Raw genomic sequence first — 141184 nt, 5'->3', positions numbered from 1 at the left:
TAAATTAGAATTTTTAACTAGCCAATAAAAAGGAGGGGATTTAGTACATGTACAGTGATGCTTGTGTCCATGGTATTACATGCCTAATCCATACATTAGGTCTTTGGCCCAGAATTAGGGTTCACTTTCAGGACCTTGTATGCTGGTTGCAGCAGCCAGTTAGGAGGTTTTAGGGTTTCGGCTAGGGCTGGTAGTTGGTCTTGGGTTTCTGATTTGGTAGTCCTAGAATGCTAGGGTTAGGATAGATCTGGGAAGTTGGGACAGAAATAGGTGTCTTAGAAAAATCTGGTAAATCAAATTTTCTGCAACTTTTCTATGAAGAAGATGAGTTTCAGGAAAATTTCAGATTAGGGTTTAATGGCTTGAAAGGGCTAAGGGCTAAGGGCTTGGGAAATGTAATCCCAGGTTTGGTGTGATCCTAGAAAAGGTATTTGGAAGTCTAATGGGCTGGGGAAGTAGGGTTTTAATGGGATACTGCTGCTGCTTGCACAGAAACAATGGAAGGGGAAGACTTGCAAATTCTAGGGAATAACCTAGGATGTAGAGAAAAGTGAGGGGGAGATGTGGAGGCGATTTGCGATTGGGAGGGGAGTGATTTTAAGGCCTGAAACTAAGGGGGAGGGGCTGGGATAGCTGCGAACAGAGGGAGAAGGCTGGGATTGGGGATGGGGTTTTAACTTACTTTATATTTGAAGGGAGTGCAGAAACACTTTGTAGAATGCTTGAACTGGTGATTGAAGATCTTGAGGTTGAGGAACAATGCACAAACCTAGCCGCAGGGTGTCCTTTATGGATCCCACAACTTTCCCAAGCCAATATCCTCATACTCTATTTTCATTCAATCAAATTTGAAAAAAAAAACTTACACTAGAAATGCTATTTATAGCCTGAACAAAGGACTCATACTCATACTGGGTTACCTTGATTGTTAGGGTTCCATCACAATTTAACTTGGACTCTGACAAATGTATCTAATTACTATGCGATATCAGCCCTTGGTTCTGAAATGTCACTTAAGTCACCTAGTGCTGATTAGATAACTTAAGATTACAAATAAATTGGAACAAAAAAGGAAATAACTCTTCTTAATTTAAGTTATCCTTAAAAGTAGGGACTTCTTAAAAATGAAACAATGCTAACACAACTCTAAGACTCTTTCCAGTTGAAACTCCAGAAGGGTTGACTTGACTCTCAAGATTTCTAACTAAAGTAAAGTACTGGATTTTTGTCTTTCTTATATCTAGGGGTAGGAATTGACCATTCTACCCCTGAGATGAATTTGGCCTCCCTAACTCTCTGTTGGGCTTGGCCCCCCCCGCCCTTTTTTTTTTTTGGGGTCCAACCCTGGATACAACATTTGGTTAGGCCAGGAAAAACCTGTGCAGGTGCTTTAGTGCAATGGCCCCAACCTCATAAAGGTTGTGCTAGTTTGGCCCAAAAATCTGGATGATGTGGACCATGTTAATTATGCAAAAAGTTACCCGTTCTGAGAAGTGAAGGTTGTACAATGTGTACTGTCTTTCCACTATTGATATAATAATCACTGCTTTTGTCCATTTGAATTGGTGCACAGTTTAGGGGTGTGTTAGTACTTAATAGTGCCACATTTTTGCTGCAGCTTGGTCCTCGTGAAATTTTAACTCTTGTTGGAACTGATGTTGCTGTTACTAAATTGGTCATTTGTTTTTTCTGATTCAGGGAGTTGCCATCTTGCTGTCTGGGTTATTTGGAACCGTAAATGGGTCCTCAGTATCTGTGTAAGGCTCTTAATATTAGGAACCTGTGCTTTATTGGCTAATATTTTTTATTAGGAACAACAGATAGCTGTTTGCTAAGATCGTTTACACTGTTGCTGTAATACAGTGAAAATGCTGGATTATTAGCATTGACACGTGTTGGCAGCCGAAGAGTGGTTCAAATATCTGCTGGGTTCATGTTATTCTTTTCTGTTCTAGGTAAGTGCTTGGGATTTGGGGAAGAATTTTTATGGACACAGGATACTATTTCTTTAGTTTTAGGTTCTGATCATAGCAAAATTCTGTTGCCATCTAGGAAAATTTGGGGCAGTCTTTGCATCAATTCCTGCACCAATTATTGCGGCATTGTATTGCCTGTTCTTTGCCTATGTGGGTATGTACTTCTAAAAGTGAGAATCGATTGGATACTTGGGTTATATTTAACTGGTTTAGTTAACGACTTTCATTATGAATAGGTTCTGTTGGGCTGAGCTTCCTCCAGTTCTGCAATCTCAACAGCTTCAGAACAAAGTTCATACTAGGGTTCTCTGTTTTCATGGGCTTGTCAGTGCCTCAATATTTCAATGAGTACTTGGCCATCAATGGTTACGGTCCAGTTCACACTAGTGCAAGATGGGTATGCATAACCTTCTTGCCTTATGGTCTCGCATTTTGCTTATTACATGAGTTGGTTAATCACCCTTGTCCATGGCTATCTATCCACCTGAATCTTTCTGTTGGTTTTGGCAGTTCAATGACATTATCAACGTACCCTTCTCCTCTGAAGCATTCGTGGCTGGTATCCTTGCATTTTTCCTGGACACAACATTGTATCGGAAGGACAGTTCAACCAGGAAAGACCGGGGAAGGCACTGGTGGGACAAGTTCCGTTCGTTCAAGATGGATACAAGGAGTGAGGAATTTTATTCCTTACCTTTTAACCTCAACAAGTTCTTCCCGTCCGTGTGAATGGTGGAGACAGTACATGCTTCAAATGCTTTGCGATGTAGTCTTGTTCATTTTCAGTGTATCTCCAAGAAGCACAATACAATGCCTTCCTTCTTTTAATCTTTTTCCTTCAAATTTATTTCTTAGTAAAATAGACAGTAGTGATATTTATGTAATCTCTTACTTCACAGGAAGCAACAATTTTCCATTTTTCCTACCTTTCGAGTCATAAATTGGCTTTTATTTTTCTGTAAATCCGAGTGGGGTGAAATGGATTTGAAGGTGCAAAGAAGCAAATTTATCTACCATGAATCTGTTAAGTTATGGCTGCTGGAATTGGTGTTTTGCGTTGTGTGAGAAGATTGGAAGCGTAAGGGTGAACCTGCAACACAAAAAACAAAAGGGGTTTCTTAGCATTCAAAGGATAATTATTGGGTATGGGGTCATAAGATGGAGTGGTGAGAAGTTCCTCTCCTGTAACCAGCTGGGGCATTGAGTTTGTTACTGGGGCTGTGTACGCAAAGAAAGGGCTGGGTCGGTGATGCACCTTACCTGCTGGTCATTGCATTGGTTATTATTTCTGCAGAGGTGGGTGGTTCTTCGGGGATGCAAGCTTTACTTCGTGAGGGGGATTTTGTACTGTTCAGGTAATGGGTCTTCCTGTGACCAAATCTAAATGAATAGTGCACTTGGGTTTCAAACTTCAGGGTCACAATCTCAAATGGTGACCCATCACCTTCCATTAGGGAGAGAAAAGAAGGGGGAACCTTCCAAGCCAATTGGCTTAAGGTTGCAGGTCCAAGTGGCTCCTTCTAAGACCAAAGGAATGACTTTGGAATATAGGTTTCAGAAAAAAGGGAATTCACCTGTAATCTGTGACTGTCAGCCTTTGAAGGGTGGGGCTCGCAATGGCCCCTTGTCATTCTCATTACTCATGCCAAAAACAAGAGGAGAACCAGCTAGCTCTGGGTTCGAGTAGCATTTTACCTTTAATAACAAATCATCCACTGATTTTTTAACATCAGTCGGTTAGGATTTCCGTTTTGTTTCACCCAAGCTTCATCCTAATGATGGATAGATCATGCGGGTTTCTATGAAGACTCGCTTTCGAAAAATTATTTGTTTTGATCTTCTACACCGTTTCACCACACATTTTAAATCCTCTATTGAATTTGTGGTGGAGGGTTATGAGGGTAGTACTATTCTCAGATCCCAACTCAGAATTATTGGAGTACTGTACTGGATCTAAAGCACACAAGGGAAGTTGAAGGGATAGACCAGGGCATTGAAAATCCGGTTGCTTATTTTCTTTGTCCACGAATTTATATGTGGTAATGTGAAGGTCTTCTTTTATCTCTTTGGGCCTTTCAGCAAAGGTTAGAAACCAGATTACTCTATCTATCTTTGCTGTGTAAAGGTGACGAATCCCCACCCATGAATGCTACGTGCCTACGTCTTTATAGCTTGCCGACAAATTGGACATCAAGAGCATAATTTATTTCTTATCTCGTGACCAACATGGCACTCACTGATTTAATGACTTCTCTGGGGCATAAGGTCGAACAGATAGAGACTTTGGATAAAAAGGTAGTCTTTGAGACACTCATGGCAAGGGTAATTTTTGCCATGCTTCTTAAAGCTCTCCATGCCTACTGCATCCTGATTCCACACTCCAAAGAGGTCAGTGATCATGTAATTGTACTACATCCTCGTTTAGAATTATCATCACTGAAAAAGGAGGGGAAAAAGGAGCATTGAAAGAAGTGAAAGAAAGAAAGGAGGGTAATGGCCTTCAATCTCTTATCAACTCATGTGGATATCTATCCTGAAGCCAGTAGTTACTGGCTGAAACACATTATCCCATCATGATGTAAAGGTCACCTAAGGTAAAGGCAGCAAAATTCTGGAGGTGATTTCTGATTTCCTTTTAATCAGTTGGATAAGCTGGGGAGAGTATGAGACCCCACAAGGAACTTTCAGGTTCAATTCCAGACGAATTCACACATCCCATTTAGAAATAAGGGTATCTGAGATGTTCATGGGAAACCCTTTATAGAAGGTTGACTGTATGTTTGCTTATACAGTGGATCAAACCAGTGGTCTATATGTGAATCTGAAAGATTTGACCATAGGCAAGGGGAAGCTTGGGTGCCCTAAGAATGAATTTGTCCACAGGACCAAATCAAATCAGTTTGTCTAATATAGAAATACATAGCCTTATCCTCAAAAGGCTTTCTTCCTTTTCTCTTCTTCCCTATTATGGCTGTTCTGGGCCAAGGGAGATGCTGCAATATAACTAGTAGGTTTTTAGATAAACAAGCAGACATGGACCTGCAATTATCTTTGATGTTGCCTTTGAAGAAAGGCTTCAACACCACCCAAGTGGGAACCACAAGACTGTGCAACCATTATTTGTACACCATGTGCACTTGGGCCTTCTCTTTGATTCACTATGTCCTATACAGTGCATGAAAGTTCTTTGAATCATCCTCTGTTTAAGAAAATGATCAAAGGATCAACGAAATACAGGAAACAAAAAGGAAGAAAAGAATAATATTACTTGTTTCTCCTACACAATTACTACAGACCAACAACCTTAGAAAAAGTTGTTATGTTGTATTTTTATTTTATGATTGGTGTCACTTCATTAGGTTCCCCTCCCTTTTCCTTGTAGGTTTATTTCTTGGTTTTAGTCTCTTTTCCTTCCCCCTCTAAGATAAAAAAAATTAGTGGATGTGGATGTGATTGTTGAAGCTCTTTTATTGTGCAGAGGGGATGAATTTTGGTCGGAGCTGCCTGACCCAAACCATGCAAAGAATTTAAAAGTATTCCAGTTCATGAACATGAATTATTTCTGTTCATCTCTGTCTCAATATCTTTTATGCCTGATTCACCTGTGTTCTCCTTTTACTGGTTTCAGCTACAGAGTCCTCTGTTTTTTCTTCTAACTAGTTTCTATATCTGTTTCTCTGTGTTCCCCTTTTACTGGTTTCAGCTATAGAGTCCCCTTTATTTAACACATTCTTTGTTAATATCTTTTCATATCTGTTCCCCTTTTACTGGTTTGAGCTCCAGAGATCCTCTTTATTTTTCTGATCCTTCACATTTGCTTGTCAGTAATGTTTTCAGAATGCTCTTCAACTGGTCCCCTACCAGGAACTGTATCTTGTTTGTGGTTTTGTATCATGGGGGGAAGAATGTAAAACATATTACTTTAAGGAGATGTCTTTCCAATTAAAGGAAGAATGTTCTCTCCCTCTCATGACCAACCTTTCAAACATTTAAGGTCCTTTCATGGTGGGTGAGAGTATTAAAGCCAAGAAATTGACATTTAGAACCAAGAAATGAAGAAAGAAGAGTTGAATAAGACCCATATGCATTAAATTCAAATATTGCGTAACCATACAGAATACCATATATTTTGGGTATGATGTTACATCCTAACCATACCAAGTTAAGATTATCCATTTAATAATTGTGGCTGTCTTCTCATCTCTGGTCATATTTGAACAGCAAAACGGTCCTTCACCTTTTTTTAATTTCTTCTTCTTCATGGGAACTAAGCAAGATCTCAAACGGTTCACATGGCTACCTGACTTGACATTAACTCAGGATTTAAACTTGTAAACTAAACAAAGAGATTTTTGAAGCTCAAGAAGTCAAATGCTTCTGGAGAGCCAGAACCAGAAAACAACAAGGGTCAATGATCTTGGAGTATTTTGTTGCAGACTGTTGTCTGCTTTTTCTTAATCAAATGAGTTCTCTGTCATAATCAAACACTGGGTAATTTTAGTAGAACTATAGAGGTAAGAATGAGATCACATTAGTGGGTGAAGAGATTCTATGGAAGACAAAAGCTTCACCTACTTTACAATGTAATTACAGGTGAGATTAGCAAACAGGCCCCATAACAGGTATGAAGGTGATCTTGAATCAGTTGTAATGTTCCTTCAATTGGATTTTTCAGATCATTATTGGTATTTGGTAGGGTATGTATGTATATAATCGCGATTTGATTTGATTACGCGATGAAATTATGATTTGCAGCTGTTTTTATCAGGAGTTAGCTGGTAATACATGTCTTAACTTTGGGTTTACTTAATCTTTTTCTATCCAAAAAAAGAAAAAAAATTTAAAAAATTTCAATCTTTGTATTTGAAAAATAAGAAAGGGATTCTAATGGTCTGCTCCACATGACAATATGCTAAAGCACACACCAAAGCAGAGATCACCATTTCCTATACAAATCTTTATTTTTTTTATTTGTATTTTTAATTATAATTTATGTTTCCAAGATTTATTTAAATTAAATTTTTTTTTTGGCACTTAAGATAGTTAGGCTTTTTTGTGGAGGATTCTCCACAACCCTTTGATGAGCATTCCCATTTTAGGTCATAATAATGAGATTCCCTCAATCTGGTCCATCCATACTTTTACTTTAAATGCGTGGAATTTTGATAATAATGTCTTCTCATGTTGCAAAGTAACTTAGTCAAACCCATTAATCTAATCATCTTGACCTTCTGATTTGATGATCCGAATCCAACGATCATCATTCAATATTCTGTAATAGAAAGCTCTATTGGTCCCCTCCCTCTCTCCCTCTCTACACACGCGCACGCAGTAAATAATTACACAATCTTCACATGAGACATTGAGACACGCCACTTATTATTGTCTAGGAAGGGAACGGCCGTGCAGGAAAAGGATCAGTTTTTTTATTTTATTTTTATTTTTTTATAATAATAAATAAGTAATTTTCATAATTGAAGGAGAGGATTGGAAGGAGCAGAGGAGATGATGAGAAACCTCAGGCTTACCATAAAATGGCTGTTCAGGTTCCACTTCAACGATCAACGCATGTGAGAGAGAAAGACACGTGGCAAGCAGAGAACGGATAAATCATAATAATATTATAAAATATTATCATATATTATGTAACGTTACAAAGGGTCGGTCACAGTGTCCTTTTTACTGGATTTGCATTTGGTATCAAAGCAAAGCTTAGAGTTGGCACCAGAGCGAACTGGTTTAGGGGAGAAAGTAACTCAGCTGGGTTCTGCAACTAAGGTTCTGGGTTCCTTCTTCTTCTTGTATTACTTTTATTTGGTTCTGAATCGTCGGAGATGGGGAATTGTCAGGCGGTAGATACGTCGACGTTGGTGATTCAACACCCGAGTGGGAAGGTGGAGAGGTTTTATTGGCCGATGTGTGCTAGCGAGGTTATGAAAACCAACCCAGGTCACCATGTTGCTTTGGTTCTCACCTTTTGCCTTCCTCCTCCGTCCACCACCACCGAAGGTGGCGATAATAAACACAGGGTGGAAAACAAAGAGAAGGACAAGCAAGAACTTCACAACAATGGGGTTCGAATCACCCGAGTCAAAGTTCTCCGGCCAACTGATACTCTGGTTCTGGGCCAAGCTTACCGTCTCGTCTCTTCTCAAGGTTTCTTCTTCTTCTTCTTCTTCTCTCTGTTATGTTTCATAGTATTTTAGTCTTTATTTGTTGTTTTGCTTTTATCAAATTCCAGTCAATGAGGTCTCTGTCTTCAATTTCAAGATATTCCTGTTCAAGTTTCTTTCTTTTTTTTAATGTTCCTTCTCTAGATTGAATTTTTTTTATTCTACAGAGGTCATGAAAGGGTTATGGGCGAGGAAGTATGCAAAGATGAAGAAGGAACGCGATATCCAATCAACTGATAAGCACCTCAGAACCAGGCCAAAACAGCAGGGTTCTTCACCAGGTGAAACTCTGGCTACCAAATCAATCGATAAGCAGGTCAGGGCCAGGCAAAAGCAACAGGGTTCTTCACCAGATGAAACTCAAACTGGGTCTGAATCAATAAGCCCCCAATTAGACAACCCAAATCAGCTTCAGGTGAGCTCTCTTCTTCTTCTTTTATTCCCAGAAATTTCCATGAATTCACAGTGGGTTTTCCATTCAGTTGTTCAATGTGGTCTCTATCTTCCACACACTTGCAAGAAACAAATGCTTAATTAAAGGGTTTCACCCTTTCAGATCAACTGTTATTTTTATTGGATGTGAAAGTGGAAGGAATTAACAAGTGAAAGAAACTACCCATTTCAATTGATGAATGCTTATCTAAAGAATCTTGTTATGTATTTCATGTCAGGTGGCAAAACATGAGAGACACCGATCAAGGACCTCTTCAGCACCCTCTGCTTCAACCAGGTCAAGAACATGGCGTCCTTCATTACAGAGCATCTCTGAAGCCGCAAGCTGAGATCTAATGACTTTCAAAATCCTTTTCCCCCCATCTGAAGAGACGGAGCTCTGCAAACAGAGCAATGGATTCTGTCAAAGCTTGGAAATAAAAATTGTCTGTATAGATTAGTAATGGGTGATACCAAAGGAAATTCTACCTTCAATCACAGATCATAAATCTAAAACTGAAGCAAGAGCGCTACAAGCCCTTTGTATAGCTAAGGAGAGACTTGCCATTCACAATGAATTTATATACTCTCTTGAAAATTATAAGTAACAAGCATAAGATCTCTTGCTATCTCTCTACGTTTTCTCCTGGGCTTCCTAGATGTAGCTTTGAACAGTTGAACCCAGAAAACAACGCAGCTCCAGCACCTGTGAGTCCTGACAATTTCTGAAAGATTCCACCAACAAAGTTCCAGGGCTTCCATAATCCTTTGCAGTAAATTATTAAACCCATTTCTATCCACTCATTCAATTAACATTTCCACAAATTTTAGACCACATCAACCATGAAAAAGAAAAGAGTTAATTATCAGATGTTGACCAAAGAAATTGCTACAACTGATAATTAAATGAGTGCCATATAAGACACTTCTGCAATCCCTCAAATAATGCACTTGAGACAAGGAGTCAACACAACAGACATTTTGAGATCTGTAAGTATCTTGATTGAATACTAGACAGATGGTAAGGAACACAAAATAAGACAGAAATCTATTAAACTTCTTGACTATAAGCCAGCCAAGAGGGTGGACCCACATAAGCCCTACCCAACTTCTCTCTTGTAATTTATGGCTTCAACAACCAATTTCAACATTAAATTTTAGTGGTCCTAAATTTGTTTAGAGTAAGGTTGCATAGAAAGATTGTCCCTACACATTGCTTGTGTGCAGGTCTTTGGCATTGAATTCCTGTTTTTTATATTTTCTACTTCTATATATAATGACCAATTCTCAAGGGCATCAATAGGTAATGACTTATGTTTAAGGGACTTCATGTTCTTCTCTTCGTTCTTGAATCAATTGAATGAATAGGAGACATGGTGGTCTAATTGACTTACTCACCTAGTCTCCTATCTCTCATTCTCACTTCGCTCTCCCAAAGGTTTGAGGGTCTCTTGCTAGTATATCACCCTATTCAACAAGTAGTTTTAGCAATAAGTGTTGAAGAAAGCCCATATCATGAATATACTCTTCTTTTTATCTTCGGAACAACTCACTGATCGTTCAATTAATGTATTTGGCCCTACAACTCTTGCCATGATACAAGTCTTTCGCACAAACAAAATTGAGTTGAGGGAACATCTCACACGTCGAAAATGGAAGCATCATTCAAATGATCTCTATTCAAGCACAGGGCCAGAGCCAGAGCCAGGATTTAACATCGGTGGAGGGTAATGATTACAAAATCCTTTTTCTATTCTTCGGGCTTGATAGTGGTAAGTTATGCACCTTGGTTTCTACAAATTTATTCAATACTCTAAAAGCAAACTATGACAATGTTCTTTTAACTTTTTGTCTTGGCAGGGGAAGGGGAGAAGAGGGACTGAGTGTCGGTATTTCATACATGAAAAGAAGGCCAAAGTTTCTCTCTAGGAAAATTTCAAAATTCACGGGATTTGGGGGGGGGGGGGGGAAGGGGAGAAGAGGGCCTGAGTGTCAGTATTTCATACATGAAAAGAAGGCCAAAGTTTCTCTCTAGGAAAATTTCAAAATATCACGTGATTTGGGGGGGGGGGGGGAGCATGATCCCCTAGCCTTTGGAAAGCTCTGCTCCACCAATTGTTCAAGCTCAAAATTGAATGCTAACCATGGTAGGAAATTTCGACAAAATATTGTTGAAACTAGTTTGAATTTTGCTGTCACTACCTTGTGACACGAAACATGGGTTGAAAATGAAAAGTCTTAGATTTTTGTGAAATTTAAGAAATTTTGCTGAAATTTTGAAAATTCTAGTGAAATTTTAAAAATTCCAACAAGATATACCATATAGGACTTATGGCTATGGATATAATGGAGCATATGGTGGTTCATTTGCTGATTGTAATAGTATGTTTACATGAGTATGGAAACGGTTAAGGTGCATCATTTGTGACTTCATCTGGATATCAATTAGGATCAACACAACTAATTTATGCTAGTGACGGACTATATAGATAACTTTATCTATACCACGTCTTATGTTCAGTATTCAGATTACTCCACCATGACCCAACGGATGGATCCAACCCAACACATACTTGTGTATTGAAAATTCTACTTGTTGTATGTGTTGTTGCACTTTAATGAAAATCTTAGTATTGTCTTGCATAATATTCATATTTATATTAATTAAAATTCATGTTCCAAACTTTCAGTTTCGCTTGCATATAGCCGGAGATGTACTGAACAAGAACACTATTTTATGTTAGATTTTAGGCAAAAGTAACATTCAAAGTGTGTTTATTGGCCTCAAATTATCTAGAAAGTAACCTTGTCATTATTATTTAGTTAGCCCAAAGCCCAGAGACCGAACTCTCCCATGAGATCATGGGCCTGGGTGAGCCCAGTGATATCTTGTCCTGGGCAAGTTAGTTTTGAAATAGATCAGGCTGAATTCTGGGTTTGGCACACATTTCCAATCACAGCTGGAACTGGCCCATGTTTGGCTCATATACTTTGAAAAAGAAATCAAACTTCATGATTCTCCAATTTTGATTACAATTAGGATTGTAAATGGATGGGATTTGGATTAGATGGTGGTAATATTATATCCGCATCCTATCGGTTTTCGGTTGAATTCAACTAGATTTGGATGATAATCGGATATTTATTTTCTTAAATAGATTATTCTAAACCGGTATAAATATACAAGTTATCGACTATCTGTTGACATCTTTACCATTTTATTTGTGAGGCTAGGTCTGAAATTTAAGAATTTAGCAACTTTGATAGTTATTTTGGTAAAAAAAAATCTAGAAAAAAATAGTTACATATCTCAAGTAAAAAATTATAAAAATAAGAAAAATAAATCTAAATAAGTAACTTTATAGGATAATTTTATCAAATGTATAATAATCGGTTGGGAAGGGTATGCCATATCTGCATCCTATTAGCAATTGGATGGATACGGATACCACTAAACGAATGCAAACGTAAACTCAGAAGTGGATCTCGATTATCCATTTACACCCTTGATTATAATATGGTTTTCTCTATTTATTATCATTATAATAAGTTGTTTCCAATTGTACATCTCAAGCACTTCAGTTACAGATCCATTTCACAAATACCCAAATCCAATCCATCAAATGCCCTATCATATGATGACCCTAAAGTTCATTTCACCCCTCTCAATGTGTCATTCGAATGTCACCCCTAAAATTGAATTCCCCATAAAAACCCATTCTTTCTTTTGGTAGCAACACTAGATAGAAATTTGAAAACTGAAATGCAGAAAAGAGACCTGGATAGGACCCCCTTAATCATATCATTACCTCACCTAGCTATGCAATAATCTAATTTTTCAGCTTGTGGTGGAAAGCAAGGAAAGTAATGGCTAAAGGGACCTAAGGAAAGAAACCCAGATCAGAAAAGGAACAAAAGAAAAAGAGGGAGTTGCAGTGGGAGAATTATAGATTATATACTCTTTTGCTTTTGCATGACCTGAGAGATTAGTGCCCAAACTCTCCATTCTATTCTTCTACTTTTGTTTCATCTTTCCTTAATAGGGGGAAAGCCTAATATGGCAGGTTGAATTACTGCAAACAAAGACTTCGGGAACAGCTAACACATGTACTTAAGCTTTTCTACTTCATTAAGAAACAAAAAAGAAAGAGAGAAGATGAAGAACGTGAAAATCATTGAGACTTTTAAGATGAAAAGGGAATGAAAGAATGAAAAAAATGAAGACAGCAAAAGCAAAAATCCATACTCATACACACTACTATACAGTAAAGGTTGGGCTTCTGAGATACTTTTTACTTTTCTTTCTCATTTCTCTGTTACTCTCTAGGCTTCTAAACTTTCGGCATGGTTGCAGTAGCACTCCCTTTTCTTAGGGTCCTACCTGTTCTCTAATATTCCTAGCAGAAGTTAGTAATTTTAATAGATCAGCTTAAGAAATCTGATGAAACTTTAACTACGAGATCACCTACCCCTCCCATGCTGGCCTTAAATGATTGCATATGTTTCATAGGTCACCTTTGATTCTCGCCTATATCTTAAACAGTTCGAGCATTTGGCTTTAACAGTAATGCATTTGGCATTATGTAATTGATTAGGACAGGAAGAAGAGGAAAGAAAGAACAAGTTGAAATGAATTTGATTTGATGATTGAACATATGACCCTTTTGTCTCCACCCTTTGGATGGAGGATCAAACAATGGCACTATCTGATGAATGCCCAGAAAGAAGAAAAGAAAAGGAGGAAGAACGACGACAGCAACCGCTCCTGGTCTTCCCCATTAGTTTCTTTCATGGCATCCAAGAGGATTATGAGTTGGAAAGCTCACAGTTGGGGTAGAGCATCTCATCCTCACTGACAATGTATCCATGCATTTATTATTCCTTTTGAGAAAGTGAAATTGAGTACTAGTATCTTTGTAGGGCTACTTCAGAAGAAAATCTATTGCTCTGGATCAAGCAAGTTATATATGATCTTATTATAATTCATCAGCATTGATGTATCAAAATATATATTAATGCATCTGGGATGTTTTATAAGCATTAATTATGATAAACTGATGCAAATACCATTCATGGACTGACCTGCTTATGTTTAAGTAAACGTAATTATATTTTCTCATCTTTGTCTACCAATCTGATTTGATTTGGTCTTTCTTTTTCCTTCAATTTTGCTCTTACCCTACCTGAGCAGCAGTGAGCACTTTCATGGGTATCTGGGTGTCCCATGGAATAGAGAGCAGTGCTGTCTTGCATTCAAGTTGAAATAAAGAAGGAAAAAGGAAAGCAATATCTTGATGAAACTAAGAATTATTCTAACTTTAGACTCCCTTTGCAGGGACCTACTGGATAGTATCAATCCATGGTTAAACCCCACGAGCATATATTTACAACCAAAAGGCACAAATCAAAAGCTTGAATCCTTAAGGTCCATATCTCTTTTGTCATTGTCACTTAAAGGCTGAATTTTCTCTGAGAAAGGTCGATGGCAAAGCTACATAATATTCTATCCCTCTTTCCTCCTAGGAATTGGAATGTTTCTGCATTTGGATCTCGTATAGTTGCATACAAATCTGACTTCTCTGAGCAAACCATGGTTGAACCTTCAAGAATTGGATTCACTACTTGTACATAATGATAAATAATGAGAGTGGGCCAACCGTGTTGATCGGGTTGCCGCCTCCCACGATCAAGTCAGTAGATGAATACAACAACATCTCCAACGAGTGGGAGCCAAGAGAATAAGCGTGAATTGATCAGATGCAATAAACAAAACTCAGTAGTGTGCAATGTTACCTTTGATTGAGAAGGAGGATGTGGTTTATATAGATTAACCTGTTGGTGTATGCTTCTTAGGTTTTCTGCTTTAGCTCTGATTCTATCTTTGGAGTGACATGTTTGAGTCCAGTTGACATTGGACTTGGGCTATGATGTAATTCCCATAACTACTTTGTGGATTGCTTATTGGATGCATTATCCATGTCAATTTGATTCAAGTATTCTTGCTTAGATAGACATGTCTCCGGGATTCTGAACACTAATCTTCCCGAGCTCTTTATTTTTTGGTACTGGTGCTTTTTTAATACTAGAAATGAAACGTCGCCGGATGGGTGCGAACCCAAGACCTCCCGAGCTTCTCCTTTATCAGGCTTGAGTACTCTTGACCAATCGTCCCATTCTGTCATCACACTATCCCAAGGACATTGGGTCAAGTCCTCCGGTCGACTCGAATTCCTCGATCAAAGGTCAAGGACCCAATTGAATCACAAGTCCAGCCGAGTCAGATGGTACAACGCGTATATTCTTTTTTCCTTTTTTGATAATTACAACATGTATATTCTTAGGATTCCACACTTTTGAAGAGAATTTTGATTAAGCATACTGCAAAAATAAGGGGTCATTTAAGGGAAACCTTCACCTTTCAATTCTCCAACCAAAGTGATAAGATTTTTGTTCAAAAAGAAGGTACTATTTTGCAAAAGTAGCTGGTTCTCTTTGGCTTTGAGTTCTTAAGAGAGTGTGCTTTTCAAAATTTTAACTCATTGTTCAACTCTTTCAGCCTTTGTCAAAGCTTTCATTTTAGGTCACTGTTAGCTTTTCAGTGAAGTGTGCCTGTTTACGCTCCCATGGACTTTTGGGGTTTACTGGTGGGCACCCATTTGCACCAAATCCAGCTTCTTTTGAATCCCAATTCCCAACCAACTAGGAGACACGTTTCCCATTAATATATCCATTAAGCTTTGATCTGTTTTTCTACATTCATGGTTCTGTTCATGGTGAAACAAGGAGAGTCATGGAGCTATTGTTTGTAGCTAGGTTCTTGAGTTCAGTCTAGGACCTGGGCCATCTCTTCTGTGGGCTAATGTTTGGCTGTTCTGTGGAGTCTGAAGGTCTGGTCCATATTATGGGCCCATCGATTGTGATACTGGCCTAACCTGTGTGTCATACTCGATGTTGTGGGCCTTGAGATGGGCCACCTCATAAAATCAAGGTGTCAAAATCCTGTTAATCCTCTCAAGATGATGCAAATCCTACATCATGGAATCGGATTCATAGGGGTATTCTCGACATAAAAGAAATATCAACAGTGTTGTTCAGTGTCGGCCAATATTGGGCCAGATGTTAAGTGGGCCACTATTCAATGCCTCGGCCCGTTTCTCCATGTCTCACAATGTTACCTGGTAGATCCCTTTCTATGTTACATTATACGTTTCATCACCATCACTGATTGCGCTTTCGGGTTGGATGGTTCCAAAAGGTACGAGAGATCTTCATATGTCACGGTAGAAGTATGTACTCTTTTTGTATCTTTCTACCATATTTTACGGTAGAAATCTGTGCTCTCCTCATACATTTTTATCATATATTACGATAAAAGTCTGTACACTTCTCGTATATTTCAACTATACATTAGCAGAACCCACTAAGAATTTATATTTGATTCATTTTGTTAGAACTTAGAAGTGGGCCCACTCCTAATATATAGTGAAAAAATATGAAAAACATAGATTTCTATCATGACGGATAAAAGATTAGAACCCATTAATCATGGTCCATTCAATATCATTACTAGGAATTGAGAATTAAGGAGAAAGAAAGAAAGAAAAAAATCCACTAAAGTCCAAGAAAGTAGTAGGTTTTGAGAACAGCCATTGGATTGTCACGAGAGGGAACAGAGGGGCTCAGCCTTAATTTCTTTATATCACTCTCGAGTCATAGTCACTGAAGGGAAACTTTAAAATGAAAGCTGGGCCAGTGAAGTCCCTTCAGTACTCTTGTGTTCTCTCTCTCTCTAGCAGCAAACTTCCAAAACTGTTCTTGACAAATCAAAAGAAAATAAAACAAATTGCAAAGTTACAAAAGTCACCGTTGTCATTCAGTCATTCACATGCTTGGTGATCAGATCAGAGAGGGAGGGAGCCCATGAAATAAATTTAAAATAAATAATTAAAGAGAGAGAGGGTTGTAGACTTGCAATAATGATAAATATTTAAAAAATCCACTGTTGGTATTAATAAAGTATATAACAAAGCCTTTATTCTACATTAAAAGGCCCCAAAGACCTTTTATGTTTTTCTGGGCCAAACCCAAACCTGGCCCATTGAAGCCTGAAAGGAGCATTTCCCTTCCCATAAAGAAATTGAAAATATAAAAAATAAATAAAAAATACACACGTGAAACTCCAACTTATGGTCCACTGCCAAGAAAATAGGCTTAATTCCCGCCAAAAAAAAAAAAAACATGCACAAGCATACACGAGTGTGACGCACCCATAAGCATGAACACACGTACTCTTCTCTGAATCTCTCCTGTGTTTATAAGCATCTTCTTGTCTTCTCTGTTTCAATTCTATCTTAACAATGGAGGGAGAGAGGGAGCAGATGAAAGCAATGATGGCTTGACTTGTCTAACCATGACCATGAAGGCATGAACACCAACACAAACACAGGCTCAAACTTCAAGAGCAGCTCTTATTTTCCCAACCCACTTCATGTTTCTCATTCATTTTACCCAAAATCTCTCCTACCCTGTCCCCACCATCTCACAATGAATGTTGCCTTTGAATTCAATTTCCACCTCTTCCACACTCCATGACTAGCTCCCACTTATGAACCCATCTATCACTTTCCTTATCATCACCACACCTTTGGGATTCTGCAACTACTTTCATCAACCCCATTAATAACAAATATCAAAAACCCAAATCTCTACATCAATCATGGTCGCATTTACTCTTAAAAATCCTCACTAAAAACGAGGACTCAAAACCCATTTTTCAATCAGAATTTCAAGGGTTCTTCTTGGCCTCAGCTTTTATCCATGAGTAGCTGTTCAGCTTTCTCCTCTTGCTGGATGGTGATGAAGTTGAGCTACCTGAGCTAATCCTTGACAGGGTTGTGACTCTCAGCTTGGGTAGAACTCTGGGAATCGTCTTCCTCTGCCCACTGTGCTCAATAACAAGTTGTTGCATTAGTCGGTAGCAACTCATTATCATGTCCTGCCAAAATCAAGAAACATTATTTGCCTTGGACTTCACTAGAGATTCTTTTCCAAAACGCTCTAATCACAATCTTACTTTGTTTAGTCCATCGCACCAGGAACCAGCACTTCCTGGGTTAGCAACAACAACCGACAGATTTGATACCTTGTGGGCCGCACACAATATTGCTGCAGCAGCCATCGATGATGGCGAGTAGCCTAGAAACTTTATCTCTGCATGAACACATCCAATAACGTATCCCATACAATATTAGTTTTAAATACTTTTATTAATATGAGATTAATTAATAATCATCCAACATTTGGTATCAGAGCTAACACTACAAAAACAACGAGTGTATAACGAGTGTATAATCTCACCTCGAAGAGTGGTTAGAATAATATGAGTGGCGTGTGAGACGAGGAGAGCGATAAAAGTAGCAGTTGGGTCGACTTTGTAGGCGAAGAAAGTGAGGAAGTTGAAAGGTGTTGTGGAGCGGAGTCTCCAGTCTAATGTTGACAAGACTAGAAGCTCCATTCTACGGATGGTTTTGGCCTCAAACATGAACTTTGCACCTTCAACCTGCAAATTAATTAAAGTGCACCAATCGTTAATACCCATCAGTCAGATCAGATAGAGAAGACTAATTAAGCTTGAAACAATTGCAAACCTGGAGATCCATAAGTGAATGTACAAGAGGTTCTTCCATTTTAGCAGCCAATGATAAACATGCAACAGATAAGAGTTGTAATGGCCACCCTCGTCCTTTCGCTTGCTGAAAAATGATATATTAATTACAGAAAGAACACCATTTAAGTTCCAGTTGCGCATTAATTATTCAAATTAATAACAGAGCCTTCATCTAATTATTTCGCTTTATATGATTACCAAGAAGAAGCCAATGAATTAATTACTAATTATAACGGAGTGGCAGAAAGATTCCAACAGATGCCTTCCATTGATTCTGTTATATGAAGAACAGATGATGAAGCTTACCGGAAAACGACGTGAAGAGAGGAAACGATCCATGTAGTTGACGGAGAGATAAGCCGTGAGAGGTTGAAAATGATAGAACGCATGAACCTGCAACAAACCAATTAACATAAAGCTCCAAACTAATCCATGCCGGAGCAGCTACTCCGGCGAGGTGAGTGACAATAACCCATCTGCGCAAGTTAGCATAACTAAGTGATTTCCCGCGGGAAAAAAGAGGCCAACAAGGAAAAACGCGGGAAAATGGATAAGATGGCATTTTGAGTAATTTTGATTATCGAGTATCGTGAATCTCGTCTTCGTCATTGTTGCCGGAAAAGAATTAGGTTTACCTTGAGAATCCATGCAATGGATTCTTCTCGAGCTGAAGAATCGAGTTCTTGAGATCCAAACCTAGTTTGATAATCCAATCCAGGCATGTAATCTCGTTCTTCCTTGACGAATCTCATGATCGATTCCTCCACCGGGAGTTCTAGATCCGGCGAGACAAATAAGGACGAATCTTGTTCTAATGTGGCGGCGCTTTCACCACAGAGAAGGTCGGAGGAGCAATCGGAGAAAGATAACGACGATTTCACAGACATGATAAATGTCTGTGTGAGTATTAATAATCATCATCTCGTTCTCTTCCCATCTTGATCAAACGAAAACGGAAGGACTGAAAGCTAAGAAGATAAGATGCGATCGTCGAAGGTCTCTTCTTCTCCTTCGACACTGGCGACTGAGACTGTGAGTTCAGAGAGGGTTTAGCGTTTCCTGCTTCAATGTGAATCTTTCATCTGTTTCAATGGAGTCCAGCGGTATAAATATATATGGATGGGTTTTTTACGCAATTTTTGCAAAATGTTTTTTTCAATAGACATAATTACACAAACATCCCGGTTCGTATGTGAATTTTCTTTTGGGGGACTATAAGATGTAATTCCAAAAAAAAAAAAAAGTGTATGATTATAAATATCAACATCAATATTAATAATGGATTCGATCTAATTAATCGTAGATGGTTGATGTTATGTACTTATGTTGGAGTTTCAAATTAGGACAAAATTAGAAAATAGATACATTACCTTTAAATGCTTTTGAAATAGAAAAAAGAAAATTAATGCTTTTACACATGTTCTCATTGGTCCGGCCATTGAGTGCTATGAAAGTGTCATCGCAGGGTTGTTATGGTGATTAGACCAATACCTCTTAGTGAAGAAGTCTGGGTTTAACTCTCGCTAAGACATATGTGATATCCTCATTTCTTATAATAATATGAAAAACGTCAGTGCTATAAAAGTAAGTATGCTTTTCCATTATCAGGTAAATTCTTAATTATCATTTTTTTTTTGTGATGAGTTCAAAATCTGCTCACTTGGAGAATGACCAGCAAAACAATCGTCAAATGTGGCCCGACCGTGGGGTCGGGAATCCACCTCCGATGGCTAAGTCAGTTAATGAACTGATCACAAAAGCTCTGACTAATTGCAAAGCTAAAGTATGAATATGAATATTGGAAATACGATTCAGTTACCTTCTTCATACGTAAGTTACGGTTTATATAGAGTTCACCTTCTAATCCCGTACGTTGGATCGGTTCGATCCTTCTTCTGGTGGCCATCAGATCTTGACGGTTAGACTCGTTAGTAGGGTGATGAACAACTTCCCTTGATCACACAATCGATCAGATGTTGCGGGTGTGGTAGTTATCCACGTTGGCACGATCATATGCTCCTGTGAGTGCTGATAACCGTCTCGTTGATGGGTTATCCATCTCGAGAATCTCGGACTCGTGTTTGCCTGTTGATCGTATAAGGTTTTTTTCCTTAGCACGCTATCTTCAAACACGGTTCGCCCGAACCTAAATCAATCAATTCGTCTCCCCTACCGGGGTCGAGGGTTGAACCAAAGACGGACCCTGTTCAACGATATTTTTCCGTATCATTTTGTTTATTTTAATTTTAGAGTATATCGTCAGAGTGACCTTAGAGAGTGCGAATTAATTGCAAATAAATCAAATTAGAATCCACATTTAGCTTATTAATCAGCTCAATTTTGTTTTATGAAGTAAAAATCATTTATTAAAATTTTTTGGCCAGGTTTTAAGAATTAAATTCATTCAACAATATCATTGAATTTGAACCAATTAAAGTGGTCAACCAAATGTGAATAGGTTGGTTGGTGGTGCTTAATTGATGAAAGATGACATTGGGTACAAAGACATCGTACAACCTACGTTTATGAAGAGAACATTAAAAGGCATTTCCCATTATATGATCTGAAGCCAACCAAAGACCATCTCATATTCTTACACCCTTTAATGGCTAATAAATAACTAACCCAAAAATAAAAGGGCTAATAAATAAACGGATAGGAAAAGTGCATGGAGCGGCTTTGTGTGGTTCATTTTCAGCGTGAACTTGAATGTTGAGCATTAACTGTGCAGCATGTGCTGCTAACAGTCGAGATAAATCTCGGCTAATATTTCAATCTCGACTGTCCATTTTTGAAAGTGTTGAAAATTGAAATGGATGATCGAGATCGAAATCTCGATCCGTAGCACAATGCTATGCATTTATTAAAGTTCAACCCCTCATTTTCCGACTTTTTTCTGTTTGGAGCTAGACAAGGGGAACAACTTCTCTTGGTCCCCCAAAATTGATTATGGGATGGGAAGGAATTAGGATTTCTTCCTCAATATCAAAGTTTAAAGTATTGGTATCGACTATCGTATCGGTCAGGTGATTTTAAGAGACGTATCGCCCTGTATCGAGTATTGTATCACCCTGGCTAATGTATTTAGTGTACTTCAATGGAGAGACATATCAAGATGTATCATATCGGTTGGGTCAAATATGGATACATATCAGCTAGTATCGTATGGTATCGTGGGATACTTTAAACCTTGCTCAATATACCTACACCAAACAATTAGGGTATCAATGGGCAGGGTTGGGTTTGGTTAGTTTAAACCTAGTTCTACCTTAATGAACTAAACCCTAAACTCAAACCCTATTAGAGACTTAAGAGTCCTAAATCCAGACTTTACCTTCCCAAGTTCTCTATAAACCTGAACTGCCTTGATTTACCCTCATCTCCCCTTGCTTTTTATCTTCTTGAAAACAAAATAAGAAGCATGAATTAGTGGCTACAAAGAGATTTGAACTCTTGACTTCTTACATATCAGTATTTGCTAGGGCCTGTTTGGTTACGTGAATCCAGAGATTTGAAATCTCTGGATTCACAAATGGGAGATTTTTACCTGTTTGGTTGTGTGAATCCCTAGATTCATGAAATCTAGAAATTCACATTTTTACACTAAAAACGTGAATCTATAGATTTATGGGTATGAGGTGAAATCCAGAGATTTCACCCATACTATCAAAGCGTTAAACATTTGAATCATAATTCAATAAATATTTTTTTAGGATAAATCTAAAAATTTCATTCAAAAAATTCAAACTAACCAAACAGTTAATTTTACGAACATGACTCTAGAGATTTGAAATCGGTAGATTTGAAATCTCTAAATTTTTGAAATCTACAGACTCAAGTAACCAAATAGGCCCTAACTGAACTAATCCCTTAGGATTGTTTAGTTAGATACTTGGTCAAATAGTTATTAGAACTAAATTTATATATAGTTATAGTTTAACTAAATTAACACAGGGTTGGGTATGGCCGAGCTAGGTTTAGCCGTTGAGACCCTACTAGGGCTAATAATTTTGTCACCCGAATCCGTCTTTTGGGTTGGAAAGTCGACCCGAGTTTGGGTTGGGCTCTAGGCAAATTTAGACCAGTTCAGGCTTAGAGGGTTTTATTGACACCCTTGTAAACAACATTCACAATTCCAAACGTTCTCAATGCTACCAGCTAAGCTGCCACATAAGTAAGCCATCCATAGATTTGTTTGGAGCCCTTGAAATTTGTCTTAGGCTTTTACATAGGTTTTGGGTTTAGAGGCCTTGATCAAGGTTTAAAGTATCGGTATCAAGTATCGTATCGGTCAGGTGATTTTAAGAGACGTATCATCCTGTATCGAATATTGTATCGCTCTGGCTAATGTATTTTAGTGTGATTTAATGGAAAGACGTATCGAGATGTATCGTATCGGTTGTGTCAAATATGGATACGTATCGGCTAAGTATCGTATGGTATCGTGAGATACTTTAAACCTTGGCCTTGATTAGCCTAACAATCAAGTTAACCTAATTCATATCTGTTCTAAAAATTTTCTAAGCCACATCATTGATGAGGATTGTCACTGAGCTATCCAATTTACGTGTCATCCACTTAAAAACTGATCATAACCATCAACACCTATAAATTTCCTAAAAAGCTGGTTTAATATCTAAGGTGGGTCTAAAGCTTTGGAATTCTATGAAGAACAAATGAAAATTACACAAGCTACTTGATTGGTTTTGCAAAATGAGTGAAAGAAAATGAATTTGACCCAGTTTAGTGGTTTGTAAAATGACTGCAGGAGCTTATGTTGGGTCCATCTTACCATTTTTTTTTCCCTACAATTAGAGCCTATGGCTATCAAATGTTGTTTTCTCCTTTAATTTGATCGGTGAGGTAGATTGAAGGAGACACTCTTACCTTTTACATGCTAACACATCACTAAACCATTCATTAAACTTTTGATTAAGGTTCTATATATTCTCATTAGCTTGTAATCAATCTAACCATGAATTTTGGACTTGTGTTAAGGACCTTCATTAGATAAATGTGCCTTAATTTTTAGCTTATCATGCTTCCATATTTCATGGAAGATTCTTCCCATTGTCATTTTCAATCCTTCTTTCCTTTTCTTAGTTTTTCTAAACCTAGCTCAACTTTGGCATTAAATCTAGGTCTAAAGTATAATCAATGCTAAAATCAAGGTCAAGCTCGGTTGTGCCTAGTAAGACCTGTGGTGTAAACCTTAATCCAAAGTAACTCTAACCCAATGCTTGCACTTTGTAATCCTAGCCAACCCGGCCTCAGTGTTGGAAAACCCAACACAAGCTCCGATTGAGCTCAAGGCTGGTTCAACCTCTCAGGGCCAAATTTATACCCCTAGTTTAAACTTTAAACATACCAAATTGTAAATCAAAGAACATTGATACAAGGGTGACGAATCACACTAAGAATTTCTAGGTCTTCGAAATGACCAGTACTCGATCCAAAACTATTAAGAGGTGGTTTTTGCGCATTTTATCATGATCGCGCTGGGGGCATGGACTTTTTGGTAATTTCACTAACTAGGGCATTCTTCATTTTTTGCTATAAACACTCTCATTCTTGTTAGTGAGACCATTAACTTTTTGGGTTGTTTTTGTGAGTCTTCTTCATTTTTGTTGTATAACCTTGCTAACCAATTCATAAGCAATTCACTAGAAAATGTGGTAATGAAAGCTGAACCAAGTAGAGATAATTAATGAGAGTGAACAATTTCTTCTCCTCTCATGTTACAAGGACACAAGATCTAATTGAAGATTCAAGCAATGATGCAACGAAAGGAAGAAGACTGTGATGAAAGCTCTACTTACCTGCATAATTGGTGAGTGGACCAGCAGACACCTTGCAAGCTCTACCCAGTAGCTGGACCATAAGACAGTGTCACAGTTCCTAACCCACTACAGACGATTTTGCTAAGAAATAAGAGTATAAGACCATGTCCCCATGGGACAATAAAACCTCTAGACATCTTTTCAGGGTCAAATCCCATAAAAAATCTAACCTGTGAACAATGATTTATTGCAACTATGGTGCTACAATTGCAAATGGGCCTACACAGTGCATCTTAACAAGGTGAAATTTTGTTTAAACCAAAGTTTGTTGGGCTAGATTTACATTTATACCCCTTGGGTTTGTAGATAATTACGTTTACATCCTCTATAATTTATTCTATTACGTTTATACCCCTATGACCTAGGGGTGTCAATTTGCAGTCCGAACCGTTAAAACCGAACCACACCGGCCTGTTATAGCTCGAACCGAACCTTAATGAGTTGTGTTTGGGATGAGGGTAACAGAGGCGCCTGAAACCAAACCACCACCGTTATAACCCGTTCTATAGTTTTACATAAAATACTATTTGAGTCGTCACTACCACTAGGTAGTTCTTGTAGACAATCAGATTGAGCATGAATTCAAAGATCGAATAGTCATTCTACTACTTGCTAAAGCAATCAAAAAGATTAAGTATGAATGCCAGAATGTTAAGTTTGTTTAAATTGAGTATTTATCCAATTCAAAGGTATTTCTTTTGCATATCAAATTAAATACCAACTCAAAAAAGAGTCGAATTTCATATAAGGGAAGAAAAAAATCTACATTCTCACAAAACAAGAAACCAATTTCAAGATAATCGATCATAGCACAAGATAGAATTTAAAAGGTTTTTGTTTTGAGGATTTGTCTTTTGGAAGACCATCCAATGGAGCCTGAGGAAGGAGCTTGCAGTCTCAATGTCACTATTTACCATCTGGGTTATTGATGTCTATAGGGTGGGTACATGGAATTTTGGCTTTTATTGTAGGATATTCAACTAATTCTTTTTGTTCATTTTTTTGTATACCATAAACCATTAGCTTAAATCCCGTTAGTCCAAACCATTAGTTATCTCAAACCCAAACCGTACTAAACCAAAACTCGCCCGAAACCATTATTTTGCTAACAGACTGTGTTTGGACTAGGTGATTTTCAGCCTGAAACTACCCCAAACTGCACTGTTGACCAATGTTTTGAATGATATAACAACCCACGGGGGACGTTTGTAATAAAATTAATTCGACAAGTATAACTGTATAAGTATGAGTAATTTACTTTTTTACAAATGATTGATGTTGATATCTCTTGTTTTTTCGATAGCATATATGTAAGACTCAAGAGTTTTTGGAGCCCTAGGCCCATGTACACCAGATCCAAATTCACATTCTTTGGCCCAATACACTTACTGTTTCCTCCCAAGGCCCAATAACTTTTTCATATTTACAATACACTGCGTTTTCCTGTGTTTCACTTTTATTTTTTTGGTAAATTCCTGTGTTTCACTGGTTCTGCCCTTATCCTTTGTCGCCATGAAACTCGTACAGAGGTGACCTTCAAATCTTTCCTCCGTTTTTGATTGAAGTGGGAACGAAGATGTTTGGCGTTGGAACCTTTCGACTACCCTGTGAATCTTCTCCATCTCTCGTCACAACCCCTCAAAATCTCTCGGTTTCCTATTTTTCTGTTCCTTTCAGAACCTTTAAAACCAACTCATTCTTTTCTTATCCAAATTCGTCTTCTACATCTCAACTCTTACAGGTTAGATTGAGTTCCTCGCAATTTCTCTTATTTATTAGCAATTTTTAAACAAGACTGAGTTCCCTTTCCTCTCACTTCTGGGCAGGGACGTCCTGGGTTTTCTCTTTCTGCTTCGAAGAAGCGTACCGGGAGGAGCGATACCTTCTTGGGAACAGATGAGCAAGAAGACGAGGAAGATGACGATGACGAGGAGGAGGACGAAGACGAAGACGAGGAGTTTGTGCCTTTTGCGAATATGAATAAATGGATTCAGAACAAACCATCAGGATTTGGAGAAGGGAGAACGTATCATACTCCTATTGAAGATGAACTGCTTGAAGAAATGCAGCAGAGTAGAAAAGCTCAGCTTGCAAATATCAATAAGCTAAAAAACAGTTCTCCAAACCCCGATTCTGGGAAGAACCCGAAAGTGGTTAAAGGTCAGAGATGCATTTAGGTTTTATAAACCCTGTCGAGTTATCTTTTTAAGTTTATATTTCCACTCTCCACTGCAATATATAATCTGCATTGTACTGGATTTTTAAAATTTTTTTTTTCTTTCCTTCAGTTGCTCCAAGGGGAATTCGGGTTCGTATTGGGAACCTCCCCAAGAAGAAGAACATCCACAGAGACTTGAAGTTGGCATTTCAGGGGTTCCCAGGAATACTTAACATAAGCCCAGCTGTTTCTGGAAATAAAAAGACCAAGGACCCTATTTGCAAGGGTTTTGCTTTTGTTTACCTCGACTCTGAAGAGGCTGCACGTAGGTAATGTGGAACGATTTGGTTCTTCAGATACGTTGTGAATTGCTTATGCTAAGTGTTACTGTGATGCAATGACCATGGACCTGTTTAATTTGTTTAAAAATTCTTATTAATCTGAGACCGCACTTTACGGCTTCAATGGACTGATTTCGCCTTGCCAGAGTATCCGGAGTGCATGTGCTTTTCCTCATAAATGGATTCGTCCTTCTTCATTTCCAAAATTGAACTAAACAATTTTGAATTGTTTCTTATGGTGCGAACCTCCAATGAGATTGTTTCTGCTGTTGGCATACAGATACAATAGAGCCATAGAAAACCAGTATGCTTTGAGCAAAGTCGATTGTAAAGCATCATATATGCATATAAATGCTAAGAGAATTCAAAATGAAACTGTTTCATCCCAAGTGACAAGAATACTCAATCTCTTACCAAAAAAGACAAGAATACTCACTCTGAATCTAAATGTGGTTCTTTTCTTTTCGCAGAAAGAAAAAGTGAAAATTTGTATTTATTGGAAACAAAAAAGAAGGCAAACCAGAAAATTGTAATGGTTGCAGCATGCATACTTCTTCCTACAGTATTCAAAATTGTGTCTTGGTTAGTTTGGACTGTTTATTGCCTGGGCGGATCTAATCCTAGTGTAACCCCTGAAAGATTTGATATATTAATTGCTAATTATTTTTGTAAGCAAATTTCTGAAAATGACTTCTTTGGAAATGAGTGGCTAGACCTTGAAATATATTCTTGGCTGTTTATGTGGTTGCATTGCATTCATACTTAATGTTGTGATCGGACAATGCATTCCTAAAATGTCTGATCGATCCTCACTACTACTTTCCATTGGCTACTTTTTCCATGTCTGCTAATATCCTGAATTCAAACACTATGGGTATCATGGCAGATTCATAAGTGAATATGGCAGACAAAGTTTACCTTTTGGCAAGATTCAGAAGCAGATAACCTGTGAGATGTCAAATCCAAGCAGCAACCTTGGTGATGCTTTTGAACAATCTCAAAATGGTTCTAGTGCATCGGAACTTAATTATCCTGGCTTAAAAGAAAACCCAGATAGAGATTCTGATGTTGACAACCTTTCGATAGATTTTTCGGAACTGACCAACCTTGATGAATCTGCTGGTTCGAGTGACGAGATTATACCAGCAGAATGGGAAGAATCTGGGGAGGATCCTGAATGTGTCATTGTAGGGGAACCAGATGACATTGATGGCATGGAAGTAATGACTGAGCTTGTCAATGAGCCAGTGTCTTCAAAGCAGAAACAGAAGAGTCGGGCAGTAGAAAAGAAGAAACCAGTCAAAACAAAAGTAGCTAAAGTCCCAAAGTTGAGCGTTCCTGGGTCTGCGAAAAGGTAGAATATTTTTTCATGCCTTTTTGTGGTTCAAACGAGAGCCATTACTTATCATATTTTCCTAAGTTCTGGTTCCTGTTGATGCAGATTGAAGATCAAAGAAAAAGCAGTTCTTACAGGGGCGTTCTCCAAGTATGGAGTAAAATCTCCATCATGAAGGGATTCAATTCAAACAACAATAGTGTTTTGCCAGCTTCACACATTTTGAGTTAAAATACCACTTATGCGGTTATTGTGTTATAGGCAGACCAAGTTCAACATGTTGGTGTATTTATTGCCAAATGCTGAGAATTATGAGCAGGATTTGCAGGTTGGCTGGATTTTAACCGGTTGAGCATTGCTGCTCTGATGTTTAGATCAACTGGTCCTCTTGTTACTTATGTTGGAAATCAAGTCGAAGGACTTGGCCAGGTAATAGAGATGAAATGCCATTTTGTTTTGGAAATGGAAACTAGGGTGGGGTTGAGTTCTATGTGTATGATACTTGATGTGCTTTACCCAGGTAAGCAAGTCCGGCATCTGTCTATTCCCTTCTATTGACACATACTGGAATGAGACTTTGGGGAGTTGTTGGTACTTGGCAGTCCCAAGCAGTCTGTGATTAAATGACCTTGAAGAATTAACCTTATTACTGTAAGGTTATTAATTTCAATGAGTAAATTGTTTATGCCATTCTCTTCATTCTGCATAGCCCTAGCAATTAAAAGTAAATGTGATCTGAGTTCTCACTACCATTTCCACAGTACTGATGGCTTATTATCAATAGGTGTAGATTGAACCATGACTATTCAGAATCCAGGACTGCTACTTTCTATGTTTTAGCTTCTTCTGCAGCTTTCTCAAGTTTCCTTTGTCAGTTGGCTGCTCCTGGTTTTATCTATTGGCCTTTGTCTGCTAACTGTTTGAGAACTTGGTTTTCTAGATATGGTTAGAACTTTTTATTTCAAAAAGTAGATTCAGGATCTGTTCAAATATTCTTCCTGCTGATACTAATCCCCTGATCAGTGAAAATTAATTGGGGAAAAAAAATTCTGGCTGTTGACTTCTTGTATATATGTGCACATGAAATATGCAAAACATGGGAAAAAGAGTGAAGGACACTGGGATGGGGAGTCTTGAGAAGAGCATTTGTGGAATTTCTAGCCTATGATAAAGTGATTGGGTATCAGAAGAGCGAAGGAGGTTATTGATGCAATCTGTTTCAAATTGATGTGGAAGATAGCTCCTAAACAGAACTCGCTCTGGGTTTGGTGGATTTATTCCAAATACTTGAGAATAGATTCTATCTTCATGGTCCAAGGTAATACAAATTCTTATTGCTCTGGGTTAGTGGTGGCTGTGGAGATGGAAGAGATCTGGTGGGGATTGAAAGGCGTGGCTTAGGGACATCCATATTCTGGTAATTTACTGCGTTAGGTACCTATTGCAGGTGAGTTTTCTTTTAAAGAGTCTTTTAAGTGCTTTAGATGCAACATTGAATGTTGTTATTCACTTGTTCCATGGTGGAAAATGATGCGGTTACCAAAACACCCTTCTGTTCTTGGGAGAGTTTTCTTAAAGGATCTTTCAACTATTGACTTTTTTTTTTTTTGGGTACGAGGGTGCTTTTATTTATATTCAACTAGAATGGTGTGGAGGACCAGGATCAATGGGAAGGAGTCCAGTGAAAATTCAGTGCAGATAGGTCATAGAAGATGAAAATGAATGAATTGAGAATTTGCAGGTAAAACTTTTACAGATGATGTGAGAAACCTGGTGTGAAACTGGCTGATTGAAGAGTTCATGATAGAATTTTCAATCGAAATTTGTTTATGAATTGATACACAAGTGGTTATGGGCTGTTTTCTTACCAGCTGGTGTGAGAAGGTGTTTAAGAAGTTTCTTACATTTATTCTCCAGAAGTCTCTCATGGAGATTTTTGAACTTTTGGGAAATTTTCAGCGCCATTCCTTGAGTTATCCCTAAAAATTAAGTATACTCTTTACCCAATTAATCAATTAAGACTAAAGGGGAAACATACTGACATAAGTAAGTTAAACTTTTTCAAAGAGATAAGAATATTTCTAGACAAAAAACCCTATGGAGTCGTCTTAAAAGTCAGGGCAACTTCTGCTGGTGAGACCACACTAATCCACTATCAAGTGAGCTTTGAAGCGATCTCGTACTAAACGAAATGATAAACCCTTATTAGAGCAAAGGCGAGGTGCCTTTAGCCTTTCTCTTTATTAGTAGTTAGTATAGTCAGGCCGTTGCTTGTTTGGTAAAGCGCTAACGCGCATCCAAGGATCAACGGATGAGTCGTCTTCTTCTATTTTAAACCACTTTTCTTCTTCCATTTTTGTGTCTTTTACGTGATTTCTGTTTTTTCATGAATATTTTTTCATTTTCTTTCCTTATAATATGAGGACAATATTAGAAATGAATAAATGAAAACTAATTAAGACTAATGGTGATAAACATAAAAGGTTTAACTGATAAATTGATTTACTAAGGAGTTTGCATTAATTTTAGAAAATAATTCAAGGGTCGCATTGAAAATTTCCCTTAAACTTTTAAGTGGGCTCCATTGTCTTCTTTTCTGCATGTTTATACAAGAAAAAACAGAGACATTTGCAGGGCAGGGGCTCAACTTCAGTGTTGTGGAAGTTGCTACACATTTAATACACAACATTGAGCTGTGTATGACCAGGATCAAACTAAGTGGTTGAGAACGAAATCTCGACTACTCATTTTGCATATATATATTTTACAGGTAGGTATGGCTTAAAAACTATATATATGGAGTTCGAGTGGTCGACATTTTGAGCTGGATCATTCATTCGAGGGTAACCATACACGCTCAACATTAATTGCACAACACTGAAGCTTTTTAGAGACTGGTAAAATGAACCGCTAGGGCCTTCTCTTCCGTATAGTCATGAATACATTTGGAAGAAAGCAATTTAAGTTCACTGTCGACCACAATTACTTTGATGATTCCAGCTATTGAATTTTCTTTAATACTCAATAATATATAAATACTTACGTTCATCGTTTTACACTTTTGTGTCTGAACAAAACCTAACTGGGCCATATCGTAGTGGAATTACAGAAAGATGAATTGTAGAAGATGAAAATCCAGGTTGGTCGCGTAAAGGATCTCGAGGAAATAGGATCCCTATTTATATGGATCACATAGACTCACTCAAGGAGAAGATAGCTGAGATCTGATAGGATACAAGACAAACTTAAGAGATGGGTTCTGTAAATGCAAAACCCATCACTTGCTGCTGCTGCTGCTGTGGAGAAGAAGAATGCTTGAAGATCGTTGATTTCAAGCTTCCACCGCCTACATCACCGATGAGAGTGAGACAAGCAGCTCACTTGCTGGACGACGAAGACATCGCCAAGTACACAAAGGCCATCGAAATAATGAAAGCTCTCCCGAGCGACGACCCACGTAACTTCTACCAACAAGCCAAACTTCACTCTGCTTACTGTTGTGGTGCTTATGCTGAGATTGGGTTCCCAGATTTGAAGTTCAATATACACAATTCATGGCTTTTCTTCCCATGGCATCGTCTCTATATCTACTTCTTTGAGAAGATCTGTGCAAAGCTCATTGGTGATCCTTACTTCGCCTTACCCTTCTGGAATTATGATTCTCCTTTAGCCATGGAGATGCCTGCGATGTATACTAATAACCCAAACTCACCTCTCTTCGACGAGCTTCGTGATCCATTGCACCAACCTCCTACGGTGTTGGATATGGATTACATGGGTGTTGATCACCACAAACTCTCTCGGCAACAGATTAGAAGCAATCTTAACATCATGTATCGCCAGATGATCTCCAACGCCAAGGCACCAGAGCTTTTTCTGGGTGCTACCCATTGGGTGCCGCCGGGAGTTAAGTCGACGGCTGGTGCTGGTTCTGTAGAGTTGGTTCCTCACAATGTGGTTCACATTTGGTGCGGAGACCGGCGGCAACCACATAAGAAAAATATGGGTAACTTCTATACGGCGGCTCGGGATCCCATCTTCTTCTCACACCACTCTAATGTGGACAGGCTGTGGACGATTTGGAGGAGACATGGAGGCAATAACTTCACTGATCCAGAATGGTTAAACACAGGTACGCCGGGAAACTGATTAGGCTAGCCTAGTATAATTGCATCATACTGAGCACCCCGTGCAATTTACTGTCTAGATCGAAACTTGTGGTCGAGACGAAATCTAGATCACTTGTTTTGCTTCGTTTCTTGTAAGTGATTTTTTTTGGTGAAGTTTAACTGCGAAACGAGTAGTCGTAATTTCGTCTTGACCATAAGTTTGGATTTGATCGAGACTGTAAGGGCATAACACCCAAGTAGGGCTCCTAATTAAGGGTGTCAATCGGTACAGTTTCGGTAATTAAATACCGAAAACCAAAACCATTCGATATTGAATTTACACTGTACCGTACAGTACAATTTAATTCGATATTAAATTGGTGCAAGAAAACGGTTTAAACATGATATCTAGTGTGGTACAATATTAGTATGAATGAACCCATGCCACTTATTTAGTTCATTAAGATCCTAATAAAATTGGTAAATGATGAAATGAAAAACTGAAATAGAAAATTAGGAATATGGTAACGGTAAATTATTTTAATTTTAAGATTATATTTATATCCCTTAATTTGGATAGTACCAACTAGGTATGATTTTAATATATATAAACGATATGAGTACCTAAAACCGAAATTGTATCAAAGAAATTCGACTTTTATAAAACCTTTTAAACCGTCCATATGCTAAATTGGGCCCCATTAGATATATAATAGTGTCCCAAACGTTTCGTACCAAAAAAGAAAAAAGAAAAAAGAAAAAAAAGTGTCCCACAAGTTTGATTACGTCCACACATGCATGGAGGGTTTGGATATATGGACGCTCTCCTTTTAAACCCTTCTGGTCGCTTTCCTTGTCGGTGCAGACATTAATCAGGCGTGGATGATAGATGATTAATGCTTTCTGCCAAGAACTGATCAGAAGCCAATGACTCATAAACCTTCCATTATATGAAAATTGCAGGTTTTCTCCTTTACAATGAGAATGCAGAACTGGTAAAAGTTAAGGTTGGAGATTGTCTCGATGAGAACTTGCTGAGGTACACGTATCAAGAAGTGGATATTCCATGGCTCAAAGCTCGCCCAATACCTCGTAATCCTAAAAGCAAGGTGACTGTGAGCGACGGTGGAGTTCATCGTCAGTTCCCAATAATCTTGAGCTCGATGGTGAATATAATGGTGCAAAGGGCACCAAACAAGTCAGGAAGCAAGAAAGAAGAGGAAGTGCTGGTAATTCATGGAATAGAGATTGATAAAAACACAACTGTGAAGTTTGATGTGTTTATTAATGAAGAAGATGTGATGGTATCAGGTCCTTGCTATAGTGAATTTGCAGGGAGCTTCGTAAATGTTCCTCACATGCCCAGGAAGAAGATGAAGATGGAGAAACTAAAGACAAACCTGAGATTAGGGATATCGGATTTACTTGCGGACTTGAAGGCTAAAGATGATGATACTGTGCTGGTGACTTTGGTTCCTCGAGAAAAAAATGATGTTTCCATTGGAGGGATTATGATAGATTTCTTGTCATCTTAAAAATTAAAATCATAGCATCTCTTATGTACTTTAAAAAAAAAAGCATCGCTCTTGTAAACTATATCACTTCTGGATTGGTCAGATTAGGCTGATATGAGATTATGGTTGAGATCGTGTACTAGTTACAATGTTGTGTTGGGGTTATAAATCTTTGTATAATTACTTCTACTATTATATTTTCTCTTCTTTTATGGTGAAGAATTCCCAATTATGCAAATAACATAGATACATCTATTTCTTTTTTTTTGGTAAACAGACTTTTCATTCAATTAACCCGGAGACACTTGAGCTGAAACATCAAACTCCTTTAGCCAAGGAGTGTATAAAGGCCAAATAGTCAATCCGGACAATGACTTGACCATCCAAGCTAGGTGATTAGCCCGGGCATACCACTTACAAGATTCAAATAGGAGATCACGGTGTATATCGCAATAATTGGAGCCATATCCCTATTTCTACCCTTGTGTTTGTGAGGACATTGATGATCTTTTGCTGATTCCCGTGTCTTGTCTGCCTTCCCTGGTTGTCTCCGTCCGTGCGTGCTTCTCCCATTTCCGCCATTGATCTGCGGTTCGTGTTGCAAGTCCCTCACCATTAGAGTTCGGCAAGCCCAAACCCTGTTGTCCCATTGTTCTGCGCTCCGGGTTAGATACATCTATTTCTCAATCATATATGTTCTTGTATTTTCGAGCTTCTACTATTGTTGTGTTTTTATCATTTTGATTTATGTGAGTCTCATACAAATTACCGTTCAATTTACATTATTTACACTTATTGTTGCTTGACGAGTGTGAACATTCTGAGGAGTAGGCTAAGCCCATATGGGCTAGATATCTTCAATAAAAAAGAGGAGGTAGGAGTAGTCTTCCCATTTTGTAGGAGTTTCGTGTGCGCGAACTTGTGGGGTGGCTTAAGCGGCGACTAGGGCTACTATTTTGCTAAGTCAACAAGGGGGTGAGAACTACATGAGCTCGTAAGTCAAGTACGGAACTAGCCTGGTCTACGAAGCATAATAGTTGCGACTATGAACAGCTCTCTCACGACCCTTACTGTGATCAAAATACTAAAAAGTCTCTATTGAATATTCAAAGGCGAGCATTCAAAATAACCTTTCAACACAATTTGCTTGGTGAAGATTGCTAAGAAAATTGCCCTCCTAACTTTGCTTGTGAGAAGCTTTTAACACCTAACTCACTAGTTTTTGTTCACATGGTACTATTATGCTCCATTTCATCCTTTAACCTTGTCTTGTAGTAGGAACATATGAGTTTAGATCCTCTGCTTGTCAATTAGGGTAGAAGTTTGTGTTCTCCTCACACTTCTCCACAATAGTGTGGGTGGGGCCCACATCTAAAATACTGATACAATGAATTAGAAATGGGACCCTTTATTGTGTGGTGTAAAAAATATGAGAGAAGCATAGATCTCTACTCTAATCAAGAACTTGGGGAACATTCCAGCCAAATTTCGACCCTTCAGGAGGAATTTGGGCTTCGACAGCGTGGCTTGAGAGACTTGGACCAGTTTGGAAATGGGCTGATCTTGGCCCATAATTCTCGAACCTTCACTGTTTCATTTAATATAATTGCTTTCATCTTTATGAAAAAAAAAAACACGTGCGACTTCAGATATCAATACTGACTCGGCGACATCGAAGACCGAGATTAAGAGTCACTACATCAAACGGTCGAGAGTTCGAAAAATAGGTCAAGTGGCCCACCCTTATTGGGTCCCACTCCCTGTTTCTCTTCGTTCCCAAATTGAATCGTGCCTGTCTTGCCTGTCTTAACTCCCAAGTTTCGGTCCATGAAACTTTGAAAGTTGAAAGAGGAGAAAGGGTACGCGAAGACGAATGATCCGAGAAGGAACTTGAAAGTTGAAACTCGAAAGTCTAAGAGATTCAAGCATGATGCAGATGGCAAGGATGATGAAGATGGTAAGAACAGAAGCTTGGTGTTGGAGAACGGCTTTCACAGCATCGAGAAACCCGTCTTCTCTGCTTTCTTCGTTCTCTTTGTCCACTAACGCAGCTGCAAATGCTGGTGTAAATTTCTCAACCGAGGCCTTCATCTTTGCTGATTCTCCTCCGCTGCCAAAGGCGGCGAATCCATCCCTTCTTCAACCTGGAGTCGTTATCTATGATGGGGTCTGTCATCTCTGCCACTCAGGTGCAAACATTAATATGTATCTTCAATTCTGTTAGTGTCCATCGTTTTTATGAATTGTTTCTTTTGCGCTTTTATGATTTTCTACCTAGTGTCTTTCATTGGGCAAAATTAGAAGACTTGGATTCTTCATTTCTATTGCCATTTCAATTTTTAATGCCTTTCCATCTCGCCTTCTTTTTCAATTATCATAGCTTTAGGGCTTCGTCTAACCACGAAATCTTGACTTAATTCCACTGGGTGCTGTCACGTTTCTATCGTTTATTTGAAATTCTCATGGTCTGCAGCTGTTTGTTCTGGGTTGCAACTTGAGAAACAACTTTTGACACGCTTTTGCGTTCACTGTGCTATTGAGACGTCATACATCATAAATCACAAGCTAAGAATTCTCGAAGTTGTCAATCCTTTCTATTTTAATCTTTAGTTGTAATTGTTGTTGCAGGTGTGAAGTGGGTGATCAGAGTTGACAAGCATAAGAAGATCAAGTTCTGTTGCCTTCAGTCCAAGACTGCTGAACCCTACTTAAGAGTATGTGGTCTTGATCGTGAGGACGTTCTGCGCCGTTTCGTGTTCATTGAAGGACCTGGTTTATATCATCAAGCATCTACAGGTCTGCACTTTTCATTTATTTCAGCTGCTGAGAATATAGTCCCACCCTTTAAAATGTTGTTCGTTTTCCGTTTCCCCATTTGAAACCAGAGGCTGGTGAATCTGAGAATATAGGGTTTGCTTTGTTCCAGTCATTCCCCCTCAATTTAGGTGCAGAAATGTTTCACTCTGGAACTAGGCGTTCTCCATTGGCCATCCTTTATCTGAGAAACAAATTTCCATTTTTTCTAACGTAGAAAAACAAAGTGGAATTCCACATTCTGACACTTCTGAAGAGACTTCATTATCTATGAACCTAGCATAAGTAACCTGGGGCACCGTTACCAATTTTCTGTAATCTTTAATCAGAAGCTTAGCATTCCAAATAGAATTTTCTGGTGGATGAGATGAGGTTGAGATGGCATCTTCTCACAAAAAAGAGAATGTTATCAATTAACAGCAGCCTGTTCATTTTATTTTCAGAATAAGCTGGCCAAAATAAAGGACTTTATCAGACGGGCATCCTAGAAGGCTAGAACTGAACGATCCCCAAAAAATGGCCCCAAACATTCATGCATTATCTTTCTCAAGAAGAAAGTATCTATTCCTACAATTGTTGTTATGGTTTTTTTCTCACCATTACCATCTTCTATATTTTTAATTCATATCCATCAAACTCATATGTTGCTAAACCCTAACCCTAAGAAGAAATGGATGTCAAAAGAATAAACAGAGCAACAGATGATCAGAGAATTAAGGGAACTCTTGTTTTTTCTTTCCCCTTGTGTTTTAATTATTTTGCCGCATACCCATGAGAACTTCAACTAGGGAACTGTTGGCCATGACTTGTTTGATGGGAACTGTATTAGATCTTTGGCTGATATTTTAAGTGCCTTTTTTTAGAGTTTATTTATTCTATAGTGGAATTTTTTTTGGGGGTTATATTGTTAGAAAATGTCCTTTGAGTCAAGTGCTTGTCGTCAGAAGGTTGTATTTTAGTTGTTGAAGTCGTCACTTAGATGATCGGGAAGTTGGTCAACTGACATCGCTTAGATGATTGGGAAGTTCGTCAACTGACTGTAGTCATGAAAGGTGAGTGCATTGTTGTCTTGGATAACACCTAGGTGGGGCTTGCAATTGTGCTGCTTATTTTTGACAAGTTTAACCTGACCTATAGTAAGTTTGTTCTTGAACTTGGGGGGGGAGGGTTTTTTCGTAAAACCGCACCACATCTACGAGAGGAGCTGATGGATGAGTAGGCTTCCCCTTTCGATTCACGCTTACTGTCCTTTTAAGAATCCATTGTTGAACTATTTTCACTGGATTCAAATTGGGGGTGTTTGCTTATCTATGAATAACATAACAAATAACGAAACATTTAATTCAACAATACTTGGCATAAATTCTCGGGCGCCTATGAAACCAAGACATCCCAATTTAAACTTTTTCATGGCCTTGAAAACTGTTGGTTGTATTCTATGGCACGTCCATTTTAAACCTTCACAAACATAACTCCAACACCCCCCGCGCCCGGCGGGGGCAGGACTGCTTGCATGCTCTATTGTTTTATATTATGCTAACAAATACCTGTTTTTCAAGATTTGTTGAGGGGCAGTATTTTGAATCTTCTCATTTCAAGGTAGTAAGTTAAATTTTTTGACATAATTCAATAGTGGCCATTCATCAAGTGAATTGACTTGCAATTTCTTGTTTTGGTTGTAACATATGGTTGCTCTGCTGTAAAAAGCTTGCAGAGTCTTCATAGGTTATGCCAATGTGCCGAAGATGTAAATTGACTTTTTCCTTTGTTCTTGCAATTGTGCAGCTGCACTGAAAGTTGCATCTCACCTTCCATTTCCGTACTCAGCTCTAAGTGCTTTGCTGATAATCCCCACTCCATTGAGGGATGCAATTTATGACTACATTGCTAAGCGACGGTACAACTGGTTTGGCAAGGAAGATGATTGCATAGTTCTGCGTGAGCAGGAGATGCTTGAACGTTTCGTTGACAGGGAAGAACTATTCTATAGGAGTAAAACACAGTTATAAGTAGTCCTAGAAAAGGCAGCAGCAAACTGAGAAGGAAGACATGCCAGATAGGAATATGTAGCAGTTGTACTTCCTCCAATCTAACAAGTTGGTTGCATTTGCAATTTTGGATTATAGACATCAGCCTTCTCTATGGTAGCTATTGATGAGATTCCTCATTCTTTGATATTACCATTGAATACAACAAAATTGTGCAGTTCCAAGTATCAAAATAGAAGACATTGTCATGGTTTTGAAATTCTATTCACATCTTGTACAATACATGTTTATTGTTGTCAGTCAGGAAGTAGCAAGAATTGGACTTATCTCCAGTTTCATCACGTAGGAGTAATTGATCCAAGAAAAGGGTATGCGATTGGATATTGAAGCTGCGGAAACAGAATCTAGTTTAAACCTCACAGACACTGATCGACACTTGACTGGTTGAAACTTATAGTGATGTTACTGATGTCATGTTTGAACCAAGTGAATTCCCAGGCATCAGTCGATTTTTTGGTTAAAGGAAAGCATACATACTGATGACTGTTGAAAGCTTACTTTTCTCTCCAAGGAATTGATAAAGTGCCCATCTCCATACTGAGGTGCTGTCTACCATTAGATTGGAGAAAGCATCGGAACAGGTACCAAACCATGCAGAGAGGTTTCTCTGTGGATATGAACAACAACTTGAATGCTGCATTTAATGGAAAGCCCTATTTCCCTAGTAGGACATTTGAACTAGATGATGATCAAACTCTTCTTCCTACAATCCTACCAAGCTTTTGATTCATTGGACATCATCTTCTCGCTTGACCCACTCGAGCATTTGCTTAAATTTGTATCGTTAAATAGATAATGAAATATCTCTGAAGCCTGTGTTGAAAAGAGTAGATTATGTAAGCAAAGGTACTGAAGGACAACAATTATTTGATCACTCATTAAGTTTCTAGAAAAAGACATCATTTAGAAAAGCTCCTAACTTAGAGAAGTAAACATCACAGTGAAAAAGATGACCCAAACCTTTGGGGAAAATAAAAACTAAGCAATAGAAGCATCCTTTGAGTTTCAAACACAGCCTATTGACTTATTATAAGAACAGAATTCACCTCTTGTTCTTGCACAACTATTACTCAAACATCATGCTTGAAGCACACTGAAATAAACTGCAACTTCAATGTTAAATGTTTTAACCTCCTTACAATAATAAAGGATGCCTGTAACTCCATTTATAATTCTCCAAGTTGGTCATGCACGAAGACCCAATGTAGAACTGTAGATCTAATCCAATATTGTTGCATCCAAGAGCTTTAATTGGTAATCATAGAACAAGATTTCTGCATAGAATGTGTTGACTTGTACATGTGTCAAGCTGACACTGTCTCTTTCACCCCTTTGAGTTGGCTGAAATTCCCTTTCTCCATGAAGAGCTGGGAATGGTGGTGCTTACAGTAAAGTCTATGCTCGTGTGCAATGTAGTTGGACGTATTGATCACACAGCCTCCATGGCAACACTTGAAACAGCCCCTATGGTATGAGCTGCCATCAGCAGCTACCTGAAAAATCATCATCAGAAATTGGTGACTCTTGAAGAAAACAGACATCTGGTTTGACAAATTACCAGACCAATCTGAAGGTGAAATCCCATCTTCTAGTCATTATACATGGTGCGCATCATGGTAAATTATCACTTGAACATGTTAAATTTCACTAAAAAATCCTTGATATTTGCAAATTTTTGGAAGATTAGTCCTTTTTTAGATTGTTTTTAGCTCTGTTATTAGCCAAGTCAGGGATAACTGATAAGCATATCACTAACAGCAGCTCATTCCACAATACCAGACATAATAAACAAGATGAATTGCAGCATGGTCTGATGCTTTGCACAGCCATTTGATTACATCAAACCAGCTCTCCTGCTATGTGTCAACCAACTCGATCATATGCAACTATGCATGCAAGAACGAACACTAGTCCTGGTGAATAATCCTATACTTTTTTTCTAAATATGCATCAAGATTTCACAGAAAGAACCTGGCATTCAATGAAGCTCATTCTAACATCTCACAATTTAGAGGTCATATGTTTACACCTCTTGGGGATTATCTATCCAAAAGAAGGGATCTTTCTTATAGAAAGGAGTAAATTTTACCTTCTCAATTGGGTAGACAGTTTTCATGCAAACCACACACTTGTCTTTAGTTCCTCCAAACAAACTTGAAACTCTGTTGTTGACTTGTACCTGTGCAGTTTAACCAGGCATAACAAACCAATTCAACTGTGGTACTATAAAGCTTAGGTATGTGTAACATAGGAAGATACAAGTTCTACATATAGTTTTCAAGTCTAACTAAAATTAATAAATAAAAAACACGAAGATCATACGGTACCGGTTCAGTAGATCTGAGAGTTTTTGGAGTACCTACAAAAGGGGGGAGGGGAAGATGGAACAGCTTAGTGAAAAATATTTGTTTGAGGAGAAATATGTCTGAGATCAACTAATTAACAGCTAAACCACCTTCAAAACTTTTATCCAAACTGCCAGTCATCTTAAAGAGTTGATCAAAGTGAGGCCTGCAGTAGAGAACACCTTCAAAGGAGGAGTAGTTACCAAGCTGCAATAAAGATCCATCAAATCATTAGGAAAATGACTAGGAACAAAGAAAAGACACACAAAATGATGCTCATTTTAACATTTCAATACCGGCTTTTTTTCTTTTTTTCTTTCATTTTTATTCTTTTAAGGACAAATTAAGTGTGAGATTTTAGGATTAAGCTCAGAACAAGCTCCAGCAAAGCCACAAATGAGAATGCTATTGAGAAGGTAAACAAATAGAGTGCCATTGACATAGTGATTGGCAGTATCATCAAAGAACAGAGGATTAGACAAACCAAACATATTAGAAATCCAAGGAAAAGGGAAGGAGGGAATTGTCCCAAAACCAAACCAAAATTAACATTGACAGGAAAACAAACATTTAGTAGGTGAGAATTCAACCTTAAGGGTACCCTTGCAGTGGTAGCATCGGAAGCAAGCCTTGTGATAGACCTTGTTATCAGCTGTAAGCTGGTCTACCAAGTAGACTGTTTTCTCACAGGCCTTGCATTTCTGGGTAGTTCCTCCAAATGTCACCATTTTGGGTCTCTCTGTTTTCTTCTTTCAATCGTCTACCAGTAAAGAAATAACCCAGATAAGAGATAACCCAATTTTCAAACAGATTGATTGCTTCAAACAGATCAATAAAGAACTGGATGATGGTGAGGAGGAAAGATGAATGAAATACCCAACGAGGATTATAAAACGCCATGGATAGTGGATATGATTTCAGACGTGAGAGCATGATAAATCGTTGCTGTTCGTCCTCTTCTAACAACCTTTAACTTTATCATTCATTCTTCCCTGTCGACATGTTATAAAAATGGAAGAGTGGTGGTCTTGTGGGTAAATAAATTTTATACGAGTAAGGAGCTTCAGATGAGGAGCCCACGTATCGAGCTCTACATGCTTCTGTAGATCCTCTTCATTATAATCGATTCTTGCTGTATCGTATAAAATCATGGAAACAAAATCTTCTCTGAAAGCGATATGACCTTTTATAATCAATAATGATGTTAGTAATGAAATAGTGCAATTTTAATTGCGCCAGGTCGACACGGTTAGCGGCTTGGCCGGGAGCCAAAAAAAAATAATAATATAATAATAGTAATAATCAAATCATAATCCAATAATGATAATATAAATTAAATATCAACAAAGCCATGTGATAAATCACAAAGCGATGTATGGAAATCTTTAGGAAGTTTTCCTTAGATCAAGGTGAGAGAATTTCTTTCTAATGATGACCATCGTTGTGTTTAGACTATAATGCAACATACGACTCCTCTGCAACTACCCTATTTCCTTCTAATTGAAAGTTGATCGGTCAACTGATTCTTAGAGAGGAACCAAATCCAACTATAATGATTTTAATTTTGTGGGTCAATCAAACTTTGCCCTAACTTATATTAAAACTCTATTGGTTGTGGGATGTCCTGAAATTAACTGATAAATTTTTCATCAAGGAAAACTCAAGAAATCAGATTTTTTATTTATTTATTCTCAAGTAGAGAAGTTAACAAAATATAATAAAATGAAAAAAGAAAAAAAGTTTCAATGAAGAAGAAAGGCTAATAGCTAAAGATTGATTTGGGTTTATTCAAGTGAAAAATTTTATAGTACAAAAATTTGAAAGACCAAGCTCAATTACTTGTTTATCAGATATTGATATATTATGTATAAACTGAATCTGGATTTTAATGGATCGCATTGTCAACTTGAGATCTAGCTCTGTCCCTTCCACCATACATATGTATTCGTTGCAAATGTCCTCATTACAGTCTAACCCCTCCAAATGAGGGTTGGTAATGGTTTCTTTCTTACTGAACTTCTGTAAATGGAACTCAAGATAATTCATATCATCATCAACGAAGCAACATTGCTGAAGAAGACATAATGATGTTTTCTTTGAGCCTCTATCAAAGATGTATTATCTCGTCATACAAAATCCAAGTCATGAAATCTGCTGGTCACATTGTTTTGCTTGTGATCAACTTGTACAACAATCAGGGCATCTTGAAACAGGTAGTGTAATGCTTTGTGCTGTAAGGTCCACGGGTGTTAAGGTCCTAGCAACTCAAAACATTACCTCTGGTTCCTACATTTTCTTTTCTATCGATTTTCCCTCGAGCGATAGAGGACGGCCTTAATTGCCTCAGGATGAATGTCAAGGAACATGTAACCAAAAATCATCCCTGGAATTCCCCCTTTTTCTGTCTAGATAGAAATCTACAATTTCCTAAGTTACATCAGAGAAACCACACAGCAAGTAACCCTGATGAAAAATAATTGTGTTTTAAGTAGGGAAGGGAAAATTATGAAACAAACCAACAGACGGTCAGAGAAGTAAATTGATTTACAAGTAAAACAAATACTTTGACAAAAAAGAAGAATTCATTCACACTGGTTCTACAAGGTTCAGAAAGCACCATTTGATTCTGCAGATGTAGAAACTGCAGCTTCCTCAATTGTTTAAATTACCAAAGTTCACAAGGACATGTCATCACTTGTCACTCCCTTAGCGAATCTGTCCAAGCTCACCTAATTTCCTGACAATTATTTTTTGAGTATATAAAGAAAAACCCACAATAAACAGTTATACAAATGGTTTTTTGAATCTTCTACATCTGGGTTTCATTTCAAACGACTACAAACCCACAAGGTTCATCCCATTTATTCTGACAACATAAACCACAATAAGTTATGAAGAAACCTCAGGAGCCGGTCACCTCAAGTGTGTGAATGAAGTCAAAATGTTCATCCTGATCCCTCACTTATGGGTTGGCTTGTTTCCGAGCTTCTTCCCGCATGACTGCCTTCACATAGATTTCATAGCAACAGCCTGAAATCACAAACATGGCACCCACTCCTCAGAGCTTGCAGTCTATAGTTCATTCTTTTAGTATTATACTATTTATTTACGGATAATACTTAAACAGGCCCAATACTGCATTATACATGGAGAGATACAAGAGAGCGAGGTGCCTAATTAGGCAATTTGAAGGACAACTATTGCTCCCTTGACCTCTTAGCTTACCCCCCCCCCCCAAGAGGCTGCAACAACTTATTGTGCTAGCAGTTACCTTCATGTCCAATCAGGTTGAACAGGTAAATTATGCAATCATCTGACATGTTTTGTGTCTCCCCCTTGATAGTTTCACATTAAAAAAAGAAAGCTAAATCCAATGTGTTAGTACGGGACAAGCATACCAGCAACAATAACAATTGTGAGGACATCCCCCATTCTTCTGATTCGTGCCACACCCTTCTTGTGTGACTTGAACCGCTTCAGAGCAGGGTCTTCTTCCAAAAGCTGTGAGGAAGAACAACTTCGACTTAGTCCAACATAAGATACACCAACATGGTAAGCTAACATGTCTATCAAAGCGCAATTTAGATCTTGCCAGAGGAAGGAAATAATCTAGTTTTAAATCCAAATGGTTTCCAGGAAAAACAATCCATCTAATTGCTTCAAATAAAACAGCAGCAGGAACCTTAATCCTATAAAAGCCCCAGCAGAGTAGCTAACAAGGAAACATACAGTAGTAGTAGCTTAAAACGATTACCAGAATTTTAAAATGAATTTCAAGATGCATATAACAAGAAGAAGTAGCTCAAGTGCAGGCTTTGAACTATGGACCTGCAGTAGATGAATGTGACATGCACGGAATACCCAATATGGAGGATTTAGGATAAAATATGCTATCATAAGGTGTTTTTTTTTCCTTTCTTTCTTTTGCCTAATACTGATAACTAATAGTATCAACATCAGGAACCATCTTATCTTTAAAAAGTCAAATATGAATTTGTACCACACATCTTAGAGCATAGACAAAGGGAACAACACTTCTGTTACTACTCATCAGACCAACACAAAATACAACAGCAAATTCTTCATTTTCCCAACTTAATGGGATCAACTCCATGGATCCAAACAGAACAAAGTAAGGAAAACAGATTTCTAGCCAGGAAAAGGGATGGAGAGGGAGAAAGAGGGGAAAGAGGGGAAAGAGATGAGAGATAAAATGAGAAGAAAAAAAAATGATGGATGGAAAATATTAAGAGGAAAGATGCACAGCACAGCACTAGATGGGGTCTGCAACAAGGATCTGTCTGAGGTCACACTTTGTTTATACCTAGACTACGAGGCACATCCTTCCTCACCACTTCATATTGGTCATTTTAGGCTGACCGTAGCACTTTTAGCTCCTTTAATTGTTTTCATATTGCTCACCCACACTAGTGCATTATAAGGCCATCATTTAGCCCTCTTGTAGCTCGTCACTGATAGGAGCAACTCCCAAGTCTGCTATCACACATTCATTCCATACGTCGTCCTTGATTTGCCATACACCCATCTTAAAATCCTCGTAGTTACTATACAAAGCTTATCAATATGAGAATTCTTAACTGCCCAACATTCCGCCCCATATACATCATCGCTGACTGTACAACAATCCTATAGATCTTTCCTTAAGATTTCAAGGATCAGGTTAGTTACAGAGCATTTCGGACTTACTTCACTTCATCAACCAATAGCTTGGGGTTTTGAACTTTGGGTGGACCTATAGCAATCACAGATAGGGTTTTTGACCTGAAATTGCATTATCCCCTTTTGGCCTCTGATTTTAAACAGAAGTGGCTCAGTATGACATTACTGCAGGATCTCCTCTAAATGAAAAGTAGAAGCAGAAATCAGAGATTGATGAACCTGAATGAAAGCTACCAAATTTCTTTTGTTACATTGTCAGCTGTTGAAAAATTGCAACTTTTTCAAAACCTCAGGTACGGCAGAAATCCTTTAAAATTATGTACAATATTTTCTTTCTTCTCCTTTTATTTCCTCGTAACTTGCTTTTTGGTTAGGATGGAGGAGGTGTTGACCAACAGCATAATGTTTATCTGACCTTTATGATGAGTGAATTGACCACAGATTGTTCTAACAAGGACTGAAATACAAATTGATCGAGGAGATACAGCAGGGGAAAAAAAAGTAACACTGGTTGACATGGTGGATGAGGTTGGGAAACTTATCCAAGCCAGTTATTTGTACGATAAGAATATGAGCACACACATTAGTTCCAACTTCAAGTCTCCTCTTGAAGTCAACCTAGAAGTTTTATCACACTAGCTTCGAATGCTTGGTACATCATCATTTAACTACGAAGAATATATAAAGGCAATAGAAAGAAGTGAAATCCCAACAAGGTCGAACGATAATTTTCCAAAAAAGAATAAATAGCGAAAGATAATCAAAGAATAAACGATCTAGACGATTCAATATTCAAAACATGATTAAAGGGAAATTTTAAGAAACACTTACAGCTTTCTCCCTTGCACCTGCTTCGATATGAAGCCGACGGCTTGGAAGACCGATCGGATCTCTCTCTTTCTGCATAAACCGAATCAAATTGAATTTATATAACAGAGAAGCAGTCAATAAAACAACCCCACATGAATTTAGAGACAGAATGAGTGAATGATCAACCAAACTCCAAAATAAGAGAAGTTAGAGAAACACTAACCCGAGAAAAGATGGTGGCTTTGTTCAATAAGAAAGCCATTCTTGCCAAATCAGACCTGCGAGAACCAAGGAGACAGACACCCGATGAGAGATGGGCAGCAATAGCGAGAGAGAGACGATACGAACACAATATCAATAAATTGGAATTTGTAATTGGGAAATTTTGTTTCTCCTAGGAAGAGGGATTAAGACAACGGAAGCGGCCGAAACATTCCGCCGGAACGATTCTTGAAACAATTGTTCGCTCCAATTCTGGTTTGCTAGCGTCTTTCAGAACTCGGGGAAATCGACTGAGTCTTCGACAAGACCGTCCGAGTGGACGGATCGGATTTAGGGACGGGGTTATTTTATGAATCTTATATCAATACTGGGAAAAATAAAATAAACTTTTTCCAAGCTCATTTGTAGGAACTATAAATTTTTTTTTATTATTATTATTAATTTTTTTTAGGTTAAAACTGAACAACATTTGATTGAGACACGGAAATTGAATGCCTCTTCGAATGAAATTGGTAATTTATTTTTTTTTTAAAAAAAAATCTTTCAATATTAGAGTGAGTTACATTTCTTGGGTTGGAGTTGGTTAAGAAGAAATGGACGGGGGATGAAGTTGTCATGCAGGGAAAATTAAGGTAGGAAAACTTGGTGAGTTTAGGTTTCGCAAGAGGTGGGCGGCTAAGGAAAAAGAAGCAAAGATGAGTGAGGAGGGAAAAACAGGTTTGTTAAAGCAAAGTTGTCGTACCTGCAGTTGGGATTTAATGGTTTAGATAAAAGGAGATGAAACGCGAAAGGAAAGGATAGGAATAGGTATTTAAGCAAAATAAAAGTGATTTTAGGGTAAATTGATAATATGGTTGGTCCCTATTTTTGTCTCATTTTTGCCAACTTTCTTAAGATAAGTCCACAAAATATGTGGAGTTTTAAAATGGCATGGGGTGGGAAAGTTGGGCTGCCGTATCAATAGACAATTTTCCTTGATTCAAAGAAAATTTTCTCCCACTTTTCCACCCCAAACAACCAAACAATTTACCATTTTGGGATTTAAAAGAAAGGTAAAAAATCTACAATTTTTTCAAGAATTTTCTCCACTCCGATTTTCTTCGTGTACCCACACCACTTTTCATCTCAGCTAGACAAACACCAGCACTTGGTGATTTAAGAAGGAGAATAGCAACAAGAGGAGGAGGAGGAGAAGGGCTAAGGAAAAAGAGAAGCATAGAGTGAGCAGGGAAGAACAGGTTACTTAAAGCAAAGTGGTAGTAACTAGCAGAATTGGGATTTTTCAATTTGGTTTCTTACTTATAAAAGGGGATATAGCAAGGACGTTTGGGAAATTTTCTCTTGAAACTAACCGTGTTAGGCATGAGGTATATTGAACCCAAAATAAACAGAGACATTGGGGTATATTTATAATATAGTTAGTAACTAGGGTTAGGTGCCATAATTTTTGATAACCTTAAGAAATATTTGTATAATTTTAGGGTTGCAACAAAGTTGAGTTGTATAAAGCTTTATAAAAACTTGACCTTACTTCTGTCCTAATCTTGACCTTGATCACAAGACAATAAAGCAACGCATAGTTGCTCTACTTTTAGAAAAAATAATCTGCAAGATGGGAGGGTTGGTTAGCCCAAGTATGGAGTCCAGTCAAATACTCAATCTTGACTTGGTTTGTTTTGTCCTATCTGCTCTTGAGGGCCTTGAGATCAAACAATATTTTGACTCAAGACAACTAAGATGGATTATCGCCAAACTTGCACCCCTAAATTACTTTATTCTTATGGAAAAAAGGGATAAATTATTACTTAACAAGGTTTTCACCAAAAAGTGGAGAGAAAAGGAAAATTAAGAACATTTGGATGTTTAGGGCATGGGCTAGCCCTAACGGTAGTGGTAGCGTATTTGTTTCAAGAGCTCATCTAAACTATTCGGCTGTGAAAATAGTGTTTGTTTATTCACCTCCACAACTCTTAGGTTGCAGTACATGATATTTTTTTGATCTAACGACTATTATTATAAAGATGAAAGATCACAACAATTGAATCATAAAAGTATAACCTATCACTCCATGCAGTAGCAAAAGAAGCTTAAATTTAAGAGAAATTTTGAATGTCACCCTCTAAAAGTTACCCCCTTAAAGTTAATGCCATCAAACCCTTTACAGGATGAATTATATCAAACATACCTAATAATATTAGGAAATCAAAGGAATTACATATTAATTTATTACTTAAACCCCGTATAGGATGAAAATATATCAAAGATATCTCCTGCCATTAGAAAATCTGAGTTACCAATTGATGTAAGCAAGTTGAATATTTAAAAAAAACCATTTGTTATTCTTCCTCTCCCAATCATAATTCTCATGAAGATTAGTTTATGAGTTATGGCTCATAGATTGTGTTTTTAACCTTAGGAGATATAGAAGTAACATTGAAAATGCATAAATAAAAACTCGTTGGAAATTGAGTTTCAGCAAAAACCACGGTTTTTGCGGTCTCATTTTCCTTGTTGTTGGTCCTACTTAGGTCTGGGAAAAGTGTCGAAGGTTACAACTTACAACCCAAAGCCGGAAGCTCTTGGTGCTTCCCAATTATAAAGAAATATGTATCGGCATGCTTCAATGATTCAATATTGCAGGTTATCATCTTCTCCATTTCGTTTCCCCATCGCTCCATTCAAGGCTTTTTATTCGTCTTCTCGACTCACCTCTTCGTCTTCTTCATTATCTTCTTATTCTTCTGCTGCTACTTCCACTGCTTCTTCTTCAGTGAGGGTTTTGTTTTGGCCAAAGCCGTTGAAACATCAGCGTAGACGAAGCAGAGCTTTTGGAACTGCTGCTGCTGCTGCTGCTACTATTACTACTACTGAAGATGGGAAGCAAAGCGAGAGCTTCTTTGCCGATGAAGCTGTGTCCTGGAAATCTCTTGGAATTTCCGACAAGCTCTCACGAGCCCTCTCAAATTCTGGCCTCCACAAGCCCTCCCTCGTTCAGGTAGTCATCTAACTCCATCTTTCTTGCCCCTTATATCCTGGAATTATCAATTCATTGTCCGTTTATGCCGTAAACTCAATACTATTTCACGCTTAAAGCTTGTTGCCACAAATAATGAGCCTGTTCAAAGTCACAATTACAGAAAATAAGTAGACATTTAAATTTACCTTATACAAGGTTTCACCTTCATCTCTGAATTGAACAAACCTTGGACTATCTTCTCATTGTCTTCAAATTATTTATATATTGTCAGTAACTCAGAGTTTAGGTCATTAACATTCTTGAGTGTGCTCTTCAGGCTGCTTGTATACCATCTGTGCTATCAGAAAAGGATGTGGTTGTTGCCGCGGAGACTGGTAGTGGTAAAACACATGGATATTTGGTCCCCCTGATGGATAAGTTATTGAGTTTACTTGCTTCTACTGGGGATACTGACAGTAATCAAGTGTCAAATCAAACCCAAGGGTTTTCTCTTGTTCTTTGCCCCAATGTGATGCTATGTGAGCAAGTGGTTCGCATGGCCAACTCTCTTCGTGATGATAATGGCGAGCTGCTTCTAAGGGCTGCAGCTATCTGCGGACGGCAGGTAGAGATGCTTTATTTCTACCCAATACATGTTACTTTTTTAATGGATTTTGTTCTCAATTTTCTTTAGGTAGGTTCTACATCTTCAGAGTGAAAAATGAACAACATCATGTGGTTTTTTTTGCTCCTTTTTGGTTTTGGGCTTCTCAATAATGTTATACCCTTATAATAAAAACCTATCACTGCAGGGGTGGCCAGTTGCCCAACCACATATCCTTGTTTCAACACCAGCTGCTCTTCTAAATTATCTTTATGCAATCGACCCTGAAAAACTCCGCCGTTCTGACTTTCTACGCTATGTGAAGTATGTGGTAGGTTTTTTCTTTTTATCTGTTTCTAATTGCTACAATTGCAATGTTAGTTGGCAGCCTATCATATTTGACGTTGATTTTATGATTACATCAATAAACAGGTGTTTGATGAAGCAGATATGCTACTCTGTGGAAGCTTTCAGAATCAGGTCATCCGTCTCATAGACATGCTTCGGTTTGAAGAGAAGCAGTTGTCTCGGGCTAAAGGTTCCCTACGTAAGAGTCTAGGGGAATCAAATGAATCAAATGCTGAATCCCTAGTGAATTCTGAACCAGAAGACATTGAGGGCCTGCAACCTGACTTTGTCCCTGAGGATGAGGAAGATACAGATGTTGAACCTGATGCTGAGTGTTTAGCAGTAGACACTGAAGCTGCTCCGAACCGGGGAAAAGACTGGAGGAGAGTTAGAAAAATTTACGAACGCAGTAAACAGTACATTTTTGTTGCAGCTACTCTTCCAGTAAATGGGAAGAAGACTGCTGGTGGAGTATTGAAACGAATGTTTCCTGATGCTAGTTGGGTTAGTGGAGCCTATCTTCATTGTCACAATCCCAGGTGCTTCTTCTTTCATTTGCTGACAAGTTATCTAATTTTAAGGCTTCATTTGGTTGTCTAATAGTTTGTCTCTGTTGTTTGTTTGTACATTTTTCCACACGAAAGGGAACATACTTATCTTCGAGTAATATTTTGGTATCAGCCTTAGTAACCTCGGCCTGTGTTTGGTTGGTGATGGGTACGAATGCAAAGAAAAATAAATTGTCATGGTGTTTGGTTGTAAATGGAAAAGAATAAAATCTTTTTTTTTTTTTTACTTGAGTTACCAAAAAGTTGTGGAATACATGACGAAATTCGCTCTAGACAAAAGTCCCAACATAATATTTCTTGCCAAGTTGGCAAGCCATTGTTTTCAGGCCTACTCTTGACAATTTCACGGCTCCAAGGACAAAACTAAAACTGTCTCTTTCCCTTTTTAACTAAACAACATGAAAGTTCTACTTTTGCTTGTCATTTCTTTTCATCTCGTTAACCATACACACCCTCATTTAAGAGAAAGTTGAATTTCACGTGAAGGGAAATTTCGTGGACAATTATCAAAGTGTTTGTTTTGTCTTTGCTTTATTTTTATGCAAAGTGAGAAGGGGATACCAATTGGATTCATTGTATCACTTAGGATTTCATTCTAGCCTGATTTTTGTCTGATGCATAATAATTTCAGTGTGACTCATTGTTGTGAAAATGCCATATTATTATGAAATACATTCCAAATTTTATTTTTATTTGGTGAAACATATTAACCCTTGCATGCTGGATTCCAAATTTACCTTAGAAATATAGACATAAAAAGACTTGCTAAGGTTTTTATGCTGAAAGAATCTTTGGGATGTTTCCTAGAGTATGAAGCATGATGGGAGCATATTGGTTTATTTGACAGTATGTGACTAAAACCATAGTTTTCTGGCCCAGACAGGATCAGAATCATGGTAGAAGATCTCGCCACCTTGAAAAACCAAGATCTTGACCATCTCGGCGAGATTTGGTCGAGATATACAATTATTTGGCATCAACTCGGTGGCCCATCTCGGTGGATTTTAGGGTCCCAATTGGGTTAAAACTTGATATTTAGCCTATTAAAGGCCTTTTGAACACATTGGTGGCCTTGGATTTGTCAGAAAACAACCCTATGTATGATTTCTAAGTCTACCCATAGTGTGAAATCGAAATGTTGTAGGATTAGGGAATACAAAGTTATACAACATGTAATATAGAACCTTTAAGGCATTTAAATGAAAAGCAAGTGTATCAAATGCATCAAGTAACCTAAATGTTATCAAATTCCATCTACATGAGTATCACAATCTCAATTTTCAAGAATAGAACAACAAAATTATACAACCATTAGAAGTTCTATATAAGTCATTAAATCATAAGTTCATAAGACAAACAGAGAATGATTGATCTTCCTTCGATGTTGCAGATGTGCTAAGAGTAGTTGCAAGTGAAAATTCAGCCGAAATCCACAACAAAAAGGCAAACATTGAGAGTTTCAGCGAGATCTAGGGCGAGATATGGCGAGATATAGCGAGATATCCCAACTCTCTGCTCTCGACCTCCATCTCGTCTCGCCTATGTGAAAAAACGAGATATCTCGCGAGATCTCCCACCATGATTAGAATATTGAAAATGTCTTCCTTATGCATTTAATCATATGAGGAAACCATCTGAAATTGAGTAACTTAGATTTTAAGTCAAATTCCACATGCACTTTAGTTTTGTGGAATATGGTGAAAGTTGCATGTTTGGTTCCAACTTGCCTTTTAAAATATACCTGCAAAGAGTATTGCTTAGATGCAAACATCGATAGTAACTTAGGGGAGGCAGTTGTTCAAACTACAAAAAGGGTGACAGGATGATGGAAACTAGACTTGGATACAGTGGTGTTCAACTAAACGAATGGTTATAGAACTGGAGAGGATCAGAAAATTGAACCATCATCTGATGCCTAATAGGCAAAGACAATCTTCAGGTTCACTCATTTTAGGAAATCATTTCAGGATTGGGCAGCCCAGATGGTTTTAGCTAGGTTTTAGGACTCGGTTCCACCTAGGGTTTTTAACCAGTGACAAAATGAGTTGTGCTGAGACCTCGGGGAGTTGATGTAACATTTCCCATCAAGAAATTGTGGTGGGTTTTGGGGACTATGTAGCCAATATCTGTAAGCTTGACATCCACCCTATTTTGGTTCTCTTTACACGGTGCAAAAGTTAGCTGTTACCCTATTGTGCTTTTTGTGTCAGGGGCTGTAGGGGATGGGGACCCAAGGGGAACTTGGTGTTTTGTGCTTGTATACGATGGTAGATGTATAGAAACGAAGAGGGGAGTTTCTACACATAGATTATTGTGAGCTTGTGCTTTGTGCTCTTTTCTATGGTCTATGGGAGGCAGCAGGCAGTTGTCTCTCTGTCAAACTAGTATTCTTGCTTCTTGAAGATCTCCAGATCAGGCTACCATGGCCGTCACAAGTTTGGCCATTGTATCTAGTGCCCCTTTTGATCCAGCTTTTGGCTTTGATACCCCCAGATATCTCTTTGTGTTAGGCGTCTATCCCTAGTATTAGCTTGTATATGAGTAGTTTTACGTGCTATTCCTCTCGTCCTTCTAGGTTGTACTGAATGTTAATTAGCTATGTATGCTCTGCAAAAAAAAAAAAAAAAAAAAAAAAAAAAAAAGAAAAGAAAAAAAGAAATTAAAGAAATAAAGAAAGTTGAATCCAAAATATCACTCGAACCCTAGGTTGGTAGTGTATGATGTAAGTGAGCTCTACCCTAGGTTTGTTCGTAATTGTTAGAAACTTAGAAAAAAGATGTATGTTAAACAAATACTAGTGCAACAAAAAGGACATAGATTAATCAAATACAAGTGCGATAACTGATGAGTCCTAGGATCCTAGTAACTACTACTGAAACAAGTGCTTGGCCGGATCATAAAATGAGCCTTACTACTGTTGTCAGAGCCAAGATTGATTCAAAGACACTGGTCATGACATATCTTGCAGGAAGAAACACTCAGTCATCCGCGGAAACCCTACAAATGGGATCATTAGTGTATGGGAGGTACCTAACCTACTTATATATGTCTGAAACATAAGGAACTCAGTTGACTCATCCACGAAAACCCTATAAATGGGATCATCAGTGCATGGGAAGTTCCTAACCTCGGTATATGTGTCTGAAACAGAAGGAATTCAGTTGAGAGGCACACTGCTACTAGATGGTGCCTTCGAACTGAAATTGGCACCAACATGGATGGCTGGGGGAAGCTGGGAATCCAAAGATGCTTTGCTCAAACCTGACACGGTATTTGACTTGACCCTCATACTCAGGATAATCGTGATGAAGAGCTGGCCTGACAAAATCTTCATCGTTGATCTATTCAAAAGTAGTTTCTGAGAAAAATGCAGCTCCTCCTTTCTTCTGGAAGTTTCACTCAACAGTGTCCAGCAGTTTATGTAACATTTCCCAATGAAGAAATGAAAAGCACAAGTTTGGAGGAGCTATCTGACTATGGGGTGAGATGTCAAGTTATGAGATTTCTTTTGAGTGCTTTGTCGAAATTGGCCCTGATCTTCAGCTAAATATCACAATTCTGAATCTATGCTAAACAACATGTTTGGGGTATCCGTCCTAATTAGGTTTGCTTAGCCAATCTTGGTGACCTGGAAATGGCATAGTAAGGAAAGAGGGGAGACTTGTCACCAACCTCATTTATTTCAAAAGGAATGTTAAGAATCCAAAACCCACGACCCTATCTCCCCTAAATTAAATGTAAATTGCATGTTAACTAGTCCCTTGTTTTGAAAGTCTTAAAAATATGGTAGTATGGTACTGATATGATTGATTCAATGCACACATTCTTCTCTTTAAACAGAATAGCATTAGAGGACACTTGCTTCCAGGATTATATATCCTATATGGTTTGTCTCAGAAGGGAAGTACATGATATAAACTATAAATTGTATGAGAAGTCCATTACTCAAGCTTCTTCTTCTTCCTTCTTTTGTTTTATTTTTTATTTGGTGGAAGTGGGGAGGGGGTGAAGAGTTCTTAAGATTCCTGAGCTGGCAATTTTGTTCATATTCTAAATATGCATTTTCTATGATGGTTCTTCCAAGTTTATCCAGTTCATATGTGTTGATGATGTCCCCCTTTTCCTTTGTATCAGATTAGAGCAGAGGTGGATTAAAGTTACAGTTGAAACACAGGTGGATGTTCTTATAGATGCTGTGAAACAGGGATCTAGGTCTGAAGCTTTGGCTTCTGATGCTGGTGTAAGTCGGACCATGGTGTTTGCAAATACTGTTGATGCTGTTGAATCCATAGCTAAGATATTGCATCAAGTTGGAGTTGAATGCATTTGTTATCATAGGAACAGCTCCTTGGAGGAGCGTACAAAAAATTTGAATGATTTTCTGGAGAGAGGTGGTGTGCTTGTTTGCACTGATGCTGCTGCACGTGGTATTGATGTACCGAATGTTTCTCATGTTATTCAGGTATCTGTTCTCTCTGATACAGTTATTAGTCCTGCCTTGTGGGATGCTTATACTTCCTGACTGAGGGCCGCAAGTTTGACAAAGTTCATTAAATAGGGCAGAAAAGGCTATATGAAAATTGTTAAATGAAGCATAGGGGAATCTTTCCTTTGTAATGTTGGTATTAGTCACTACTATTTGACTGTGTGTAGGCAAGTAAGGATCCTGTTAGTCTATCTTTACTTCTATTTTTAATTTGCTTTAAATTTAAATAGGATTTCTTGGCTAAGAGTTTTGTTAGGTTTATTTGCCCGGGCCATGACAGAGAATTCTGGGTTCTATCATTGATGTAGACTGAAGCATGACAAGAAAATAGAACTCAGTAAAGTTACTGTTCATGGAAATGCTATCAGAAAAGCTATTGTTCCTTTGAACAGCACCTGAGTAACTGGTCATGCAAGGGCGTCATAACCATACTGCCTTGTGTGGGAATGCTTCTAGATATTGTGTCTTTTTTTGTTATTTATTTCCTTCCTATTCTTAACTCAGTTAGAGTTTCTATTTTAGTTGCTTGCTTTGTTAACAGTTTTTATCTTAACCTTCCAATTTTGCTTCTTTAGCAAACCTTTTTTTACTTGTCACTCAAGTCTCAGCTCTTCCGGAAGGCTTTCTATTTTAGGTTCAACCTTTGAGGCTACATAATGTAATGGGTTTTAGTGCCCTCCCCCAGGATTTAACCAATGAAGTTATATTGCTGTAGGCAATGCATTGTGCTGAGAGAGGTGGAGGAGGGTAAGGTGCCCAGGTTTAGAAGCCAACCCTTCTATCCTTAGACCTATTCTTCCTTCCCTACCCGATCTCCGTTACTTTCTATTTTTTACCCAATCTTTTATGATAAATCTACACTACTTGAGAACAATTGAGTCTATCAACTGTCTCCGTAGTTGTTTGAAACCTGGTTTTGCTTAATTATGCCAGATGTCATTTCAGTAAATGCTCAAGTGCTTAAGATGTTATTCATACATAAACAAATACTCCCTATTTGAATTTAATATAAAAAAATCACTTCCAAAAGGATAAGAGCAAATTGCACTGGCACCCCAAAATGGAGGCCTTAAAGCATTGACACCCCTCTTTATGTTTGAAAAACACAGACACCCCTAAATTGGATTTTCATTGGACACATCAGTCCAAATTTTCACTGAAAACCGTTAAATCACTATTTATTTCCCCCCCCCCCCTTTCATATTTTTGGAATTGAAAGAAAATAAACAGTGATTTAATGGTTTTCAGTGACAAATTGGACTAATGTATCCAATGAAAATCCAATTTTGGGGTGTCCGTGTTTTTCAAACATAAAGTGGGCTGTAGTGCTTTAAGGCCTCCATTTTTGGGTGCCAGTGCAATTTTCTCAAAGGATAATATGTCAAACCCTAGTTCAAGAACAGAACTGGATTTTTGGTGGTACGATCAGGTCACATCCAATAGTCTTGATCGTGCTGCTGCGTCAATGTGTTCTATTCGAAATGAAATGAATGATTTAAGTTAATAGAATTTATGCCCTTAAAGTGAGTGAAATGGAAAGACAGGATGTACATAGCTGACGCAAGTCATTGGCATAATGCTTGGTTTTTAGTCTTTAGGAGTTAAGACGTTTCTTCATCATGGTGGCATGTCCTTGTTTTCTATTATTTTTTTAAATGAATTAACAGATGCAAATAATCTGTTCTATTCTAGGCGGAATTCGCAACTTCTGCTGTAGATTTCTTGCATAGGATTGGTCGTACAGCAAGGGCTGGTCAATCTGGAGTTGTCACGAGCTTGTACACAGATTCCAACCAGGATCTTGTTGCAGCAGTACGCCAAGCAGGGAAATTGGATCAGCCTGTGGTAATTTTCAAGATTTATTTCACAGTTTTGATGCTACCGCTACTGTTTAATTGTTTTTCTGGAATTTAAGTTTCTGCTTTGTTATACTACATGTTTTCATCTAAATATCAATTGATCCCAGTCAAACTTCTGATAGCACATTGACATAAAGTTCTTGGTGCAAATTGATTTTATTATAACCAGTGTTATTTTTTTTTCAATTTTAATTATGTTTTATCTGTTAATAAATGTTTCTACATTTCCATCTATACATATCTGCAACTGATCACTAGGATCCTTATGGTTGTAGGAGAAGGCATTCAGCAGAAAAAGGAGCTTCCGCAACAAACTTAAGAAAGGTGCTTTCTTCACTCTGTCTGTACTTTATTTTCTGTGATACTAGTTTTTTATTTTGTTGGCTTCCAGTCTTTGGTAGATATTTGGAACTCAGCTTGCATGCAAATTTACAGCAGTAGCAATTGTGATTTCTTTGTCTGGAAGTTGGATTTTAGTATTTAGTGTCCATCTACATTGCAGCATACAGATGGAGTTTATGGTGATACAGCCATCAAGACTCCAGTAACTCTTTAAGGCCCAGTATTTTGGACATCATCCTTTTTCTTCTCTTTAAGGATATAAACACTGAGAGAAAAGAAAATGATGAAGTATAATTCACAATAGTTATCAATTCAATTTTACTTAATAAATTTCCAGAAATCCAGCTCTATAGAACTCTATTTCATCCATTGCTGTGATGGTTGCTGCTGTGTATTCTGGAATCTGGCCTAAATTCTTTTGCTTGTCTGGTCCATATTTGCAGTCTAGTCATCTGTACATTTGAATTCTATTTGGTCGATGCAACTTTGGTCAAAGACTGCTCCTACACTTTATACACCCATTTGTCATGTATAACAAGGAACTAATTAGCCTTTTGTGTTGCAGTTATTTTTGTTGATGAATCTGGTTAATGCAGTGATATGAAACCTAACCTGATATGGGATTGCGGAAAATGAGGGTTGAAGATGGGATAATAGATATGTTGAACTATCTAAGCAGATGATGACATGGAAGGATTGATGATAAAATGTTGTTGGTGCAAAGGAATTCCAAAAAACAGAGTTACAGAAACAGTTTCTAGAATGTTGAGGGAAAAGTTGCAACTTAATGATTGTTATTCACCTGTCCAAAATGGCTGAAAACTTTGATCAACGTCTTGGAAGACTCGTTTCTGTCACTGGCTTCTTTGATCGGTTGATTAATGTGGTTTGAGCAGTTTATATTTTTGGTAGTTTTCTAAGTAAACATAACACACAACCATATGAGAAGCAAGAAGGGACCTCAAAAGAGGAATTAATGCTCATAATTGAAACTTTTAATTCTGAAAAAAGAAGAAGGTAAAACTCTAGTTTTTTCGAATTTATGTACAGAGAATTTCGATGTTCGAAGTAAAAGAAGCACTAAGGAGGATGAAACTTGGTAAGACACAAGGTCTTGATGAAATCCCAATAGAAGTATGGAAGAGCTTAGGAACCCATGGACTAGTTTGGTTGACTAGGAGAACCAGTTTGGGTTTATGTCGGGAAGATTTACTACAGATGCTATTTACTTAATTAGGAGACTTATGGAAATTTATAGAGAATGTAGGAAAGACCTTCATATAGTATTTATTGACCTAAAAAAAGCTTATGATAGAGTTCCTAGAGCGTTAATTTGGCAAGTACTAGAGAAAAGAAGTGTTGCATGTAAATAGGTAGATATAGTTAAGGATATGTATGATGGTTCGATGACAAGTGTAAGAATAGTGGGGGGACAAAGTAATGAATTCCCAGTTATAGTTGGGCTACATCAAGGATCAACTTTAAGTCCATATCTATTTGCACTTGTAATGGATGAATTAACCAAAGACATTTGAGATGAGGTTCCTTGGTGTATGCTTTTTGCTGGTGATATTGTGTTAATAGATGAGACTCAAGTGGGGATTAATACCAAATTAGAATCATGGAGAGCAGCTTTGGAATCAAGAGGTTTTAAACCAAATGTAGATCCCTAAAGCTCACCCACTTGGCTTTTGCAGATGACCTCATGATTTTCTCTTGATTTTCTCTAAGGCTGACCACTCCTCAATCTTTTCTATCCTTTCCATCCTCTCCTTCTTCGAATCCTCTTGGGCCTTAGAGTCAACTTTGAGAAATCCACCATTTTTCAACTCTGACTCTACTAGAGCTGCCCTCCTTCAGTTTACTGGGTTTAGCCCCGGCTTCTTCCCTGTGACCTATCTTGGTCTCCCCCTTATCCCGGTAGGCTCACTCGCCACCACTGCTCCCCGATGCTTGATCATATTCGGAAAAGCTCCAACTCTGGAAGAGTAAACTGCTTTCGTTTGCTGGGAGAGTGGTGCTTATCCGTTTTGTCCTCTAATCGTTTTATCTCTATTGGTGTGGTATCTTCACCCTTCCCAAATCCACCATCCACTCCTTGGAATCTATCTTCTGTGCCTTCCTCTGGAAGGGCCAAGAAGCTTCCCGCTTCCTCCACCCTATTTGTTGGAAGACCATTTGCTGTCCCAAATCCGAAGGAGGTCTTTGAATCCGCCGTATCCTTGATATGAATATGGCTTGTCTTATGAAACTCATCTGGAAGATTGCCTCCAAACATGATTCCATTTGGGTCTTCTGGGTCTATTCCTATCTCCTCAAGAATGACTCCATTTGGACTGTCCCACTCCCCTCCAACCCCTCCTGGATCTGGAGAAAGCTTTTGCTTCTCCATGGTTGTTTTTTTTCCCGCCATTTTAGTCTAGGTTTCAACTGGTGTTAGTACTTCCTTTTGGCTTGACCTTTGGCATCCGATGGGTATCCTGTTCACCCTCCTTGGCCGCAGAACCGTGTACAATTCTCGTATCCCAAAATCCACACCACTCTCCTCCTTTATTTCCTTCAGATCTTGGTCCCCATCCCTTACCCAAGTCTCACGCAGTTTGGAGCTACCCTCCCTTTCATCCCACACTGAGGACCACATTACATGGCTTCATTCCCATTCTACTTCTTTTTCCACTGCCTCCGCTTGGAACCTCCTTAGAACCCCCTCCCCTCTGTCCTATGGAGTCACCTTGTTTGGCTTAAAAGCCACATCCCTCGCCACTCCCTAACTCTTTGGAGAGCCGTTAATCTTGCCTGACCTTCCCAAGCGTTTCTTATTAGCCATCACATCCTTGCTAGCCTCAACTGTACCATTTGTTGGAATAGTTGAGAGGACCTTGACTGTTTATTTTTCTGTTGCCTGCTATCCCACTCTGTTTGGTCCCGAGCCCTGGCCTCCATTTGGCCCAGATCGCGACATTCATTTGGCTTTGCTCGAGACTGGAAATGGATCCTGGAGAAACTTTGCTGGTGCCACTATCTGTGACCAAGTGGGTAAGCTTGTCTTTGCCGCCATTATCCACCATCTTTGGTAGGAGTGTTACTTGAGAAGATAGACTTCCAAATCCTGATCCCGAGATATGATTTGGAATGCCATCTATTTCGATGTTTCGTCGAGACTTCGCTCTCTTCCCCACCCCCTGTTGTTGATTTTCTAAGAAATAGGCTGATAGAGGATGATGTTTCCCAAATAATTAAAATAGGGTGGATGAAGTGGTGATGTGCGTCCGGGTTGATCGACGTATTCCATCAAAGCTGAAAGGAAAATTTTATTCGACCAGCTATGATGTACGGTGCAGAGTCTTGGGTTGTTAAAAATAATTATATAGATAAACTCAGTGTAGCAGAAATGAGGATGCTAAGATGGATGCATGGCAAAAATAGGAAGGATAACATAAGAATGATCATATTAGAGTTGGTTTGGGAGTTGCTCCCATAAGTGATAAGCTTCGAGAAAGTCATTTGAGGTAACACGACCACGTTCAACGGAGACATATGAATGTCCCTGTACGGAGAAGTGATATAATCCAAATTGAAGGGACTAGAACAGCTAGGAGTAGACCTAAGATAACCTTAAGAGAAGAGGTGATAAATGATATGCATAGTTTAGGCCTTGTATCTAGTATGGCCTCAAACAGAATTGATTAGAAGGTAAGAATCCATGTAGCTGACCCCATTTAGTTGGGACAAGGCTTATTTTTGTTGTTGTTGTTGTTGTTGTTGTAAAACTCTAGTTTTTTCCGTAACTGCAAAATTAAAAGCCAGAACTTCAAAGAAAATAGAAACTCTCAAGAAATCACTTCTATCAGGAAAGATAGAAATAGGAACTAAAAGAAAATTTACTGGAATATATAAGCCCAATATATGGGTTAAACAATCCAAATTCTTAGTCTCTAAGTAAGCCTTTTCTGCACCTAGCGTGCACATTGATATTCCAAAGATGTGCCAACTTGGTATCACTTGGATAAGAGCATATAATTTTAGAATTTTAGAATTTTAGCACTTGTAATCAGCCTAGGGATTTAAAGGAAACTTAGAAGAAAAAGAATAGATGAAAACTAAAGAAGAAGAAGAGAAGAAAAGAAGGGAGAGAGCTTGCACATATATTTTGGCTCTGCCCCTGCTACTTTATTTATAATATAAAATCAAGTCTTAGTTTAGGAAAGTTTCTTAAATTGGGTATAGCAAAAAGAAAATTATATATTGCATAAGATCCCCCTAAAATCTACTAAAAAGGAAACTATCGTAAGGAGATTACTTTTTTTTTTGGATGAATAAATAATTATATTAAAAGAACAGAAACAACGATACAAGGCCTTTAAGAGGAAGACCGAAAGAAGAGCTAAGACCCCAGGAGACGACAATGAATCTGTTCCTTGGGGTATCATCAATAGGGGGATGGGGTAGCTAACAGCCTAGAAGAAACATCAAAATAAATGGTTTTCCAAATCAAGTCAATAGAGCGAGATTTGGACGACCATCTCCTGAGATTACGCTCCCACCAAATGTGGTGAATAGAGGCATAGAAAACAAGCTTACCAATCCGATCACAAATGGAAGAGCCTAAAAGTTTCTCACCATCCAAGACCAATCACGCGCAAACCCATAGGAGCGCCTCGAACGGGGCCAAATGGAAGCAAGGGCTTTTCTCCAGATAAATCTAGAGAAAGGGCAAGTGAAGAAGAGGTGATTAGTGTTTTCCAAGTTGTTCCAACAGAGGATGCAGTTGGGGTTGACTGGGACAATGGTGGCTAATGAGGAAAGATTGGGTGGGGATAGCTTGGTTGAGAACTCTCCAAAGGGTAAGGGAGTGGCGAGGGATGGAGCTTTTGAATCAGACCATGGAAACCCAAGGGGGTTTGGGGTTATGGGTACGAAGGTGATTCCAGGTAGAGGAGGTGGAAAAGTTTTTGGTGGGGGAAGGGAGCCAAACAGTGAGGTCGTGGGTAGAGCTAACGAGAGGGGGAAGCGAATCCCAATGTGAGAAGGGGAACGGGGTTCCAGGAGCCATCAGTGATGAAAGTAGACAACGGGGTATCTTTGGGGATTTGGGAGTCATAAACAGTACGGGGACCAAAATGAGTGAAGAGAATGCCCGTCGGATGCCACGGGTCTAGCCAAAAGGAGGTGGAAGATCCAGAGGAGATGATGGTAGAAATAGCAGTGAGAGCTAGAGGACGAAAGGAGAGGAGTTTCCTCTAGACCCAAGAAGGATTGGAGGGCAAAGGAGAAGTCCAGAAGGAGTCAGAGCGAAGAAGGTGAGAATGAACCCAATTAACCCAAATGGAATCTTGCTTAGAGGCAATTTTCTGAATGAGTTTGAGAAGACAAGCGAGGTTGACATTAGAGATCCTACGGATGCCAAGGCCTCCCTCAGAGGTTGGGTGGCAAATGGTCGACCAACAGACAGGATGGATGAAACGGGTGGCCTCCCTTCCTTTCCAAAGTTAGCCGCAGAACAGGGATTCCATATCATGGACGGTAGATTTGGGGATGGAGAAGATCCCACACCAGTAGAGATAAGAGGATTGAAGCACCGAGCGAATGAAGACCACTCTACTGGAAAAGGACATAAGCTTACCCTTCTAGAGTTGGGAGCTTCTTACGGATATGATCAAGCATTGGAAGGTAGTGGTGGCGAGTAAGCCTGCCAAGGGATGAGAGGGAGCCCAAGATAGACGACGGGAAAGGAGCCAAGCTTAAAGCCCGAGAGAAAAAGGAGAGAGGAATGAAGTCGATCAAAAATCCCAGAGAGGAAGATAGTGGATTTATCAAGGTTGACACGAAGGCCAAGAGAGAATTCAAAAAGAGAGAGGGCAGAGAGAATGGAAGAAATGGATTGATGATCCGCTTTAGAGAAGATCATAAGATCATCAACAAAGGCAAGATGGGTAAGATTAAGGGACTTACACTTGGGGATGGGAGAGATAAGGAGCTGATCGGTTTTGGATTGAAGGATGCGGGAGAGAACTTCTAAAACTAAGGTAAAGAGGTAGGGGGAGAGAGGGCAGCCTTGGCGAATGCCAACGCGGGACGAGAAGAAACCCACAGGAGAGCCATTGGTGAGAATGAAGAAGCGGGGCGAAGAGATACAAATTTCAATCCAGTGAATGAAGGGGGGAGGGAAGCCCATGGAAGAGAGAACATCACTAGTGAAGTCTCAATGAATAGAATCAAAGGCTTTATGAAGATCAACCTTTAAAAGAGCAGCCGGGGAGTGCGCAGATCTTTCGAAGCCACGGACAACTTCCGCACAGAGGAGGATGTTGTTCGCAAACTACGCCCTGAGATAAAAGCAGATTGATTTGGGCTAACAAGAGATGGGAGAGTCTTTTTTAGCCTATTTGCTAGGACACTAGAGATGAATTTGTAGATGAGGTTACAGAGGGAGATAGGACAGAAGTCGGAGAGGGAGGAGGCTCCTTGCTTCTTGGGAATGAGGCAAAGGAAAGTTTGATTGATGGAGGAGAGCTGAGAAGGGTTGAAGAAAAAGCTGCGAATGGCCTTGAACAAGGTCATTCTTGATGAATCCGTCCGGCCCAGGGGCTTTATTGGATTTATGGGATCGGATGGCAAGAAGAATCTCTTCAGAGGAAGGGATAGCACAGAGAGAGGGGATGATGGAAGGATCAATGAATTTGTTGATGAGGCTAGGGGGGAGAGGGGGACGGGAAGAGATGGAGTGGGGAGAGAGGAGATTTGAAAAGAAGGAAACAATCTCCTCCTTGATACTAGTAGGATTAGAGATCCGAGAGCCATTACTAATGATGAGGAAGGGAATGGAGTTAAGATTATTTCGAGCTTTGAGGGAGCGATGAAAATAAACAGAATTTGAGTCCCCAAGCTCAAGCCATTTGATTCTAGCTTTTGACGGAGAAAGCTTTCCTCAGAGGCAAGGAGGGAGGAGAGATCAAAGGAAAGGGTCCTTTCGTCTTCAGCAAGAGAGGGATTGAAGGGATCATCTTGAAGGAGAGATTGGACCCAAAGGAGATTAGAGCAACAGGTGGAGAGGCTGGAGGAAATATTTCCAAAGGTGGAAGAGTTCCAAGTGCGAAGGGCTTCCTTAGTGTTGCGAAGCCTGCGAGCGAAGGCAATAAGAGGAAGTGGAGAAACAATGGACAGGCTTCGCCCAGGCTTCCATGACAGTGGGGAGGAAAGAAGGACTCGAAGTCCACATGTCGAATAATTTGAAGGGCTTAGGACCAAACGAGGAGGGGGGAAGCGAGTTGGACAAAACAGGGGGAGTGGTCAGAGAGATTGGAATTGGAGAAATAGGCATTAGAGGCTGGGAAGGAGGAGAACCAAGGGGCATTAAAGAGGAAATGATCAAGCTTCGAGGCAATTCTGGCATGACCGGAACGGTGATTATGCCACGTAAGGGGTGGCCGGACCAACGAAGGTTAAAAATACCAGAATCATTTAAGCATGCATTAAAGTCTCCCATCGTGGCAGGAATCGGGGAGGATCCTCCAACACTCTCATGAGAAAAACGGATGATGTTAAAGTCCCCACCGATGCCCTAAGGGAGATCCAGAGATGAGGAAGAGATAGAATGGATAGCCTCCCAAAGGGGGGAGCGATCAACAACTCGGTTGAAACCATAAACGATGGAGAGGAGAAAAGGGGGCAAGTTATTTGAGAGAATGCTGAGATGCATGAGTTGAGGGGAGGATCTAAGAAGAGAGATTTGGAAATGAGCGGAGTCCCAAAGGATCCAGAAGGGGCTATAGATTGGGCAATCCGATGAGCATTGTCCACTTGGACATGGGTTTCGAGAAGGGCACACAGAGACTTTTGAGGTCTTAATTGTATTTTTAACCTCCGCTTGCTTGGCCAGGTTTATTGAGACCCTTGACATTCCAGATAAAGAACTCATACATAAGGATCAAAAGGAGAGGGGGCATCTAAGTTGCTATTGGGGGAAGAGCACAGAGGGGAATTAGTGGCAATCAAAGAAAAGGAGTTGAAGGTTGGAAACTCACATAGGGGGGAGCTGAGGGGAGATGGGGTTTCAAAGAGGTCCGGGTCAATGGAGGAGTTGGAGTTTGGGGATGAAGGTTCATGGATGGGAAAGCTAGTTGTAGGGGTGAGCAAATGGTCTGGTTCAATGGCTACGGGTTGAGTGACAGAGGACAGGGGGTTGGGGGAATTGAGGTCAGTGGGCTGTCTTTTGTTGGTGGTGGGTAATCGGTTAAGGGGAGGGATGGTTGTGGCGAGCTTAAGAGAGGCACTGGTTAAGGGAAGAGGGTTGGAAGTGTTGGGCTTTAAGGGAATAATGGGCTTATGGGTAATATGGTTGGGGGCTTTTGATGGGCAAGGCAAAGTCAAAGGGGAGGTCCAAGTAAAATGGAGGCAAAGGGGAAAGAGAGGCAAATGGGCCTCGGGATGGGCCAGGACGAGTATTGGGTTTATGAAAAGTGGAATTGCGCTTTATCGGGTAAGGGGTGTTTGAGGTGATGGTTTTGGATAGGGTTGAACCAGAAATGATGGGCCGCTGGTCTAACAGGGGTTAGCAAGAGATAAAAGAGGGGTTTTGAATTCTGGGTAGAGGCGGAACTCGTTAGGGAACCAGATTCGTGAAAGGAGGTAGATCGAGAAGCTTTTCCAAGATTGGACATACCAGTCGATGATCGAACAGGTCGGAGCTTGACTTTCGAAACCTTGGGAGCTGTCTCCGAGGTGTAGAAGCTAGGAGAGGCTTCAGCAGTAGCGGCAGTAGTACCAGGCCCTGTCGTGAGATGCAGGTTTGCAGGGATCAGGGTTTTGCAGGTTGTAGCAGAACTTTTCATGGCTTTGGGAGCAGCGCAGGTCACCGGTGGAGGCAATCTGTTTCCTCTTTTGAGTCGCCAGTAAGTTTTGACCATGAAGGGGTTTGAATCATCTTTAATGCCAGCTTCTTCAACAGCGGTGGATGGAGCAGAGGGAACTAAAGTAGTGATCTTTTCCAAAATATCGATGGTTCGCGGAGGAGCTATGGGGGGCATTTTCTCAAGAACATGAACAGCAGTGTCTATTGTCCGAGAGAGGTCCGTTGAGCAACATGAAGCACCATCGTGACCGAATGAGAGGCAGATATCACAACGCAAAGGAATCCAATCATAAACAATAACTTGATCATACAGCAGCCATTATCATTAGAGATGGAAACCGAGGCAGGAAGAGGCTTAGTAGCAGGGAAGTCCACACATAATCTGGCATACGAGAGCTTCTCCATCTTGAGAGTCTTGACATCAGTGCGCAGGGGAGTACCAATTGCAGAGCCTATTCTACTAAGGCAATCACAGTTCCAGAATTCGAGAGGCAGACCAGGAAGATTGATCCACTGGGGAAGAGAGTTGAAGTCGACCTTGCGGAGAGGCGAAGATTGAGACCAAGGCTTGACGAAAATTTGAGATTTTCCCATAGACCAAGGAGAGCCAACCAGAGCATGATCTTGACAGTTAGAGGAAGAAAAATTGAAGAGGAAAATACCGGAATCTAACAGGTAAGTATCCATGAGGCCCGAAACCTTCCATTGTTTGGAAAGGGAAGCTTTTAGGATGTTGAAAGGGGGAATGGGACCAAGAAATTGGCCAATAATGGCAGATTTCCAGCGGGAGACACCGGGAGCAGTGGAGGTGGAAGGACAGTGAACAAATGGGGGGTGATTAATGGTGGTTGGGGGAAGGAAGGGAAGGTTAAGATTTTCAGTAGGGAGAGAAGGTTCATTGAAAAAAGAATTCCAAGGTTTAACAGGTGGAAAAGGAGGTTCGATTGAGGGGGAAGAAGGCGAAGGAGGGGGAGAGGGGCAACGGAGAAAGGGAATGAGACATCACTGGAGGTTCCATAAGGAGATTCCTTGTCAATCAAGCAATAAGAAAAATAAAAAGTAACCAAAATAAAAAGCAACTAAAATAGAAAGTAACTAAACAAAAGGAAAATAGAAAGAATCCAAAAAGGAAACTCCAGGATGAAGCTCCAAAACTTGCGCACTAAGGCAACAACTCCAAGACTTGCGCACCAAGGCAACATCTCCATAACTTACGCAAATCTCAACACTCCTCAAGCTGGAGTATGCATAAAGAAAGCTCCAACTTGGATAAATAAGAATAAACTTGAAAGGCAATGCCAATTTGGAAGTAATAGGAACATATATTAGTGCTCCATCATCTCGAACACAAGCAACAATAGCAGACACCGATAAACATTGAGAGAACTTCACCCAAAAGATAATCAACATCAGCTTAAAAAAAGAAAAACAATTTTAATCCTCATGTCGAACGAACCATCCAATAATGAGAACAATCGACAATATTGAAAAGGAACAAAATCCATATGTATAGCAACATCAAAGGCCCTATCCAAATAATGCCTATAGTAGGAGGAATCTCCACACTAACAGATAAAAATTGTAGCTCCAATGTCCACACATAACCTTTTGCAAGAAGGCAAAGTAGTAGACAAAGGTATGGGTAGGTAAAAGACAATATTGGTTATTGTGGACCAAGTAAGTGGGTAAAAGGCAGTATAAGTTATTGCGGACCAAGTAGGTAAGGTAATATGGGTTATTATGGACCAAGTAGGTAGTTAAAGGTAGTAAAAGTTACTATAGACCAGGTAGCTAGGTAAGAGTAGCATAAGTTACTACAATCAAGTAGGTAGGTGAAGGTAGTATAGTTTACTACAGACTAAGTAGTTAGGTGGTGTTGTAGAATACCATCTTAAGAGGACAAAGATCTTTACCAACAATATTCTTCAACAAATCTTGAGTAGATATAGAAAGAGTCTCCGATCTCCCCCTCATATGTAGCATTACACGTGGACAATTAATGACAACCAGCATCCAATATATGAAGATTCCAAGCAAGAATTTCCAATGTATGCTTTTATGGTAAATATAAACTTCATTCTTCTAGCAAGTCTGAATCCAAGAAATACTTCCAAACTCTCCTCATGGTAGATTATAAGGTGCATGCATGTGCCGAGCTTCAAAAAATTGGAGTCACAAGCTGATGTAATGGGAGTCCCAAAAAAAAAGGTTTAACATATGTGCCCGATAGCAATTCTATAATAAACCAGATTTTTTAAGGGCCTATTGGTAAATAAAGAAGTGATGGATATGAAAGGAATTAGATTCATAAATGGAGGGCAAACTTGGAAGGAAAAACTCTTAATGGCAAGATTGTAAAATAGTATGAGAGATGGGGTCATTATTGAAGGAAGGTATTTCCAAACATTAAAAATCAAATAAATTAAATGATGTAACGGGCAGCCAAATCATGAAAATAGGAATATAGAAGATGGAATTAAAGATAGGACCAACAATGCAATCAGTAAAAAAAATTAAAAGAGACTAATTAACCTAAATCTAAGAAAAGGGATTGGCCTTGGAGTCGAGATTGTCTCCTACCTCTAAGGTCAAATCCAGAGGATACAAAACAAAGGGGAAATCTAGGGAAACTTCTTCAATACTTCGATCAAGAGAATAAAATATGGTGGAACAAGACGGTAAAACTTTTAAATAGGGGGAGGGAACTTTTAAATAGGAGTCGCAATGCCTTCCTCACACAACTGGCAACTAGTATAGAGAATCCAGAACAGACATCTTCTTCAACTCATTGACCTCATGAAGGAGTTGCAGCATCCAATAAATAGCAGGAAAAGAAGGACCTTTGAGGAGGCAAGCTGGTTCCAGCAGGAAACTGTAAAGAACCCTAAAAATATTGGATCGAGTCCTTCTTTTGGTGAGACAAGCAAGCCTTAAAATATGAGTATCATCATATGGCAGCAGCAACAGGCCCAGCATTCACAAAGGTCTGAGCAAATAACCCAGAAATCCCATCAGACACAGTAGAACTCAGACTTCGAAAATTATACTTCATCAGCAGACATGGAACAGCAGTTGGTTGGTGGCTGCTGCAGGTAGAAGAAAACTTAGAATTTGATCAATGGCGACAAACAAGAAGGCAGTCTTAGGCTGATTAAACCCGCTCTGATACCATGTTAGAACTTCAGCACCTGTAATCAGCATAGGGATTGAAAGGAAACTTAGAAAGATAAAAAGAAGGGAAAGAGCTTGCATGTATATTTTGGCTCTCCCTTGGTACTTTATTTATAATGTAGAATCAAGTTTTAGTTTATGATAGTTTTCTAAACTGAGTTACAATAAAAAGAAAATTACATATTGCATAGAATCCCCCAAATCTACTATAAAGGAAACTACCCTAGGGAGATTACTTGTTAACCAAGCAATGAGAAAAATAGAAAGTAACCAAATTAGAAAGCAACTAAAATAGAAAGTAACTTAAATAGAAACAAAAAGCAAATACAAAGTATCCAAAAAAGGAAACTCCAAGCTGCATCTCAAAACTTGTTCACCAAAGCAACAATTTCAAGACTTGTGCACCAAGGCAGCATCTCCATAACTTGCACAAATCTCAACATATAATTTTTATGGTGGCCTCCAACTTTTATGTGCTTTAATACTTGTACACAGGCATTGTCCACTTGTCATGTCTCTTAAACTTTCTGGACCGTGGTCCCGCCTAGGATTGCAGACTTCAAAATTTGACATGATAAGATGATCTTTAGTTATGGAAGTATTTTATCTGTGCAGAAAAAAACTGAATTCAGTTTTTCTTTTTTCTTTTTCTTTTCCATTAGATAGAGAAAGAGCATAGCTGGAATTATCCGTTCATGCTGATATGGTGGTTTGGCTTCAGATCTTCTATACCAAATGGATATAAAAAAATGCTTGCCTTGAATTGTCTGTTTATGCTGATAGGGTGAAATGCTCTATGTAATCTTGTATATTAGACCCTCCAAATAGTTGGTTCTGATCCACTTATCCAAGACAAATGGCTTGCCTAGAATTGTCTGGATCTTTATGCCCTGTTGCCTTGTTGGAGTACTTTTCTTGCATCCATACCCAGTTTAAAACACTTATGTTCCCAGGATTCTAAGAGAGTAAGTTTTGGAGTCTTTGTCATTCTCCATGTTTATCATTCATGGTTTTCCAATTGACTCACTTTTGATAGTATGTTGGAGTGTATCTGGTTGTTTTTGTCTATTTATTTTATTACATTTCTGAAAATTCTCATTCTCATTCTCTTTCTCTCACACACACACACCACACCACACCACACTCTCTCTCTCTCTCTCTCTCTCTCTCTCTCTCTCTCTCTCTCTCACACACTCACACTCACTCTCACTCACTCTCTAGTAACGACGCACGTGCACATGCATGTACGCGTGAAGTGTTCTTCCACAACGTTGCAATTTTTCTAGATATGCAAGAATTTCTAATCATATAAATAGAAGAATACTGAGGGTTCAATGTGACCTTGGTGCCTTGAGACTGCAAAGACATTCATGGATTACCAAGATCTGTTTCTTGGAAGATGGAGAGTTATAATTGCCAAACTTAATATTTCGTCTTCCCAAGTTTATTTCTTGGGAAGCTGGATATGTGATTATCCAAATAGTCAAGAGAGAGAAGGAATACATGAATATGTAGAATTGTAATTGTAATGAATTTACAGTTATAGACATAATTACTTGTGTACACCTAAATTAATGACTGAGGGTAATTTGAAAAGTAAAGAAATTTGTAGAGAAATTCAAGAGGTTTCGATGAGAGGAAAAATAAAAGAATTCCAAGGGATTTGAAATGCAAGATAGATTGAAGAAATTTAATTTGAGGAGAATTAAATAAAGGAATTTCAAAATCTTGGATATCTTTGCATTATTTATTAGATGAATCAGTATTATCTCTTATTAATTTTTTCTCAGTAGAAAATTATCGCTTAATAATAATTCCAAGAGATTTGAAAATATGCAAGCTTACTTCCCAGATTAATTTTACTTAATTTGTGTTTAAAAACTTTTTCAATAAAGGAGATAGTGGTATTAATGAATATTAATTTCAACTAATTATTCATTAATAATATTTATTATTGTACTTATGAACAAAAATTACAATTTTGGACATCATTTATTAGTGACTTAAAGGTCTAATTGACTGAATAGATAAGGGTATTTAGAGAAACAGAAAATATAGCCATGTCCTCTTGAGTGTGTGTGTATATATATATATATTCAAATGATGAAATTCATGTTGAAAATGTTGCTTTGCCAATATTTTTTATTTGAGTATTAAAAGCTTAACAGCTGCAGGTCTTGATCTGTGAGTGCCTGCTTTAATTAGGATGTAAATGATTCAAGCTGAATTATTCCAAATTGGAAGATGATTGTGATAAGATTCTGCAGGGTTAAGTGTCCTACTGTATAGCCTGTAGGCGTTTTTATAAAGTAGATCAGACCAGGCTAAAATGAGGCTTCAGACATGCTTGTAGGGTATGTATATTAACCAATGATTCAATAGTCTTAGTCTCTGATCTTGGAGAAGCTTATTGAAGGGATTTTCTCTAGAAAATTATCCACACTAGAAACTGCCTAAATGGTGGTCTATGATCATGTATTGCTCATTACAGGTAATAGAGAATTTTTTGAGTATTGAGTCATGTATTCCTATATTTATTTGCAGGTTCGATGCAGGCCAAAGATGCAAGTGTTGAAGACAAGGTTCTAGCATAATACAAGAATTTGTCACGTGTAGCAATAGGATGCCTCTCAATGTTTGAGGTATGCTGTGGATCTAGTTTTTTTCCTTCTTCTTTCTTTTTGTAGTTTTTATTTTTTGGTGGGGGGAGGGGGGGGGGGGGGGGGTTGGTGGAGGATGTAAATTTATTTGTCTCTGGTTGTTCAAACTGGATTTTGCTTTTCGCCAGATGATCTTCATTATTTTATTGGAGAACACCAAGCTTCATCTTGACTCCCCTACCCCTTTTTTAACATAACATGTATTTTGGTTAGGTGTCAATTTTGCTGCCTTGATCTTTTGGCATGATTGTCTTCTTGGCTTGGGTTCAACACAATAAATGCGCTCAACCATTAAGTGATACAGCATTGGCTGTCAGATCGAGATCTCAATTTCAACAGTCATGGTTGAAATCTGGACCAAGATCTCGATTTGATGGCAAAAATTTCGCTTAATGGTTCGGTGCATTTATAGCGCAAGCAAAATATGTCTCCTTTGTCTACAAATCTTTCATTTCTCAACGAATATTCTCCCTTGAATTGTGGCGTGTGTGAAGTTGGAGGTAAATAGATTTGAAAACATTAATAGAGCACAAATTACAAAATAGCATCAATCAAAGATCTATAATAAAAGAAACATCAATCGAAGACCCACAACACACTGACCATCAAGCAGGTCATTCAAGAAAGAATTTATCTAAAACTGCTCTATTATTCTGTTTAGATAACATCTAAATTAACTTGAAATCCATTCATGTGTTTCTCCTCCGTGATTTCCTTCTTGTTACCACAGCAGACAGCTGCAACGAATTCATTAATATTGTTGTCTGAGCTTCCACCTTCGCAAATCGCTTTCATGGCCAACTCCCTCCACTTACCAGCATTACTTCTCATCTCCTGGCTTCTCTCCCCATCCATTACTTCACCTAAACAGAACTGAAGTTCTTCCCTCGCCACATTCCCTTTCTCATCTTCCTCCTTGGCTTTCACACCTACACCCCAAATCTCCTCAATAAACTTTGCATTCGTGTATTGATCTGAAAACTTAGGAACTCCCACCATGGGCACACCGAGACACAACGCCTCCAGTGTGGAATTCCATCCACAGTGTGTTACAAAGCAGCCTATCGCTTTGTGCGCGAGCAACTCTAGCTGTTGGCACCAAGTCACCAACAATCCTTTTTCTTCGGTTTCTTCGGCGAAACCTTGAGGCAACTTCTCACGCTCAGATTCCTTCACAACCCACAAGAAATATCGACCACTTTCCTTTAGCCCCCATGCAATCTCCTCCATTTGTTTGTGAGTCAATGCTACCAAGCTTCCAAATGATACATAGACCACAGAACCTGCTGGCTTTGGTTCCAGCCATTTCTTGCACTTGTCGTCTAATGGCTTCCATAGGCTAGCTCCATAATCTCTGTCATCTTCTGTTTGCTTGTCCAGGTAAGCTGATGGGATCATTGGCCCAATCAACATTCCTCTCCATACCTCACTCACCCCTTCTGGCGCCTTAAATCAGAAAACTAGAGTATCAGAACTTCAAACTCAAAAAGAGAAATACTAAATTAACGAGAATTACGAAAAGACGAATGAAGCCCAGTTGAGTTTGTTACCTGGAGTTGCAACTCCAAATCGTCAAAAGTGTTTCCGAAGACCCAGTCAGCTTGGTGAAGGTTATCAAACTGACTGAGTTTCATGGCCAAATAAGCAGGGTAGGAATCTGGGCATTTGAGAAAACCTGGCAAGTCAGAGTAATCCAACTCGTGAAGTCCAGGTATGGAGAGAGGTGTGTCTTCCAATTTAATAGGCAAAGGTAAGAGCCCTTTATGAGCCTGATGGAATAGAGAGCTGACAGTAGCAGAGTTGGTGAAGAATGAAGCTCCATAGACGCCATGTTGCTTGGCGACATCAAGCGCCCAGGGAAAGAAAGCATCATATATCACACAGGTGATTGGAAAAGCTGTGGTCTCATACTTAAGTATGAGTTGGCTCAGGGTTTTGGATCCATAGGTCTTGAAGGCTTTGAGGTACGTACCAGTGTCAGGAGCATAAGCATACCCACCCTCGTCATAACCATCAGAGATGGCTTCAACACCAACGTTAGGGGCGTATATGGACTTGACAGTATAGTGGGTAGTGGCTATGGTGGCCTTCAACCCCTTTGAGACTAAGCGTTTGGCAAATTGGAGAAGAGGGTTTATGTGGCCTTGACTTGGATATGGAATCACTACAACATGGCCTTTCTGGGCATGCTCCAGCTGCAGCTTTCCCATCTCTTTCTATTTTTATTTTTATCTGAACATGAGATGGAATGGCTGTGACACCCTTATATATAGTTGCATGCAAGGGGGTTCTAGAAGGCTCTGTAACGTTGCCTAGCTAATCCTCTCAAATCTCTCTGTCTGTGTGCCGACAACAGACTTGCTTTGGTCGCCATTGAAAGGGTTTCAACCGAAAGATGGTTCCAGCACATAACGTGGACAAACCCAAGAAATTATAAGCAGTGACGCCATAAGAATGACATATGCTGTATTGACCCATGCCAAAGTCAATATTTTTAGGTCGAAACTTAAATGCTGTGCATTAATCTGTTGACAACGGGGCTCGCAGGTGGTTGAACTGATATTTCTTCGGATGTGAAACACAATCTATGTTGGTAAAGATAACCTTTGGCTTCTGCTGGATATTTGATTTATGCAACTGCGTTGTTTGATCTCCTACTCATAGAAAAATGGGTTTTTTTTTCTTCTCATTTGTTTCATTATGTATATGATTCTACTGTATTGCATTTTTTTTGTGTGGTTATAATTTCTTAGACAAAAAATGTGGTTATAATGATTGAGACCAACATGAATTGGGAATTCGGAAAGGAATGGTGGACCATAAGGCAAAAGTCTCAACCCACATTGTTCACATTGAATGCAATAGTTACAATATTATTGTACTATCTAGCATTCTAAACTTAACAATAATGGTGACCATTCTCTACCTTTTAGTAGAGGGTGGCACAGGCACATAGATGAGAGATATAGAAATAAACGGGGCTGGAAATGAGTCTAGATCCTTTACCCAACCCTTCCCCCGACACCCTCTTTCTCTTTATTTTTTCTTATTATGTGATAGAGAGGTGTAAAAAGAGCACAAGCCAAACGTAGGGGATAGGAGAATGCGACCATTATGTTAGAAGCACATCAACAATTTCTTACTTCATAAATAGAGAAAAGAACGAGGAAAAAAAATGGTGAGATGAAGTGAAGTGATTCGATTCCTAATGACTTTGCAATCCTTCTTGATGAATACATGCCTTCTATAGAGCAAGAAGAATTTAGGGCTTTTAGAAATGGAAAAGATTCTGACACCATCACCGTAGAGAATGCTTTCTCACTACCTTTTTACCTCTTTTCTTGACATTGTAAATTATGATTTTCTAACCAGAAAAATGATAAAAGGGCACTTGATCGTGTGGAATATTTATTATTTTATTGACAAAATCTTATCTTTATGTCAAAATTTACTTTTTGTTATGCGAGTATCTTTCATGTGTTGGCCCAACAAAAAAAAAAAAAAAAAAAGAGTATCTTTCATGGACGCTCTCAAATTTTATTTTTAAGGAGAAAACTAGTTATCTGAGGAAAATAAGTTCTTATTTGTCAACATTGAAGTCATAAGGGAGAATGGAATAACATGAATGGTTTTAGGTATTCAATCTGATATTGGGGTGGTGTAGAATAGTCAAAATAGTGGTGGATCAGAGTTATACCCTAAGCCCTAAGGTTAACGTACCTTTTATATCCATTATGGTTCAAACCGCTAACCAAAATAGACTATTCAAATCGGTCCAAGGGTTCAAGCTTGGTCTAATATGGTTCATGTGGTGCTTCTCGGCTAGGCACTTTTCGAGGGTATGCTTGCTGAGAAGTGGATATTGTGGTGACACCAGCTGTCATGTGAGGACTTCTCAGCAAAAGTAACGTTGGGGGAGGATCTAGCGTATATGCTTTCTGACGTCAATCCTTGCACTAACTTCAACATTGAATGCACTGAGAACCATTAAATGCCCAGTACTACTAAAGAAGCTTCTTTTTCACTCAAGCCACCCTCGAGTGCCACGTCCCATGTTTTGTTTGCCTAGCTAGGGATCAGTGTGCCATCAATGTCAGCGTGAGTTGATTTCTTGACACAATGAGATCATGCCTAGCTGTCTTACGCATCATGTTCTTAGCTTGTTGATTAAGCTGCAATCTAGAAGCCATCCTGACCTTCCAATTGAAAGAAAGAGATCGTAAGGTTGGGGAGCATCCACTCACCTTAGAGGTGTGGACCTGCTATATATCCCTTTGAGCTCTAGCCATTACTCACTTGCAATCACCCAAAAAGACATTTTCTTATTTGTCTTCTTGAACATTTATTCATCTAAAGGAAGACCCTAGTTTTTTTCATTTACTGACTTAATCATTAGAGATGGATTCCCGTCTTTAGAGATGGCCCACTCTCACCCCCGTTTTGTCATTAGAAACCCGGTTTACTTTGAACCAAGAGCGAACCAAGGGGACTTCAGTACTCTTTTGAAACAATAGTACCGAAACAATCTTTCAACAAAAATTGGTAAGATAAAACTAGGTAGGACTAAATGGTCAAAATATGTTATTTTATTCATATCTTTGAGGGTTAAAATGTCTGTTAAGGTTCAATAAACTGATTCAATACCGATCACTGATGTTGATGCCTAAGACTATGGTGGGTGGGTAGTTTGAAAGAAAAAAAAACCAATCTATCAATGCCTTAACTTTCAACGGGAACATATTTTCAATCGTATTGTGATTTTAACTAGATGCATTTTAGTTTAATCAAAGTGGTGAATTAAGAAGTTCTCATTGAGTTTTATTAGTCATGTTAATTTTGAACTCGCTCATTGAAATGAGCGAAGATACAAGCAACACTATTTTCATATAGAGTCATCATCATCATCATCATCGAAGAAGACGACTCGACCTTGTTTGTCCATTTAATCTGGTATTCCTCAGCCATTTCTTCTTCTTTTCTGACGATGAAGATTTTATCCGATCTGAGAAAATCTCCAATAGGTGAGGGGCGGTGGTGGGATTTCCAACAAGATATAAGAAGAAGATGGGTGAAGGGAGAATCCCTTCATCCACCTAGGGATTGGATCACATAATTGAGTGAGAGGGTATTTTGTTCTTTTTACAACTAGAATGATATACGAGTCATTTGAACAACAAATGTAACTTGACCGTTAAAGATGAGTAACTTGCAATTATGCAAAAACTCTTTCATATATAATGTTTGGTCCAAGACATATTAAACATTTTTATCCCTTTATATGTGATTAAATATTTTATTCCTAACAGATCTCATTGTATGGACAAGATTTATTGGTTTACAACTTTATTAAAAAGTGGTCAAAAGTGGTCCTACCAGTTAGATTTGGCCGTGAAACACATTTTCCCCTGAATTAATGGAATAAAGTAAAAAAAAAAAAAAAAAAAAAGTGGTAGTGTGATTGTGTGAGGAATAACTTTACAGAAACCTTTCAAAGAGTAATTTATTGATTACCAAAAATTGAAAAATGAAAGAATAGTTTACCATTGTTTTCTGAATGAAACTTAATGCTGCATATTTAATGTACAATATCTGCTACCAATGGATCTTGACCATTTGCAGTACAATGCTTTCGCATTTGTGCAATAAAGTTGGACCATTGTTTCCTCTAATGTGACATCAAAGGCTCTTTTCCTTCTTTTTGATTTTTCAGTCCAACATTTCCCAACTTGATACGAAAAGCAGAAAAATATTGCAGAGCCTAAGAAATCATCAGCAGTGACGCCATGAATGACATAGGCTGTGACACATGAGAAGTCAATATTTCTAGGCGTGTGAAACACAATTTATGTCGGTAAAGATTACTTTCTGGCACAAGCTATAGTCTGTGGAATACAACAGGGACTCAATTTTGAAACTCAGCAGCAGAGTTAAACTACAGAAAATATGGTGCAATGATGAAGTCGTGGCTTAACTATATCCCCAAATGAAGAATTCAAATTGGCCTTTAAATCTTATACCCCTTTTCCCAAAAAAAATTGTCTTATACCCTTGTTGATTGTATTCAAACCCATATTGTCATGTTTAAATTTTCAACCCTCCAAAAAACTTTTACTTAGACTAGCTATTATGGCAAACACAAACTGTAATATGCATGAATTATGTAACTGTGACTCTCGAAATTTTATTGAAGGTTTTTCATTACCAAAAACAAAAAAGAAGATTAGTCACAGAAAACTTGGTTTAGTTATTTATTTATTTCATTATGTATATGATTCTACTGTACAGCATTTTTTTTATGTGGTTATAATTTCTTTAAAAAAAAATGTGGTTATAATGATTGAGATTGACATGAATTAAGAATTCAGAAAGGAATGGTGGACCACAAGGTAGAACTCTCAACCAATGTTGTTCACATTTAATGCAATTGTCACAATATTATTGTGTGTATCCTGTATTGTACACTTAACAATAATGGTGATCGTACTCTACCTTTTAGCAGCGGATAGTGTAGACACATAGATGAGAGTTATAAAAGTAAACGTGGCTAGAAATGAGTCCAGATCCTCTACCCAACCTCTTTTTTTTCCCCTTCTTATTATATGATAGAAATGTTCTTATTATATGATAGAAATGTGTAAAAAGAGCACAAGCCAAGCACCGAGGGATAAATGAATAGAAACTTAACCTAAGATTCTTTTAGATATTTTATCTCTAGATAAGAGAATGTAACCTTCATGTTAAAAGCACCTATCTACCATTTCTTACTTTCAAAATGGAGAGTGAAAAAGAGGGGGGGGGGGGGGGGGGTGGTGAGATGAAGTGAAGTGATTCGATTCCTAATTGCAAAATTGCTGATAAATATATGCCTTCTAAGGACAGGAAGAATTTAGGTCCCCTTGAAATGGAAATGATTCTGACACCATCATTATTTCTCTCCACCCTTTTTTTCTTCTTTTCTTGACATTGTAAATTATGATTATCTAAGAAAAAGAAGAAGAAAAAAAAAAAAAGGCACCTGATCATGTAGAATATTTATTATTTTATTGAGGAAATCTTATCTTACAACTCTACTTTGGAAATTTTTTTTTTTTGTTGTTGTACGACTATCTTTCATCTGATGCTCTCAAAATTGTACACAACTATTGGGTTTTTAAAAGGCCACCTGTTTTGTCTAAGGACCGTGTAGAACATTTTTGAATTAAATTTTATTTTTAAGAACGAAACTAGTTATTCGAGGAAAAGAAGTTCTTATTTGTCTACGTTTAAGTCATAAAGTGAGTGGATGACCATAAATGATTTTAGGTATTCTGATATTAGGGTGGGGTAGAATAGTTAAAATACGGCCAGCATTAATGTAATGGTCGGTGGATCAGAGTTGTAGCCTAAGGTAAATGTACCAAAATAGTCATTCAACAAAATTTGTTGAGATAAGAGTGACTAGGACTAAATGGTCAAAATATGTTATGTTATTCATATTTTTGAGGGTTAATAAAATGTCTGTTAAACGTTCAATCATAAACTGATTCAATATCGATCATTGATGTTGATGCCTACGACCATAATGGGTACGTAGTTTGAAAAAACCCAATCTTTCATTGTCTTAACTTTCAACGAGAAACTATTTTCAGTCAAATTGGGATTTTAACTAGATGCATTTTAGTTTAATCAAAGTGGTGAATTAAGAAGTTCTCACCGAGTTTTATTTTATTAGGGTTAATTATGAACTCGTTCATTGGAATGAATGAAGATACAAGCAATAGTATTTTCATATATAATGTTTGGTCCAAGACATTTTAAGCATTTTTCTCCTTTATACGTAATTAAATATTTTAGTCTCAATAGATCTCATTGGATGGACATGATTTATTGGTTTATAACTTTAGTAAAAGTCATGGATTGCTTTCGTTAGCTATGACTTTCCCTCACGATGGATTGCTTGGGTCATGAAGTGCATTATCCTCACTAAACTTTTTGTGTTTGTTAATTGGTCACTCTTGCCGCCCTTCACTCCATCCCTCGGCCTTCGCCAGGGAGATCCCCTCTCATCTTATTTATTTGTACTTTGTGCGGAGGTTTTGACCTCTCATCTAGAAGTGGCCTTGCATAAAAAAAAACTCAGAGGAATTCAACTTTCGCGTGAAGGGGAACACATCTCACATCTAGCATTTGCCGACGATTTGATCATTTTGGCTAGGCTACTAACACGGAAGCTAGAACCTTTCATCGACTCATTGAGGAATACTGCTCTCATTCAGGTCAACAACTAATAAACGTCCAAAAAATCTGGGCACATTATAGTCCAAGTACCTCATTAGGGTTGAAGCAAACTCTTTCAACTCATTTCCACCTTACACCCACCTCAGAACTTGACATCTATCTCATGATTCCTCTCGTACCTTATAAACTTAAATAAAAGCATCGTGATACCCTTCTCACTAGAGTCAACCACAGACTTCAGCATTGGTGGGCCAAATTCCTCTCCTACGCAAGGAAAAAGGTACTCATTCAATCTACTCTATCTGCTATGCTAACTCATTTCATGTCATGTTTTCAAATACCAGTCTCAATCGCGCACACACACTCTCGATAAGCTTACATGAGACTTCTTTTGGTCCAACGGAAATTAAAGGCATGTTCACACGATCTCTTGGGACTTAATTTGTCGCACTACTAGAGAGGGAGGTCTCAATCTCAAAAAAATCATTGCTTTCAACCTCACTCTTCTGGCTCATAAGGCATGGGAACTCCCCAACCCTATGAGGAAGATTGATGAAACATAAGTACTTCAAGCATTGCACCCTTTTAGAAGCTTGTATTTCCCCAGCGACTTCGTGGGGCTGGAAGTCGTTGATTAAAGCAAGGGAATTCTTACATCAGGGCATCTTCCTTCAATTAGGGGATGGACAACAAGCTAGCCCTTGGAACCTCAACTGGGTTCCTAACGATGTTATCTGGTAGCCTACTTACCTCTTAAAGTTTCATAATGCATCAATTCAGAGACAGCTTCCCAGAATCAGGAAAAGGTTCTAGCATGGTGGCCTGCTGAAGTGGCAGCCAAGATACTCAGCTTATCTCTTCCACTGTACCCAACATCGGATTGTCCCATTTGAAAACTTACTTCAGCAAGTACGTTCACTGTAGGTTCGACATATTGCTCGGCATCTCTACCTCCCACCAACCCCACCCTTCGCCCAGTTCAACTGGCTTCAACTTTGGCATCTCCCTCTCCCACCTAGGTCAACTTTTCTCTCTTCCCTTCAACTGGCTTCAACATGGAAGGTCATCCATGGCAAATTACCTACATCGGATCTTTTGTTGTTGCGAAGTTGTAATGGACCCTCCCATTGCCTTACCTATGGCCACCCAAACTCGTCCATGCAACACCTCTTTACAACTTTCCCTTTCACCCTTCACCTATGGCACACCCTTCATCTACATCTGTGGGACCCCTCACAACCATTCAACTTTCAACTTCAGGCCCTTGTCTCCTAGTCTATCTCATCATACCTTAATCGACAACAAGTCTTTCACACCCTCATCACACTCTGGGCTCTCTGAGATTACTACAATCATGTCACCCACTCACCCCAACAACCAATGCACCAGGAAGCCATGCAACAATTGCAAAAAGTTATCACTAAATTCACCCCTCCTACCCCCACAAAATCCCCCAAGTGAACCACCAACTTTCATAAGGTGGAAACCCCCCCGTTGCTAGGTCGGATCAAACTCAATGTGGATGGCTCCTCTTACTCAAATTCAAAACAATCAGGTATCGGTGGTTTAGCGCGAGACCGTAACCATCAGGTAGTCTATGCCTTTGGACAAGGAATGGGATGTCAAGATTCTCTTATCTCCGAAGCACAAGCCATTCGGCATGGACTCTCTCTAGCTCTCCCATGTCCAAGTGGAAAGTGACAACCAAGTGCTAGTGATTTCTATTACCAATCCAACACTTCGTCGCAGTTGGAGAATCTCCCACTTAATCCATAATATTCTAAGGTTAGCTGCATCTTTCACCGAATGCTCCTTCACTCATGTGCCCCATGAGGCGAAATTTGCCATTGACGAGCTCGCCAAATCAGCAACATTATCTCAGGATTGGTTTGTGTATCAACACTCCCCCCCCCCCTTCTTATCTTGGATCCTGCTCTTCGATTCCGTTATGTGTAAGCTACCACGTGGGTTTCATTTGAATCAATAAAGTAATCTTTCCTACAAAAAAAAAAGCCTTTAGTAAAAGGTGGCCTTGACACACATTTTCCCCTCAATTAATGGAATAAAGTTCCAAAAAAAAAAAAAAAAAAAACTTTTAGAAAGGGTAGTTTACCATTGTTTCCTTCTTTTTCTTCTTTTTGACTTTTTTGTCCAACTTTTCCCAACTTGGTACGAAAAGCAGAGAAATACAATTTTATTTGTCAAGAAAATGATACAAAAGCATCTTAAACACTCTTTCAAAAGTTTTCATTAACTCAAAAGATTCGCTCAACCGACAAAGATTAACGTCTTATAATATGAGATGAAGAATTCAAATCTCCTTGGAATAAAAGATATAAAATAGTTATTCTTCTCATATAAAGTTATTAAAAAAGAAAAAGAAAACCTTCATTGGTGAAACAGGCCTACACACCATATAAGGCTTGCCCACCATTACAAGTTTTGAAGGCTTGTATTCTACTCAAACCTGCAACTACTAGGCACTAGCTCATATCTAATCTTACCTTTGCTACTTTCTTCCTTTTCAACCTTTTAGATGGAGAGATGTGGATTGGCTTAGGAGACTTGGGAGGTGAATATATATTCTTTATAGGATAAACACCCCAAACAAGATGGCTAGGCAGAGATGTAATGTGTGGCGAGGCGATGGCCGTGGAATAGGCACTACTATGGGCTGAGAAAATGACTATGGTAAGGTACAAGTACAAACAGATTTAATGGGACTAGTACGGGTCGTGGAAGGTGAAGACTCTGACCCCTCTTTGGAGTTAGAGACTGTTTCTTATGACATTCTTGTGGTAATGGCGGATTTTGTGGATTGGAAGGTGGAATATATTTCTAGGGAAGGGAACCTGTTTGCCCATTACTTAGCTTGAAAGGCCTTGTCTATTACTAGTAGGACAAATTGGCCTCGTCTTTTGCTCTCTGGATTCTCGAGTTATGCTCTCTTAAAGCTAGGCGTGTTGCTCGCTTTCCTCAGTGAAATGAGTTTACCCAAAAAAAAAAAATAATAATTAAAAACAAAGATGGCTAGGCTAATTCAAATTGTTTGAAAACTAGAGCTGATAAGGAACTCTTTTTTTTTTTCTCTTGAAAAGAAAATGGCATCTTATTTTTCATGGGTGCACAAAACATTGTCAGGTTTGAGTCTTAGGTGACAATGACACAGATGATGCAATGTTCTAGAAGGAAGATTTGACACTCCTACGACCATTTTTAAATAATCGATTGAGAATAAGAGCAAAGATCAAAGGACTATTCTACAAGGAAGAAAGAACATGTAAATCTTGTAAGGTATATCCTAAAGGGAAAAAAGAACACTAAAATCTCAAATAGAATTAGAATGAGATCCCATCAACCCTTTTTTTTGGATGAATAAATAGTTCATTAACTAAAAAGAGAGAAGGGGAGAGCACAAGAATGATACAAAGAGAAAGCCCACCTGAGGCTCGCAAGGCCCAAAGAAAAACAAAACTGGGTGCTAAAGGCCGAGAATAGAAAGCCGAGAGAATGATACAATGGATGTTCTGAAAAGACCCACCTATTTTTGCCAAAATATGCATTTCAGTAACTTGTTTCAATCACCAATTTGGGTACATAATCCACAACTAAATTATGCAAGATGGAGTGTGGGTCTATTTTGGGAAGGTTAGATTTAGTATATCAACACAAAAAGCTTAGGGAATGGAGATATCGTAGAGGCAGTAATAGTTGGAATTCGTACAAGAATAGATCAAGCCAATAGTACTCTAGTCAAGCTTACTAGCATATGGTGCGATTTACAAGAAATAATTGGTCTATTTCAAAATCCGAAGAACACACAATGGCCGATTGTTCATGTCTCCTTTTTGGCAAAATTAGCTTCTTGTATTAACCATATAGACGATAATAGTTTCAAAGAACTAAGAAGAAAAAAAACAGAGAAACCAAGGCTCAAGATTTGCTTCTTTCTTTTTTTTTTTTTTTTTTTTTTTCCCCTCTTTTTATTAGTAGACGGGAGCTCAACAATAAAATCATCGAAAATGGGAAAACGTTGCATATATGTCATCCTAAAGAGATGGGGTTGGTGTCTTGGTGTAAGACGAACCCCTCCACATTACTAGCATTCACAGAGGGAAAGTCAACATGTGGATGCAAGGCAGCTAGAGGGGGAAGCCCAGAAGGGAAGGGAGGGGGTGAGGGACAAAAGACGGTCCCCAAGTTGAGAGGGTTAGAGGAGATGAGGCTTGGCAAGAGGTAGGCCACGAAGGGGAGAATTGGACACAAGCCCAAAACAAAGAGGGGGGAGGGAGAGGGAGAGGCGGCAGGCCCAACCCCAACACCAACCCAAAACCCAAGGGTACAAGAGGAGGAGGGCAAAGCAAGGTATAAATGGATGAGGGAGGAGAGGTGGGTGGGCCACAAAGTCCAATGAAGAGTGCGATAAGTATGGGCCCCACCAGAAAGAGAAGAAGGCTAAACGAAGAAGGAAGAGAGGAGTCCAGATCAACGACCCTAACGATGTGCTCCCCAGACGCTTACCAACCATGAATACAGGGGGGGCATAGGATAGCATTGTGGGTCCCACCCTTCTTAATTTTTTCGATTATTTTTTTTTGTGGGCCCCACTTGATTTTGTGGTTGGAAAGTGTAAGGGAAGCACAAACGTCAAGGGAGATGATCCGGATTCAGAAGAGAAGGGGTATTGTTGGAAGTAGAGGGATGAGGTTGTTGTATGATAAGAAAGAAAAGTAGGAAAATTGTTGGCATCACCAAAGTGGAAGAAGAGGAAAATTGATTCTCCACTAGTGGAAGCTACGATTGACAACTTCATTCGCAACATTTTGTAGAAAATTGTAGTAGATTTGTGGTATTCTGCCATTACTCCTAACAAACAGGTATTTGAGCATATGTGTCTTTTAATTATTGACGATGTTCTTACTAAAATATCAAGGAGGGTGAAAGAGATTAACCTTGTCGGCTTGTTAACAAGGGAATTGGTTGGCATGATAGGTGGCCAAATATTTTCATAGAAGAAATCACTTGGCTATTGGTGTTGATGTCATGAAAACACTTTCTTTTGAAGAAAGAGATGAAAGGTTGAAACATCATCTTATGGCTTTTAAGAAGCTCCACCCAGCTCTGTTATCTTTTGAGTGTGAATACAAGGGTTCTTTAAGAGTCCAGATCCTCTCCAACGTACCCCTCCACCCATCAACCCACACTCACAAGGTATGCCCGTGACAAAGCAGGGCAATGTGGGTGGAGGGGATCTCCACTACTTCTTCAGCGTCTTATAGGAGGTGTCTTGGACAAATTTGTCACTGTAATTTGTCTGACATCACTACTAGCTTCTTCAGCGTCTTATTTGTCCAATTCGTCATTGAAATCCTTTCAGACATTGTTTATTATTGGGATATTTTTGAAAATAGACAGTGATTTAACTGTTTGCAATGATAAATGTGACAATTATATCCAACCAAAATCCAATTTTGGGGGTCTCTGTGCTTTTTAAACATAAAGTGGGGGTGTTAGTGTTTTAAAGCCTCCATTTTGGGGTGCAGCTAGTGCAATTTGCTAGTAATTTTTATGGTGGCCTCCAACTTTTATGGAGGCATTGGGGATCCAACACAAGCTCTGTCCACTTGTCATGTCCCTTAAACTTTCTAGACCATTGAAATTGCTTCAATCATACCATCAGGCGAAATTTCAATTCGTCAGATCCGAAATCTCAGTTGAGATTTCAATCTTGACTATTGAATTTTAATAGTCAAGGTGTTTGAAAAAAAAAAAAAAAAAAAAACCCTCCATCTCTCTTCTCCTCTCCGTTAATCTTTGTCTCTCCACGGTCCTAGACATAAAACTACTCACTTTTTTTCTTTTCTTTGCTTGATTGAAACAAAGTCCCCTGGAACATAACAACTCCTTTCAGCCTAAGATTGCAAACTTCAAAATTTGACATGATAAGATGATCTTTAGTTAACCATAAATGTATTTTGTCTGTCCAGAAATAAAATTAATTTTTTTTCCCTTTTCCATTAGATAGAGAAAGACCATAGCTGGAATTATCCGTTCATGCTGATATAGTGGTTTGGCTTCATATCTTCTATACCATTAAATGGATAGAAAAAATGCCTGGCTTGATTTTCTGTTTATGCTGATAGCAGAGTGAAATGCCCTATGTAATCTTGTATATTAAACCCGCCAAATAGTTGGTTCTGATCCACTTATCCAAGATAAATGGCTAGCTAATGAGCCCAGACCTATAGCATACTAGAATTGTCTGGATCCTCATGCCCTGTTGCCTTGTTGTTTCCTAGTCTCATTAAAACACTTAAAAGTTCCCAGGATTCTGAGGTAGTAAGTTTTGGAGTCTTTGTCGTTCACCATGTTTATCATTCATGGTTTTCCTATTGACTCACTTCTGATAGTATCTTGGAGTATGTCTGGTTGTTAATGTCTATTTATTTTATTAAGTTTCTGAAAATTCTCTCTCTCTAGATCTCTCAGTCTCTCTCCTGATAGTATCTTGGAGTAAGAAATCATAACCACATAAAAATACCGCACAGTAGAATCACGTAAATATCGAAACAAATAAAAAAAACCCAGTTTGGGTAGGAGATCAAACAACCCATTTGCATGAATCAAATATCCAGCAGGCAGAAGGAAATCTTTTCCAACATAAATTGTGTAACACATGCACCCCCAAGAAATATTGACTTCCCATGCGTCAATACAGCATATGTCATTCTCATGGGGTCACTGCTTATAATTTCTTAGGTTTCTCCACGTTATGTGCTGGAACCATCTTTCGGTTGAAACCCTTTCAATGGCGACCAAGGCAAGTCTGTTGTCGGCACACAGTCATAGAGATTTGAGAGGATTAGCTAGGCAACGTTACAGTACCTTCTAGAACCCCTTGCATGCAACTATATATAAGGGTGTCACAGCCATTCCATCTCATGTTCAGATAAAAATAAAAATAGAAAGAGATGGGAAAGCTGCAGCTGGATTGAGCATGCCCAGAAAGGCCACGTTGTAGTGATTCCGTATCCAAGTCAAGGCCACATAAACCCTCTTCTCCAATTTGCCAAACGCTTAGTCTCAAAGGGGTTGAAGGCCACCATAGCCACTACCCACTATACTGTCAAGTCCATATACGCCCCTAACGTTGGTGTTGAAGCCATCTCTGATGGTTACGACGAGGGTGGGTATGCTTATGCTCCTGACACTGCTACTTACCTCAAAGCTTTCAAGACCTATGGATCCAAAACCCTGAGCCAACTCATCCGTAAGTATGAGACCACAGCTTTTCCAATCACCTGCGTGATATATGATGCTTTCTTTCCCTCGGCGCTTGATCATGTTGCCAAGCAACACGGTGTCTATGGACGAGCTTCATTCTTCACCAACTCTGCTACTATCAGCTCTCTATTCTATCAGGTTCACAAAGGGCTCTTACCAATTAAATGGAAGATATACCTCTCTCCATACTTGGACTTCACAAGTTGGATTACTCTGATTTGCCAGGTTTTCTCAAATGCCCAGATTCCTACCTTGCTTACTTGGCCATGAAACTGAGTCAGTTTGATAACCTTCACCACGCTGACTGGGTCTTCGGAAACACTTCTGACGATTTAGAGTTGCAACTCCAGGTAACAAACTGAACTGGATTTCATTCGTCTTGTTGTAATTCTGGTCAATTTAGTATTTCTCTTTGTGCTTGAAGCTCTGACACTCTAGTTTTCTGACTTAAGGCGCCAGAAGGGGTGAGTGCGCTATGGACAAGAATGTTGATTGGGCCAATGATCCCATCAGCGTACCTGGACAAGCAAATAGAAGATGACAGAGACTATGGAGCTAGCCAATCAAAGCCATTAGACGACAAGTGCAAAAAATGGCTGGAACTAAAGCCAGCAGGTTCTGTGGTCTATGTATCATTTGGAAGCTTGGTAGCATTGACTCCCAAACAAATGGAGGAGATTGCATGAGGGTTCAAGGAAAGTGGTCGATATTTCTTTTGGGTTGTGAAGGAATCTGAGCGTGAGAAGTTGCCTCGAGGTTTCGCTTTTAAGAAACCAAAGTAAAAGGATTGGTGGTGACTTGGTGCCAACAGCTTAGAGTTGCTTGCCCACAAAGCGATAGGCTGCTTTGTAACACACTGTGGATGGAATTCCAAGCTTGAGGCGTTGGGTCTCGGTGTGCCTATGGTGGGAGTTCCCAAGTTTGCAGATCAATACACGAACACGAAGTTTATTGAGGAGGTATGGGATGTAGGTGTGAGAGCCAAGGAGGAAGATAAGAAAGAGAATGTGGGGAGGGAAGAAGTTTTTCTGTTTAGGAGAAGTAATGGATGGGGAGATCTAAAGAAGCCAGGAGATAAGAAGGAATGCTGGTAAGTGGAGGGAGTTGGCCATGAAAGCGATTTGCAAAGGTGGAAGCTCAGACAACAATATTAATGATTTCGTTGCAGACATATGCAGCGGTAACACAAGAAGAGCTAGAATCAAGGAGGAGAAACAAATGAATGGATTTTAAGTTAATTTAGATTTTATCTAAAGATCGAGAATAACAGAATATTTTTAGTTAAATTCTTTCTTGAATGACCTGCTGGTTGGTCACTGTGTGGTGGGTCTTCGATTGATGTTTTTATTATTAATAATAAATAGATCTTTGATTGATTCTAGTATGTAATTTTTAGCATCTTTGGCATTCAAATTACATACTAGCATCAATCAAAGATCTATTTATTAATAATAAAAGAAACATCAATCGAAGACCCAGAACACACTGACCAACCACAGGTCATTCAAGAAAGAATTCAACTAAAAAATATACTCTGTCGATAAGATTTAAATTAACTTAAATTCCATTCATTAGTTTCTCCTCCGTGATTCTAACTTTTCTTGTTACCACTGCAGACGTCAGCAACGAAATCATTAATATTGTTGTCTGAGCTTCCACCTTTGCAAATCGCTTTCATGGCCAACTCCCTCCACTTACCAGCATTCCTTCTTATCTCCTGGCTTCTTTAGATCTCCCCATCCATTGCTTCCCCTAAACAGAAAAACTTCTTCCCTCCCCACATTCTCTTTCTTATCTTCCTCCTTGGCTCTCACACCTACATCCCATACCATACCTCCTCAATAAACTTCGTGTTCGTGTATTAATCTGCAAACTTGGGAACTCCCACCATAGGCACACCGAGACACAATGCCTCCAGCTTGGAATTCCATCCACAGTGTGTTACAAAGCAGCCTATCGCTTTGTGCGCAAGCAACTCTAGCTGTTGGCACCAAGTCACCACTAATCCTTTTACTTTGGTTTCTTAAAAGCAAAACCTCGTGGCAACTTCTCACGCACAGATTCCTTCACAACCCAAAAGAAATATCGACCACTTTCCTTGAACCCTCATGCAATCTCCTCCATTTGTTTGGGAGTCAATGCTACCAAGCTTCCAAATGATACATAGACCACAGAACCTGCTGGCTTTAGTTCCAGTCATTTCTTGCACTTGTCGTCTAATGGCTTCAATTGGCTAGCTCCATAGTCTTTGTCATCTTCTATTTGCTTGTCCACGTAAGCTGATGGGATCATTGGCCCAATCAACATTCTTGTCCATAGCGCACTCACCCCTTCTGGCGCCTTAAGTCAGAAAACTAGAGTGTCAGAGCTTCAAGCTCAAAGAGTAATACTAAATTGACCAGAATTACAGCAAGACGAATGAAATCCAGTTCAGTTTGTTACCTGGAGTTGCAACTCTAAATCGTCAGAAGTGTTTCCGAAGACCCAGTCAGCGTGGTGAAGGTTATCAAACTGACTCAGTTTCATGGCCAAGTAAGCAAGGTAGGAATCTGGGCATTTGAGAATAGAGAGCTGACAGTAGCAGAGTTGGTGAAGAATGAAGCTCCATAGACGCCGTGTTGCTTGGCAACATCAAGCGCCGAGGGAAAGAAAGCGTCATATATCACACAGGTGATTGGAAAAGCTGTGGTTTCATACTTAACGGATGAGTTGGCTTAGGGTTTTGGATCCATAGGTCTTGAAAGCTGGTACCAGTCGTGAGCATATAAGCATACCCACCCTTGTCATAACCATCAGAGATGGCTTCAACACCAACGTTAGGGTGGTATATGGACTTTGTGGGGCATACATAGTATTGTACAACAATTGTATTGTATTTATGTATTTGACTGAGACTACATATATGTGTCAAACACATTATTCGAATATATCATTACACATTCTCTAACATGGTATCAGGTTCTTTCTTGTTCTTTCTGCACCTCTGAGTTTCTAGTTCCTGCGATGGGTTCTCCCTGTGAACTTTGACATTGATGCCTCTTCTTCCACCGTCTCTGGTGTTGTCTGGCTGAATGTCGCGCTCTTGCTTCCGCTCAAGCTCACTACAACAAACTATCTCTTATGGAAGGCTCACTTATGGAAGGCTCAGTTCTTAGCTCTTCTACATGGTCAGAGTCTTTTGGGATATGTCACTAGTACTCGACGATGTCCTGATAAAGATGATGTTCTTGCCTGAGATCATTGGGAGAGACAAGATCATCTTATCTTGTCCTGTTTAGTTTCCTCTCTCACCAAAACGGTGTTGCTTCATGTTGTTACCGCTGGAACCTCTACTAAAGCTTGGTCTCGTCTCGAAGGGGTTTATGCGTCTTCCTCACGATCTAGAATCATGGATCTAAAAGATTGGCTTCTCAAATTAAACAAAGGATCTTCTAGTATCGGCGATTATTTGCTCGAAGTTCGAATGATTGTAGATGCTCTCACTGCTGCACAGTATCCTGTTGCTGATGAAAATTTGCTCCTTGCAATTCTTCGTGGACTTGGTGAAGAGTATCGTGATGTTGTAATTTCTGTTCGGCTTCAATCTGAAACCATGTCGTTTCTGGAGCTTTCTGTTTATTTGCTAAATCATGAAATTTTTCTACGAAGTTCATCTGCTAATGCTGCGGCTTCAATACTGACTGCGAATGTTGTTTCTTGCTCTTGAAACACTAATCAAGCATTTAGTTTTGGTTATCGGAGTCCTTATCGTTGCTCGTTTTCAAATCAAAATCAAAATTAAAATCATCAGAATATTTAAGGTTCCCATAATAGTCAAGGTTTCTATCATGGTGTTCAAACAAGATCTCGAGGCTCTTTGTGTAATCGAAATCTCTCTGGTAACTGTTCCTCAGGTAATGATGTTACAATCGCCGGTACCGGTGAACCTTCTTTCTTGCTCACAGCAATGACTCTGTGTCAGCTTTGTAATCTTGAAGGGCATATGTCTACAAATTGTCCACAAAGGTTTAATCAAGCTTTTCTTGGTATATTCTCTGCCTTTGCATTTCTTTCATCCTATTTTCCTTCAAATTCTTGGATCCTTGACACTGGTTCTAATTATCATCTCACTGCAGATATTTCTAATCTAGCAATCTCTGAACCATATCTTGGTATTGATAATAATGTTGTTGGCAATGGTCAAGGTTTGGGGATAACTCATTATGGTTCTTTAATGAAATCTTCTCCTACTTCATCTTCTTTTTTATTGTCCAATGTTTTGTGTGTGCCTTCAATTCAATGCATTCTTTTATTTGTTGCTCGTTTTTGTGTAGATAACAATGCTTACTTTGTGTTTTCTGCTTCTGATTTCTGTTTCAAGGACTGCTTGACACACCGAATTCTTTTGCAAGGCCGGAGTGATCAATGTCTCTATTATGTTGTTATTCATTCACCAGAACCTCCTGATTCTGCTACTACTCTTCTTACTCTTAATAAATGGTACTCTCGTCTTGGCCATTTGGCTCCTACAAGGTTGCAATCTCTGCTTCGTGCTTCTAGCCTTCAATTCACAGGAAGTTTAGATCATTGTGATGCTATTATAGTGCCAAATCACATATGTTACCTTTTGAAAATTCTACTCATGTAAGCACAGCACCACTGGAACCAATTCATACATATGTTTGGGGACCAGCCCCTTTTTGTTCTTTTGATAATCATCATTACTTTGATTTAGTCATTGATGATTTTTCTAAATACTGCTGGTTGTTTCTGATGTCTCGAAAATCTAATGTTCTTAACATTTTTATCAAATTCAAAGCTGTTGTTGAGAATTATTTTTCTTTAAAAATAGAGACATTACAATCTGATGGGGGTGGTGAGTTTGTTAAGTTGGCTTCTTTTCTTTCTTCTCATGGAATTTCACATCGATTCTCTTATCCAAAAATACCTCAGCAGAATGGTCATTGAGCACTTGAGCATAAGAATAGACACGCATGTAGTAGAATTAGCTCAAGCTTCTCTTTATCAAGCTGGACTTCCTCCTACATTTTGGTCTGTTGTTGTTCAATTTGTGGTTTATGGAATAACTCGTATTCCTACTTTTGCTTTGAATGGTTTGTCTCATTTTCCATGTTTGTTTAACCAATCTCCCAGATTATCATTTTTTGAAATCCTTTGGTTGTCTTTGTTACCTCTGTCTTAGAAATTATGTTTCTAATAAGTTGTCTTCTCGTTCAAACAATGTATTTTCCTAGGTTATAGTCTTCAGCCTAAGGGGTAGAAGTGTTTGGATTCTACAACTAGCTGAATCTATATTTCCCAAAATGTTCATTTTGTAGAAAATATGTTTCCATGTGCTGCTGCTACATCCTCTATTTTATTTACTTATCCATGGTTTGTGTCTCCTTCTGTGTCATCCTCTTATAGTAATTCATCTACTATTAATAGTAATTCTCCTACTAGTTCGTCTTTACCTCTTATTGTTCTTCCTTCTCCAGTACCGTTATCTTCATCTGGAACACATATTGGTGATAGTCATCACAATAATTTTTTATTTTCGATTTTCAACTTCCAGTTACTGACTACTGGTTTCCGAATCCAATTATCAACACTTTTTTAGAAAAATTAATGTTTAATACTTGACTTTAACCGGATAATTGCCGATTTTCGGTTATCCGGTTACCAATGACTGATTTTAGAATCTGATTATCATCCACTTTTAGAGAAACTAACGTTGAATACTTTACCTTACTTCATCCGGGAAAAAAATTCCGGATATTATCCAATTTGATAAGCAATAATCCGAATCCAGTTGCTTAGTGGATGGATACAAATATTTTTTGGTAAGAAAATTTCTAGATACGTACACACTTAAAATAATACGAATGCGAATTCAGAGGCAGATTTCAACTATCCATTTATAGGTCTAAGTGTAACAAGGTTTATGATTTAAATGGAAACAAAAAGGATAAATTTCTAAAAAATTTAAATTTTTTGAATATTCTCCCGTTCCCTTGTAAAATTTTTAAAAATTTCTTCTGACCCTCTTTCCATATTTGAAATGTAGGGGTGTCAATAAAGCTCAGTTGACCCATCCCGGCCGTAACCCCTAAGCACAAGCAAAATTCGACCTGAAGGGTGAGTTAGGGTTACATAATACTTGACCCTAGTAAGGTTGGGTCGGGCTTGGGTTCCACCCTCCGAATTGTAATTTTATTCTAGTTATTAAAAAACTTGATGTCGCTACACTGTTAATTACCATAGCAATAAATTTATCATATTACTATAATTTTTAACTTTAGTGTTGTTGTCGTAGTTATAGCGTTTTTTTATTGTCGTGGTTTAAATATTATAATCTAAAGGGATAATTACTATTGGCCCCCTGTACTTTGATTTTATTACTATTGTATCCCTCGTACTTTTTAAAATTACTAATCCAACCTTTAACTTTGCCTACAATTACTATTGCCCCCTACTGTTAACTTCCGTTAGTTTACTAATGATGTGGCATCTTTATATTTTTTCAAAAATCCCAAAATACCCTTATACTTATTTCTTTACTTATTTACCCTTTTGTCAAATTATAGTGGTACCCTTAATTAACTGTGGAGAAAAATGTAACTATAATCCGTTTTATTCTAAAAAAAACCACCAAATAAAAAAAGAATGATTGAATAAAACTCAAATAGAAATCGAAGAGGAAGGAAAATCGAATTCAATTCAAATTAGAAATTGAATATCACCTAAAACAATTTCAAAATAAATGAAGTTTAATGAAGGTGGGAAACCAAATTGGATTTGGATTTTGTCCATTTCTTTAATTCAAAATAAATGAAGCTTAATGAAGGCGGGAAACCAAATCAGATTTGGATTTTGCTCATTTCTTTAATTCGAAATAAATGAAGTTTAGTGAAGGTGGGAAACCAAATAGGATTTAGATTTTGCCAATTTTATTAATTCAAAATAAATGAAGTTTAGGGTAAAATTGACATTTAGTCTGGTTTTTATAAATGGGGTAGCATCGTTTTTTGATTTCTTAATTTTAATAAAGGGTAAATTAGACATTACATATTCAAACTTAACGGCTACTTAACACCGTTATAAGGAAAGGGGGCAACAGTAATTTCGTAAAGAACAGGGTTTTATTAGTAATAAAATCAAAATACAGGGGGGCAACAGTAATTATCCCTAATCTAAAATATCTTAAATTAGTACAATACATAACTGTAATTATATTTCTATAGCTAGAGGGAATGTATTTACTATGATTTTTAACCGCAGTTAAAAAGAAATTGTTACTACAATTTTAAATATTGCAGTTATTATATAAACTATATTACTACAATTTCAAAATGTAGTTCTATTTTAGTAGCTAAAAATTTAATATTGTTACACTTTTATTTCCATAGTAATAAGTTTCATATATTACTACAATTTTTAGTTGTAGTTTTGTTTCCGTAGTTACAATATTTTTTTATTACTATGGTCTTGAATGTTGTAGTTAAAAATATTTTAAATTACTGCAATACATAACTGTAGTTATATTTTTGCAGTTAGAAGTAATATATTATTATGGTTTTGAATATTGTAGTATAAAATGGTTCATATTACTACAATTTTTAGTTACACTTTTACAAACACATCTATAAATATATTTGTTGCTACAGGTGTTACATACTGCAGCAATAATTGTTTTATATTACTACACATGAAAAAACTGTAGTTATAAGAGATTTGTAGCTTCGGTTAAAAAAACTGTAGCTAACTATCTGTAGCTATAAGGGGTTTTTGTTGTAGTGTGTGGACTGTGTATGAGAGTTGGAGCTAAATAGAATTGAAAACATTAATAGAGCACAAATTAAATACGTTTTTATTTTTTTTTTTTTTTAGCTGGCTAGTTGATAATATGAAGTTGGGAGAGATATTACTAATATATAAGGGTGTCAATCGGTACGATTTCTGTAATTCGGTAAGGTTTCGGTGCGGTACCAACTTTGAATATCGAAAACCATAACCGTACCGTACCGAATTCAAACGGTACGGTACGGTTTCGGTATTTACAAAAACGGTTTGGTACGGTTTTGGTATTAAATCGGTACGGAAAAACAGTTTAAACACAGTATCTAGTGCGGTACAATTTTGGTACAAATGAACTTATGCCACTTTTGTTATTAGTTAATTAAGATCCTAATGAAATTGTGATCAACCAATCGATATAATATGAAATTAACATAGATTAAGCAAATAAATATAATTAATAGAGGCAAAACAAGTAAATCTAAGAAGAGAAGTGAATGATGAAACGAAAAATTAAAATAGGGAATTAGGGATAGGGAAAAGGTTAAGTGTTTTAATTGTAAAATTACAACTTATATCTCTTAATTGTGTACGGTACCAATTCGGTACGGTTTCGGTACGTACCGACGGTATGAGTACCTAAAACCGAAACCGTACCGAAGAAATTTGGTTTTGGTACGTACCGTACCGAATTTTGAACGGTACGGTACGGTGCGGTTTTAGACTTATCTACTAATAGTGGCCAAATTGGCGTACGGTGCGGTTCGGTACGGTTAAATGGTTTCGGTACGCAATTGACACCCTTACTAATATATATGCCGCCGTATTTATGCGAATCCAAGACTTTCTCATGGGAGTTTGGGTTTTTATTTATTGATTGAACACAAATTACATACTAGCATCAATCCAAGATCTAATTATTAATAATAAAAGAAACATCAATCGATCGAAGACCCAGAACACAGTGACCAACCACAGGTCATTTAGGAAAGAATTCAACTAAAAAATATACTCTGTAGATATGATCTAAATTAACTTAAATTCCATTCATTAGTTTCTCCTCCGTGATTTCCTTCTTGTTACCACCGCAGACAGCTGCAACGAATTCATTAATATTGTTGTCTGAGCTTCCACCTTCGCAAATTGATTTCATGGCCAACTCCCTCCACTTACCAGCATTCCTTCTTATCTCCTGGTTTCTCTCCCCATCCATTACTTCTCGTAAACAGAACTGAAGTTCTTCCCTCCCTACATTCCCTTTCTCATCTTCCTCCTTGGCTCTCACACCTACACCCCATACCTCCTCAATAAACTTCGCGTTCGTGTATTGATCTGCAAACTTGGGAACTCCCACCATAGGCACACCGAGACACAACGCCTCCAGTGTGGAATTCCATCCACAGTGTGTTACAAAGCAACCTATCGCTTTGTGCGCAAGCAACTCTAGCTGTTGGCACCAAGTCACCACCAATCCTTTTTCTCCAGTTTCTTCAGCGAAACCTTGAGGCAACTTCTCACGCTCAGATTCCTTGACAACCCACAAGAAATATCGACCACTTTCCTTGAGCCCCCATGCAATCTCCTCCATTTGTTTGGGAGTCAATGCTACCAAGCTTCCAAATGATACATAGACCACAGAACCTGCTGGCTTTAGTTCCAGCCATTTCTTGCATTTGTCGTCTAATGGCTTCCATAGGCTTGCACCATAACCTCTATCATCTTCTATTCGCCCGTCCAGGTAAGCTGATGGGATCATTGGCCCAATCAACATTCCTCTCCATACCTCACTCACCCCTTCTAGCGCCTTAAATGATCAGAAAACTAGTTATCAGAACTTCAAGCTCAAAAAGAGTAATACTAAATTAACAAGAATTACGACAAGACAAATGAAACCCTGTTCAGTTTGTTACCTGGAGTTGCAACTCCAAATCGTCAAAAGTGTTTCCGAAGACCCAGTCAGCTTGGTGAAGGTTATCAAACTGACTGAGTTTCATGGCCAAGTAAGCAGGGAAGGAATCTGGGCATTTGAGAAAACCTGGCAAGTCAGAGTAACCCAACTCGTGAAGTCCCGGTATGGAGAGAGGCGTATCTTCCAATTTGATAGGCAAAGGTAAGAGCCCTTTGTGAACCTGATAGAATAGAGAGCTGACAGTAGCAGAGTTGGTGAAGAATGAAGCTCCATAGACGCCGTGTTGCTTGGCGACATCAAGCGCCCAGGGAAAGAAAGCATCATATATCACACAGGTGATTGGAAAAGCTGTGGTCTCATACTTACGGATGAGTTGGCTTAAGGTTTTGGATCCATAGGTCTTGCAGGCTTTGAGATAAGTACCAGTGTCAGAAGCATAAGCATACCCACCCTCGTCGTAACCATCGGAGATGGCTTCAACACCAACGTTAGGGGCGTTTATGGACTTGACAGTATAGTGGGTAGTGGCTATGGTGGCTTTTAACCCCTTTGAGACTAAGCGTTTAGCAAATTGGAGAAGAGGGTTTATGTGACCTTGACCTGGATATGGAACCACCACAACATGGCCTTTCTGGGCATGCTCCAACTGCAGCTTTCCCATCTCTTTTTTCTTATCTGAACACGAGATGGAATGGCTGTGAGTCTGTGACACCCTTATATATAGTTGCTTGCAAGGGGGGTTTTACCGTTTTAGAAGGTAGTGTAAGGTGCCCGAATCCTCTCAAATCTCTCTCACTGTATACCGATAAGGCGAGAACTGGAGAAACCAGATAAATCATCAGCAGTGACGCCATGAGAATGACATAGGCTGTAATTACGTATGGGATCAGCAGTGACGCCATGAGAATGACGTAGGTTGTATTTTCGTATGGGAAGTCAATTTTTCCTGGGGTTGTGAAACACAATTTAAGTTAGAAAAGATTTCCTTCTCGCTGCTGGATATTTGATTCACGCAAAAGATTTGTTTGATCTCCTACCCAAACTGGGTTTTTTTTCTTTGTTTCGATCTGTATATGACTCTACTGTACGGTATCGGTATTTTTTTCGTAGAGGATGACGTAAATGATAGATACAGAAGTAAACGGACTGGAATTGAGTCCATATCTTCTCCCAAGTCTTCTTCCCCTTCTTATTATATGGTAGAAAGGCATAAAGAAAGTAAAAGCTAGCACAAGCGATAGAAGAATAGAAATTAAACCCAAAATCTCTTTGGATTTACCATCTTCAGATAGGAGAACGTATCGAAGAAAAAAAGAGATGTAGTCGATAGAAACAATAAAAATGGTGAGATGACGTGAGGTGATTTGATTCCTAACAATTGTGGAATCCTTGTTGACGAATATATGCCCTCTAAGGACAGCAAGATATATTTATATATATTTTAAAAGGTCAGCAAGAATTTAGGGCCCTTAGAAATGGAAATGAAAAAGATTATGACACTTTCACCGTAGAAAATGCTTTCTCAATTCTCACCACCCTGTTTTTCCTTCTTTTCTTGTGATCAATGAGTACCTTGTGTATTAAAAAAAAGTGATCTATGAGCACCTAACTAGGAAAAGGGAAAGAAAAAAAGCTCATGATCATGTGAAATAATTATTATTTGAGCAAATTGTACTGGTATCCCAAAATGAAGACCTTAAAGCACTGATATCCTACTTTATGTTTAAAAAGAACAGAGCAAATTGGGGTCTCTATGCTTTTTAAACATAAAGTGGGGTGTTCGTGCTTTAAGGCCTCCATTTTGAGGTGCCAGTGCAATTTTCTCTTTTTATTTTATTGACAAAATTTTATTTTACATCTCTTATTATGTGACTATGTCAAAATTGCTGACAAAACCATTGAATTTTTAAAACAGCACATGTTGTATTGATGACTATGTAGAATAATTTTATTAAATTTTGTTTATAAAGAAGAAACTAGTTATCCGAGGAAAAGAATTCTTATTTGTCAACATTGAAGTCATAGGGTGAATGGATAAGCATGAATGATTTTAGGTATTCAAGGTAGAATAGTCAAAATAGGACCAGTGTTAATGCAATGGTCAATGGATCAGAATTTTAGCCTAAGGCTAGCCCCTTTGTACCAAAAAAAAAAAAAGACTAGATAGACTAAATGGTAAAAATATCATGTTATTCTATTTTGGGTTAAGTCCGTCAGGATTCCATAACTAATCCAAACCGTCTGCGTTGTGCCTCGAGCATATGTGTTTGAACCAATCTATCAATGCCTTTACTTTCAACACAAAACTATTTTCAATCATATTGAGATTTTAACTTAATGCATTTTAGTTTAATCAAAGCGGTGAACTAAGAAATTCTTCTTCGTGTTTTATTTTAGTCAGGCTAAATATGAACTCGTTCATTGAAATGAATGAAGATACAAGCAATAGTATTTTCATATATAATGTTTGGTCCAAGAAATTTTAAGCATTTTTCCCTTTTATCTGTGATTAATTTATTTTTGGGGTAAGATATCTGATTAAATATTTATTCTTAATAGATCTGATTGTATGGATATGATTTATTCGCTTACAACTTGAATAGAATCTAGTACTTCCAGTCAAAGGTGGCCGTGAAACACATTTCCCCTCAATCAATGGAATAAAGTTTAAAAAATAATAAAAAATGATAGTGTTAGGAATAACTTTTAGAAACATTAAAATGTAGTTTACCAGTGTGTTTCCTCTAATCTGACATCAAAGGTTCTTTTTCTTCCTTTTTCCAACATTTCCCAACTGCTACCAAAAGCAAAAAGATATAATTTTTTTTAGGTAGAAAACAAAAATTCAATTTTCTTTGTCAAGAGAATGATATAGAAGCATCCTAAACACTCTTTCAAAAGATTTCGTTAACTTAAAAAATTGGCTCAACTGACAAAGATTAACGTCTCATAATATGAGATAAAGAGATTGAATTCCCAAATGTGAACCAAAAAAAATTCTTTTGAAAGAGTTCTAAAGGTTGGTACTCTACTCTAATGCGAATCTACTAGCTCGTATCTAACCTTACCTTTTCTACTTTCTGCCTTTCCTATCTTTTGAACGAAGAGATGTGGATTGGCTAAGGAGACTTGGGAGATGAATATTATATCCCTTGTAAGATAAACATCCCCTAATAAGATGGCTAGGCAGGGATGTAATGTGTGGTGAGACAATGGCCGTGCGAGAGGCACTACTATGAGCTAGAGAAAAGGTTGAAAGGGCTAGTAGGTCATTCCCACCTTCAAGGAAAGAGCTTCTAGTCCGGATCCTTTCTAATTAATGGCTATGCCCGGATCTATCTATAATGGTCTCCACATGCCGAATGGGTCCCTGGCTGACTGCTGGTCATTATTGGGCATCAAGGTCATACAATTCGCCTTCCTCGATTGGAGGATGGGAAAGGGGGAGTCGCCACTTGGATCCTCATCCCTATTCTCTACCGGGCCGGTTGGATTTGGAACTTGACTGCTATCATTTCCGGTTTTCTTTTCAAACACTTTATTGGATTTATACCTGGCATCCGAGACCAGGTTGCTTTAATCTACTAATAGAAAACGACTAAATAGGCAATGCAGGCTGGGATGACACCTCTGCTGTGGGGGAGATGAGTACGCACAAATTAATTTGTATCTATGGTGAGGGAATGACTATGAGAAGCTACTAGTACAAACAGATTCAATGGGACTAGCACCAGTCGTGGAAGGTGAAGATTATAATCCCTCTTTGGAGGTAGGAACTATTTCTTATGATATTCATGTGTTAATGGTGGACTTTGTGGATTGTAAGGTAGAATATATTTCTTGGGTGGGGAATATGTTATTCATTCCTTAGCCTAGAAGGCCTTATCTATTAGGACAAATTGGTCATCTATCGCTCCTTGAACTCTCGAGTTAAGGTCTCTTGAATTTTGGAGTTTTGCTAACTTTCCTCAATGAAATTAGTTTACAAAAAAAAAAAAAAAATTAATAATAAATAATTTTAAAAATTATATATATATATATATATATATATATATATATATATATATATATAAACAATAAAAGGGAATATGGCTAGGCTAATTCAAATTGTTTGAAAATTAGAGCTGGGAAGGAACTCATTTTTTTCTCTTGAAAAGAAACTAGAATCTTATTTTTCATGAAAAGTTGTTAGGTTTGTTAGGTTTGAGTCGTAGGTGATGATGACAGATGATGTAACGTAGTAGAAGGAAGATTTGACATTCCTACCACCATTTTTGAATGATCGATTCAGAATAAGAGCAAAGATCAAAGGAATATTCTACAAGGAAGAAAAAACACATAAATCTCGTAAGGTATATCCTAGAGGGAAGAAAGAACACTAAAATCTCAAAAAAAAAAAAAAACATTAGAATGAGATCCTGTCAATCCTTTTTTTGGATGAATAAATAGTTCATTAACTAAAAAGAGAGAAGGGGAGAGTGCAAAAGGATACAAAGAGCAAGCTCACTTGAGGCTAGCAAGGCCCAAAGAAAAACAAAACTGGGCAATAAAAGCAGGGGGAAAAAGTCAAGAGAAACCGAAGGCGCAAGATTTGTTTTTCCCATTTTTCATAGTAGACAGGAGCTCAACAATGAAATCATCGGAAATGGGGAGATGGCCTTTGGACGTGCGAAAACTTTGCCTATGATCCTAAAGAGGCAGGTTAGGGGTCTTGGTGTTAGACGAACTCCCCTACATCACTAGCATTCACTAAGGAAAAGTCAACATGTGGATGCAAGGGAGTGAGGGGTGTGCCCAGAAGGGAAGGAAGGGGGTGAGATTATAAAGTTACATTAAAGACAAAAGTCAATCAGAGCAACAACCAAAATGACTGGGCTCCTGTGACCCAATCGGTCACTTGGGGCAGTTGGTTGGGCAAACGACCACCTTAAGCGACCTCCCCAGTTCCAAACTACTTCCAAGTCCAAAAATTTCGACTTTTGATCTCCAAATTTAATCCAATTTTTGGATAATCTAGATCTTAATTTCGTCATTAAGGAGCCTACAACACAAGCACAAAACAAAACCCTATAATTCTAATAATTCAATATTCACATCATCTCTTTCAATCAGATCAATCCTTTATTCGGATGCAAGGATCGGTTTTCAAACGTGATCTAGTCAAGATCACTGATGGGAGAATAGAACCATCATAATTAACTCACTACCAATCCAATGAGGATGGATGCACACCATTCAAAGAGATGAGAAAAGAATATAGAGGTTGTGAGATCGACTTACCTCCAATTGGTTCGCAAAACTGACAAATGATTGGATCTTCTTCACAAATCATGTTTCTCTCACCTTCCAACACGTGTTTTCTACCTCCTATCCGTCCACAACCGTAATCCCGAATATAATAATGAGTGAATATGTCAAGCTTGGCTATATATAGAAGACTGGGGCAAAAAAGGATTTAAAATCCCACAAGCAAACCTGACAGTAGCTTGGGGCGGTTGATTGGTCAATCAACCGCCTTAAACAACTGCCCCCTAGTATTTCAGTACTTGGGTGCTTTGTTCAAGGGGTTGATCCCCAACTCTAACATAACCTTATACATCATGTGGGGGAGTTCTTACCTTGATTCCAGACATCTTCAATCACATCTTGACTCCGAATGAATCAGGGTTTCTACAAGTTCTTCTTTGGATTTTCAGTAAGGCAGGTTCTTCATCTGTAGAATTCAAATCCATGGGCTCAGGGTATGGATCATGGACTTCAATCTGAAAACTCCACAAATTATTCCGGCTGGACCTTCGGGTACTCGAACTTGCAATATGGATCTCGGGTTAAAATTACGGGGGTTGCTACACCATAGGGTACCATTGTAGGTCCCACCCCTCTTAGCTTTTTTAATTATTTTTCATTTGTAGGCCCCACTTGATTTTGTGGTTGGAAAGTATAAAGGGGGCACAAACATCAAGGGAGATGATCCAAATTCGGAAGAGAGGGGGTGTCGTTGGAGGCAGAGGGATGAGGATGTTGCATGATAAGAAAGAAAAGTAGGAAATTGCCAGCATCACCAAAGTGGAAGTAGAGAAATTTTGATTTTCCACTGGTGGAAGCTGCAATTGACAACTTCATTCACAATATTTTGCAGGAATTTGTAGAAGATTTGTGGTATTCTCCCATTACCCCTAACAAACAAGTCCCTGAGCATATGCGTCTTTTGATTATTGATGATGTTCTTACTGAAATATCCAGGGTGAAAGAGATTAACCTTGTTCACTTGTTAACAAGGGAATTGGTTGAGATGATAGGTGACCACATAGATCTTTATAGAAGAAATTAGTTGGCTATTGGAGTCAATGTCATGGAAACACCATCTTCTGAAGAAAAAGATGAAAGGTTAGAAATATCATCTTATGGTTTCTAAGAAGATCCACCCAGCTCAAGTATCTTCTAAGTGTGAATATACAAGTTCTTCAAGAAATCAAATCCTCTCCAGCCTGCCCGTCCACCCATCCACCCACACTCACACGGCCTGTCGATTACTGGGCAAGGCAGGGCAGTGTGGGTGGAGGGTATCTCCATTAGTTCTTCAGCGTCTTGGTGTGGTATTGAGAACTCAAGATGCTCAGTTTCCACTTGTTCGTGCTATTGCTACAAAGCGGTTATGAAACCTAAACCCATCATGAATTTTGCAAGCCCAGGTTACATAAATCAGTTAATTGAGTACCTCTATCTGACAGCCATAGCGTAAAAATCTAGTGACTTGGTATTGGCAAAATCCAGCAAGTCTGGGAAAAGAACAAGTAGCACTCATTGAACTGCAAGCTCAACCTGATTCTGGGAAAACACTCACAAGAGGGTTGATCATTTCTGAGGAGTTCTACAGCCCAAATTTTGGATTTGGATTGTATAGAGAAGAACATAAGCTGAGGGGTCGGGTTGTCAGAGCAGGATACTTGGAAAAGATTGAATCTTTTGTTGTTTATTCGATTGTTGTGAGAGATGCAGAGAAAATAACTAATTGGTTTTGTCAAAAGAAGAAGATACAGTAACTTTGAGAGGCTCCATGATCCATTGATACCTAAAGGGTATACCCAATTATAATTTACGTTTGCCTCCTAAAAGGTTTCTTTCCTGGAGTACTGATAGATTCTTTCATTCATCAACGCTGCATTCAGCTTGACAAATATTTGGAATATCTCTTGTCAATTGCCAATGTTGCTGAACAGCATGAGGTGTGGGATTTCTTGAGTGTTTCATCCAATAATTACTCGTTTGGGAAATCATCTTCATCTCCAACCATCTCCTTCCATTTCGGGCAAGAATTCCTGGAATTCAGAGGACTAGAACAAAAAATCTATCTGGCAAAACTTATTTAAGCTATGAAGAAATAGATTATGGAGCAAAAGCTAATGGATGACATTCAAAAAATGAATTGGACTCTAAACATTTTTTTCTTTCTTTTTAACTTCGGATCTTCAAACATGGTGAAAATCTCAGAAGCTTAGAATCTGATAGAAGACATAATCATAGCAATGTTAGTGTTCCTCTTCTGAACTATTTGATAAGATATTTCAACCTAACAGAGGAGGTTGGCCAAGAAGACAAGTTTTCTGGATCTCAAAGCAAAATTTTCAGCTGGTAATGATAAATGTCATTAATGACTAGCTCTTAAGGCAAATCCAATGACTTCGGAGAGATGACAACATTGCTCAAGGGATCCATTGGGTTCAATATGTTCACAAACTGAAACCGCTAGGTTCTGCGAGTCACAGCTAGAGGCGGATCATCGAGCCAGTAATGTCGAAAAAATTATCCTTGATGGAGCTCCTAGTGCCTTCGTAAGCATGATTGGGCATAAAGTACAAGCACTGTGCCAGAGACATCTATTATTTCCTTCAATTCCGGTCAACTATTTGCATCAGACAACTCCGCATATGCAATGTTGGAACTGATATTGGTAACAGTCTTCCCTGACCCTGAGTTGCATGAAATGGAAGTTCAACCACCATAGGAATCTTGATGAACACAGTTTATGTACAGATTGTACATTTTTCTTTTTCTTTTTCTTTTTTGGGGTAAATGTACACATTGTACATTTTGAGCATATAGGAAACCAATTGTAAATGTTCTCCCACAAACTATATTAACACTAATTAGTAAAGATATGTATCTCTGAGAAGTGCTCAGTTACTTGGGTTTTCCATCTGTATTTCTTAGTGATTATTCACATTCAGCAAAATTCTTTGAAGCAACTCTTTGGTCAATCCAAGAGCAACTTCTCCGGCATAAACGAAACTCTGTTTTATTTGCATCAGATACAACTTCTAAAGCTGTCAACGCAAGCATCATATCATGTTTTAAAATGCTTGAGATTGTCAAGAAACATCACTGCAACTCCAAGGAGCTTAGGAAACAGCATTGCAAATCCAAGGAGCTTTCATTGTTCTGTACAGCATTTCTATGTTAATGTACACTGAAAATTTGCCCAAAACCCACATATCTACAACCGTGTCAAAAGGCTACTTCTGTGCCGCCTCCCGCACCCACTGCTTCTTTTCTTGTAAGCATTCACTACTTTCACAAATGTGGGGCAATACTCTAGCACTCTAACCATATCTCAGTGTTTTATTATTTCACCAAGAGTAACCAAATGTATCTCGCCAATCCTCACCGCCTGTTCTTCTTTGAAGATACAATTTTCCGAATTGAGAATCTCCATCTCAGGACGCTGTATAGAATTCTCCAGTGTGTCTGAGCTTTACGAATTGAATCAGCTACAGCAGATCGAGCGGACATGGCAAGGAAGCCACGGACAGCACTATGCAGGTCACCTTGTGAATCCAGACCGGGGCTTTGAGGTTGAAAGGCATTGTCAGCACTGTAATATGGCAGGTGGTCTTCACCGCGGAAATTTTGCATCATGGATTTCATGTCACTGATGAGGGAGTTCGTTACTTCACTTGGTATATTGGAAGATTGTTCATACCTAAGATCCATGTCACTGGTACCTTGCAAACTGTAATTACACAATCTACTTGTGCTCCCAACGGATAAGATAGAAGAAATTTCTGAAGAAAGCAAGTTCTGGGTAAAACCTAAATCATCTGACTTCTGATGGCTGGTAAACTTATTACAGTGTGAACTTTCCACTGCAGGTAAACTGGAGGGAATAAAACAAGCAGGTTGCTGCAAAAAGTTCCGCATTGCAGCACCATCTTCCAAAGAGACAAGTTCCCAGTGTTCATATGCCACTTGTACCAGCTTTTGCATGTCAGCCTGGAATGACAGTTCACAACCAAAATGTTGAATCAAGGATGATGAAAATCAAGTACTAAAAGCTCATCCTACCAGGGAGCTTGAAGGTCTTGGCTTCAAGCTTCCAGGTGTTTGGACTTTCCTTTCAAACCCCCTCCCCCCACACACCCCGCAGCCCAAAAGGAAAGGGGGAAAAAATAGATCAAGTATACATAAAAATAAGTACAATGAAAACCAACTTGAAGCCAGGAGAACAGCCTACCTTTTCAGTATCTGAGAGTTCATCAATGGGTATGTATTTCTCCTCAGCAAGGAGTCCTAAAGCTTGTCCTACAATGTTGAAGACCACAGCCATCCTTTTCTGAGCATTAGGGGGGTGGTACATGTACACCCTGTCATCAAGTGTACACGTCCGAGCATGGTCCACAATGGCTTCCCACATCTTAGAGGACATACCAGCCCCTAGAATCTGCATACATTCAATCAGATACACCATATACTTATTACAGAATACATAAATGTGTTCATACAGATGGTGAGATGGAAAATACAGGGATTTCAACAATCTAAAGAATTAAAGATGTTTCTTTTTCTTTTTCTTCTTTTTTTTTTTTTTTTTTTTGGGGGGGGGGGGGTGTTAGGACCTGCCAGAGCCTGACCTCACAGGAATCCATGTTAGTAAACTCAACTGCATGTACTAACAGATAACTTCGTGTTCTTATATGTGGCATACGTGCAGGGGGGGAAACAAAGAAGTCTACCACTTGGTATTCCAAATATTTCTGGCTTTTAACCCAGAAAAAAACAAAAAAACATGGACCCCTTGAAAAAAAAAAAAACTCATCATACCCAAAATACAACTGCAACTCAGCCATCCACCTGTATACTAGCTGAATAGGGAGGGATCCCTACCTATCTCCAATCAGTTCTATTCAAGGTCATAACTGACGCAGGTAACCTATGCATGTCTCTTTACACAACTTCTCCTAAGGTCATTTTAGGTCTGAGGTGTCTGCTTCTGGTTCTTTTTAAATTTGAATTAAATCACTCCTCCTATTGGAGAACCTAAAGGCCTCCGTTGAACAATATCATTCAAACCTCATCCTGTTTTGCTCTTATAATGGAGGTGCAATCCAATATATGGTAGATCTTTTTCTCAAAGGTCGGAATTATAATATGCTGCTGGTTACTTCAGCAACCAGGGCATATTATTTGAATTTTCTAACCTTTCTAATGGAAAAATCATACGTCACAAGTCTAGGGAGGAACTATGTAGGGGCCACCCCCCCCCTCTTGATTTTTTAAAATTTTTTATTAATTCCTTAATTTTCCCTTGTTTTTTCTCTTTCTCCGTGTGAAATACCAACATTTGCCCCCCCCCCCCAAAAAAAATAGTGGTAACAGTTTTAGAGGTAAATATAAAGGATATACATGTCATTCTTATTTTCTATCTAACGGTTATAATTAAAATCTAATTTTTAAGGAGGAAACAATTAACTTCCAATTAAAAACTAACTCATGATCCCAAAAAATTTCCCTATTTATTCTCTTTCTTCTTATTTATTCTCTCCTCTTTCCTCACACACAACTAAAGGAAAACTTTGATTTGAAAAGCTAAACTTTTCTCCTAAATCTTCTCCAAAGGACCACAATCAGGTAATCTAATTCCTCTCTCTTTTTCGGTTTATTTTCTCCCTTTTTCTCTCAATTTTTTTCTTTGACTCTTTCTCCTTTTTTTTTAAATGATTTTTTTTTTTTTTGGATGAATGAATAATATAATAAACAAAGGAATACAACAAAAGCCTCAAAAGGGGAGACTAGAAGGAGGAAGTGAGACCCCAGGATACAACAATGAGCATGTTCCTTGGGGTCTCATCTACCGGGGGATGGGGGATAGAAGAAACTCTAACAGAAACATCAAAATAGATGGATTTCCAAGTCATATCAATAGAATAAGATTTGGAGGTCCATCTTCTAAGATTGCGCTCCCACCAAAGGTGATGAATGGAAGCACCGAAGACTAGCTGACCAATTCGGTCACATATGGAAGAACTCGAGAAATTCCTCAAAATCCAAGACCAATCCCTAGCAAATCCAAAGGAAGCATCGCAAACGAGGCCAAATGGAGGCAATGGCTTTTCTCCAAAGGGAAGTGGAGAAAGGACAAAGGAAAAAGAGGTGGTCAATGTCTTTATGGTCGCACCAACAAAGGGTACAATTTGGGTTAGTAGGGATGTGACGGCTAATGAGGAAGGCTTGGGTGGGAAGGGCAAGCATAAGGGCTCTCCATAGGGTAAGGGAATGGCGAGGGATATGATCTTTGAACCAGACCAACGGGGGCCAAGGTGGGGAGGGGAAGGGGCTCTGAGGAGGTTCCAAACTGAGGAGATGGTGAATTTTTTTGAGGGGGAAGGGAGTCAAACAATGGTATCATGAGGTGAGTTAGAGAGAGGTGGGAGAGAATTCCAGACTAATGTGAGACAGGGAAGAGGGAGAGGGGACCAAGAGCCATCGGAAATGAAGTGGGATAGGGGGGTGGATTTGGGGATGCGAGAGCTATAGACGGTGCAAGGTGCAAGGGCCAAGGAGAGTAAACAGAAAACCCATCGAATGCCATGGGTCAAGCCAAAATGAGGTGGTGGAGCCCGTGGAAATGCAAGAGGAGATTGCCTTGAGCGCATGTGGCCTAAGATGGAGCAGCTTTATCCAGATCCAAGAAGGGTTGGAGGGAATGGGGATGGTCCAGAAAGAGTCGGAACGGAAGAGGTGGGAGTGAACCCAATGGACCCAAATGGAATCATGTTTGGAAACAATTTTCCAGATGAGTTTTAGAAGACAAACCAGATTGACGTCCAAGATACGGCGAATTCCTAGGCCCCGTTCAGCTTATGAGCGGCGTATAGCCGACCAACTGATGGGGTGAAGGAAGCGGGAGGCTGCTTGACCCTTCCAAAGGAAAACACAGAAGAGAGACTCCATAGCATTAATGGTAGATTTGGGAAGGGGAGAAGATACCACACCAATAAAGATAGGACGACGGGAGGACAGACTTGATGAGCACAACTCGGCCAGCAAAGGAGAGAAGCTTGCCTTACCAAAGTTGAAGCTTCTTTCGAATGTGGTCAAGCATGGGAGAACAGTGGTGGCGGGTGAGTCTACCAAGGATAAGGGGAAGACCAAGGTAAGACACCGGGAACAAACCATGCTTAAACCCAGTGAGTTGAAGGAAAGAGGAATGCCGGGAGTCAGGGATGTCGGAGAGAAAGATGGTAGATTTATAAAGATTAACTTTGAGACCGGAGAGAATCTCAAAATTAGAGAGAGCTTAGATGATAGAGGAAATGGATTGATGATCAGCTTTGGAGAAGATCATAAGATCATCGAGCAAAAGCAAGGTGGGAGAGATTGAGAGATTTGCATTTGGGAATGGGGGAGATAAGATGCTGATCAGTGCTCAACTGGAGGAACGAGAGAGGACCTCAAGAGCAAGAAAGAAGAGGTAAGGGGAGAGAGGACAGCGTTGACAGATACCGACTCTAGAAGGGAAATAACCAACCGGGGAGCCATTTGTGATAATGGAGAAAAAGGGAGTAGAGATACAGATCTCAATCCAATGGATGAAGGGCGAGGAAATCTCACGAGGGAGTATGAAATTTTCTTGTTGTTTTTTCTTATTAATTATTTATTTTTATTTGTGGTTGATGTGAGAGAGCATGTATTTTTAACACACCAAATCAAATTCAAATTTAAATTCAAATCCAACAAAATACAAACTCTATCTTAGAATTTGTTAGAAAACAAGCATTAAATAATCAAAACAGTAGCTGAACTTGAACAAAGAAAAGAGAGAAGAAGAAGAAGAGAAGAGAGATGAAGAATTAGTAGAAGAGGCTCGTGATTCTTGCTAAGAGTCTAAATCACGAGCCCTTTTATTTATAGCTTCTAATGAATCTAATACAACTTGAGAGAAAGTAATTGTCCTCTGAGGAAACAAAAATTAAGCTTTAGTAACTTCCTAGCTCTAAAAATAAAAGTTCGAATAGAACTACCACCAAAATAGAACTATGCTTTCTAAAAACTACCAAAACTTATGTAGAAGACTCACATTAGAAATAGAGTAGAATAACATCATAGCATAATACTTTCCGTACGGTGTTTCCACGTGACTCGAATTTTCTGTTCACGTGAATAGTGTCGTGAATAAATATCCCAAGTGTATATCTTCACACTCCCCTCGCTGTAGTGTCCGAACTTCAGCTTGCACAATGAATATACTTGAAGTAGCACCAATCTTGAATCTTGTAGCAATGGCGAGTCATAAACACCGAGAACTTCACCGGAGTAATCAACACCAACTTACTTTAATTCTTCATGTCAATAGAACCATCCAATAATAGAAAATCGCGATGTTGAAGCGAACAAGTCCATAAGTATAACGATAAGATATTATCCATATAATGCGATAGTAGGAGAAATATCCACACTAAATCTTCAAATTGCAACTCCAATGTCCATAAGTATAGCGGATCAAAGACACCATCCACATAATACCGGTGTGGGAGTATCCATACTAAATCTTAAAATTACAACTCCAATGTCCATATAATGCTTCACAGAAGGCAAGTAATGACAAAGTATGGTAGGTAAGGCAATATTGATTAATGTGGACCAAGTAGGTAGGTGACGATGGTTATTGTGGACCAAGTAGGTAGGTAGTATGAGGCGATGGGTTTCGGACCAAGTAGGTAAGGTAAGCGGGATGGGTTATCTGGACCAGTAGGTGGTGACAATATAGGTTCTGTGGACCAAGTAGGTAGGTAGTATGGGTTCTCGGACCAAGTAGGTAGGTAGGGTATGGGTTATCTGGACCAAGTAGGTAGGTAAGCGTTGGGTTACTGACCAAGTAGGTAAGGTAGACAATATAGGTTCTGTGGACCAAGTAGGTAGGTAGTACGGGTTACTACGGACCGTAAGTAGGTAGCGTGGGTTCTGCGGGGACCAAGTAGGTAGGGTAGACAATATAGGTTATTGCGGACCAAGTAGGTAGGTAAAGGGCAATATAGGTAGATAGGTAATGATGTTGTTGTAGAATGCCATAAGTTGAGGGCAAAGATCTTCACAAATAATATCCATCAACATCTTGGTAGATATAGAATAAGGAACCATTCTCCCCCTCACGTGTAGCATTACACGTGGACAATTAATGATGACCAATGAAGCAGCCAAGAAGTATGAGCACAAAAGAAACCCAAGAAGGAAAAGTAGCATCAGCACATCTTAGAGCAGTGTATTATTCACCAATAAAGCTGATCAAGCAGCAGAAAATCGTCTTACAGGACAAAGTCTTGTTCACCAAGCGGGGAAAAAAATTCTAGACCACCATTAACCCTTTAATAGGGTAGGAGCAAATTAGATCAAGAGAAAATTACTGAACCAGCTTGGAATCTCAAATTGCGAGTCGTGCAACAATCCACTCAGAAGAAGTACAATAACGGTAGTTCCAGTAGCAAATAATATCAGATCTCGGACCATAGCAGCAAACTTGTGCTAGATTTGAAACTCTAACAGACCTTGATATGATGGAAAAGTAGTCTATAGGTCTTTGTAGAAGTATTAGATAAAAAGAAGGTTAAACTTGATTCTGAAATAAACAATAGAAGTGGTAGTAAAGCAAGACGAGGCAGAGAATTTTTCAGCAGAGAAATTCAATGAAACGGGGGTTCTAGTAAACGACTTGCAACAGAACTTATAGCGCAAACAATGGAAGACAATACTTAGGTCTTGCAATCCGAATTATGGGCATATCTTCACAAGAATCAAGAGGAATCCCAAGACATCAGTAAAGTGCAGATTGAACTTCAAATTTGCCCAAAAAAAAAAACAGGGTAGTAGCAGCCTCAGTTGAATCAAATAGGTAGGTAGACATATCCCCAGAAAGCTTGGGGCCTTTTTGTAGTATTAATACATAGATACTCGGTGCTTTAAAAGTTAAGGAAGAAGGACAACCATGCACAATTATTGCAGCGAAGGTTGGGGCTACCTTAGATAAGAAAAAGGAAAGAAAAAAGGAAAAAAAAACTGGGCAGCCAAGAGAGAGAAAACATTCCCTAGGTTGATTAAACCTGGCTCTGATACCATGTTAGAAAACAAGCATTAAATAATCAAAACAGTAGCTGAACTTGAACAAAGAAAAGAGAGAAGAAGAAGAAGAAGAGAAGAGAGATGAAGAACTAGTAGAAGAGGCTCGTGATTCTTGCTTCGTGATTCTTGCTTAAGAGTCCAGAATCACAGAGCCCTTTTATTTATAGCTTCTAATGAATCTAATACAACTTGAGAGACAAGTAATTGTCCTCTAGAAAAAGGAAACAAAAAATTACAGCTTTAGTAACTTCCTAGCTCTAAAAATAGAAAGTTCTGAAAATAGAAACTACCACCAAAATAGAAACTATGCTTTCTAAAAACTACCAAAACTTATGTAGCAAGACTCCAACATTAGAAATAGAAAGTAGAATAACATCAATAGCATAATATTGTTCACGTAAACAGTACAAACAAGTTCTCGTCGGAACACAGAATTTTCTGTTCCGTGATAGTGTCGGCGATATCCCAGTGTATATCTTCAATTCAAAACACAAAAGAATGGCAAAGTTTGTATTATATCTAGAGTCCTAGACTCTAACACCAGCGACATTGGATAAGTTTCTATATATTTGAATTTTGAAAAGTTTGTTGTAGATCAAATCAATCACTGAGGATTTTTGCGGTCTCAAAGATCGTTGAGTTCCATTATGATATTGACACTAATATAGATTTTGAATTATTACCGGCACGGTTTTCTTTCTAAATATTAGTACAAAAAATTTTGTAATTATTGTTCCTCCACCCCCCCCCCCCCCCCAAAAAAATGTAGAATCCTCGGTCTGCCCCTGCACACAGTATCTCCTCTTATAAATGGATACTCATAAAATCAGCTTCTGGCAGCCATAAAAGTTGGACAGAAGTTGATTAAAAAAAGAAAAACTCCGACAAAAAAACATGCATCAGCTTATTACACAATTAAATTCAGTGACACTTGCATTTTATGCACCTGATAAAAACTTAAAATACCAATCATGCACCAGTATTTGAAGGATAACTCTTTCAATGTTGCCACTAGAAGATTAGCTAAATTTACTACACAGTGATGGTTTTCATGCAGCTATTTAGCAGGTAAGGATGTGTTGGCTTTTGCAGCACAGCAAAATGTATTTCTGCTTCCTCCTCCTCCATCGTCCAAGCCTTGTCATTCATTCGTCTTAACATTTACATCCAGCCACATACTACATATTTGTTGTTACTTGATTTCCTAAAATTCTTACCCTATGGACCATGGCCAGTCAAAGAATATCCATCCAAATAATCTAGTCTTCAATTTGATAGAGTTAAATTTCTCTCCATCCTCCAAAAATCAGGGGAACAATATTTCCATCCTTGATCTTACTACACATCATACGTCTAAATAAATATTGGAGTCCAATTTTTAGTCCCAGTTGCGTTAACACCTTTTGGTTCCAAAACATCCCCCATATTTCTAACTAAGCAATTGCCCCCTCAACCAAAACATGCCACTGAAAAAACAATCTACACAATGGACCTACATATGGTTGATGAATTAATGCATAGCCAAACTATCCCACAACAAGAACTATAACTCATCCATACATGATGCAACCTTAATGCAAGCCAAACAGAAAACCCTGGAGTCATATGTCCTCCCAAATTTTCTGTGATAAGTTACTGACAAATATTTTTCCAGTTGTAGTGATCTTGCTAATAACCAGGCTACCAAAATAGATCCATTGCATTTCACATATGTGCCACGATACCATCTAGTTTAAAGGTACTCGCTTTCAAAAATTATTTAACTTAATGGTTTGCCCTTTTTATTGCTTGAAAATTAGTCTTCTTGAATAGCTTAATGTTAACATGTACAATATTATCATCCAAGATATAACTTAGGTTTGATATTAGTTTATGCTTATTTAAAACAAGCATAGCTATTCTATCATTTACCTACATCTTCCTAACATACGGAAACATATACTGAAAAGTTGAGTTAATCATAAGAAGATCAGCTCTTATGTGCTAAATAGAAAGGGCAGCACCATGAATTCATGATTGTAACATAAATAATATAACTAGCAGGTTGAGCCTGTCTATTACACTTTTTGTCTACATAAAGGAAGGAAAGTTAGAGTTTACATTTCTGAGTCTTGATGTGTCTATGAAGAGAAGAGTCAGAAAATCCTTCACAGTGTTGATATTTTCAGCCCTCAAACGCTTATGAAAAGCTCCATCTTTGCCTATCTTTTCCAGGCGCCAAACCTCATCAGCCAAAGAAGGAGGGTAATGCTTCTTGTACACTGCAAACAGAATACCAGAAATTAAGTGTACTTTTATGTGTCTAATCTCTGGTCATAACAAATACCCACTCAATAAAAAGAGAAGATTCTTTTTTAAGTGCATTTTTCCTAGCTGCAGAAATTCCTAAGCAAACAGACTAGGACTTTTAGAATCTTATGTACCATGACTTAGAATTGCAACAACAATTCTGTTTGTCACGTCACCCTCATTATTTGAGCCAATTTCACCATTGTATTGCCCATAAACTCAAGCTACTCCCAGACCTTTTATTACCTTAACTATTATCCATTGATTTTTTTGCTTTCTCCCTTCAAAACTGTGGTTCTTTTCATACATCCCATATACATTTTCACTCTTTCACACAATCAGTACTCTTAGTGGGAGCAGTGCATTATATTTTATGTGTTCAGACTTCAGATAGACGGATTCATAAATACAACATAGAACCATTAGAGTGACGAATGTGAAGAGCTTCATTCAATCAGGAACGAACAAAAACTAACCCAAACTAAACTGCAAACTGATTAGTTTATCTGTTACCATATGAAATCATTAAAGCTCCAAATAAATCTTCCTACGCATAAGGTGCTGTTGGGGTGAAAAGGTGCTCTTAACTCCTTGGTTCGCTCCTGATTTGGGTCTGGTTCCTGATATCAAAACAAAGGAGAGAGTCGGCCGCCTCTGGGGATGGGAAGCCACCTCCAATGATTAAGTCAATTCAGATAGGAAGACCAAAGATTCCTCCTTGAGGAATAAATGCTCAAGGGGATGAAGAAGAGAATATTCTTTAGGAGTAAATGCAGGAGATTAATGGCTGGAGTAATCAAGTCTACTTGGCTTACCATTACTTGTGTGTCTAGAGGTTATTTATGTAGCTGGTCCATACCTAAAATGATGGCTGATTCACCGTGGCCCTACGATCAAGATGACTTAAGTGAATGGCATAGATGCCCTCTTAACAAGGCTTGCACAACAAATCGATACGCATGGTTCCCAAGATAGTAGTGATCCCACAGGCGAATCAAGAGATCAATGTCAAGTTGATCTTGATGTGACTCCATCCCTCAGTTGGGGGGACAAAACGGTGGTATGCAATACCCAAGGCAGGCTTGGAGCAAATGAGAAGCTTCTGGTCTATCCATGCACATTTAATGAAACTCAATGCATTCAATGCTGAATTAAATGCTAGTGTTTGACATTTGGGCAAGGATGCGCCAAATCTTCTGCTAGCGCTGTTCCTACCGAAAAGTCATATGATGACAGCTATATGCCATCGTGATGCATGATTCCTAACTTCTCAGCTAACATCTGCTCCAAGAAGCATCATGACTAAGACCCATCAATTGATCTACCTTGGACCAAGCTTGAACCCTTGATTCGACTCAAGTGGTCTGCTCCAATTCAAGGGCTTGGACCATAATGTCCATAACATTAGCCCCCTAGTCTTCATGATAAGTCTTGTCATGAAGATTACATTTGTGGGACCCGAAGCTTGGAACATAAGGATCAGCCGGGAAGCAAAAGCGCCTTGCTTCATCCTCTCTCTTCCTTGCTTCGTCCTCTCTCCTTTTGGCATCATCTCTCTCCTTTCTATAGTACTCACAGTTGGTGCGGATTTCGCTCAACCTTTTCTTTGTTCCCTCTAATTCCTCTTGACTCTATCCATCTCTTTGAAGGTGTCATCATACTTGGCCTGAAGGGTGTTGGTCTTGTCAATTTGAAGTCCTAGGTCACAAGTGACCTTGGAATTCTCATTGCCTAGTTTCCTGCATTTCCTCATATGTGACTCCACCAAGCCATCGGAGGTGTACAAGTGCCTGTTACACAGGGCAATAGATGAATTGACAAAGGGAAACGAAAGAAAATTCAAAGGATTTCTAAGAAAGGAAGGGGATTCTGAACTTACTGAGCCAAATGGGAATGGAGTCCTAAATGGGACAGATTGTCACAAACTTCTTTGTCTACAGGGGAGATAGTATGCTCGATCCACTACTTGGACTTTATGACATCTCCCAGAACCTTTTCTCCTTCAAAGAGTTCCCACTGAGGAGTCCATCTTGGAGGCAACAGGGAGGGATTCAGCATAGCATCCGCTGAGACCACCGCTTCCATCGTTGCTGTTGTTGTTGTGGTTGTTATTGGTGGAGGGAAGACGCTTGCAGCACTTCGAAGAGTAGGGACTTTGGGTCTTTCAACTCGCCCCTGACACCACGGCAGTGGCATCTCCAGTGGTTTTCGCACTTATGATCACCCCAAGAAGTGACTTCCCGGAACGAGAGGTGGTAGACCAATGGAACTCTTAAATTGAGCAGTCGAGGCCTTGGGCCCTTGAATTTGGGTCACCTTCGCCTTTCCTTTATTTGTAGGAGGCAAACGAGTGCGCTTACGACTTTCTTGAGCCGCCGCGTTATCACGTTGAGAAGTCCTTTGTGAACTGACTTCTCGGAAAACGCCTTAGTGGGGGCCTCATCCTATCCTCCAGCAGCCCTGGCGGCCTCCTCCTCGACTTCTCGAGCAATATCCTCCAGGGTCTTAAGTTCGGAGTCAAGAGAAGTCCTAGCAACAAGACTTGGGAGCCCAAATACTGGGACAGATGAGCCAACACCAGTGTATCTTTGCCATCTCGTGTTCCCTCTTTGCGGCCACTCGAGAGTCCATGTAGCGCTGGAGGAGCACATCTTTATCGAGAGACATCCCTAGATCTGCAAAAGATAAAGAAGATTCATTCACTCAAACGGCCCAAGGTGAAAGATGATGTACTATTGTCATCAACAGAAATAAAGAAAAGGAGAAGGTTGGGGGACTCACCAACCATGACTTCCCAGAGAAGCAAGGGAGCTTCAAATTCCATCTCCCGCCATGGATTGGGAACCCCCTTCCTTTAAGGAAAAGCTCATAGAGGCCCTACTCCTTCTTATCTAAGGGAGGCTTGGCATTCATCTTCCTGACAGTGCTCTTGAACAAAGAGGGCCAATCCAGGATGGCACAATCCTGAGGAATACGTTCAAGCAATGAACCTGTCCTTCCATCTCTTACAGCTAGTTGGGAGGGTCTCATCTTCAATGACATTGAATTTGAGGGAGGAGGTGCCCCCTTTACTAAAAATGTACCAACATTCCTGTTTTATGGCCCTTAGGGAGAAAACCCACCAAAAGGCATTCATGTTACAGTCAATGCCTAAGCCTTTGCAGTACCCCATGAAACCCACTATGCTTCTCCAACCATTCAGAGCCAACATCCCTAGGTTCAGCCTATAATAGAAAAGGGTCTACATAACGAAGGCACAAAGAAGAATCCTCATGCCTCCTAGCATGGAATCGAAATACAAAGGGATTTCTCCCTCTCTCAACAGACACACCCTTTCACGGGGACCAGGGAGCCTCACTAGGACACTCCCCTGGAATCCTAAAAGTTGTCTTCATCAACTGGACATGGTGGGGACAAAGAAGACTGGGAAAGAACAAAGGCCCTAAGGTAGCTTCAAGTGGCGGGATCTTCACAAACCAAAGGACTCGAAGGTACTTCCCCTAGAGTCGCACCACTTCCAGATGGAACCCCTAGAGCGTCACTCTCGTGAACGGACGATTGTGACTCCTCAACGGAACCACTGGCCATTTTAATCGAAGATGAAGGAGAGAAAGGCCTATCCCCAAAGGGGTCTTCAGTGATCCCTACATCCTTCCATGGATCTGACAAGGTCCTAGTGCTAGGCTTATCAAGTGTGGTATACTTCTTCACAAGCTTCTTGTACTACTTGAAGGAAGGTAACTTACACAGGAAGAAAGAAGAGTTAGAAGTTCTGAGCGAAAGTGCTGAGTCAAACAGAAAGATTGTAAAGATCGCAGAGATCACGGGTGAAGGAAGAGATAAGAAGGTGTGAACTAACCTTCCCTATAGCCACTCAAGAGTTAAGATCGACGAACCGGATCCTTTTCAATCAAGGGTCGTTGCGCACTAGGACGTTTCAGCTTCAAAAATCGTTATGTCAATCCAGACACGTGGCGATAAAGTAGTCGCCTTGAGCGTCATGTGCATCATTGCGGACGACGTGACTAGACAACATGATCGTCAAAGCCGTTAATGACTGTAGGAACATGCTTATCAAGATCTCATGACTTCTCAGCAAGGCGCTTTCACTTCCTGGCTAATCCTTAAGTTCCAAGCTTCGGGTCTCACAAATGTAATCTTCATGACAAGACTTATCATGAAGACTAGGGGGCTAATGTTATGGACATTACGGTCCAAACCCCTGAACCGGAGCAAACCACTTGAGTCGAATCAAGGGTTCAAGCTTGGTCCAAGGTAGACCGACTGATGGGTCTCAGTCATGACGCTTCTCGGAGCAGATGTCAACTGAGAAGTCAAGAATCACACATCACGATGGCACGCAGCTGTCATTGTATGACTTTCCGGCAAGAACAGCGCTAGCAAAAGATTTGGCGCATCCTTGCCCAGATGTCAAACCCTAACATTTAATTCAGCATTGAATGCACTAAGTTTCATTAAATGCGCATGGATAGACCAGAAGCTTCTCATTCGCTCCAAGCCTGCCTCGAGTATTGCATACCACCGTTTTGTCCCCCCAACTGAGGGATGGAGTCACATCAAAATCAACTTGACGTTGATCTCTTTATTCACCTGTGAGATCACCAGCTGTCTTGGGAACCATGCGTATCGATTTGTTGTGCAAGCCTTGTCAAGAGGCCATCTCCGCCATTCACTTAAGTCATCCTGATCGTAGGACCACGGTGAATCAGCCATCATTTTAGGTATGGATCAGCTGCATAAAAACCTCTAGACACACAAGTAACGGTAAGCCAAGTAGGCTTGAATACTCCAGCCATTACTCTCCTACATTTACCCTGAAGAACATTCTCTTCTTCATCCCCTTGAGCATTTATTCCTCAATGAGGAGTCTCTGGTCTTCCTATCAAAACTAACTTAATCATTGGAGGTGGACTCCCCGTCCCCAGAGGCGGCCCACACTCACCTTTGTTTTGGTACCAAGAACCAGACCCGAATCAGGAGCAAACCAAGGAGTTAAGAGCACCTTTTCACCTCAACAAGTGCCATGTATTGGTTTCGGAAAGGATATCATTAAGGTATTTTTAGGAGATCATAGATAAATACTAAAGATGCTAGATATGTTTTGATATGCATGGATATGCTTATCATACAAAAAAAAAAAAAAATAGAGTGAACTAATAATTGTAAATCAAAACTAAGCAGAGAGACAATTTTTTTCTAACCAATGTCAGAATATCTATGTCTTAAGACTCTTAACAAAACCCATGGGATTAGAATCTTCATTGGCAAAGGCAATATAAAAATTACAAAGAAGTAGAGTGAAGCAATTAACCAAGAATTTTTTTAAAAGAAACACTCCTTTTGGATAATTTCAGAGTGCAAACTGGATCCACTTAAGTTTTGATAGCCCACATATCAGGTGTTTTTATCAATTCTATATCGGTACCATACAGTCTGTACCATAGTTGTCACGGCGCCTAGGGAGGCAAGACATCCTAGGTGGGAAAGAATCAAGATGACAAGGCATCGCCTAGACAATGAGGGCAACACCTGGACACTTCAGTAGCACCTAGGTGACGCCTTGAAAGGTATGGCCAGTACCAGTTTGATACACTTCTATATATACATGCTTTTGTGTACAGGCTCAATATCATATCAACATGACAAATCTTGATACATATTGGGATTTGATACCATGCTTTCACCAAGAAAGATATTCAAAAACCTCACAACTAAGGCCAAGTTTTGAAGGAGGAGACCCATTTCCCTTGGCAGATCCCCTCTTATTTCTTAGTTTTTAGGTTGCAAGTCTTTCCCATAGATGGAACTAAATCTGCTAGTCTTTCCAAAATGCCAATAGATCTTTAATTACATGAAGCCTTCTGTTTAAACTTTGAAATACACTAAATTCTTCATATGCAGCCCATGGAACAAACTCAGTTCCAAGGACCTAAGTTCCGTGGATAACAGACACAGGTACCCCATTGGCATTCTTCAAAATAAGAATCAAGACCTAAGCCAAATGGGGCTTGGACATGAAGTTGGCACCAGTATCTCATTGGATGTGCCATGCTAAGAGGCCAATGACCATGGTGGTTGTTTCCATCTAAAATTACACATACCAAAAACCAACATTTTCTGGAATGTATGATTTGATGCATAGGCAGTCAAACCGATGGCATCCATACTTAAGAGTTTGATTGGTTAGGCATGCCTGGTAGCTGAAAAAGCTTTCCATTTGTTCTAGATTTACAGCTGGAGAATACTTTAGGGAAATATAAGAGAATAGAAGCAATATAAATGAGTTGGAATACTCACATTCTCCTCGATGATCCTTTACCATAAAGGGTTCTGTCTTTGCTTCTTTAATTCTAATGCGGTCACAGATGCTATCAATGACTCTAGCCCCCAACCTGAACTTACGGCTCCTTGTCCAGCTTGAATTATCAGTAAAAACAAGATCACCCACAAGACCAGTACCCTCACTAAGATTCAGAAATGCATTTCCAGTAAGCAGTGGTCTCTTTCCTTCCCTTTCCCTGACAATGTTGTTATTGAATTCTTCAGCTGTCCAATTTTCTGGAGCATCACCACCAAAATCTCCTTCAAGCACCACTATTTCCACCCTTGCCAAGGATTCAGGACCAGAGTTGACAACTTGACCAGATACAGTATCAACTAAACCTATCCTCAGATCAGAACATTCATCTGCTTCAAGTCTTGTGCCAGTAAAAACTGGAAGAGAAAGCTTGTTTTTGAACTGCAGTTCTAAACTTCTTGAGGCAGATGGAAGTACCTGCCTAATCCAAGTTGGAACATGAAATGAAAAAATGCATCAATATTCAATACAACCATCACCATAAAGAATAACTTTGATCTTAACTACTGAATAAATAGGATATATGAGGTCCGGTTGAATGAGTTCTCACTGCTTCACACTGTTCAAATGCTTCACTAGTGCCACTTCCACTTCTTCTTTCACCTAGATACATATGTAACTCATGAATGAATGAGAGAGTCATTTAAAGAAATTAAATCCAACTGAAGAACATTTTCCGTAAGTAAATGGAAGAAAAAAATAACATAAAGGATGCCATATTGTTAGCAAAATTTGTTGTTCATATCAATTTGTTTTCTAGATCAATTTTCTTATGTTCTTTGAGATGTGCCCTAGGAAATAACATCTGAATGGGTGATAAACTCAGGGTATCATGTACATCACAATATACTTGATTCTATAAAGTGGAGAAACTTGATGAGAATGGAAATCCATAAAGCAATTATTTTAGGCACATTGGGTTCTTGTCTCAATCATAAATAAAGATGGTGATATATAGGATGATGTTTTCCAAAGAATTTTAATAGTGGATAAAGTAAAAAGGTGAGTTCAAGGTTTTGTGTGATTGATGTATTCCTTTAAAGCTCAAAAGAGAACCATGTAGGACTGTTGTACGACTAGTTATAATGTATGGTGCAGCATATTAAGTTGTTAAAATGTATCTTATATAAACTCAGTGAGCACAAATAATGATGCTAAGATGGATGAGTGGCAAAACTAGGAAGGATTAAGCAAAGAACAATCATATTAGATTTGGGAGTAGCTCCAATAAATAATAAGCCATGAGAAAGTCATTTGAGGTGGCATGGCCACATTCAACTGAGGCCTTGAAATGCTCTTATACAATTGAGTGACTTAATCCAAAAAGAATGAACTAAAAGAGATAGGGGCACCTAAAATAACCTTAGGAGAAGTAGTGAGAAAGGATAAGCATGAGTTAGGCCTTGTATCTAGCATGGCCTCAAACATAGCTAATTGGAAGGCAAGGATCCATGTAATTGGGATAAGACTTGTTCTTATTGTACAATAACCATGATGTAGTCAAACATGAACTAAAAATATTAAAAAATAATAATAAATAAATAAATAAATAAATAAATAAAAAGGAAGAGAAGAAGAAGAAAGGCCATTGGTAGGGATTTATAGTTTTTAGACTTATATTTGATCGCTTTTAGAATTTCAAATAATTTGTCGTTTGTTTAAAGTGTCGAATGTCCCAAGTACTGTTTGGTTGTAGGCATATTTTGTTGCTCCTTTACTTAATTCTAATATACCAATTGCAGCCTAATCTAAGTTGGAGGCAAGGTGGTGCTTATTTGATCGGTTCTTCAATCTTCCTATCTCTACTGGTGTGAAATTTTCTCCCTTCCTAAATCCTCTATCCACACTATGGAATCCCTCTTTTGTGCTTTCCTCTAGTAAGGCCAAGAGTCCTCCCACTTCCTCCACCCTATCAGCTGGTCCGATACTTGTCGCCCAACCTCTAAAGAAAGGCCTTGGCATCCGCCACATCATGGATGTCAACGTAGCCTGCCTTCTGAAACTCATTTGGAAAATTGTCTCAAAACAAGACTCCATCTAGGTTTCCTGGGTCTACTCCTACCTTCTTAAATCAAACTCCATCTGGACCACACCTATCCCCTCTAACCCTTCCTGGATCAGGAGAAACTTCTCCTTCTCCGTCCTAGGGCCTTGCCAGCTATCTCTATCCTTGGATCTTCTGGATCCTCCGCCTCTTTCTGGCTTGATCCATGGCATCCGATGGGCATTTTGTACTCTCTTCTCGGTCCCCGCTCGGTCTATGATACCCGCATCCCTCGCAATGCCATCCTATCTCCCTTCATCTCTAATGGCTCTTGGTCCCCCTCCCCCCACCCTAACCTCATACATGTTTGGGATTTCCTTCCTCCCCTATCTCCCTCCTCTTCTTCTAACCTCACCATATGGCTTCCTTCCCCCCACCAAATCCTTCACTACCTCTTCAGCTTGGAACCTCACCCGTTCCCCATCTCCTTGTGTCCCCTGGGCCCTTTTAGTCTTGGTTCAAAGGCCACATCCCCCGTCATTCCCTTACCCTTTGGAGAGCCCTCAACTTAGCTCTCCCCACCCAAACCTTCCTCATTAGCCGCCACATCTTGGTTGACCCTACCTACATTTTCTATAGGAAAGATTTAGAGAACTTAGATCACCTTTTTTTCTCTTCCCCTTTCCCCCTCTCGCTTTGTTCTTTAGCCATCTCCTCTACTTGGCCTTGGTCAAGGCGACCTCATGGTTTTGCTAGTGATTGGAATTGGATATTAAGAATCTTTTCAAGTTCCTCTATTTGCAACCAAGTAGGTAAGCTAGTCTTTGGAGCTACCATCCACCACTTGTGGTGGGAGCGCAACCTCAGGAGATGGACATCCAAATCACGCCCCTTAGACTTGATTTGGAAAGCCATCTGTTTTGATGTTTCTTCGAGGCTTTCGTCTCTTCCCCACCCCCCCCAGTGGCAGATTCCCCAAGGACTAGGCTTATTGTTAGTTCCTAGGTCTCTCTACTACCTTCTGATCCTCTCCTTGATCAGTTCCCCCCCCCCCCTCTCCTCCTTTTTGTATCTTTTTGTTGTCTTTAATATATTCACCCAAAAAAAAGTTGAAACATCTTCAATAAAGTCTGCCTAACTTAAATGTAAAAGAATTCAATGATTATTTATTTTTTTTGTAAATATTTTCCTTTCCCCTCTGGGAAAGAGAACTAGCAAAACCAAATTCTCATTAAAAAGAGGGTACGATTTCTCTTTACATGGTTTTGATAATTTTGAGTTTGTATTTCAAGGTAAAAAGTAGAAAAAACTTGGTATTCCAGCTCTTTTAGGCTTTAAACAGCATGACTACAGGATCTAAGCAACTCTGCACACAATTTACACCCATCACATGCGTCAGTATGTTGGACGTCCTAGGCTACCATCATCACCCAACAAGTCAAGTAGTGACCAAACCCGTTGTTTGCCCCTTAAATCTCTCATAAAATTGTATAACCCTCCATCACCTAAAAAAAAAGCTTGCTACCAGAAGAATAGCTCTGTACCAACTTTCTTTTCCCTGCTTTGTTACCAATAAAGGAGCAGGGAGGATTAGAGGAAACTCTATATAGGTACAGAGAATAAGTCCATTAGGAAATAAAAAGAAGCCCTGTATTGCTCTAGTTATATGGATGACTTCAAATATAGGGGCATCCAGTGTTCAGTTTTTGGTTTAAGATACATTTCTTTGAATTTCTTTTACATTTCGCTACATTATTCATGTCTCTGGCAAAAGCATTGCCTCCTCAAGATGAAACTAGCAACTCTCTTAGAAACAAATTCTGACCAAGAACTGGCACCAGAAAAATAACAGGGATTTGTATAATCTTACAGTCCTAATGCAAATGAATCCTGAACAAGAGAACCTGAACAAGAGAATCCAGAAAGAGACTAAATCTCTAACCACTTTGAGAAAGCAGAAATAATATCTTAAACCCTTACTGCTAGATAATGTAAATGAAGAAAATATTAGAAAGAAAGTTACAAATGCACAATGTTCCATACTAGGTTGATATTTAATCAAGAAAATGTACTAAAAGTGGGCTAAATTCTAAAAGCTTGGGTGGTAGTTATTGATTCTTAGCCTTTATCACATAAGGTTGTAAAATCCCTGTAAAGGGTCTGATGATAACATCAAAATGTTGCAGAAAATTATTTGAAGATAGAACTTACTACTTTGCGAACAAAGGGTTCCAAAATTGTCTGAATAGCATGGTTCTTCAGCGCTTGTAGCATCAAACTGAAAAAATTGAAGAAAAGTCATCAGTGCTTTTAAGATTAAAGAGTCAAAATATGTTTAATTGTCTTTTACTAGTGTTTTTAGGAGATGCCCCTTGGTTGTGTCTCTTCTTCCACTCCTACATAAGGAGAAGAGGTCCTTCCCATTTCACTAACTATTTTATATCCGGTTTTCATCTTCGTCATAGTATGCAGTATCAGTGAGTATAGCCTTTGAACTCTCTGAACTCATGTGAAGAGAGTTGTTTCATCTTGGAGGTATAAACACAAGGTCAACATGAATTCCACAAAATGGGCCATTTGAAAACCTAAAAGAACATAGCATTTTGATGCCATTGAACTCTACTGCCTCCCATGCTGGTGTTAAAAGAGAACAGATATTAATACTGTCAATCCCAACTTCTACTTCTACAAGGATATCTCATATCTGGATGTTATACAAATTTAAGCCTCCTTATACTACTGCCCGTCATATTACATTTCTTACACATGCCAGAAATGAATTCAGAGAACCTAGTTCAGCTTCCCAATACAAAATTTTCACCCACTTCATTCAATGCACAAATTAAACAAACCCAATTCATTCCAGTTTTCAAACACCTAAAAACATGGCCTGATTCGGAAAGCATTCATATTTCACCATTATCAGCAAAAACTTCAATAGGTAACTAGTAGCAGAGCAAAAGGAGAAGGAAGAACAAGTGAACGTATCTCACTTTCTCAAGGAGCGTTGACGCTTCTCTCCAGAGCTATTGCCTTCTTTTCCATCATCAGGTTGCCGTTTCTGCGACATAATCTAACTTGGGTAATTAACTGGTAATGATTATCAAATCCAAGTAACTCCCACCTCCACCGAGAACCGACTAGCAACACCAGCTGGTGGAAAGAAAAAGCAAGAAGGAAGACCAGTACAAGTAGTGTACGAATGTTGAAATGCGAACAAAAGATGAGGAGGAGGAGGAGGAGCGAGAAGGGACGATAATCATAAATAGAAATAAATGGGTAAGTGACAAAACCTTCCCAACCTTCCATGGCCCGCCCCTACCACGTTGTAACATTTTTAAACGAATACCGTGACTGTGAATTAGGTATTGAGTGACAAAGACGGATCACAGTCACGGACGAGACCAAAGGACGAGCTCTGCAGAAGTGAAAATTTTGAAGTTCTGTTTCAGCAGAGAGAGAAAGAGCGGAAAAGAAAATGCGACCATGGATCCATTTCGGATACCAGTGAGGGGCCCGCAAAAAGCGTCTAAACCGCGTGAAGCAGTAAGGGAGGATCATATCGCCACGTCTTCCGCGGCCCCTCGCATCTTGGCTGGGTCCCACAAAAGTCATATGAAAGTTCCATTTTTGCCCTTAGGGTCTTTTTCTTTTTTTTTTATTATTTCTTTGGTCCACAGTAAGTAAATTTCATTAAAGACAGCGAATCCAATGTCGGGGTCCACTCAATTTTTTAATTTTTTTTTTTCAACTAAGATTGGCCTTGACCGGCATGCAGGTTGATTAATTTTTATTTTTTTTTTGGGTAAAAATAAAGTTAAAAGCTTGATTACATGCATTGTTGAAAAGTAAACCTGTGTAATACGAATCTCCTTCTCGTTCTTCCTTACGTTCCCCTCGCCTGCGTGCCCCTCCGGGTGCTTGTTTTGCACAAAACTCGTCGAGAAATTGATTTTCTTTTCTCTAACGAGAGGATTTATGAATTGAGTGCCTCTCGTTTGCTTGTATGTGCCTCCGTGGGTTCCGTTGTGGCGTTGTCGTTCGACACACGGTCCGTATTGAACCATCAAGATGACATTTATGGACCACTTCCATCGCACTAGATCTCGTTGATCAAAATAGACGGTTCGATCGATCTAAGTGCTAAGTGCGTGCGCCAAACGCCTAATGACTTCCACGCATTGGCATGTCTTTTGATATTAAATCAAAATTAATAGGCGGTACCTATTAATTAACTTGGATTCCGACATCTCGGTTTCCAATGTGGGACTATATAACACACTTTCCTAAAATAAACAAAGGAAAGTTTCCGCACTTATAAATCCAATTTTAAATGAAACGTTTATTATTTTATTATATTAAAAATAATACAACATGCATGGGGAGGGGGAAGGGATAATTTTTAAAATATAAGGTCGAGCTTTCTCCTTAGCTATCAGAGGATTCAAACTAGGTCCACTCAAGATTTGGAAACTCTATCAGAATCTAGATAATAGAAACCAGGGTTATGAATTTGTATCACATCCCACCAAAGCTAGTGTACAATAATATTGAATCCAGGTTAGGCCAATTAAGGATGAAGATAAGGTCAATTAGCGACATGAACCAACTCCGTCCAAACTTAGTCTAATCATAAGCAATCCGAGTGGAATGGACTTGGTTTGGCTTGTCAGGGCTTAAGGTCAATAACAATAACTTTAGTCTTTAAATTAGGTTTAGGGCAAGAATAAACTTAAGGGCATTCAAGATTACAACTGGATACTGAAAAGTCCAACCCAACTCATCCTCATCAAAATCTAGATCACCTCCCATTAGAAGAGCACATAAGTTTTTCTTTAATACTTTTTTATCACACATTTTTTGTAGAGCTCACATCTTAAATCGACAAAATAATTTAGAAATTGACCTCCACTAAAGGGTTTTACATGGACTTTATACAAAATGTGTAGTGAAAAAGCATGATCCAAACTCTCTCAGTTACAATCTAACAATACATTTTTTTTTAATCCAACCCTAGCAATTCTATCTATTGAATAAAATTGCTTTTCAAGAAAAACGGAATAAGAAAAAGAAAATACTGAATATGAGTTTGTGTGTCACTCTCTTCTTAAGTGAAAAAAAAATGAAAGAAGTATTTTTTTTTTGGAATAAATAAATGATTTTTTTTAAGGCACCCACGTAAGTTAAGTTGAAACCACGAGTACACTGTGTCCGTGACATATCTCCGACACACGGCGATAAGTCGCTAGGGGGCGACACGATTCCCCCCAATGACACGATTTATACATAAAGTTGGCGATATATCGCCAACGGTCGATTTTTTGATCTCAGGCTTTCGCTGTTTTCATGAACTTCTAAAACCCATGTAGAACTGTAGCACCTAGAAGTTGTTCTGCTTCATCTTCTTCAGTTCTGCACTTCTGCTTCTTTTTCTTCTCTTGCATCGGCTATTCCAGAAGTCTTAGAAGCATGGTTACTAGAATCGCCATCGGAACCAGCGTCGGAGCAAACCATTTTTCTCTGTCCACCCATGTTCTTCCGTTTTTCCTAGTTGAGAGAATCACATCGATCTCTCATGCTCTCAGCGCTCGGAAGAGAACGAATGATTTTTCACTGCTTAGAAGGTGGAATAAGCTCATCGAACCCCTTTCTACCTCCCTCTGCTCGTCTACAACTCTTCACCGTCCTTTCTCCTCAACCACCGATGACCGGACAGTGATCGAATAAAAAATCGTCTGACATGTTGACTAATGTCGACATGTCGGTGGTGTTGCCGGCCACCGACATGGCAACACCAGTCGACATGTCAAACCGTGGTTGAAACTCTTGACTATCCACTTATTAGTTATTACATACTATCCACATAAGTGGAAAACATTACAAACTATCCACACTAAGCTTTAGGCCTAGCATGGACAATCTATAATATTTTTTACTTAAGTAAGCAATCAAAAGTTTTAGCATCATTTAAGTGGGAAGTGGGAACCCTAAAAAAATTTCAAAATAAATTTATTGAACACTAGAGTTGTTGCAAATATTGACATCTGAATTACATACATTTAATAGTCAAAGATTGGAACATGCCATTTTATATATTAGATAGAAATAAAGGTATTACATAACAACAAGTGGACCCCTCAAGGGATTTGAACTATGATCTCCCTGTTGAAAAATTCACGACTTTTATTAGGGTAGGAGCCGAACCCGCTATATTCTCCCACAGGTCACAACCCAACTCCAAAGGTGCAACTGCTTAAGAAAGTAACAATTAATTGATTTATTTATTTTCACTCTCCCTTTCATTTTTTTTCTTCTTCTTATTATGAAGAAGAAAAGAAAGTAACAATCAAAAGTATACTCTTGTGATGGAGAATTTGGCTTCCGGCGTGCGATGGTGCTTTGGATGTGGCTAGGGTTTGGATCCCTCCTTTAGCAATCAAGATCAATTATGACTTCTCACTTTTGGCAGTCGATAATCTGGTGGGTCTGGGCTTCATCGGAAGAGATTGGAGTGGTTCTTGCCTCCATGCAACTTCAATCCCCTTGCACGGGTTCATCTATTCTCACAGGTGAAGCTTTGGTTCTCAGTGGAAGCGATCCTTTGGTCTACATAGGAAGGTCTCAAGAACGTCGTCGTCTTCGAATGTGACTCCAACAATCTACGTAAATGCTTTGAAGATCCGTTTTTCCCTTTGAGTTGGATGCCCTTCGTGTGGTGGAGGATATTAGGCATTTGCTTGGTTTTGAACCATCTTGGTCGGTCCAATATGTTTCTAGATAGGCTAACTCAGTGACCGATTCCATAGCTAGGAAGGCCCAATCCGTTGCAAGTAGAATTGTTTGGTCTAATGCCATTCATTGGCTTCTTGAAGCTTGTAATTAGGATGTCTTGGATTTTTCTTGCCCTGTTTCTAATTAAATATCCATTTACTAAAAAAATATATATATATTCTTCTCAGCTGGAGTTTTTTTTTTAACGAGAAAGCAAAAGCATAAATATTAAAACAAATAATTATGGGTGAGATGTTGCAGTCCTAACTCCTAAGTTAATATAATGATTATCAGATGCATCTTTAGCTAGACTAATATAAATGTTATAGAGCATCGGAAATTAAACATAGAATAATTAGTCTGTTTTGTTGTTTCAGCTATCAATGCTACTAGCCTATTAGGCGGCCAAGATTTAGTCGGTTTCGGGAGAACTGTAGCTCCTGCTTTTTCTTGTTTCTTTTTTGATAGCTTGGAAGCCTCAAAGGAACAAGGTAAAGTAGGGTTCTACACTCTAAGTCAAATTCCATTTTCGTTTCTGCAACAGAAAAATGGAGCTTGGATCAACAATTAATGGTCTCCAAGGGAAGCTCAAAGACTATTTTCCCTTCTTGGAGAAACTACAGAGGCTCCTGTCTCGTAAAGCAAATGAAACACTCGACCTAGTTGGCTCCAGTGCGGCAAAATTGAAGGAATCCCATCCTATAGTGAAGAAATTGGTGGGTTTCGCAGAGGATAAAGTGACTAAAGCCCTCCCTCATCTGAAGAGCTTTCTGGATTTTTCAACAGAGAAGATCAAAGATCATCCTTACGTATTTGGTCTAGTGATTTTGATAGTTTTGTGGAAATCTCCTCCAATTCCCAGAAAGATGATGAAGGCCCCTGGAAGAGACTATTTCATGCCCAGGGAAGATTTCGAAACAAGCCCGAGATCCTACTTTCTGGGTCTGAGGGGGAAGAAGAGAAGCAGAAAGTGTCTGAATATCAGAAGACATCCTTACTTGGTTGGATTAGCTTTTATGGTCGTCTGGTGGATTGCCACTCGAAAAGATAATGAAAGCCCTAAGATGAGATTACCTATATCAAGGAACGATTTTGATTTCTGAGTCCAGAGAAATCACAGTTACAGGAACAAATTTACCCTTCCTCACGTTTTCTTCTTCCTTTTTTGTTTTGAATTTCTTATGTATCAAGAAAGGAGCAAATTTACCCTTCATCACGTTTTCTTCTTCCTTTTTTTTTTGGATTTCTTATGTATCAAACGATTTCTTGTGTTTTGTTGAATGTCTCCTCTTTGCTTTCCCCCTTTGGGTTCTTGAATCAATTGTTTGAGTCTAATCACTGCTTATGCACTGCAGAAACTCTTCCATTCAATCGATCAAGTAAACATAACACATAATCCAACGCATGAGTGTTTCTCCAGAATTAATCGGCTTGAATGACAACGATGTCTCTACCCAGAAAAAAGAAAAAGAAAACAACAATGTCAACAAGAAACCAACTCTTCATCCAGAAACGCATTACATACAGCGCTACATAATCACACAGAACCGACAGACACCCAGGATCCCAATCGTTAAGCCTTAATTACGTGGGATCAGCCAAAACAATTCTGCAACATTATGAGCAAGTAAAATGTTCTGCAAAAACATGGGACAGTCTTTATAAGTTATAACCCAACATAAAACAATTTCTAGGTTTTAACAGACATTAAAAAAAAAAATTTAAAATTCAACTGAAGACTATTTGATAAAATTATTTTGTTTTTGATAATTTTGAAACATAAATTAAAATTTATAAAGATTTTGTTCAACAAACCCTTTGGTGTAATTTGTTGTATCTATTTTTCCAAGCAAAAGTTGAATGTGGAATAGGTTTGGGTAAAATAGTTTTAAAGAGAGGTATTTATGAAATTTGGCTTCTTAAACATAAGAAATCATCTAAAATCCTCTCGTATCTCAATAAAAAAATTTCATTCAGAATTACTTCTTCAACTCTAATGATTAAGGTTCATTTAGTTTTATATCTCTGTCCGGTTATGAAAACCCATCTAATAGAGCAATCAATAGATAAATAAAAAATTTAAAAACTACGAACAAGAGAGAAAACTCCATTGTAAATAAAAAATTATATAAAAATGAATAATTTTGAAATTAATTACATGTGGAAGGTACGCATGCTTTTATAGCCCCTTCCGTCCCAACTTCTCCCACATCTTTGCGATGTGAGACTAAAACTCACTTTCAACGAAAAAAGAAAAAAAATCATTTAGTTCTTTGTGTCTGGCAACCAAAATTTTTCTTCATATCCTCTATATTTGCTTCACAGTTTGGTTTGCAATTGTTTATCAACCTCTTCATGATTGTAACTAGGCAGGGCTCCCTTAGGGTCAGGGGGCCATCCCACCCCCCTACGGTCTACACCTTGCCTATATTTCTTCTTAGCCCTCTTAATTTTTGAATTTTTTTTAAAGATATCTCTATGGCCCAATTTTTATGTATGAAAAATATCAGCAGTCACACTCTCTCTTAATTGGAGAAAATTTTGAATAATGAAGAAAATGGATTGAAGCCTTGAAGGGGTGGTATGGCATAGTTGGCAAAACACTAACGCTTCCATGCAGGAGCCCAAAGTTTGAATCTCTTTTAGGCTAGGGCATATCAGCCTATATTAATTCCCTCTTAGAATTGTGCCATGTGACATTAAGTAATCCAACGGTTATCCACTCGTGAGGTGAGTAGCGTGTCACGGCCTTAGTTATTGACTAAGCCAACCGTGCCGGCACTTAGCACTTTCTTGCACTAAGTCAGCCTAAAACCCAGCTAGAGAGAGTAGAAGAAAACTTAGAGCTCAAAGAGAACCTTGAGAGAACTTGTATTGCTCACTTGTTTGATGCTTTGTACAAATGAATCCCTCCCCTATTTATAGGTGAGGTAGGATACAATGAATGGTTGTGATTTGTACAAGTGTCTAGAATCTAATGGTTAGGAATATTCTAGTGGGTCTAGATATTTCTAGGGATATCTCTAGAGACAAGATACTTTATAGATGTAGATTCCTCTAGAATCTCCCTCCCTTCTAGAATGTGGGATAAGTGTAGCCCATTAGTGTTATTTCTAAGTTGGGCTAGCCCATGTGTGGCCTATGAATATTATACCATTGGGCCTATGATAAATTGGGCTGTGTCAAGCGGCTCGAGCTTCCATGAGTTTTCTACTTCATTTAAGGGAAGAAGAAGACGACAGTCGCATAGGCAGTGGCCGTTCAGGTCAAATTCCCATTTACGTGTACAAAGAGCAAGAAAGCACAAAAAGTTAAATTCATTTTTCTCTTACAAATTTTCTTCCTGAACCTTTCCAAAGGTTGAAGACGGAATCCACCTCTGGAATGATTCCTATGGTCCATTAACATGGGTTTAAGTCGCTTGAACCATTTGAGTTAGGTGAAAAAATTGGTTTAGTATCACTTAAATCGGTATTTATTACACATGCCTATAATGGAAGGTGAAGATTTAATTTAAGCATAAAAATTTAAATCTAACCGTTGGCTGTTTCGAACAATGCCAGGCACTGCTCCCAAGCAAAATCCAAAAAGAACTTGCACCAAACTTAAAAGAGTCCATATGAAAATTACCCAAAATTCATAATCATTATTTCACCCCGACATGTTCAGTGTTGACTTTGCGCCAAAGAAAAAGAAAAAAAGCAATTACCCAAAGAAAAAAAGCAAAGGTATTTGTTTCTTTTTCCAGGGGTGGGTGGATAAAAACAGAGGTGCTCGATGAAGCTATAAGCCTATAATTTGATGTTGCCAGCTACGCCAAAAGATGTGCACAACAAAACGTTTTTATTCTGGAAACCTCCAGGAAAATTCAAATATAATGGATGATGGGCTGTGGACCTATCAGAAAAATAATTCAACAACAGAGGCCCAGGCCCAAAAGAAGCAGGAAGACTTACTCCAACCAACGGAGTTAAGCATGTGCTCTATGACAGCCCATGTGAAAAGCAGAGAATCTAAATCTCGCTTGTACTCACTCAATTCAGGTGAAGGTCTGTCAGGTTCCAGTGACTTTATAACCAATGCTTTTGTCTTAAATCCTCACTGAGTACATTTTACAAACATTATATAGGCACCTACTTCCCAAATCTGCAGGCTTAAGTAAATCATCAACAGTGAAGCTACCTAGTACCTACCATCTTCTCAGTCTCGTAATTCAACTTTTACTTCATTAAATATATCATAAGCTCGTAACCCAGATCCTAAAGATCCATATTCCAAGCAGACAAGACAGAAACCTATGTGATAAACGAATTAAAAATATCTAACACAGAGAGGACAAGGACGTTGGTCAAGTAAAGCAGTCTCCAAGAAGATTTGAAGATGAGCTGAGACAGTAATGATGAAGGCAAGTTGGGTTACTGTGTTACGTTACGGTTACCTTCCCAAGCAACACTGTCACACACTGCCAATCCAGCTCAACACTCAACCAGCCATGTGTAACCTTCAAAGCTGTAAAGCTGGCACCGACAGTAAAACTCATAATCCCAATGCCTCTGTCCCCGGTCCCCCGTTCATTTCCTCCTACAAATACCACTCCACACCACTAATTTCATTACAGCTGCAAGGGTCTCTCTGAGTCTCTCTCTGGGTATTGGGCTGTTCAGATCCAACTCCAGTATGGCCGTGAAAGCTCTTGTCTTCCTCATTGCGTCCTTTCTGCTGCTCACAACAAAGGTTTGCAACTTCCCCACCTTTAGGTTTTGGCATTTTTTGAGCTGTAGATGACCCAAATGCCTGATTTACTATCTGGGTTTTGTAGGTTTCATCCTATGAAGAGGAAAGCTTCCTCGAGGTAATCATTACTTTCTAGTGTGATACATTGTTCTATTTTCGTCCATTGTAAGTCTTTTTCATATTCAGAGCATGAGCTCTCATGGGTTGGAGGTGTTTGATGTTTTCCTTTCTTGTTTTGGGTAATGTAGTCTATAGCGAAGCCACCTGTGAAGGCACCAGCACCAGCACCGATGAAAGCCCCAGTAACTCTTCCACCGGTGAGCATTACAGAGTGTCCTCGTCTCTGTGGAGTGAGGTGCTCACTCCATTCAAGGAAGAGACACTGCACAAGAGTGTGCATGACTTGCTGTCAACGCTGCAAATGTGTTCCACCAGGCACCTATGGTAACAAAGAGATGTGCGGCAAGTGCTACACTGATATGACCACCCATGGCAACCGTCCCAAGTGCCCTTGAAGCTTTCATTCCAAGCTAGTTCCTATAACTAAGGTGTCTGATAATGGCTTTGTTTTGGCTACTTCACTAGTTCAGCTCTATGTATTAAAAATCAGTAGGAAGACATAAGAGTGATAGATAGGAGTTCTCTGCTGCTTCACCAGTGTGTGTTTGGTAGTTCAGTTCACATTCTGTGATCTGTATTCTGTAACATTGGCTTGAAGAAAGGAAATAAATTTCACCAACTCTGTTGGTGTTGCTGGAAATTTTTAGACACTATAAATGCTGGATAACTCATATGAGAGAGAGAAAGTGATCTAAATCACTTGCCCTTGGTTTTTAATGTAACCCAACTACCTACCATAAATCATGAAACCTACTACATGTCTCCTTGTTATCCTTTGCAGTTAATGTGACCAAATAGTACTTCTCTTCTGCATTAACTCGCTTTCCTGGAGGAAAATTAATCTTTTTAATTTCGAATCCTCAGAAATTTGATTAATTTAAACATTCCTAGAAAAGCATTTATTAGAAAATCATTCCCATTTCCTTTTCTCTTTCTTTGTCAAAATTTCCTTTTCTCTTTCTTCAACCAGGTAATAATTAATATCTCCGTGTATGGGCTATGGGTAGGAAAAAGGGGCCCAATCTCTTTTAAGCTAAAGATGGGTTTTCTCTCCTTTCCACAGGTTTTCTTTGCTTTAGCTCTGAGGTTGGTACCTCTTCTGTCAAGCAATCCCATAAAAGCTTTGGCAATTTTTGATCGTGTGGCTGTTCTTTGTATGGGCCAGCTGGCTATCGCACCCATGTGAGATTGTCTAACAACAAGATGACGTGTTGTATTGCCAAATCAATTGTCTACAACAATATTTGACTAGTTAGGGGTGCAAGTTTGGCCTCGTGGTCCTGCATCCCCCCCCCCCCCCCCCCCCCCCCCCCCTTTTCTTTTTTCTTTTTTTTTTTTTTTTTTTTTTTTTTTTTCCCCCCCCCCCCCCCCCCCCCCCCCCCCCCCTTTCCCCCCCCCCCCCCCCCTTTTTTCCCCGAGATCTGATTCTGGCCCTGATGCTTGATTTCAATGACTTAGGAATAGGGACAAGTATAACGCCAATCAAAGTCAATTAGGGCTAGAAATATGGCCAAGTATAGGGCCAATCAGAATTAGGGTTAGGGATATGGTCAATCAGGGACATGGACATAACTAATCAGGGTCAATAATATGACCAATTAGGGCGAGAATAGGCTTGACTAGACCCTATAGAGCTTAGGGTCAGGGATAATAATCATTGGTCCCAAATTAAAGTCAGGGCAGGAATAGGTTTAAATTAAAATATATAAGGCTGGGCCAGACCGCCAGAGATAGCAAAAGCCTGGCCTTATTGTAACCCTATGACTAGATAATAGATATGTAAGCTGGTTTTTTTTTTTTTTGTGTAAAGCTACCGTCTAGTGAAATTTCAAATTCATCGCTTCTCAAGCCCCCAAACTCTGGCCGTGGAATTCCTCACAAAGAGAAACTCATGTGTTTGATTTTGCTGCCAGAGTTGAGACGGAAAGGGAATGAGGGTTTGATTCTAAAATCAAAGAAACGTGTTCATCCTCTTCCCAGTCGCCTCTGCTGTGTACCCATTGCAGCAAATTGGACAATGAGTTTTCATCATCAAACTCATTCAAGCTTCTTATCTTCTCTAAAGCTCCATACCTGTCACACATGCCTTCCATTGAATACACAAACCCTTTCCATCATTCTCCAACCCCTTCCCTCCACAAAGCTAGCATAGTGCATTTTACCAACTCTCTTACAAACCCAACATCAGAAAACAGAACCTCACTAATGGGAAACATTAATGGTTGAACTTGTATTCCCAGCTTGCATTCCTTCCACCCAAGTGGAGCAAACCAGAGTGCATTATCCCTCTTGTTAGCCAGTGACACACTCACCAACCTATTCTCTCTACGAAACTCGTCTTCATACATGTTCTCACCTTCCCTTACATGCCAACAAGTGTGTGCAGATTGAATTTCTGGAAAGCAACCTTCATCACAATCCCATTAACTGAATGCCATGACTAATATAGGACCAGGTTTCAAGATCATGAATCGCCCGCAACACCAACAAGCTCCACCATAATTCCATCAATGCTTTTGTATTTGAATTCCTCCAAAACAATAACATTTCTCCCATCGCATAGTAAACCTCAAATGGAGAGGATGCGCAAGAATAAGCAGGTCTCCCGCATCCCTTTTTATCCCGTATGTACTTCAAATGGAATGGTTGAATGAACTAGTTAATTCATTTAGGTGTCAGATTTTAACTTTGCTGTGCTGCTTTATATATTAACATTAAAAATTGCTGGAATTGGTCAAGAATTTTTTGTTCCACTATCATTTGGTGGACTGTAATATTTGTTTGAAATTATCAAGATCCACCACGCGGTCCACGCCATTGCCATAGCATTTGAGTGTGAGAGAAACGTGGTTATTAACGAAACTGCCCTAACTCGAATCCAAATATTTATCATAAATGATGAGTCAGCCCAAATCCAAACAACACCAACCCAAATCGAATCAAAATCATTATTTTGAAAGGTAGCGTTTGAAGCATGATTCCCACGGGCGGATATTTCGACCTGTCGCTGGGGCTGACACGACATATACAATATATCGGCGATATATCGCCACCGATCGAAAAGTCGAGGAAACACCTACAACCACCACCACCACCACCACCACCACCGGTGATAATCGAAAAGTCTGTGGAGCCTATGAAGACCAAATAGTCAAAACCTGGAACGATGGAGTTGACGGCGTCATCGTGACAGTTAATCGATTCCAAGCATGCCACACTTTTAGGGTTTTATGAAACACTTGCAACCACCACCACCATCGGCGACGACAAACAGTTCCTCTTGTTAAGAGATGAAATCGATCAAGAAATGAAAATGGAACAATTGAAATCATATTGCTTGCTTGTTTGGGTTGTGTGCAGAGATTCTCATTACGGTTTGTTTAGGTATTCTGGAAACGTTGTCTTTATTTAAAGGTGGAGTTGAATGTTTCAAAAGAGAAATTGAAGGGTGGGAAGGGGTTTGCAGCGTTTGCTACCAGGCTGACGATGGCGACTCATTGAGAACTCCAAATGGCGAGCGATGCAGATCTCCGACTCCTATAGACCCAAAAAATCTAAAAAGAACTTGTTTCTTCTGGTTTTCACGATCAAATCTCTAAATTGGCTTTCAGTTGTAAACCATAGCACACCCACACCCGCACGCTCTGCCTCTCCGACGTTACCTGATTCTGCCCGAGAAGATCCAGGAGTGCCCAACAACGTGAAAGGCGGTATTATTGGTGTGAGAACTGAATTGAGAAGGTGGAGCATCGATATCACCGAAACCACGGAGGATTAAAGGTAGTCCGACATATCGCCAGTGTCGCCTGTGTCGTCAGGTACCGACACGGCGACACCAAGCGACATGTCGGACCTTGGTTTGAAGTTTGAATTAGGTGTTTTTCAGCCCGAAATCTTTTATGTCCAAAACCCGAACTGCATGGTTGACATTCCTTTGTCTTTCTCTTTTGCTGCATTGATGGCTTTGAGAGTCAATTTCTTTCAGCTTCTAAAGCTTGCTTCTGAGTTCAATCGGAAAAATAAGTGGCCAATATTTCAATTTGTCCAATCTGGTGAACTTGAAATATTATAAAATATCCAACATTACTTTCTGTTAACTTTTATTTTGAAATTGTCATTTTGCCCATAGGTAAAGGAAAATATAATTTTTTTATTTTTTATTTTACAAAAATCTCACTTAATTTTTGAAATTTACAGAAAAACTCCCTATGGGCATGGATTCCCTCTCTATTAAATTCTATCTCTTTCTCTATAAAAGAACTCCCTATAGGCATGGATTCTCTCTCTCACCAAAACAGCTCCTTGAAATGTGAAAGCAAGAGATTTGCCCCATTCAAGCGTTAGTTCTTCTTCTGTTTGTTTTCTTCCATAATTCTCTTGGATTTCTTCATCTGGGTTTGGGTTGTTTTCCGGCATGAATCTTTCTAATAGTTTCACCAAATGGTTGTCCTAGCTAGTTTCAAGTCAACGAAGGAAACCATGGATAATCAAGTTGAAAAGATCAATATCATCATGGGTAATGATTTAAGCGAAGGATTCGAAACTTTAGGATGTGCAATTAGAAAATGGTCTGGACAATCAATCAGTTTCGTCATTGTTCATATCAACAACAGTTCCAAAGATTTCCTTATAGATTTCCTTATTAGGGCCTGTTTGGTTACATGAATCCAGAGATTTTAAATCTCTAAATTCATGAATGTTAGATTTATGCTTGTTTGGTTGTGAAAATCCCTGGATTCACAAAATCTAGAAATTCATCTTTTTACATTAAAAACGTGAATCTGTAGATTTATGGGTATGAGATGAAATCCAGAGATTTCATCCATACTATAAAAATGCTAAACATTTTTGTATTTACAAAAATTACAGATGAATCCACTGATTTCATCTTTTTTTTTTTTGTTTGGTAAACAGTATTTCATTCAGATAACTAAAGAAAGTACAGACACAACTGCATAAACACACAAGGTTCGAACCGAACCAAGGAGTGGAAAGTGACCAAACTGTCGTACATGCAAATAGATAGGGTCATCCAACTCTAAGAGTTGGGTCAAGCCCAAAGATCCCTTAGAACAAAGACCGTAACAACTACAGTAGCAAAGAAATACAACACGCCTCAAGGGCGGACATACAACACACCTCATAGGGCGGACATACAACACCCTCATAGGGGGACATACAACTCGCCTCAAAGGCGGACACAAAACTCGAGCGGTTGTGGCGATGGTAGCATCAAAAATGCGGACAAGGTTCAGACCTGCCATCCGACTCTGCCTTAGAGGCGTACCTGTCAAGCTCGCCGCAAAAGAACGTATACCCAAATCTGGAGTTGTTCTGCGATGTGCACCAAAGAAACGCTACAACCAGATAAGTGATGTGTTATTTGAAAACAAAAAAAAAAGAAAAAAGTACTGCAACCAGATCTACAGTAACAACAAGCAAATCTAAGGGGAAACCCTAGATCTGGTTATTAAGCAGAGAGGGAAATGAAGACGGGAAAGTGGATCAGAGGAGAGGAGAGAGAAGAACAGAGGAGGAGAGAGGAAGTGGAGAAGATCAAGGCGGGAGGCAGATAGAGGAGGCCGAAGCAAGGAAAGAAGGAGCAGGGAGGCGGGAACAGAAGCAAGGAAAAAAGGAGCAGGGGAGGTTGGAACAAGGAAAGAGGGAGCGGGAGGCGGGCGGGCGCAAGGACGGAAGGAGCGAGGGGACGGAAGAAGGTGGAAGAGGAAAACGGCAAAGGGGCGGGGGAGGCGAAGGAGCGGGGAGGAGAGGCGGCGAAGGAGCAGGGGAGGTGGAGAGAATGCAGAGGCAAATCTCTCCGCCTCAAACGCCTGCCGCGGTAGGTTCGTTCAGCGGGAGAAAAAGAGAGAGAAAGTGCGTCTCCGCAATCCATTGATTTCATCCACATGTTCAGTTAACCAAACAGTTAATTTTATGAATTATAATTCTACAGATTTGAAATTTCTAAACTCATATAACCAAACAGGCCTCTAATAAGAATTTTGACTAAAGTGTTGACT

General features: G+C 39.0%; 12 protein-coding genes and 4 pseudogenes across 17 annotated transcripts in view; 9 read left to right on the top strand and 7 right to left on the bottom strand.

Annotated features, from left to right (window-relative positions):
* Positions 1 to 2901, top strand: part of LOC149006928 (nucleobase-ascorbate transporter 6-like) — a 9670-nt gene extending 6769 nt beyond the window's left edge. For both annotated transcript variants that reach the window (XM_089164733.1, XM_089164732.1), the window contains 5 exons: positions 1699 to 1757; positions 1864 to 1955; positions 2053 to 2130; positions 2213 to 2373; positions 2487 to 2901. In XM_089164733.1, the coding sequence (XP_089020859.1) occupies positions 1699 to 1757; positions 1864 to 1955; positions 2053 to 2130; positions 2213 to 2373; positions 2487 to 2705 (609 nt within the window). In that variant the 3' untranslated portion in view covers positions 2706 to 2901. The remainder of the gene's footprint in view (positions 1 to 1698; positions 1758 to 1863; positions 1956 to 2052; positions 2131 to 2212; positions 2374 to 2486) is intronic.
* A 4722-nt stretch (positions 2902 to 7623) lies between these two features.
* LOC149006927 (uncharacterized) lies at positions 7624 to 9839 on the top strand. Its single transcript, XM_089167454.1, has 3 exons — positions 7624 to 8132; positions 8317 to 8564; positions 8821 to 9839. The coding sequence occupies exons 1-3, from the start codon at positions 7811 to 7813 to the stop codon at positions 8929 to 8931; spliced, it is 681 nt and encodes a 226-aa protein (XP_089023580.1). The 5' UTR covers positions 7624 to 7810; the 3' UTR covers positions 8932 to 9839.
* A 6744-nt stretch (positions 9840 to 16583) lies between these two features.
* On the bottom strand, positions 16584 to 19312 carry CYCD1;1 (CYCLIN D1;1). Its single transcript, XM_089165841.1, has 6 exons — positions 18884 to 19312; positions 18555 to 18641; positions 18229 to 18333; positions 17939 to 18140; positions 17655 to 17791; positions 16584 to 17576 (listed from the first exon to the last, which is right to left on the bottom strand). Exons 1-6 carry the CDS (start codon positions 19133 to 19135, stop codon positions 17367 to 17369), a joined length of 993 nt encoding a protein of 330 aa, XP_089021967.1. The 5' UTR covers positions 19136 to 19312; the 3' UTR covers positions 16584 to 17366.
* A 6251-nt stretch (positions 19313 to 25563) lies between these two features.
* Positions 25564 to 29792, top strand: LOC149006925 (RNA-binding (RRM/RBD/RNP motifs) family protein). The gene is made up of 5 exons (XM_089167291.1): positions 25564 to 25829; positions 25915 to 26248; positions 26377 to 26575; positions 27474 to 27941; positions 28029 to 29792. The coding sequence occupies exons 1-5, from the start codon at positions 25665 to 25667 to the stop codon at positions 28096 to 28098; spliced, it is 1236 nt and encodes a 411-aa protein (XP_089023417.1). The 5' UTR covers positions 25564 to 25664; the 3' UTR covers positions 28099 to 29792.
* Positions 29793 to 31001: 1209 nt separating this feature from the next.
* Positions 31002 to 33745, top strand: LOC149006924 (polyphenol oxidase, chloroplastic-like). Its single transcript, XM_089165699.1, has 2 exons — positions 31002 to 32055; positions 32996 to 33745. Exons 1-2 carry the CDS (start codon positions 31176 to 31178, stop codon positions 33565 to 33567), a joined length of 1452 nt encoding a protein of 483 aa, XP_089021825.1. The 5' UTR covers positions 31002 to 31175; the 3' UTR covers positions 33568 to 33745.
* Positions 33746 to 35360: 1615 nt separating this feature from the next.
* Positions 35361 to 39238, top strand: LOC149006923 (Putative thiol-disulfide oxidoreductase DCC). Of its 2 annotated transcripts, XR_016175117.1 has the most exons (4): positions 35361 to 35735; positions 36175 to 36342; positions 38146 to 38504; positions 38653 to 39237. XR_016175117.1 is itself a non-coding variant. In XM_089166192.1 (3 exons), exons 1-3 carry the CDS (start codon positions 35474 to 35476, stop codon positions 38367 to 38369), a joined length of 654 nt encoding a protein of 217 aa, XP_089022318.1. In that variant the 5' UTR covers positions 35361 to 35473; the 3' UTR covers positions 38370 to 39238. The 2 variants fall into 2 exon arrangements, 1 of the variants encoding a protein (XP_089022318.1); XM_089166192.1 differs by having other exon boundaries at positions 38146 to 39238.
* Positions 39239 to 39374: 136 nt separating this feature from the next.
* Positions 39375 to 41939, bottom strand: LOC149006922 (LIM domain-containing protein WLIM1-like). 2 transcript variants are annotated; one of them, XM_089166194.1, is made up of 6 exons: positions 41630 to 41939; positions 41344 to 41513; positions 40864 to 40960; positions 40736 to 40767; positions 40498 to 40587; positions 39375 to 39901 (listed from the first exon to the last, which is right to left on the bottom strand). In XM_089166194.1, the coding sequence occupies exons 2-6, from the start codon at positions 41479 to 41481 to the stop codon at positions 39713 to 39715; spliced, it is 546 nt and encodes a 181-aa protein (XP_089022320.1). In that variant the 5' UTR covers positions 41482 to 41513; positions 41630 to 41939; the 3' UTR covers positions 39375 to 39712. The 2 variants fall into 2 exon arrangements, with proteins under 2 accessions (XP_089022320.1, XP_089022319.1); XM_089166193.1 differs by lacking the exon at positions 41630 to 41939 and having other exon boundaries at positions 41344 to 41598.
* Positions 41940 to 42686: 747 nt separating this feature from the next.
* On the bottom strand, positions 42687 to 46691 carry LOC149006921 (succinate dehydrogenase subunit 7B, mitochondrial-like). The gene is made up of 4 exons (XM_089167499.1): positions 46467 to 46691; positions 46265 to 46333; positions 44152 to 44254; positions 42687 to 43783 (listed from the first exon to the last, which is right to left on the bottom strand). Exons 1-4 carry the CDS (start codon positions 46503 to 46505, stop codon positions 43716 to 43718), a joined length of 279 nt encoding a protein of 92 aa, XP_089023625.1. The 5' UTR covers positions 46506 to 46691; the 3' UTR covers positions 42687 to 43715.
* Positions 46692 to 48969: 2278 nt separating this feature from the next.
* EMB3108 (DEA(D/H)-box RNA helicase family protein) lies at positions 48970 to 72358 on the top strand. The gene is made up of 8 exons (XM_089164788.1): positions 48970 to 49460; positions 49759 to 50046; positions 50234 to 50356; positions 50458 to 50912; positions 55077 to 55404; positions 57121 to 57273; positions 57563 to 57611; positions 72196 to 72358. The coding sequence occupies exons 1-8, from the start codon at positions 49071 to 49073 to the stop codon at positions 72243 to 72245; spliced, it is 1836 nt and encodes a 611-aa protein (XP_089020914.1). The 5' UTR covers positions 48970 to 49070; the 3' UTR covers positions 72246 to 72358.
* Positions 72359 to 72719: 361 nt separating this feature from the next.
* LOC149006919 (UDP-glycosyltransferase 74B1-like) lies at positions 72720 to 74953 on the bottom strand. Its single transcript, XM_089164789.1, has 2 exons — positions 73862 to 74953; positions 72720 to 73757 (listed from the first exon to the last, which is right to left on the bottom strand). Exons 1-2 carry the CDS (start codon positions 74519 to 74521, stop codon positions 72969 to 72971), a joined length of 1449 nt encoding a protein of 482 aa, XP_089020915.1. The 5' UTR covers positions 74522 to 74953; the 3' UTR covers positions 72720 to 72968.
* Positions 74954 to 84585: 9632 nt separating this feature from the next.
* On the top strand, positions 84586 to 89045 carry LOC149006918 (UDP-glycosyltransferase 74B1-like; annotated as a pseudogene).
* Positions 89046 to 89268: 223 nt separating this feature from the next.
* Positions 89269 to 90729, bottom strand: LOC149006917 (UDP-glycosyltransferase 74B1 pseudogene; annotated as a pseudogene).
* A 5895-nt stretch (positions 90730 to 96624) lies between these two features.
* On the bottom strand, positions 96625 to 98161 carry LOC149006916 (UDP-glycosyltransferase 74B1 pseudogene; annotated as a pseudogene). The gene is made up of 2 exons (XR_016175272.1): positions 97499 to 98161; positions 96625 to 97392 (listed from the first exon to the last, which is right to left on the bottom strand). The product of XR_016175272.1 is annotated as a UDP-glycosyltransferase 74B1 pseudogene (transcript).
* Positions 98162 to 103522: 5361 nt separating this feature from the next.
* On the top strand, positions 103523 to 105550 carry LOC149006915 (uncharacterized; annotated as a pseudogene).
* On the bottom strand, positions 105550 to 127021 carry LOC149006914 (Calmodulin binding protein-like protein). Of its 2 annotated transcripts, XM_089165635.1 has the most exons (7): positions 126533 to 127021; positions 125751 to 125817; positions 122106 to 122158; positions 121495 to 121976; positions 114988 to 115148; positions 107009 to 107215; positions 105550 to 106767 (listed from the first exon to the last, which is right to left on the bottom strand). In XM_089165635.1, exons 1-7 carry the CDS (start codon positions 126607 to 126609, stop codon positions 106159 to 106161), a joined length of 1656 nt encoding a protein of 551 aa, XP_089021761.1. In that variant the 5' UTR covers positions 126610 to 127021; the 3' UTR covers positions 105550 to 106158. The 2 variants fall into 2 exon arrangements, with proteins under 2 accessions (XP_089021761.1, XP_089021762.1); XM_089165636.1 differs by lacking the exon at positions 126533 to 127021 and having other exon boundaries at positions 121495 to 121972; positions 125751 to 126530.
* A 7885-nt stretch (positions 127022 to 134906) lies between these two features.
* On the top strand, positions 134907 to 135837 carry LOC149006913 (peamaclein-like). Its single transcript, XM_089166059.1, has 3 exons — positions 134907 to 135044; positions 135130 to 135162; positions 135293 to 135837. Exons 1-3 carry the CDS (start codon positions 134988 to 134990, stop codon positions 135557 to 135559), a joined length of 357 nt encoding a protein of 118 aa, XP_089022185.1. The 5' UTR covers positions 134907 to 134987; the 3' UTR covers positions 135560 to 135837.
* The last annotated feature ends 5347 nt before the right edge of the window (positions 135838 to 141184 follow it).

The sequence above is a fragment of the Hakea prostrata genome, chromosome 8 (assembly GCF_041222555.1).
Source record: "Hakea prostrata isolate BN-2017 chromosome 8, UWA_Hpros_2, whole genome shotgun sequence".
Lineage (NCBI taxonomy): Eukaryota > Viridiplantae > Streptophyta > Magnoliopsida > Proteales > Proteaceae > Hakea > Hakea prostrata.
This window is presented reverse-complemented; position numbering and strand designations above follow the sequence as displayed.

Coding starts and splice junctions, on each gene's coding strand:
- LOC149006927 (XM_089167454.1), top strand. CDS start 7,811: ATGGGGAATTGTCAGGCGGTAGATACGTCGACGTTGGTGATTCAACAC. Junction 8,133..8,316: donor CCGTCTCGTCTCTTCTCAAG/GTTTCTTCTTCT, acceptor TTTATTCTACAG/AGGTCATGAAAGGGTTATGG. Junction 8,565..8,820: donor ACAACCCAAATCAGCTTCAG/GTGAGCTCTCTT, acceptor ATTTCATGTCAG/GTGGCAAAACATGAGAGACA.
- LOC149006925 (XM_089167291.1), top strand. CDS start 25,665: ATGTTTGGCGTTGGAACCTTTCGACTACCCTGTGAATCTTCTCCATCT. Junction 25,830..25,914: donor CTACATCTCAACTCTTACAG/GTTAGATTGAGT, acceptor ACTTCTGGGCAG/GGACGTCCTGGGTTTTCTCT. Junction 27,942..28,028: donor GTTCCTGGGTCTGCGAAAAG/GTAGAATATTTT, acceptor CTGTTGATGCAG/ATTGAAGATCAAAGAAAAAG.
- LOC149006924 (XM_089165699.1), top strand. CDS start 31,176: ATGGGTTCTGTAAATGCAAAACCCATCACTTGCTGCTGCTGCTGCTGT. Junction 32,056..32,995: donor TCCAGAATGGTTAAACACAG/GTACGCCGGGAA, acceptor TGAAAATTGCAG/GTTTTCTCCTTTACAATGAG.
- LOC149006923 (XM_089166192.1), top strand. CDS start 35,474: ATGATGCAGATGGCAAGGATGATGAAGATGGTAAGAACAGAAGCTTGG. Junction 35,736..36,174: donor CTGTCATCTCTGCCACTCAG/GTGCAAACATTA, acceptor TTGTTGTTGCAG/GTGTGAAGTGGGTGATCAGA. Junction 36,343..38,145: donor ATATCATCAAGCATCTACAG/GTCTGCACTTTT, acceptor GCAATTGTGCAG/CTGCACTGAAAGTTGCATCT.
- LOC149006922 (XM_089166194.1), bottom strand. CDS start 41,481: ATGGTGACATTTGGAGGAACTACCCAGAAATGCAAGGCCTGTGAGAAA. Junction 40,961..41,343: donor ACTGCAAGGGTACCCTTAAG/GTTGAATTCTCA, acceptor TCTTTATTGCAG/CTTGGTAACTACTCCTCCTT. Junction 40,588..40,735: donor CTCTCAGATCTACTGAACCG/GTACCGTATGAT, acceptor TAAACTGCACAG/GTACAAGTCAACAACAGAGT.
- LOC149006921 (XM_089167499.1), bottom strand. CDS start 46,505: ATGGCTTTCTTATTGAACAAAGCCACCATCTTTTCTCGG. Junction 46,334..46,466: donor AAGCCACCATCTTTTCTCGG/GTTAGTGTTTCT, acceptor CGGTTTATGCAG/AAAGAGAGAGATCCGATCGG. Junction 44,255..46,264: donor CAGGTGCAAGGGAGAAAGCT/GTAAGTGTTTCT, acceptor TCTTCCTCACAG/CTTTTGGAAGAAGACCCTGC.
- EMB3108 (XM_089164788.1), top strand. CDS start 49,071: ATGTATCGGCATGCTTCAATGATTCAATATTGCAGGTTATCATCTTCT. Junction 55,405..57,120: donor ATGTTTCTCATGTTATTCAG/GTATCTGTTCTC, acceptor GTTCTATTCTAG/GCGGAATTCGCAACTTCTGC. Junction 57,274..57,562: donor GGAAATTGGATCAGCCTGTG/GTAATTTTCAAG, acceptor TTATGGTTGTAG/GAGAAGGCATTCAGCAGAAA.
- LOC149006919 (XM_089164789.1), bottom strand. CDS start 74,521: ATGGGAAAGCTGCAGCTGGAGCATGCCCAGAAAGGCCATGTTGTAGTG. Junction 73,758..73,861: donor ATTTGGAGTTGCAACTCCAG/GTAACAAACTCA, acceptor TTCTGATTTAAG/GCGCCAGAAGGGGTGAGTGA.
- LOC149006914 (XM_089165635.1), bottom strand. CDS start 126,609: ATGTCGCAGAAACGGCAACCTGATGATGGAAAAGAAGGCAATAGCTCT. Junction 125,818..126,532: donor CGTCAACGCTCCTTGAGAAA/GTGAGATACGTT, acceptor CAATTTTTTCAG/TTTGATGCTACAAGCGCTGA. Junction 106,768..107,008: donor AACTCTCAGATACTGAAAAG/GTAGGCTGTTCT, acceptor CTGTCATTCCAG/GCTGACATGCAAAAGCTGGT.
- LOC149006913 (XM_089166059.1), top strand. CDS start 134,988: ATGGCCGTGAAAGCTCTTGTCTTCCTCATTGCGTCCTTTCTGCTGCTC. Junction 135,045..135,129: donor TTCTGCTGCTCACAACAAAG/GTTTGCAACTTC, acceptor TGGGTTTTGTAG/GTTTCATCCTATGAAGAGGA. Junction 135,163..135,292: donor AAGAGGAAAGCTTCCTCGAG/GTAATCATTACT, acceptor TGGGTAATGTAG/TCTATAGCGAAGCCACCTGT.